Here is a 144,179-nt window from a genome sequence, read left to right as displayed (position 1 = left end):
GCAGATTGGTCATTTCAAAGTTACTTTCCTTGTAAGGCAGGAACAAAAAAACAGAACATTAGAGAAATAACTATTGGTTAACATCCAGTTACCTCAGTTTACCTTTTGTTGTGAGAATTAAAGCAGAGGGAACTTTATCATCATGCTGATTAAAACTGACCTGTCTGGAAAATTACACTGTTACATCTCCTTCCTGATTTCTCAAAAGGTCAGATAACAATTTAATTTGGTTTGGTGATGTGGAACCTCGGGCGTGAGTGACACCATTTTGATTTTTAGTTTGATCTGTTGGGGCTGAGTGCAGGAGCTTAGTCCAAAGCAATAACTTCCCATAATTTCTATTTAACAATAGTTTTAATGTATTCCCGAAGAAAAAAAATTTGGAAGGACTGAAAAATTGGGTGCTTGAAAACTGAAGAGATTGTTTTTCTTTAATCAAATACCAGAGGTCTGGAAACTCATTTTAGAAATAAAAATATTCAGTTGCCTCATACATAGAGCAGAGTCATGGGTTTTCCATTGTGTAAAAAGAAAATGGAAAATATGCCAATTGTCAGCTGCTCTTGGGGCACCACGCAGCGGTATCTTTCAACAATTTGCTCCTAACTCTTCTCAGTTTTTCATAGGTCGCTTCAAGTTTCCTGGTTTTTACCCTCCTTTGACTTTCAGTTGCCTTCTCTCTCTATCCATGAACTGCTCTCTCAGCATCAGACACATCTTACATAGAGAAAGATAATACAAGTAACCAGGCACAGAACACCTAAGCAACTTTTTCTTCAGAAACCTACAGAGACAACCACATAATTGTTGGCTTTGCTTGACTGTACAATAGGTAACTGAGTGAATTCAACTGCTCTAATGAAGTACAGTATTCAGGAAAAAATGAGTTATTTAAATCTAAGGCGTGTGGGGTCTATGTCATTATTAGGTTGTTAATATCAAGTCACATGTTTTCCTAAGCATTTTGGGAACTCAAGTTTTAGCAAGGATGAGCTCTTCCACAGCATGTCTTATACATGGCTTTGAGGTTCACCAACCTGGGTTCAAATTCCAGCTCTGCCTGCATATTAGCTGTCTGATCTTGGAAAAAGAACTTACCCTAGTCTCATTTCCTCATTGTATTGGGTTGGTGCAAAAGTAATCATGGTTTTGCATTACTCTTTTTTTTTTTTTTTTCTTCCGAGATGGAGTTTCACTCGTCACCCAGGCTGGAATGCAATGGTGCCATCTCGATTCACTGTAACCTCTGCCTCCTGCGTTCAAGTGATTCTTCTGAGTAGCTCAGCCTCCCGAGTAGCTGGGATTACAGGCGCCCGCCACTACACCCGGTTACTTTTTGTAATTTTAGTAGAGACAGGGTTTCTCACCATGTTGGCCAGGCTGGTCTTGAACTCCTGACCTCAGGTAATTCACCGCCTTGGCCTCCCAAAGTACTGGGATTTACAGGCATGAGCAACCATGCCCGGCCTGCATTACTTTTAATGGCAAAACCACAATTACTTTTGCATCAACCTAATACATTGAACACAATAATAATGCTCACTTCATTAGCTTCTTGTGGGATTAGATGTGGAATAATGCCTGGCACATAGCAAACATTTAAAGAATAATAGTTTCTGTTACCACCAGCAGCACCACTGTCCATCACTGGGCTAGCAGTCTGTTCATTGGCAAATCTTAAGTTGTTCCAGCAAAAACAATTATTCATTGTAGTCAATTCATTAACAAATGATTTTTAGAAACAGACAAACACCAGTTGTCTGTTAGGTTTTTTTCCCCTTACTACTGTTTAGCAGACTATTTTTGGCTTTACAGAGGAATCGCAATGAAAATGAACTTTTCTTTCCTTCCCCCCAGTGTTTTCTCTGTTTGTGAAAATTGCTGCCAGCATGAATAGTCACTTAAACAGCAAGGGATGGTTCTTGTGTTTCAAGCAATGCCTGCCTGTTCTGGACATTATTGGTCCACTGATTAGATAGCGGTAGAAACAGGTCAGCCTAAGAGTTTAGCATTTCCATTTGAGTTTCCTTTCTCATTCTTATCACTATATGGCAGAAAGTTGTTGGAGTGAAGCAAATTTATTCATTAAAAAAATACTTCCATCTTTCATTTCTGCCCATTTGTACCTTGATAGGTTAATTTCAAACAAACTTCACTTTTTCTGTGAAGATGGAGCAAATTTGTTATGCTCTTTGACCTGTATGTCATATTTGACCTGTATGACCTGTATGTCTTCCTTGCACAAAATCCAGGCTACATCGTCCATCTTGTTGTTGTCGTCGTCATTGTTGTTGTTGTTGTTGTTGTTGTTGAGACAGAGTCTCACTGTTGTTGCCCAGGCTGGAGTGCAGTGGCACAATCTCGGCTCACTGCAACCTCCACCTCCCTGGTTCAAGCAATTCTCCTGCCTCAGCCTCCCTAGTAGCTGGGATTACAGGTGTGCACTACCATGCCTGGCCAATTTTTGTACTTTTAGTAGAGATGGGGTTTCGCCATGTTGGCAAGAGTGGTCTCGAGCTCCTGGCCTCAGGTGAGCCGCCCGCCTTGGCCTCCCAAAGTGTTGGGATTACAGACATAAGCCACCACACCTGGCCTCATCTTGTTTTTAAATTTAAGGAATGCCATTCTTTGTGTGTTGTATGTTATAAACAATGTTCCATGTTAGGGTGAGGGAATAGCAACCTTTCTAAAGAATGATGCTTTTAATCCCAGACATGAGCTTCTTGACCACAGAACTTCCTGCATTTTCAAGCTTGTGGAAGTAAGAGTGAATGCCCTTCCTTGGGAAATCTCACCTTAAGTCTTTATTCCTCACTTCTCTGCATCTTTTCCCCAAAAGCAAAATCTCAGCTTGATGAATTTCTCACTTGGAAACTGTTCATTTACAATATGTGCAACTTGTTTTTAGGATAAGCTTGTTGATTTTTCACTGCTATATTCCTGACACCTACCACAGAAGTATTTGTTACATGAAAATAATAATGCTGAATGATTTATTATGTTTTAAAGAAAGATACATAAAATGTAGGCATTTGACCAAGGAGAATTCTGAGAGAGAAATCAGTTGAGTACTTGTAAGTAACACAATCCTGCAAATTACCACTCTTCTACTTGCTCAGGTGAAGTGATGATTTATTAAAGACAAATGTAAGAGGATCAATTAGTAGCTATGCTAAGCACTTGCTAAAATAGGAGATGACTCCCTGTTTTTGGACTGGGCCTAATTTGGATTCTTTAAAATAAATTATAGAAAAATTTTTAAAATGCTGAAAGACTCAGAGACCAGTAAAAAAATTTTTGGACCTATTTATTCTCTAACCAAAAAAAATAAAGTAACCAACATTTAGGTATTATCACATTATTTTAGCCTTCTGCCTAAGGGAATCTTTACTTTTTTCATATGTTCAGTTAGATGTAGGTCTCTCTACACTCCATCAAGAAGACAAACACAGTTTTGTTTTGTTTTGTTTTGTTTTGTTTTAGATGGAGTCTTGCTCTGTCACCCAGGCTGGAGTGCAGTGGTGCAATCTGGGCTCACTGCAATCTCCGCCTCCTGGGTTCAAGCAATTCTCCTGCCTCAGCCTCCTGAGTAGCTGGGACTACAGGCGCCTGCCACCACGCCTGGCTAATTGTTTTGTTTTCTTTCTTGTTTGTTTTTTGGTTTTTTTTGGAGACGGAGTCTCGCTCTGTTGCCCAGGCTGGAGTGCAGTGGCCGGATCTCAGCTCACTGTTTTGTATTTTTAGTAGACACAGGGTTTCACCGTGTTGGCCAGGCTGGTATCAAACTCCTGGCCTCAAGTCATCCACCCCGCCTCAGCCTCCCAAAGTGCTGGGATTACAGGTGTGAGCCACTGCAGCTGGCCTAGTTTAACAAATTTATTGGCTGTATATTGAGTTTTTTCCCCAAGAGAATTTTTCAATGGATAGACAAATTGTGGTTTACTATGGAATGGTATAATACGTTCAATGGAATGCTACTCAGGAATGAAAAAGACCAAATTACTGATTGAGAAATTACTTGCTCTGGCAATATCCCCATAAAGGACTGTTACGACAGTTTGACCACAAAAAGACGTTGTTCCTGGCAATGGCTAGCCACAGAAAGCCCTCCACTCCCAACACTGAAAACTCTCCTCTTTTTTTCTGACACAGGGTCTCACTCCGTCACTCAGTCTGGTGTGCAGAGGTGTGATCAGAGCTCACTGCAGCCTGAAATTCCTGAGCTCAAACAATCCTCTTGCCTCAGCCTCCCAAGTACCTAGGACTATGGTGCATCACCATGCCTGGCTAATTTTGAAATTTTATGTAGAGACAGGATCTCATTGTGTTATCCAGGCTGGTCTTGAACTCCTACCTTCAAACAATGTTCCATCCTCAGATTTCCAAAGTGCTGGGACTACAGGCGTGAGCCACCATGCCCGGCCTTCCTCTTTTGAAATGTTCCTAAACTGCTCCAATTGGCTCCCTTTCAGCCGACTGAGAACAGCCAAATGTACCTGAAAACAAATTAGAAAGTCTCCCTTGCTTCCAAAAATCCCACTCTAACAGAATATTTGCCAATCAGAGACTGTGCGAAGATTTCCTCTTTTTCCTCTATAAAAACTTACTTCTCTTTCTAACACCTTTGAACCCTTGCTGACACAAAAGTGATGGCAGATGGGTTCCCTTGCCACAAGTATATGAATAATGAGCCTTTGCTAATTTTGTCTCAGACTTAGTTTTGTCTTTGACATAATACCAACAACATAGATGAATCCCAGAAACATTAAGTTGAGCAAAATAAACCAATTCCTGTATAATTCCATTGATATAAAATTCTAGAACAAGAAAAACTAAGCTTTGATGATGGAAATCAGAATAGTGGTTGCCACTGGGAATGGAATTGACTGGAAAGGTGACGAGGACCCTTTCTGGGATGATGGAAATGTTCTATAGATTGGCTGGTATGGTACTTACTTCAGTGCAGTATATATGTTTTTCAAAGCTTATTGATCTATATGATTAAGATGTATGCATTTTATGGTATGCGAATTGTACCTCAATTTTGAAAAGTGAGAACACCTCTGGTTTGGAAGAGTCAGAGATTATGGCATTTGGTGTCTAACCACAATCAACTTAGATAACCCAAAGCTCTTTCTGTGCCTTATAAGGAAACCAACCATCTCTCTAATAAACCAAGCTTTTGTACCTGAAAGTTGGCAATGGAGAAGAAAATTTTTTTTTAATAGAAACTGGGGTCTCGCCATGTTGCCCAGGCTGGTCTTGAACTTCTGGGTTCAAGGGATCCTCCTGCCTCGGCCTCCCAAAGTGCTGGGATTACAGGTGTGAGCCATTGCACCTAGCCAGAGGAGGAATTCCTAGACTTAAAATCGTGATTACTACTGTTCTTAAATGTTTACCATGTCCTTGATATACTTTAATCTCATTTAATCCCCTCAGTAACCCTCTAAGGTAATATTGTTCTTAAATTAAAAAAAGGAGAGAGAGAGAGAGCGCCAAGGCCCAGGGAGATTAAGTAAACTACTCAGTTTATTAGTAAATTGAAACTAGTAAGCAGAAAAGCTATTGTTCAAGCCCAGGTTGTTTGACCACAAAGCCTATGATTTTAATCATCACATCGTATTGAAGAATGGGCCAATTAGACATTGCAGCCCTGATATTGACCCCGAAGGCTCATTTCTTTAGGATCTCTCATTAGTCTGTTGTTACAAGACACCAAAAAATAACATGACATTTTTTAAAAATTTATTTCTATCCCTCACAACAGTCCAGAATGGTGGTCTAGGTTGACGTGCAAATCTATCCACAGGATCCTTTAGGGAGTCAGGCTAATAGCTGCCCTGCAGCCTCAATGTGTGACTTCCGAGGGCACTCTGGTCTTCACCATATCAGGCAACTGGCAGGAGGAAAGAATAATTCACCAAGGCTGGGAATTCCATCATAAACAAGTGAGGAAGAAGTTGCACAGACCACTTTTGCTCATTCCACTGGGAACATTTGAGTCACATGGTCATACCTAGCTGCAAGGGAAGCTGGAAAATGTGGTCACTAACTTCCCTTGTGTAACTATGGAATAGCACATCTTTTTTTTATTATTTTTATGGAAGAAGAAAAGAATGGATTTTGTTGGACAGTTAGTAGTCTCTGCCATATTACCCTATCTGTATTAGGTTGGCACAAAAGTAATTGTGGTTTTTGCCATTAAAAGTAATGGCAAAGGAGGCCAGATGCAGTGGCTCGTGCCTGTAATTCCAGCACTTTTGGAGGCCAAGGCAGGCAGATCACTTGAGATCAGGAGTTCAAGACCAGCCTGGCCAACATGGTGAAAACGTATCTCTACAAAAAAACACAAAAATTAGCCAGGCATGATGGCAGGCCCACTATAATCCCAGCTACTTGGGAGGCTGACACATGAGAATTGCTTGAACCCAGGAGGCAGAGGTTGCAGTGAGCTGAGATCATACCACTGGACTCCAGCCTGGGTGACAGAGTGAGACCCTATCTCAAAAAAAAAAAAAAAAAAAAGTAATAGCAAAAACCGCAATTACTTTTGCACCAACTATACCTACACACACACACACACACACACATACATACATAATTTTTAATTTTCCTAAACACCTAACATGTGGCTGGCTGGAATATTAGTAGACTAACTTGGGGGAACAATAAAAGAGAAAAAATAAATGCTCAATATACCACAAAATAACATATCCTGCAAGATACGGTTTGCTTGCTGAAGCCCTCAGGCCCCATCTTTTTCCACCCCATAGTCTATTTCATGAGGTAGGTATTATCTCAATCCAGGCTTTTTACAATTGTCAGAGGAAAAAAGAACCACAGTCAAATTAGCTCTAGTCAAAAGACTTTTTTTTTGGAAAGAACACACAGGTGCTCAAGAATGCATTCACAGGCAGGAAGCAAAGCTGAGCTGATTGAACTACATAGGAATTGGAAAAAGAAAGATCTGAATTATACTCATTCATTCAATAAAGACTTATTGAGCATCTATCCCAAGCTGCTGGCAACTGTTCTAAATGAGGCAGATACAGCAGTAAAAAAATGTCCATGAGCAAACCTTTATCAGAGCGTTTCTATTATGTGGTGGAATCAGACAAAAATCAAAATAAATAAATAAAATATATATCATATGACATGGTCTTAAATGTCATGAGAAAAAGAAAAGAATTAGAAGTAGAAAATATCAGAGTGTTTGTCATAAAAAAAAAAATGCTCCCCAAACTCACCTTCCTTTACTTCTGGCCACATAGCTAGATTAACCTCCTCAACCTCCCTTTGTAGGTAGCTGTAGCCAAGTGACTAACTTCTGCTCAAGGAATGGTAAATATGTCATCCCCATTTTGAAGGCCTAACCCACAAAAACCACCTATACACAATCGGCTTCTCTTATCCCATGTGATCACTTAATGAAGAGCACTCTTGAAACTGTCTTTGCAAAAATTATGACAGTGAAAGAAATCTGACGTTGCTGACTCCGTGTTGCTTCTAACCTCACAAGCTCACTGTCTTTGTTAACTTTAAAACAAAGATAATAACAGTCCCTTCCTGATACTAACTTCCTTCCTGCTTCGGGATGGAAATCACTTTTGTAAGACTAATGAAAAGCCACAAGATTAGGATTCTAGGAGGGGCCAGAATTCTGCTAGAATGTAGGCATAGTTAAATGATAACCAGCCATTGCTCCCTAGGTTGCCTTTCTGTAATCACTTACTGCTCAAGAGTCATGTAGCCAGAGGTCACAAGATTTGTAACTTCCCCAGTTGTTCCTGTAGAGTTTTCCTATTGTCAGAACCTAAGGGCTGGGAGTAGTGGTTCATGCCTTTAATCCCAGCACTTTAGGAGGATTGCGTGAGGCCAGAAATTCAAGACCAGCCTGGGCAACATGGTGAAACTCTATCATAAACAAAAAAACAAATATTAAAAAACAAATGTGGGGCCAGGTGCAGTGGCTCATGCCTGTAATCCCAGCACTTTGGGAGGCTGAGGCGGGCAGATTACGAGGTCAGGAGATCGAGACCATCCTGGCTAACATGGTGAAACCCCATCTCTACTAAAAATACAAAAAATTAGCCAGGCGTGGTGGTGGGCACCTGTAGTCCCAGCTACTCGGGAGGCTGAGGCAAGAGAATGGCGTGAACCTGGGAGGCAGAGCTTGCAGTGAGCTGAGATCATACCACTGCACTCCAGCCTGGGTGACAGGGCAAGACTCCGTCTCAAAACAAAACAAAACCTAAGTTTGATCTTTGAGATATTTTTCAGCCTTTTCCATTCTGGTGACTGGCTGACCCTGCCCAGATCTGTAACTCATACCAAGGAACTGATCTCACCCAGAAACTCCCACCCAGAAACTGACTCAGCACACAAAGACAGTTTGGACATGCCTAAGATTTCATCCCCAACCAATTAGCAGCACCCATTCCCTAGCCCCCTGCCCACCAAATTATCCTTAAACACGTTAGCCTCTCAGTTCTCAGGGAGGTGGATTTGAGGATTATCTCTCATCTTTCTGCTTGTCTAGCCTTGCAATTATTAAACTTTTTCTACTGCAACACCGCCATCTCAGTGTATCAGTTTTTCTGTGCAGCTAGCAAGAAGAACCTGTAGGGTAGCTGCACTCCAAGGCCTTAGAAGGAGGTGGAGCTATAAGATAGAAAGATTCTGTGTCTCAGAATGACCACAGGGATGGCTGTTCCCCACCCAGAAATCCCAAATTGGAGTTTATATGAGCAAGAAGTAAATTACTATTTTGTCAAGCTGCTGTGGTCAGAATTTATCTGTTACAGAGCATTATTCACTCTACCCAGTATAGGAACTGATATCAAAAATATAATTATGAGCCACAAGAGGAGAATAGAGCTTCAAGACGAAAGGACCTTAGGTCCCTGAATGATTAAGTGGAAGGCCACCCACCAACCTAGAGCACCCAGTTGGACCTTGTATAGCTAGAAACAAACTTCTACTATGTTAAACTATGGAAATGCATCGTTAAACTCTGAGTTTTTTGTTTCTTTGTTTTTTTGAGATGGAGTCTCACTCTGTCACCCAGGCTGGAGTGTAGTGGTGTGATCTGGGCTCACTGCAACCTCTCCCTCCTGGGTTCAAGTAATTCTGGCACCTCAGCCTCCCCAATAGCTGGGATTACAGGTGCTTGCCACTGCGCCTGGCTAATTTTTGTATTTTTAGTGAAAATGGGTTTTCACTATGTCGGCCAGGCTGGCGTCAAACTCCTGGCCTCAAGTGATCCACCCACCTCGGCCTCCCAAAGTGCTGGGATTACAGGCATGAGTCATTGCACCTGGCCTGGGTTTTTATTACAGCAGCTAGCGTTGCTTCCCCTAAGCAATTGGGATGCTGTTTAATCCCTGGTCTCTTTTTGCCTGCATTGCTATGCCATTCTCCTGCTTCTCTTTGAATACTACCTTTAAGGCTCTCTACGATTTTCGCTGCAACAGGGATTTGCCCCACCCTGAAAGCAATTCCAGCCCTGAGTGGATATGACCTTTTTGTTCAAGTACACATAATCATCTAGTTGACTCACACTCTCATTGTTACAATTCCAACTTCTCTAAAGCAAAAATATAACTGACCCATCCACGAGTTAGTTACCCACATTCATGCTACAGCTGTGGCAGAACAGTGTCTCAAAAAAAAAAAAAAAAAAAAATACACCTTAAATAGGAAAGTGATAAATGCCAAATTTCCTATAGATACTATCTTTGCATTTCTTAACCAGTAGTCCACACCCAGGCACTTGACTACCTGAAAATTCTGTTTAAAATCTATCTGTAAAAAAAGCAAACACCAAATGGGACACTCTTTAGAGAAAACCCTCACTCTTCACAGGAGTGTGGTCTACTATTCCCCATTATCTGCAACACATCAACCAAATCAGAATTCCACACACTGACACCAACATCACAGAACTGTAGAGTAGGCCAGGCACGGTGGTGCACACCTGTAATCCCAGCACTTCGGGAGGCTCAGGCGGGAGGATCACTTGAACTCAGGAGTTTGAGACCAGCCTGGGCAACATGGGGAAACCCCATGTCTACCAAAAAACAACAAAAAAAAGGTGCCTGGTGTGGTGAATTATACCTCTGGTCCCAGCTACTTGGAAGGCTGAGACAGGAGGATCACTTGAGACCATGGAGGTTGCAGTGAGCCAAGATTGTGCCACTGCACTACCACCTGGGAAACAGCAAGACCTTGTCTCAAAAAAAAAAAAGAAAAGAAAAGAAAAGAAAAACAAATTGTAGAGTAGCAAGCAGGACAGATATTTTAAATCATTGTGAGTTACTTTTAAATGCCTTTGATCCCAGTTCCTGCTGTTATCCATAAAGACTTCGAAAAACATTATGCTTACATTATACTCACTGTTAATAAAAACTCTTAGCTAGAACCATTATCATTTCTCCTGCATCTTCCACTGAGGGATGGTTGAGGGCTTGAAATACCAGAACTCCTAAAATCACAACAATCCAATATCTACAAGACAATTTCATGTACATATGATAGAGAACATGATTTCTGACCTCCCATGCAGTTAGTAAATCTTGAGTTTCTTTGAGAAATTAAGGTGATTCCTGGCCTAAATGGGCCAACTTTGGATTCTAAGGAGCTTTCAGAACATTTGTACGTGGTGCCTATCACTGCCTCTGGTAGTGAATATGGAATTGAGGCAAAGGAAAGGAAGAAAGAAAAAAGGACACATGTGGAAGCAAAAATTGGTCAGAAGATAGGAGGAGAGGGACAATAGAAAGAGAAAAGGAAAGAGACGTATTTGAAGGTTGGGAAGTGAAAAATCACCTCCAATAATTCCCTGAAGATTCTAAATGAAGGCCACATTGATCTGTCTACCCAGATAAAATCTGAGCTGGTTCCCTTATCAGCTTTCTCTAAATACCGCTCCCCTACCTGTCCAGCACACACACATGTACTCACACACACGAGGCCATCTTACTACATTCTAGTATGTATTTCCCAGCAACAGTTCACTTCAGTGTCTTGTATTCCCCATTGCTCCAAGTTTTTATGTGCTTTCAAAGTCACTGTTTAAAGACTCCAAAGGGTAAGATCAAAGAATTAAGTACTTACAGTCGTTTGACTTGCCGATGCAAAGTCAATGGTGTTTATACATCCATTTGTGTCTCTGACTTTGAGTCTTAATGTAGTTTCATAACTTAATAATGCTTTCTTTGTATTGGGTCCTTCTACAATACTAACATTAGACTAAGAGGTATTCAGGGTGTAACAAGATTGTGTCCACTCAATATGTATCTGGGAGAAATAGCTCCTCTGTGACCTGTGGATGGGTAATTTCTTTGCTCCCACAAGCATTGTTTTTGTAAGTTAATTTCACGTAATGGTTTTGATCCAGCATTACTGTAATTGACTAAGCCTCTTTGGAAATAGATTATAAAGAGGAAAATTTAACTGAAATATTGCTTCTTTAAAAAGGCTGAGCTAAATGGATAATTATGATGGTTGTACAACATTGTGAATGCACTCAATGCCACGAAATTGTACACTTAAAATAGTTAAAATGGTAAATTTTGTTACGTATATTTTATTACAATAAAAAAGCTCAGTTTATATTAAAAATATTCATACAAGCCAAATAGAGCAATGGAAAGGAGAAGCCATTGATTAATAAAAGATTATATTAGAACTCTGGTTCTCAAGCACAAGAAAGGCAACTCAAATTTGTTTATAGAAAAGATAAAAGAAAGAAAATGTACGGGATCATGTAACTGAAAAGTCAAGTAATAAATGTTATATTTCAGGCATGACTGGATTCAAATATTCAATGTAATCATAACTTCTTCTGTCTCTACCTATTAGTCATGCTTTCCTCTATGATAATTTCATTCTTATATGGGTTCATCCCCAGATGATATAAAAATGGCTACCTGCAGCTCCAAGCTTACCTCCTATCCCCTTAGTAACTACTTCAGAAAGAGTGACTGTCTCCCAGTTGCCCCAAAATTTCATTGGCCTGACTTTCATTGGCTGGAAATTGGCCAATTCGTGAGCCAATTCTGATGACTAGGAGGATAAACTGTTCTGATTACCCAGGCAGAGTAAACCCCACCTAACCCACATAGACTGAGCATAGAGTACAGTAGAGACTGGGACATTTTTGCCAAAAAAAATGAAAATCAAGGGAAACATTTGAAGAGTAAAGACATGAACAAAATATCCTGACTTTATTTGATAATATCCCAGTAAGATGGAGTGAGTGCTTGCTTGCTTGCTGGTTTTTTAATGCTGCATTCCTTTTATTATTATTATTATTATTATTATTATTATTATTATTTTTTTTTTTATTTTGGTGACAGAGTCTCACTCTGTCATCCAGGCTAGAGTGCAGTGGCACAATCTCAGCTTACTGCACCCTCTGCCTCTCGGGTTCAAGCAATCCTCCTGTCTCAGCCTGTCGAGTAGCTGGGATTACAGGCACCCACCACTACCCCTGGCTAATTTTTTGTATTTTTAGCAGAGATGGGGTTTCACCATGTTGGTCAGGCTGGTCTTGAACTCCTAACCTCAAGTGGTCCGCCTGCCTCGGCCTCCCAAAGTGCTGGGATTACAGGCATAAGCCACCACACCTGGTCTGATGCTGCATTCCTTCATAGCTACCATTCTACCTCTCTCCTTTCCTTTTTGGCCAATATTTTTGAGAAACTAACGTGCCCTTGTGATTTCCATTTAGAATTGTTTTCTAAAGTGATACAAGAGTACAATTCCATTCCCTTTCTCCTTTCCCCCACCCCAATAATAAATGGACCACCATTTAACATGGGAGCTATAAGTTGAATTTATGTCTTTGGCTCCATACTTCATAACCTCCCCAGATTGTTTCAATGAGTGAAGGGGGAAATTGACTTTCATTGATTACAACTATGTAATTATACCTTCTGTGTCTTTTCTTCATACCTTCTACCTTCTGGTTACCTTAGAAAAAAGCTACCAAACCAAATAGATGTGGCATTAGCTCTCAGCTTTTGGAGTTCCTAAACATAGTGTCAATAATGCAAGATGGCTAATGCACTCCAGACTCATTGACTTTGTCTTTGTGTTATCACCACACACACACACACACACAAACACACACACACGAACACGTTTTTCCTCTTCCTCTTCCTCTCTTTCTCCTTCTTCTCCTTCTCCTTCTCCTCCTCCTCCTCCTCTTTCTCCTCCTCCTCCTCCTCCTTCTGCTTCTTCAAGAGGTAGGATCTTGCTCTGTTGCCCAGGCTGGAGTGCAGTGGCTCGATCACACTGCAGCCTCAAACTCCTGGGCTCAAGTGACCATCCTGCCTCTACCTCCCAAGTAGATAGGACTACAGGCACATGTCACCATACCTGGCTAATTTTCTATATATATATATATATATATTTTTTTTTTTTTGTAGAGACCATATATATGTGTGTGTGTGTATAGTCTTTTTTGTGGAAACCAAATATATATATATATATATTTATCTGTAGAGAGGGGGGTCTCACTATGTTGCCCATAGTGAACTCCTGGCCTCAAGTCATCCTTCTGACTCAGCCTCTCAAAATGTCGAAATTACAGGTGTGAGTCACTGCACTCAACCCTTAATAGTTCTCAATGTCTGACTGTGACCAGAAAGCACACAGGTGCCCAAGAGGAGAGTTGTACAACAGTCAGCAGACACTACCCGACTGTTAATAGAGATAGGACTTGAATCCTTCTCAGCATCCCAAATTGCTTTCTTTCCCTTCTTCACAAAACTATCTGGAAATGTAATCCAAGTGATTTAAGTACAGAGCAGAAAATAGCCCCATGCGTAGATAGCCTATCACCCTTGCCTCCATGTTAAACTGAGGATCTTGACATCATTATTCCATTCGGCCAAGCAGTGCTCAGAAATTGAAGGCTGACTCTGGAGAGTCGTGTTTAAGGTATATAAATGCTCCCTGGGATGCATTTGTCAGGCAGAACAGACAGGGGCTTGTCCTTTCTCATCAACAACCTGCTAACCCATGGAAAAATTTACCTAGCATCACCTTGGAAGCCAGAAAAGAGCACAGAATTTTGGGATTATATAATAATATCAGTAAATTTTAATCGAGACCAGAAATCATCAGAGAACAGGGAAGGAAAGCCCCAAATGAGCTCGCAATCATTGGAAAGATTTTTACAAAGGAGAATCAGGTTGGAAAGAGAAAAAGCAGGCAAAGTAGTTAACAAGAAAGAAGAACATATATTTGTAAATCAGTTTAGAAGAGATGGAGAAAATGGAAGCCAATATGGTAACAGGCTATGGGCAATATAGCCTGTCTATACTATATATATGTGTGTGTGTATATATATATAGTATATCACCCAGACTGGAGTGCAGTGGCACAATCTCAGCTCACTGCAACCTCCGCCTCCCGGGTTCAAGTGATTCTCTTGCCTCAGCCTCCCTAATAGCTGGGACCACACATGCCTGCCACCAAGCCTGGCTAATTTTTGTATTTTTAATAGAGATGGGGTTTCACCATATTGGCCAGGGTGGTCTCGAACTCCTGACCTCAAGTGATCTGCTTGCTTTGGCCTCCCAAAGTGCTGGGATTAAGGCGTGAGCCACCATGGCTGGCCAACAGAAAATAATTTTAAAAAAAAAAAATTGCCAGGTGTGGTGGTGCACACCTGCAGTCCCAGCTACTGGAGAGGCTGAGGCTGAAGTGGGAGGATCCCTTGAGCTCGGGAGGTGGAGGCCACAGTGAGCTATGGTTGCATCACTGCACTCCAGCCTGGGTGACAGAGGCAGACCCTGTCTCTAAAGAAACAAAAAACAAAACGAAACAAAAAACAAAAAACAAAACAAAAAACTTCCTTGCCAGTTCTGAGGTCCAGCGCCTCACATGGATAACAGCTGTGGGTAATCGGCTGTATCTGCTGAGACTCACAGCTGTTCCCCATGTAAGGAACCGGTTATGAACTTTCATCTCTTATTTCTCCATCTCTTCAACATGCTTCCTGGGATAACCTCTGAATAAATTACTTACACCCAAATCTTTATCTCAGAAGTTGGAGGCTGGAAGTGGTGGCTCATGCCTATAATCCCAGCACCTCGGGAGGCCAAGGTGGGAGGATTGCTTCAGGCCAGGACCTTAAGACCAGCCTGCACAAAATAGTGAGACCTCATCTCTACAAAAGAATGAAAAACTTAGCTGGGCATGGTAATGCATACACCTGTAATCCCAGCTACTGGGGAGGCTGAGGTGGGAGGATTGCTTGAGTCCAGGTGTTCAAAGTTGCAGTGAGCCACAATTGCACCACTGCACTCCAACCTGGGCAACAGAGTAAGACCTTGTCTCAAAAAAAAAAAAAAAAATTGCTCATAACCCATTTAAACCAACTGACTTTCTCTTATTATTACCCCGATCTTGTAATTCCTTTCATAGAGTCCTGGGCTCTAAAGTTATTAGTCGGAGAGGAATGTGGATTTAATTCCCATGAGACAAATTTTGTCATTCATCATTCAGGGTGAATAAAACCTGAATAATAATCAGATTCTGTTGGTTATAAAGCCAAAGTAAGATATTCATTTATTAAAATTTTTTGAGACATCTGAACACCAAACTGTGTTGAACCAATCATTTATAACTCATTTCCAAGGGATTTGTATTAATACTAGTTATGAATTCACTATATAGACTCAACCTATTCTCACCCAAATCACTTATCATCTCTGTGGCTCCATTTTTCTTATTTGTAAAAGGGAGATAATCACGCTCACCAGCTCCGTCACAAGGACATTGTGAGGATTAATGAGTTAATGCTGGAGAAGCATGTTTCTGCCTTAGATGAATGTTGCTATATAAATGCAAATTATTGCATTACAGCTGGGCTTACATGTAAAAATGCAATGACTTTTAGATCCTAGATGCTTTCATAACGTGGAGAGGTAATTCTAATGTGAACACAGCTTCATTAAGAGGAAAAGCAATCCGTGTGAAGGGTAGCCAGGAATATTAGAATTGCTTCTCATGCCTTCCCCCACATTCTCCCTGTCTCTTAAGTGCTGGTTAGTTATGCATATGTTCTTTCTTCGGCCACTGATCAAGTCATCCTTCCATTACCTTTTTGCTACTAGGTGCTCTTGTCATTCCTAAAACCCTTTGAGGCTTATGCAAATGAGCTTCTATTAAAACAAAAATATTCTAAGGCCAGGCACAGGGGCTTGAGCCTGTAATCCGAGCACTTTGGGAGGCCATGGTGGGAGGATCAGTTGAGGTCAGGAGTTCAAGACCAGCTTGAGTGTCATAGTGAGACCCCCGTCCCTACAAAAAATTAAAAATTAGCCAGGTGTGGTGGTGTGCCCCTGTAGTCCTAGCTACTGGAGAGACTGGGGCAGAAGAATCACTTGAGCCCAGGAGTTCAAGGTTATGGTGAGCTATGATCATGCCACTGCACTCCAGCCTGGGTGACAGACTGAGACCCTGTCTATAAAAAAAATTTAATAATTAAAAATAATAAAAGACTGTATATATACTACTTTTTCAATTCTTAAAGAATCCTTCTTTTATAGCCTAAAAGTTGATGTCCCCCCAAAATGCATTAGTTTCTCCCTATACTAGTTTGTAGGGCTGCTAGAACGAAGTATCACAGACTGGGTGGCTTAAACAACAGAAATGTATTGTCTCCCAATTCTGAAGGCTAGATGTTTGAAATACATTGGAACCTAAAACCCAATGTAACAATATTAAGAGGTGGGGCCTCTGGGAAGTGATCAAATCACCAGGGCTACATGCTAATGATGGGGTTAGTGCCCTTAAGCAGCTCCCTCGCCCCCTTCCACCAAGCAGCAATAAGGGGTCAGCTTTTAAGCAGAATGCACTCACCAGACACGGAATCTGCTGGCCAGTCGGCCGCTGCCTTGATCTTAGACTTCCCAGCCTCCAGAACTGTGAGAAATACATTTCTGTTGCTTACAAATTACCCAGTCTGTGGTATTCTGTTACAGCAGCCCAAGGGGACTAACAGTCCCTCTTCTTCCTAATTCACTCTTTGGAATTCTGACTGGGTAGATTTCTGGGCAGCGGTCAAAAGAGAAAAGGAGACAAGTCCCTAATATTACTCTAATCAAACTCCCCCTGGATAAAACTTGGGCCACTCTTTGTGATCTGCAGGCTGACATTCCCACCCCTTTGCCCAACACTCTGCCTAACCCATTCCCAATCCAACCATGAGGCTCTTTCCATCCCTGCTTCTCACTACCATCCCATACGAAAAGAAACCCCCTTCTCTTATTCATCTTCACATACTGGGCTAATGAAAAAAAGCACTGGGCTTACACTTCAGAAGACCTGGATTTAGTCCCCTTTTGTAATCCCTTACTAGCAGTGTGACCTAGTATAAATTATTTTCTAAGCTAAATTGTTTTTGTTTACGTGCATGCATCTGGTACAAAATTCAAAAGTACAAAATACAAAATGTGTAAAAGCAAGCATCCCCCCCACATTGCCCATTCCTCTACCCAGAAGCAACATATTGTGAGAAGTTTCTAATTAATCTCTCTAGCTACAGTCTATGCATATGCAAATGCATATATATATATACATAAAATGACTTGTTGGGATTGCATTGAATCTATAGATCATTGGGAAATTGATCAGTTGGAAATTGAATCAGTTGGGGAAGAACTGACATCTTGATAATATTGAGGCAATCTTTCTATCTGTGTATTTGGGATATTTTCCCATTTATTTATATCTTTGATCTCTTTCATCAGATTTTTATAGTTTTTCTCATAGATTTTATACATATTTTGTTAGCTTCATCTTTTTGGTGCTGATGTAAATGCATTGTATTTTACATTTCAAATCCCAGTTGTTCTCTGCTGGTATGTAAGAAATCAGTTCACTTTTATATATTAACCTTGTATGCAGAAACGCTGCCATAACCACTTACTCTTTACAGGAGTTTTTTGTTGTTAATTATTTGCATCTTCTACGTAGAAAATCTTCTCACCTGCAAAGAAAGACAATTTCATGTTGTCCTTCTAAATGTGTATACACTTTATTTCCTTTTCTTGTCTTATTGCATTAGCTAGGACATTCAGTGAGACGTTGAATGGGAGTAGTGAGAGGGGACATCCTTGCCTTGATCCTGATCTTAGTGAGAAAGCCTCTAGTTTCTCACTGTATTCATTTGCTAGGGCTGCTGTAAGAAAGTACCACAGACTGGGTGACTTAAACAACAGAAATTTATTTTCTCCCAATACTGAAGGCTAGAAATTTGAAATCAAGGTGTCAGAAGGGTTGGTTTCTTCTGAGGTCTCTCTCCTTGGCTTGTAGATGGCTGCCTTCTCCCTATGTCTTCTCATGACCTTCTCTTGGTACTTCTCTGTGTCCTAATTTCCTCTTTTTATGACACTAGTTGTATTAGACTGGGGCCCATCTTAATGACCTCAATTTAACATAATTATTTCTTTAACAACTCTATCCCCAAATACAGTCACATTTAGAAGTGCTAGGGATTAGGACTTGGCATGTGAATTTAGAGGGGACTCAGTTCAATCTATAACACTCATCATTAAGTATGATGTTAGTTTCTTTGTAAATGTTCTTCACCAAGTTGAGGAAATTCTCCTCTATTCCTAGTTTCCTGAGAGCATATATATACATATTGTTAAAAATAACATAAATGGCATCATCACATGATTTTTTGTTTGTTTGTTTGAGACAGACTTTCACTCTTGTTGCCCAGGCTGAAGTGCAATGGCACGATCTCCGCCTGCCTCAGCCTCCCAAAGGGATGAGATTACAGGCGTGAGCCACGATGCCCAGCCGATTACATGCTCTTTTAAAAATGGAAATCTGGGCCAGTGCAGTGGCTTATGCCTGTAATCCAGCACTTTGGGAGGTTAAAATGGGAGAGTCACTTGAGCTCAGGAGTTTAAGACCAGCCTGGGCAACATGGCAAGATCCTATTCCTAGAAAAAATTTAAAAATTAGCAGGGTGTGGTGGCATGTGCCTGTAGTCCCAGCTACTTGAGAGGCTGAGGCAGAAAGATCACTTGAGGCTGGACGTTTGAGACTGCAGTGAGCTATGATCACACCACTGCACTCCCGCCTGGGCAACAGAGCAAGACCCTATTTCTAAATTAAAAAACTCATGAAAAACAGAAATCTGCTCTAATCACTCCCTTGTATAAAACTCTTCAGTATTTCTCATTTCTGTTAGAAAAAGCATGGCATCCTAATTACATCCTTCATGGCCCTGCATGCTCTGGCCTTTCCTTAACTCTCCAATCTCATCTTGTTCAACTTTCCCCTTCCCTCTCCACTTGGAAACCTATGGTTTGAACGTGTTCAAATTTATGTTCGAAACCTCATCCCTAGTGTGGCGGTATTGAATGATGTACATTTTAAGAGGTGATTGGATCATGAGGACTCTGCCTTCATGAATGGATTAATCAATTTGTAGATTAATGGGTTATCATGAGAGATGAGAGATGAACTGTTGGCTTTATAAAAGGAAGAAAGACCTGAGCTAGCCCATTAGCACACTTAACTGCCCACCATGTGATGCCCTGTGCTACCTTGGGACTCTGCAGAGAGTCCCCTCCAGCAAGAAGGCCCAGATGCACCACCTCGACCTTGGATGCCTCAACCTTTGCAATTGTAAGACATAAATTCCCTTTTTAAAGTAAATTACCCAGCTGTAGGTAACAGGAAACAAACGAATATACTGAGCTTCCTGACCTGCTTCTGCTTCCTCTGAAAGAAGGGCTTCTGTGTCACACAGACCAGATCATGGCCTCCCTGCTATATACTATGCATGCACGCTATTAATCATAGTTGTGGTTATGCTTTTAGGATTTTTTATTTAATGTCTTTCTTGCCCTCTACAGCATAAACAGCATGAGTCAGGGATCATGTCTGTTTCGGCCATCATAATAACTTGGCAATTATGTGATAAATAAATCTGTAAAGTTAAGCTAATTATGATTGACCTACTTATTTTATCAAGTTCTCTAGCTATTGAATTCTTATTGTTCTCTACCTTCTGAATTCTGTTATGTGACTATGTTTGATGACATATTATGCAAATGAAAGATAGCAGGCTGGCCAGGTGTGGTGGCTCACGCCTGTAATCCCAGCACTTTGGGAGGCCAAGGCGGGTGGATCATTTGAGGTCAGGAGTTCAAAAGCAGCCTGGCCAACATGGTGAAACTCCATCTCTACTAAAAATATAAAAATTAACCAGGCGGTGGTGGTCCGCACCTGTAATCCCAGCTATTCAGGAGGCTGAGGCAGGAGAATCACTTGAGCCTGGGTGGCAGAGGTTGCAGTGAGCCGAGATTGTGACACTGCACTCCAGTCTGGGTGACAGAGTGAGACCCTGTCTCAAAAAGAAAGAAAAGAAAGGTAGCAGGCCAGGCATAGTGGCTGATGCCTGTAATCACAACATTTTGGGAAGCCTAGGCAAGTGAACCATTTAAGCACAGGTGTTCGGGACCAGCCTGGGCAACATGGCAAAACTCTGTGTCTACAAAAAAATACAAAAATTAACCAGGCATGGTGGTGCACACCTATAGTCCCAGCTACTCAGGAGGCTGAGTTGGTGTGAAGCTTAAATGAGCTGTGATTGCACAACTGCACTCCAGCCTGGGCAGCAGAACGAGACCCTTTCTCCCTTCTACCCTTGAAGAAAAAATGAAGGAGACAAAGACAGACAGAAAGAAGGAAGGAAGGAAGGAAGGAAGGAAGGAAGGAAGGAAGGAAGGAAGGAAGGAAGGAAGGAAGGAAGGAAGGAAGGAGAGAGAGAAAGAAGGAAAGAAAGAAAAAGAAGGAAGGAAGGAAGGAAGGAAGGAAGGAAGGAAGGAAGGAAGGAAGGAAGGAAGGAAGGAAGGGGAGAGAGAAAGAAGGAAAGAAAGAAAAAGAAGGAAGGAAGGAAGGAAGGAAAGAAAGAGAGAGAGAAAGAAAGAAAGAAAGAAAGAAAGAAAGAAAGAAAGAAAGAAAGAAAGAAAGAAAGAAAGAAAGAAAGAAAGAAGAGAGAGAGAAAGAAAAAGAAGAAAGAAAGAGAGAGAGAAAGAGAGGAAGGAAGGAAGGAAGGAAGGAAGGAAGGAAGGAAGGAAGGAAGGAAGGAAGGAAGGAAAGAAGGAAGGAAGGAAGGAAGGAATATTGTGGCCTGAATATACCTTGCATTGGTGTGTTTCATTTCTACAATGTCACACGTTCTTCCCTACTGCCCCCTAATGTCCCAGCTTTATCTCAGGAGTCCCTCATCCTTACTCACTCTTCTCCAGCCACTTTGGCATTTTATTGTTTAATTTTTATTTTAATATAATAAAAATAAGACTTTATAGCTTGTTTTTTTTTTTTTGTTTGTTTGTTTTGTAAAGTCAAGTAGCATTGCAAGTTTCCCAAACTTAAAACAGCAGTTTCCAATTCACTCTACAGTCCTATTCCACTTTTCTGGTAGTTTACCTATGTAAAGAATTTTAGGTTAAAAACATTTTTCCCTGAAGATTTCAAGACATTTCTCCCCTGCTTTCTTGCTTGCAATGTTACTGCTTCTAAATCTGACACATTTCTGCTTCTTGATTCTTTCTAAACATTTTAGGGTTTTATCTTTGCTCCAGTGAGAGGGATTCTGGGAAGATAGCAGCAGAAACATGGTTTCTGAATCTCCCCATATCCCCACATATAAACAGTCAGAATAATTATACAGTAAATTCAAAAGCAAAAGTAGGTAACAAGATATCTCCATAAATCTGAGTGCACCAGGTGAGGACAAACTCCCAGCAGCTATAGGCCTGCATGGTGTCTGCGTTTATGCTGGAGCGCAGAGGGAAGCAGCAGGCGTCTAACAGGCCTCGAAACAAGAGAACCTCGGCAACCGACAGGTACTCCCTGGAAAGCACAGGGGACCCAATTTACAACAGCTTCTGAAACTGGGAAAAGGTTTACAGGGCCTGCCCCTGTAAAGCAAACTGGACAGAACAAATATTAAAATCTTTCATTTAGAGCCGGGCGCAGTGGCTCACGCCCGTAATCCCAGCACTTTGGGAGGCCGAGGCAGGCGGATCACCTGAGGTCAGGAGTTCGAGACCAGCCTGGCCAACGTGGTGAAACTCTGTCTCTCCTAAAAATACAAAAATTAGCTGGACCTGGTGGTGGGCACTGGTAATCCCAGCTACTCAGGAGGCTGAGGCAGGCGAATCGACTGAACCCGGGAGGCAGAGGTTGCAGTGAGCCGAGATCTCACTGCTGCACTCCAGCCTGGGCGAGAGTGAGACTCTGTCTCAAATAAATAAATAAATTAAATTAAATCTGTCATTCAGGAAATCTTGCCTAAAATTAAAAAAACACGGTCAGGTGCAGTCATTCACGCCTATAATCCCACCATTTTGGGAGACCAAGGCAGGAGGATTGCCTAAGCCTAGGACTTTATAACCAGTCTGAGCAACATAGTGAGACCCTATCTCTACAAAAATAAAAAAAAAATAGCAGAGTGCAATGGCACACACCTGTGGTGCCAGCTACTTGGAAGGCTGAGGCAGGAAGATTGCTTGAGCCCAGGAGGTGAAGGTGACGGTGAGCTGTAATCATGCCACTATACTCTAGCCTGGGCGACAAAGCCAGACCCATCTCCAAAAATAATTTTAATTAAGCTAAATTTTAAAACAATTTAAAACTACGTGTTGAAAGAGCACACCATGTTCCTAACTCTATCAACCTGAGACTCACCAACACCAAGACACATTCTTTAAAAATTAACAGACTTTAAGAAAAAATTATTTGGACATCGAGGCAAAAAACAACAAGGGACAGAAAGGAAAGAAAATTAAACGACCATCTAACTTCTGTCAGCAATGGTTTATACCTAAAGAAAATGGAATAACATGTTTAAAATACTCAAGGAAAGAAAATGTGAGTCAAATAAATTTTTTTACAATAAAGCTGATTTTTTAAGTATAAAGGAATATAGGCAAACTATTATTAACACATAAAGATTTGGAGTTTCTTGCATGTTATTCTCATGGGCCCTTCCTGTAGAATCTACTAAAGAACAAGCTTCAAACACCCAACATAACTAGAAAGACACAGAGAGAAGGACTGGGAGGACTCAAACATCCTGTTGTTACACTTCAAGTAGGACTCCTCATTCATTATCCTAGAAACTTAGAGGATGGTTTCAATCTTGAAACTCAGTAGTTCAGAACATTTTTGTATTATTCATTTGAAACTTGCCCCTTTTTTTTGTTTTGTTTTGTTGTTGTTCTCTTTCTGAAACTCCTAAATGTCAGTCCCAACATTACTGTTGGGATGCCAAGGGCAAGCCTCAGGTTGTGGCCTGGGCTTCTGACTCATTGGCTGTGAATCAGGGTTCCTGTGACTCCCTCCTCAGGCTCAATTAGTTTGCTAGAGCAGATCATAGAACTAAGGAAAACGCTTTACTTGCATTTATCAGTTTATTTTATTTAATTTATTTTATTTTTTGAGACGGAGTCCCACTGTGTTGCCCAGGCTGGAGTGCAATGGCGCAATCTCGGCTCACTGCAACCTCTGCCTCCTGGGTGCAAGCGATTCTTCTGTCTCAGCCTACCAAGAAGCTGGGTCTACAGGCACCCACCACCATGCCCAGCTAATTTTTTTTTTTTTTTGAATTTTTAGTAGAGATGGTGTTTCACCATGTTGGCCAGCCTGGTCTCGAACTCCTGACCTCAGGTAATCCACACAACCTAGCCTCCCAAAGTGCTGGGATTACAGGTGTGAGCTACTGCGGCCCGCCCATTTATCAGTTTATTATAAAGGGTATTTCAAAGGATACAGAGAAACAGCTAGATGGAAGAGATGCACAGGGCAAGGTGTGCAGGAAGGACTGAGGAGCTTCCATGCCCTCTCTGGGTGCATCATCCTCCAAAAACCCCCATGTCTTTAGCAATCCAGAAGGTCACTAAACCCAGGCCTTTTGGGTGTTTTAGGAGGTGTCATTATGTTGGCAGGACTAATTACATCATCGACTATTAAGCATCTCTCCCTTCTCTGGATGAGACTGCAAGTTCCAACCTTCTAATCACATGGTTGGTTCCCCTAGCAACCAGCCGCCATCCTGAGAGTATGCAGGAGTCTGCCAAGGGTCACATTTTAGACCAAAATATGCTCCTGTCATCTAGGAAATTCCAAGAAATAAAGGAGCTCTGTGTCAGACACTCCTGTCACCTCCTATCACTCAGGGAATGACAAAGATGTTAGAAGCTCTGTGTCAGGAACTGGGGATCAAAGCCCAAATATTAAAACCAAATATTCTCCTAGCATCCCTATCTACAAGGGTTTTAGGAACTGTATATCAGAAAACAAGGACAAAGACCAAATATATATTTCACAATGTCAGGGTAGTATTACAAGATTTTTCATTGTATAGTTACTTGTGTATTTCTTTTGTATATACCTTTCATGAAGGCAGAAATACAGTCATTCACTTGTATATCTTCAGGCACTCACACAGGGCCTTGCATATAGTAAATCCTCCATTCATTCATTCATTCATTTATTATTTTGAAATGTCTTCCTTCATTTTCTGTAATTCTACCCATCCTTGATAGTATAACTACAAAGCATTTCCTAATTATTCTAACTATGTTACTGATGACCTGGACATGTAATATTATAATTACTTTTTATGAGTACATAATTTGTCACTCCAACTCCACTGTAAGGTCTTGGGATTTCATTCACTCCTTCACTCGTCCACAAACATTTGGTAAAAACCACCTATGTAAACTGTAATACCAGCCACTGTTAGAGAGACAAGGATACATGATACATGTCTCTATATCCCAAACTCTGCCACTTGAGTTAAAGAGATAGCACAAATTGTAGTATAATATATAATGTGATAAATGCTGTGGAAGAGGTAGAATGTGCAAGAAAGAAAATTTAGCTGGAGAGACCAGGAAAGCCTTTGTAAAGGAGGTAAACTTTAAACTTCTATTCCACCATAGCATCTATCATGGGGGAACAAATATTTGTTGGTGGTGATGGTAATAGCTCCTTCAAGGGTTAGCAATAATTTATCAGCACTGTGGTTAAGTTGTCTTCTCTGTCATAAGCCTTGGGAGGCAGTCAGAGCAGAGGCAACATAATTCTCCCACCTCATCTCTACTTGGGGAAAGATCAGTGACTCTGGGGTCTTCTGTGTGTGTGTGTGTGTGTGTATATATATATATATATATATACATATATATATATATTTTTTTTTTTTTTTTGAGACAGAGTCTCACTCTGTCACCCAGGCTGGAGTACAGCGGCATGATCATGGCTCACTGCAGCCTCAACCTCCCAGGCTCAGGTGATCCTTCCCATCTCAGCCTCCTGAGTATCTGGGACTACAGGCATGCACCACAAAGCCCCATCTTATTTTTGCATTTTGTAATGTTGGTACAGATCAGATTCCACCATGTTGCCAGGGCTGGTCTCAAACTCCTGGGCTCAAGCAATCTACCCACCTTGGCATCCCAAAGTGCTGAGATCACAGGCATGAGCCACCACACCTGGTCTTGTGTCTGTAACTTCTTTTCTTTTCTTTTCTCTTTTTCTCTTCTCTTCTCTGCCTTCTTTTCTTTCTTTCTCTCCTTCCTTCCTTCTTTCTTTCTTTCTTTTTTTTTTTTTTTTTTTTTTGAGATGGAGTCTCACTCTGTCACCCAGGCTAGAGTGCAATGGTGCAATCTTGGCTCACTGCAACCTCCACCTCCTGGGTTCAAGCAATTCTCCTGCCTCATCCTCCCGAGTAGCTGGGACTACAGCCACGCGTCACCATGCCTGGCAAATTTTTTATTTTTTTAGTAGAGACGGAGTTTCACCATATTGGCCAGGTTGCTCTCGAACTGCTGATCTCGTGATCTGCCCGCCTTGGACTCCCAAAGTGCTGGAATTACAGGAGTGAGCCACCGCGCCGGGACTTTTTTTTTTTTTTTTTTTTTTTTTTTTGGCAAAATCTCGCTCTCTTACCCAAGCTGGAGGGCAGTGGCATGGTCTTGGCTCAGTGCAACCCCCACCTCCAAGGCTCAAGCGATCTTCCCACCTCAGCCTCTGGAGTAGCTGGAACTACAGGTGCATGCCACCATGCCCAGCTAATTTTTGTCTGTATTTTTTAACAACTGTTTTATAAAGTATTCCTGAGGCTGCAGCAAGGCATCCTCTAAGCAGCTTACTCTGTACCTTTTCTGAACCTGTATGTACCTCTATTTTTGCATGCATACAAAAATACAGTGTATGTGTTATTAATTCATAAGCTCCATGGAAAGGACCATGTACTATTCACCATGATATGTCTCTCCCTAATGAAATGCCTGGCAGATCATAGGTGTACAGCATACGTTTCCTGAGTAAGTGAAAGTCACTTATCCAAATGTGTCTTAATACAAAAGTTATTTCTTATTCTGGATAATTTCTAAGAGTTGACCTTTGGTTTTGTTGTTTTTTTATAAAACTTTGGTTATATTTGCGGTCATCTGGGGTATCTATAAATCAGGCCTTAAACTAGATGGGTGCTCATAAATTCTCAGATCTGTATTCACTGTTCTGTTAATATTTGCTTTGTGTTTCTGTAAATAAGCATGATGTGACTATTCATCCACTGTGAAGCAAAGGACAGAATTGCTACACCCTTCCTTTATACCACTGATATTGACAGGTGGACACATTAATCATGATGGCAGTAAATACCAGGGAATACAAGCATGGGCCCATAAGAAGGCTGCCAGCACTGAGGAGTCACAAAACACACACACACACACACACACACGCACGCACACGAAAGACCCCTTATCACCTCCAATTCCAAAAGTGCGAGGCAAAGATCTACTGGCTTAATGTTGCTGTTGTCCATATGTCTCTCATTTGTTCTCCCCCCTCATCCAGAGGACCAACTGCTCAATTAATTAGGGAAGTCTCTTGGAAGAGCTGACAGATGCACCGCTATGATAATCACCCTCTTTGGTCATGGTAGTGGAAATTTTGGGGTTCTCCTCTCAGATCCCTTTGGATTCTTTTTACCATTTCTAAGGACACTCCCCCCAGCTTCTGTGTCCTTTTGCTTTTGACGGCCCACTCCAGTGATTCTCTTTAGAGCACTGCCCAAGGACTGCAAAAGCTGATTTGTCCACATTTACAGAGAGACAGTAGTGCCTGGGAGGTTACCACTCCCTGGAGGGGCCTATAGCCAATGACTGGTGTGGTATGAGAGTGTGTGTGTGTGTGTAAGCCCATCTTCCTAGTCTTGAGATGGTTGACCTTCAAAGGTAATTTTCACACCAGTGGTTCCAACAGGGACATGCTGACGCTGAGGCTTTGCCCCTGATTACACACTTGCTTCATTTCTTCCACTTGCATGTCCTGCTTCCCCATTTTCTTATGGGTTTTTCCTGGGAGCACCTCAAAATTAAATCATTTACTCACAATCCTTATCTCAGTGTCTGCTTTTGGGGAACTGAGCCTAAGGCAATTGATTCTAACAGGGGCCCTAGGAAGCTGATTCTGGCATGGACTTCTGGAGCTGGGCCACTTGCCTGCTATGTGGCAACTGGGACTCCCTCCCTAGTGGGCTAAGTGGAGGGTTGATAGCCCCTGCCACATTGTAGAACTGCAAATACTTTCACTGTGGTGAAATGGAATGTGACACAGAAGGACATGAGGCACTGGTGCCTATAATGTCTCTGTTGTTTGAGGAGTATGAGGGAAATGGTGACTGAAAGAACTGTGAAATTCGTTGATTGTTTCTGGGCATCTGATCTGGTTTTGTATCCCCACCCAAATCTCATCTTGAAATGCAATCTGAATTGTAATTCCTACGTATTGGGGAAGGGACCTGTGGGAGGTGATTAGATCATGGGGGCAGTCCCCCCAAACCATGCTGTTCTCATGATAATGAGTGAGTCTCACAAGATCTGATGGTTTTATAAGCTTCTGGCATTTCCCCCTGCTGACACTTCTCTCTCATGCCGCCATGTGAAGAAGGAACTGTTTGCTTCCCCTTCCACCATGGTTGTAGGTTTCCTGAGACCTCCCCAGCCATGTTGAACTGTGAGTCAATTAAATCTCTTTCCTTTATAAATTACCCAGTCTCAGGTATGTCTTTTTTAGCAGTGTGAGAATGGACGAATATAGTATTGCTGAGGCATTGAGGAGAAAATGATAGCCTCAGCTTTGAAAGTCAGAAGGGCTCTGAAACACCACGTAAAGGCACATTCATTTCCAGAAACCAGAAGACACAGTGTGCTGAAGACCAGACCCTGAATCGTAGGAACAACAGAACTTCAGAGAAGGCTGAATTTGCAGCCTCATCAAGTCTCCTAAGCCACAAGCAAGGCCTTGTCAGGGAAGGAGTGTGAACTTGAGATTTGGGATGACAATATCCAGGTGAATGTACTTGAGAACCTTGGAACCATCTGGGTCTGCAGAAGGGACCACTTCCCCTTGCTAGAGGATAGAGACACTGCCCCCCACCCCCACCCTTCCCATTGCTTGCCTGGAGACTATCTAGAGGCCTCAAATGAGGCAGATGACTTGTGCTTCTTAAGACAATACTTACCCTCCTCAAGTTCAGCAGCCCCCTCCCCTCCTGGCCACTAGACCAATAAGGCGGCATGATTCTCACTCTGGCCTGTTTGGGGCAGTGCTGACCCTGCCAGGAAAAGAAAGGCAATGGTACCCAAAGGAGCCTCAAGGCTTGGCAGATATGTCTAGGAGTGGGTCTTGAGGGTGGTAGAACAAGTTGGGGGCAGTCTGCTAAGCTGGATAAAGGAGATTTTTAATATTAGGACATTATTCTGTGACTTGGGATTCATGTTCAATCTCTCAGCAAAGTGATAAGGGTGGAATTTTAAAAGCTTGGAGACTAGGCACAGTGGCTCGTGCCTATAATCCCAGTGCTTTGGGAGGCCGAGGTAGGAGGATCACTTGAGACCAGCAGTTCAAGACCAGCCTAGGAAACAAAGTGAGAACTCATCTCTACAAAAAAAAAAAAATGTTTTGAAATTAGTCTGGCATGGTGGCACATGCCTGTAGTCCCAGCTACTCGGGAGGCTGAGATGGGAGGATCGCTTGAGCTCAGGAGGTTGAGGCTGCAGTGAACGGTGAGTGTATCACTGCACTCCAGCCTGAATGTCCGAGCAAGACCCTGTCTCTAAAAATTACATAAATAAATAAAAAGGTCCAGAGAAGAGAACCTATCAGAATGAGTTTATTTAAGATGCATGGACCCACCAGCTGTCTTTGTTCCTTGTAAGGGCCCAGAACACTCTCCAGTCACTTACACCATAAGGAATGTGCTAATCAGAGGGGCACCGCACTCTTGAGACACTCAGTTGTGGGTCCCTCCATTGCCTAGAGCTGATAGTTATGAAACTCTTCTCCCTTATGGGGATAAGACTGTGGAATAATAGATGCCAACTGGTAGCTCTTAACCACCAGAGACAAGGTGAACTTAGTTATCATATTGGTGGACAAGATTGGAATCATTCATGGATGGGCCAGTTCATTGGCACGAACCACAAATGGACTGGGCTGCACTATAGTTTCATGCAGGAGTGTTCTGAACGACAGTGATAAAGGAAAATCCTCCCAGTGGGCTGAGTTTCGTGAGTTCATCCTATTATGTACTTCGTGTGGAGGAAGATTAAGGGTTCTGGAAAAAGGATATCAAGGTCTCTCGGGCAGAGAGATACCGTGTTGCAGAAAAGGGCAGTAGAAAGAGTCTACTCCAGCATGGAGGGATAGTTTCATATTGACATTGTTTAGAATTGCCACTGCTCAGTAATAATAACACGCTAGCTGACTTGTAGGCATTTTTATTATTTGTAAATTCTCTGCAAACAATACACACCTTTCTTGCCTGCACAAGAGTGGACCACTTCCATCACCATCCCCCTGGCTCACCGCTTGCTCACAAGCTCTGGTGAATAATTAACTTGGTTGGTGAGAGGGCTGGAAGAAGCAAGACTGGGAACATGAAAGTTTGGAGGCCTATCAGAGTAGGCTCAAAATGTGAGGATTTTACATGCCTGATGAACGCCCACCAGCGTGGATCAGTTGCAGAAGAGGCGTTAAACAACTCAGGGCTTCCCTAGACAACCTGTATTCCTGACCACCTGTGCCTGAACAAAGATAGACTCCCCTCTTCAATGCTGATTTACTATTGTTGTTGCTAAATGTCTTGTCTATCCGTGGCAGAGACTGACATATCTCTTAATATAATATGGTACTTTCCCTTAAGGAGACTAGCCAGCCCCATTGTGGCAAGTAGATCACCCCAGATTCCTTCTACCCTGAAAAGGGCAGTGATTGATATTGACTAAGATTGACAGTTCTCTGGATCTGACTTCCTTGCCCATAATACCACAGGATCCCACCTAACAGAGCTACAGACCAAGGAACTCACCTAACAGTGAAGGAGTCACAGCATGGGCCCATGACCACAAGATCCATTGATCATACCACAGACTACATCATCCAAGTATGGCTGGCTTAGGGCACTGGAATGCTCTTAAAGATGCAACTATGGGACTGGGTGTGGTGGCTCACACCCATAATTCCAGCATTTTGGGAGGCCAAGGCAGGAGGATGGCTTGAGCCCAGGACTTTAAGACCAGCGTGGGCAAGATAGCAAGACCCCATCTCTACAAAAGAATGAAAAAAAAAATAGCCAGGCATGGTGATGCACGGGCCTGTAGTCCCAACTACCAGGGAGACTGAGGTGAGAGGATCACTTGAGCCCGGGAGATTGAGGCTGCAGTCAGCTGTGATTGTACCACCTCACTCCAGCCTGGGACAGAGCAAGACCCTCTCTCAAAAACAAACAAACAAACAAACAAGCAAAAACAAAAGATGCAACTATGGCACTAGCTAGGAGATAATTGGCAAGATCAAAGTTCTGTTTTTCAGAAAATGGTATATACCTTAAACTAGTGGCCAGTATATGATATTATGCCCCATAGGTAGAGCAGAGGGGCCCAGAAACCCAAGAGTGAACATAGAAGTAGTACTGCTATCAGTTTTCAGTGAACCCCCTGGGGAATTTATCTTTCTTGTCTCTACAAGTTTAGATTCTGTGAGTCTAGATATCCTAGTTGCCAAGAGTGGGAATGTTTCCACCAGAGGACACCATAAGAGTCCTAATAAACTTAAAGCTGTGGCTGCCACATGGTCATATAGGGTTTGCTATGGTTTGAGTGTTTGTTCTCTCTAAAACTCATGCTGAATTTGGTTGCCCTTGTGATGGTGTTGGAGGTGGAACCTTTAGGAAGTGATTGTGTCATGAGAGTTCCATGCTTATGGTGGGATTAATGCTGTTATAAAAGTACAAGTTCAGTCCCCTTTTTGCTTCTTAGCCCTTCGACCTTCTGCCATGTGATGACACAACAAGAAAGCTTTTGTCAGATGCTGGTACCTTGATCTTGGACTTCCCAGAATCCAGAACTGTGAGAAAATAAATTTCTATTTATTATAAAGTTTAGTCTCAGGTATTCTGTTATTCACTATGTCAAACATAGTGAGACTGAGTTCCTCTTGTAATTACTAACCTAGCAGTGAATAATCTAGCAATCAACGCTATTCATCATAAGGAGATCAAGCTGCTGCTAGAGTGAGGCAAGAGGAATATCTCTGGGACTCAAAGGACCCATTGGGGCATTTCCTGGTGCTCCTATGCCAAATCTGAACTGTAAGTGGGCAGTTGCAGCAAAAATGGCCTGGTAAAGTTCTGGTAATCATGTGCTCAGACCCTGTGGTTCACCTCATCAGATAAGCCACCAAGACCAGCAGAAATACTCATAGTATGAAAGAATCTAGAATGAATGGAAGAAGAGCGATGATGAATAACAGTTATGACCTAAACCAGCTTCAGCATTGGGAGCTTCAGCTGATCTCACCAACATCCCTCTGGTAAGTTTCCCGCCCCTTGCAGAAATGTGATGAGCAACCACCATCATGAAGGACTTGTAACAGGATGGAATGAACTTAAGTGAAACTCAAGTAGGTCCATTAGAATGAGTGACTGGTAGTGATTATTGCTGGTGGTGATTTACCCAAATCCCTTACGATTCCTTTTTCTTTTCTTTTTCTTTCTTTTTTTTTTTTTTTTTTTGAGACATGATCTCGCTGGAGTGCAGTGGTATGATCAGGGCTCACTGCAGCCTCAACCTCCTGGGCTCAAAAAACCCTCCTGCCTCAGCCTCTCAAGTGGCTGGGACTACAGGTTCACACATTTACACCTGGCTAACTTTTGTATTTTTTCATAGAGATGGGGTTTTGTTGCTGCCCGGCTGGTCTTGAACTCCTGGGCTGAAGCAATCTGCCTGCCTCAGCCTCCCAAAGTGCTGGGATTACAGGCATGAGCCACCTCACCTGGCACCCTATGATTCCTTAATTCTGTGTGCTCCTCTCTCATTTTCTGTATTCTTTTGTTCTTAATGGCTTATGCCTGCAACTTTCTTAATACAACTGCCTGACAGCTACTGGAGCCACTGCCCATTGGAAAGCCCAATGCGCCTGGGAGTTTTCATCCTAGGAGAAGCCCTTAACCAGTGACAGACTGGTGAAAGAATGTGAAAGTCAACCTTGCCTCAAGTTTCCACAAATTCTTAGAGCTCCCTATGGGATCATGCTGAGGCTAGCAATATATTTGTGGTAGGCAGAATTCTAAGATGGCAGCCAATGAATGATCCACACCCTTGTATGATCCGCTTCCCTTGAGTGTATGCAGGACCTGTGCATAGGATGAAATACCACTCCTGTGATTATGTTGCAGTATATGGAAAGAGGGAAAAGATTTTGCAGATGTAATTAAGGTCCCTAATCAGTTGACTTTCAGTTCATAAAAAAGGAAACCATCTGGAGCAGGCCTGACCTGCTCAAATGAGTCTTTCAAAGAAGGCTCAGGCCTTTCCTGAGATTAAAGAGATAATCTTTTGCCTGCCTTGAAGAAACAAGTCATTGTGAGTTCTACAGCTGCAAGGAAATGAATACCAACAGTCATGTGAGCTTAGAAGAGGACCTCTAGCCTCTGATGACACCTTGATTACAGCCTTGTGAGACCCCATGTGGAGAACTCAGTTACACTGTGCCTGGACTTCTGACCTTCAGAAACTGTGACTTAATACACCATTATGTCAACCACTAAGTTTGTAGTGCACAGCAATAAGAAATTAACATAGTACCTGAATTCTTGCCTTTTCTCGGCTTTCCTTTCCCTGTCCTGTATCCACCACTCCCTCACCAGTTTCTCCTGGAAGCATTTCTTTAATAAATCACTTACACATGAATCCCTCACACAGGATGTGCTGCTAGGAGCTCAAACCTATAACAGTTACCTCCCTTCTCAAGTATATCTTCAGCCACTGCTCAAAAATAGCCTCATCTCATTTTCCTCTCTCCATTCCTTTAATTTAGTTTTTGTCCTCAAATGCCCTCTTCTTGAAAAGTGTAGCTTTGGAAGTACAGTTAGCTAAGGTCACTTGCTGCCTCATTTAGAATCTGTACAAAAGAAGGACATGACAGTGGAGAACTCTGTCCAAGTTCCTTTTCTTGGCAAAGAGTTCTAAGGCTGAATTGAAAACAGGCCCATCTGAACCAGGCACAGTGGTGTCTACCTGTAGTCCCAGCTGCTTGGGAGGCTGAGGTGGGAGGATTGCTTAAGACTAGGAGTTGCAGACCAGCCTGGGCAACATAGTGAGACCCCATCTCTAAAAAAAAAAGAAAACAAACCAATCTAGTCTGTCCCAAGGGCAAAGGCAGAGTTCCATTTGATAAAAATATGAGGTACAGGAGGTAGACATCAGAATTGTGTCCAGGGAAATTTTTAGTTTGGGCTGCATTTTACATCTGAAATGGGACATTACATCAGTGACACTTGTGGCAAAAATCAGAATTCAAGAAACTGAGCAAAGCAGAAGGCAGACACCAATGAAAGGGAGCTTAAGGAACACCCCATCAAAATTGGCCAAGCAAAAGGAAGTAATCTGAGTCAGGCATGATGACTCATGCCTGTAATCCCAGCATTTTGGGAGTCCAAGGCTGGAGGATCACTTGAGTTCAAGACCAGCCTGGGCAACATGGCCAAACCATGCCTTTACAAAAAACACAAAAATTAACTGGGCTTAGCGGCATGTGCCTATACTCTCAGCTACTCAGGAGGCTGAGGTGGGAGGATCACTTAAGGCTGGGAGCTTGAGGCTATAATGACCTGTGTTCTCGTCGCTGCACTCTGTCTCAGCAATAACAACAACAAACAGGAAGTAGTCTGAGTAAATTACATTTGTAGTAGAAGCCAATTTTCTGAAGTTGGTTTTTACCCACTCCTGGCACATCCTGTGTGGGTTAGTTTGATTCATTAAAAGGAGCCAGAATAGGATAAAAAGAAAAACACAGCTGACCTGACTTTTTCTGACTTCTATTTCTAGTCCAGTTTCCAACTCAACATTGGAGTTCCTTCAGTAGCATCCCTCATAGATCTTCAAACAACTAATTCAATATTGAAGTAATGAAATATTCATTTTGGGACAACTCTGATTAGCAGAACCCTATTCTCCATAGTGAGCCAAGTCGGCCTCCTATGACAGCCATTTAGTCCTCATTCCAGTCTTTGAAATGGTTGCAGAGAAGTCCATTCCCTCTTCCACTTGCCAAGTGGCAGTCATTGCTTACTCAGGTCCTACCCTTTGCTGACTCAGCCTTGCCCATTTCTGAAATCCATGAAAACGCAGTCTGGCAAGAAATGGGATGCTCTCCCCACTCATGAGTGGACTTTGGAAATGATAAACCAGAGGTGAAGAGAGCCCTGGATGTCTATGTGAGCACTGAGCAGCAGCCTGCCCATGTCCCTTGCCCCCAGCAAACAGACAGCAGACACACTCACACACTGACTGCTCCCTGGATAGCCAGTCTATCTGATTGGTCTACCGAGGTTCTCTGTCTCCATGCAGCTTCCCCGCTGGAAACGAAGCTTGGTGCTGTTCCCAGCTTGGTAGACTACAATCCAAATTTCCTTCACCAAGTCTATTCCACCCTCTTCCCTTTAGGACTGTTTGTATTCCTTGCAATGGTTCTATTTGGCAGTCCTGCTTGACTGACAATCCTGGAAACCTCCCTGAGCTGAGAGTCACTGCTGCCCAGACATCTTGCCATGACGCTGTGCCCATTGCTCTCAGAATCAAATTTCCCCCACAGGGTGTACTGCGAATGTAGATTCACCTGGAGGTACCACATCCCTGTGGACTTGCTGCTGTGTCTGCACACCTTTTCCCCAGGGGGAGTTAATGCACCTGCTGGGTCCTCCACGGCACTGCGCTCTCAGCCCCTGGGTCATGGATCCCACTAGTTGAAATGTTCCAGCGTGCCATGCAGCTCCGACTGTGAGTTATGACCCAGGAGTGAGAGGAAGTTAGAACTTGAAGGAATCTTAAAGATCATCTTATCCAGTGGTTTTCAACTTATTCTCTGAATCACATACCTCAAGGAAAAATACAAACAATAGTGGGGTATACTGAAACCAGTGAGTTAAAGAAACTATTGACAAACAGAAATTCTTGAGTTTACAGGACAGTAGAAATTCTTGAGTGTAGAGGATGGCAAAAACAAAACCATTTACTAAAACACCAAAACCCACTCTGCTTGTGAGATTTTAAAAACTGGCTGAAATTGGTTGGAACCAATATGGCCAACTAGAGTCTGCACAGAATGAGCTTGCTGATGTCACAGCCTAAATTTCCATCACTTATTTCATGCTAACTCCTCCCAAATTTCGATATATGATCCATGAGGTAGCATGAAGAGATAACTGCGTGCCTGAGGACTTTCCTGACCTCTACCCTTTCCTTCCACCAATCACCTATGAATCCCCAAATGCACCCCTATACCTTTTCTTTTCTTTTTTTGTTTTGTTGTTGTTGTTGTTGTTGTTGTTTTGTTTTGTTTTTTTGAGACAGAGTCTCGCTCTGTCGCCAGGATGGAGTGCAGTGGCACGATCTCAGCTCACTGCAACCTCCTCCTCCTGGGTTCAAGTGATTCTCCTGCCTCAGCCTCCTGAGTAACTGGGATTACATCCATGCACCACCACACCCAGCTAATTTTTGTATTTCTAGTAGAGATGGGGTTTCAACATGTTGGCCAGGATGGTCTCAATCTCCTGACCTCATGATCCACCCACCTCGGCCTCCCAAAGTGCTGGGATTACAGGCTTGAGCCACGGCACCCAGCCTAAACCTTTTCTAATAATATTACTATCTTCAAGTTATCACAGGGAGATAGATCCAAGCTGGACTCCTGTTTCTTTGCTGGTCACCCTGCAATAAAAAGCTTTTATTTTCTCGAAACCCTGGCGTCATAGTACTGGCTTCTAACACATCTGGCAGCAAGCGCTTTTGCTCAGTAGCAATGTCTTCTTTTCATAGACAAGGAAACAAACCCAGAGGCTAAGTACCCTGCCAAAAGTCTTACGGCAAGTTTTGATTAAAAACTAATTACAAGACACACAGCAGCATTTTGGGTGTCATTACTAGTAACATTCATTTGGATCTTTTTTCTATCAACTTATACAAGGAAAACAATGCAAATATATACAGACACTAGGGCATTTTGGCAATTTGGTTTTAAACCAGTGTTATAAGCTGGGGTTTTTTTTGTTTGTTTGTTTAGATGGAGGCTTGCTCTGTCACCTAGGCTGGAGTGCAGTGGCATAATCTCGACTCACTGCAACCCCTGCCTCCTGGGTTCAAGCGATTTCTCCTGCCTCAGCCTCCCAAGTAGCTGGGATTACAGCCACACACCACTACACTTGGTCAATTTTTGGTATTTCTAGTAGAGACAGTGTTTTACCATGGTAGCCAGGCTGGTCTCAAACTCCTGACCTCAGGTGATCCACCACTCGCCTTGGCCTCCCAAAGTGTTGGGATTACAGGTGTGAGACACTGCACCAGGACTGAACTGTATTTTTCTTAATCAGTCTTTTTCAAAGAACAAAATCACATTGTACTACATTTTCCTCATGTTCTTATCTAAAGAGCATAAGATTCTATTTTAATTAAAGCTAGAGATACAGAATGACCAGAAATTACTGAGAGAGAGCAGGACTGAGACTGAAAGATAGAGGTGAGACTGGAAAGTTGAGCAGAATTCCTTGAAAGAAGATAGCAGGAGATCTCGGTTGAATGCAAAGAGGGTCTTAAGGAAAATGCAAGAGCACCGATTATCCTGCGAGGGCTGCCGTAACAAAATATCACAGACTGGGTGGCTTCAACAACAGAAATTTATTTTCTCGCAATTCTGGGATCTGGAAGCCCAGGATCAAGGTGCCTGCAGGGCTGGTTTCCACTGAGGCCTCTTTCTGGCTTCCAGATGACCACCTTCTTCCTGTGTCCTCACATGGCCTTTCCTCTGTGCTTGCAAGGAGAGAGCTCTAGTGTGTAGAGCGCAGGGCATGATCGTGGTTCACTGCAGCCTCAAATTCCTGGGCTCAAGCGATCCTGCTGCCTCAGCCTCCCGAGTGGCTGAGACTACAGGAGCATGCCACCACATCCGGCTAATTTTTTTGTGTTTTGTAGAGATAAGGTATCACTGTGTTACTTATGCTGATCTTGAACTCCTGGATTCAAGCAATCCTCCAGTCTCAGCCTCCCAAAGTGCTAGGATTACAGGTGTGAGCCACTATGCCTGGTATTTTCCTCTTCTTATAAGGACACCAGTGTTATCAGATTAGGGTCCCACTCTTATGATCTTATTTAACATTCTTTATCTCCTTGAAGGCCCTATCTCCAAATACAGTGGCATTTGGGGTTAGGGCTTCAACATATGAATTAGCAGGGGCGATTCAGTCCACAGCAGGCACTCTTTCTGCTTTTGTCAACATTATGCACTAGCCTCACTTCTTTTCTTGAAAGTTGTCTTCTGCGCTCATAGGAGAGAGGCAAAAAAGAATTAGTGTTTGCCAGGGCAAGAACTGTGCCACTATGACACAGCATACATTGTATGAGTACTGGACTTAGCAGCCTCCAGGGAGCGTGCAGTGCCTGAATTCACCTCCTATTCCGTTTAAAATGCAATATAGAGGCCTTGGCCACTCTTCATCTTCTTGTGACAACTCGCTCTGCATTTGACCAAATCAATTATTAACAAACTCCCAACCTTACTCATAATTTTGATCAGACTTTGCTGTCACTGGATAAATTGGTTTTATTTTCTTTTTTGGCAGTACTGCAGTTTTCCTACATAGGGTTACATTGACAGCATATATATTAAAACCAGACCAACAGATTGTTGATATCTGATACAAAAGAAAAATGATAATATTATGAAGGCCACTTGTAAATGTCGGATTAAATTTCTCCTTTGGACACTAAAGTTTATAGCAATAATTATGTTCGTTAATTTTATCAAGCTATTTATATAGAATATTCTTCTTCTTTTTTATTAAAAAGTTTAGTGGTGAAGGGTGGCAGAACATGCCACTCCAAAATATGCCACTTTGGGCCAGGTATGGTGGCTCACACCTGTAATCCCAGCACTTTGGGAGGGAGGCAGGTGGATCACCTGAGGTTAGGAGTTCAAGGCCAGCCTGGCCAACAGGGTGAAACCCTGTCTCTACTAAAAATACAAAAATTAGCCAGTCATGGTGACGCAAGCCTGTAGTCCCAGGTACTCGGGAGGCTGAGGCAGGAGATTCGCTTGAACCCGGGAGGCAGATGTTACAATGAGCCAAGATCGCGCCACTGTACTCCAGCCTGGGCAACAAAGTGAGACTGTCTTAAAAAAAAAAAAGCCACTTTGGCATAAGAATTATTTTGAGCTGAAGGCACATGAAAAGTAGCAGATATAAAAGGGGCACTCTGAGGTCACTCTTTTTTTTCTGTACAGGAGAAAAAAAAATTCTTATCACCAGAGGCAGGGAGTCAAGGCCGACAAAAATCTGTATAAACAGATCTTGTTAAAATAACTCTTGTCTGGCCGGGCGCGGTGGCTCACGCCTGTAATCCCAGCACTTTGGGAGGCTGAGGCGGGCGTATCACCTGAGGTCAGGAGTTCGAGACAAGCCTGGCCAACATGGTTTAAAAAAAAAAAAATTGGCCGGGTATGGTGGCAGTCGTCTGTAATCCCAGCTACTCAGGAGGCTGAGGCAAGAGAATTGTTTGAACCTGGGAGTCGGAGATTGCAGTGAGCCGAGACAGTGCCATTGCCCTCCAGCCTGGGTGACAGAGCAGGACTCCATCTCAAAAAACAAAAACAAACAAAAACAAAAAAGCAGCTCCTTGTTTCTCCCAGGAAGAGGTTTATGCTATGCATCGAGTATCCAAACTGTTACAGCTACCTCCCAGAGGACTCTATCCTGAGCCTCTTAGTTCTGGGAGCAGAAGGGATTAGGCATATATGAGTCTCCCTAGATCATGGAACAAAGACGGGATTTTAAACAGGCATGCAAACACTTCCAGGGGCTGCATCCTGTTGGAGTAGTGCAGAAGAGAGGTGGAAATGTGCAGCTCCCATTTTCTCTTTGGAAGGGGCTTACAGTATATACCTCCAGTGGCTACTTGATGGCCAGGCTTCTAATGAGCTTGCATCACGAAACTAATAGGACAAACAATAGCCCTTATCAGCCAGAGCCAGATCTTGGCATTTCCTAAGCCTTCCTTCTGGCCCACCCTAGTGATAAATCCAGGCCTATCAATTCTTCCTGGAAGGAGTTTGGCCACAGACCGAGTGTCACAACTTCTATAACTTCTCCTTATTTGAATTTATGTATTTATTTATTTTATTTTATTTTTCGAGATGGAGTCTCACTGTGTTGCCCAGGCTGGAGTGCAGTGCTGCAATCTCAGCTCACCCCAACCTCCGCCTCCTGGGTTCAAGTGATTCTCCTGCATCAGCCTCCCAAGTAACTGGGACTACAGATGCACACAACCATACCTGGCTAATTTTTGTATTTTTAGTAGCGACAGGGTTTCACCATGTTGCCGAACTCCTGACCTCAGGTGATCTACCTGCCTCGGCCTCCCAAAGTGCTAGGACTATAGGCATGAGCCACTGTGCTCGACCTATAGCTTCTGTTTAATGACCTGGATCTGGGAGTCAATGGGCTTTGCATTTCTGAGTGACCCTAGACCACACACTACCTAGAGGTGGATATACAATGGACCCACTTGCAGCAGCTCTGTTCCCAGGATCAGAGGGTGCACCCTGAACGTGAATACAGGCATTTGACACAAATTCTCTCCCCATCTTAGTGCAGAGAGAGTAAGAGGAAAATGCCTACGCTCAGTTTCACCATGAAGACAAAAGGAACTAGAACACATATTCAACACTCCAGCTACCTCTAGAGAGTCTAGCTCTTACCTTCTTACCTCACCAGTCTTGAGGTACTGACAGAAAGTAACACATCCTAAGTTCCAGGGGGGGCCACCAAAAACAGAGATAGTAATCTGGACAAACACAAAGATTTGACCGGCACTGAGACCCAATCTCTACAAAAGAATAAAAAATTAACTGGGGGTGGTGGTACATGCTTGCAGCCCCAGGTATTTGAAAGGCTGAGGTGGGAGGATCCCTTGAGCCCAGGAGGTCAAGGCTGCTGCCATGAGCTACGATTGTGCCACTACACTCCATCCTGGGCAACAGAGTGAGACCCTGTCTCAATCAATCAATCAATCAATCAATCAAATATCTGGTACCTTAAAATATCCTGCATGAGGCCAATCTGACAAGACTGGGAGACATAATTGTCTTATATAATATGTAGTAACCAACACAGAGAGTAAAGGAAAATGAAGAAATAACACAATATATTTCAAATAAATGAAGAAGATAAATCTCCAGAAACTGACCAGAGTGAAGTGGAGATATGTTATTTATCTGACAAGGAATTAAAAATAATGGTTGTAAAGATGCTCACCAATGTCAGGAAAGCCACACAAGAACAAACTTGTGAGAATTTCCTTTGTTTTTTGTTTTGGTTTTTTGTTTGAGATAGGGTCTGGCTCTGTCACCCAGGCTGGAGTGAAATGGTACAATATTGGCTCAGTGCAACCTCCACCTCCCAGCCTCCAACTGTCTTCCCATCTCAGCCTCCCCAGTAGCTACAGGAGCATGCCACCATACCTAGTTAATTTTTGTATTTTTGGTAGAGATGGGGTTTTGCCATGTTGCCCAGCCTGGTCTTGAACTTCTGGGCTCGAGCAATCCTCCTGCCTCGGCCTCCCAAAGTGCTAGGATTGCAGATGTGAGACACTGTGCCCAGCCCAAACTGAGAATTTTAACAAAGAAATAGAAAATATGAAAAAGTACCAAACAGAAATCATGGAGTCAAAGAATACTATAACCAAACTAAAACATTCAATAGAGGCATTCAACAGCAGACAAGAGCAAGCAAAGGAAGAATTGATAAACTTGAAGACAGGTCACTGGAAATTGTATAATCAGAGGACCAAAAAGAAAAAAAAATTTTTTAAGTGAGGATAGTTTAAGAGACTTATGGGGCACTATCAATCATAACAACATATGCATTATCAATGTACCAGAAAGAAAAGAGAGAGAGAATGAGACAGAAAATATATCCAAAGAAACAGTGATAGAAAACTCCCCACACTTGAGGAGGAAATAGAAATCCAGATTCAGGAAGAACAAAGGACACAAAATAAGATAATTCCAAAAAGACCCACACTGAGACACGTCATAATCAAATTATCAAATTAAACACAAAGAGAGTTTTGAAAGCAGCAAGGGAATAGCAAATTGTTACATACAAGGGAACCAACATAACATTATCAGTGGATTTTTCAGCAGAAGCCTTATGGGCCAGAGGGAGTGCGGGGTGATATATTGAAAATCCTGAAAGAAAAAAAAAAGTCAACAAGTAATATTATACCTGGCAACCCTGTATTTCAAAACTGAAGAGGTGATAAAGACTTTCTCAGACAACCAAAAACTGAGAGTTTATCACCACTAGCGCTGACTTACAAGAAATGCTAAAGGAGTTTTCAAACAAAAGAAAGAGGATGCTAACTAGCAACATGAAAACAAATTTGAAAGTAAAAGTAAGTACATTGTCAAATTCATAACACTCTAACACTGTAATGGCACTGGGTAAATCAATTATATCTCTAATATAAAGGTTAAAAGGCAAAACTGTTAAAAAAAAAAAAAAACAACTAAAGCTGCGAAACTTTGTTAAGGATATAAACGATCACAACTGCAAATTGTAACATCAAAAACACAAAATGTGGGCCAGGCTAGGCACAGTGGCTCATGCCTGTAATGTCAGCAATTTGGGAGGCCAAGACAGGAGGATCATTTGAGCCCAGGAATTCAAGACCATCCTGGGCAACACAGTGAGACTTTGTCTCTACAAAGAAAATCAAAAACTTAGCCAGGTATGCCTGTAGTCCCAGATACTCAGAAGGCTGAGGTGGGAGGATTGCTTGAGCCCAGGAGGTTGAGGCTACAGCAAGCCATGACTGCACCACTGCACTCCAACCTGGGCAACAGAGCAAGACCCTGACTCAAAAAGAGAGAGAGCGAGAAAGAGAGTCAGGAACGGTGGCTCATGTCTGTAATCCCTGCATTTTGCGAAACTGAAGCAGGAAAGTCACTTGAGGCCAGGAGTTCTAGATCAGCCTGGTCAACATAGCAAGACCTTGTCTCTACAAAAAAATTAAATATTAGCTGGGTGTGGTGGTGTGCACCTGTAGTCCCAGCTTCTCAGGAGGCTGAGGCAGGAGGCTTGCTTGAGCCCAGGAGTTCAATACTGCAGTGAGCTACAATTATGCTACTGCATTCCAGCCTGAGTGACTAAACAAGACTCCATCTCCAAACACAAAGAAACAAAAACACAAAATGTGGGCCAAAGGGAGATAAAAGTGTAGAGTTTGTGTATGTGATCCAAGTTAAATTGTTATCAGCTTAACATACTAGTTATAAAGTGTTGCATGTAATTTTCAGGGTAACTACAAAACAAAAGCCTATAATTTAAAAAGTCCAACAACCCAGGAATATAAAGTAAAAAATTAAATCTTTTGTATAAACTTTTAAGTTCAAGGTGCATGTGCAGCTTTGTTAAAAGAATTAGATCTTACCTACATTCCCTACCCTTAACTACTTCACTCTCATGCACTATGGAAAATTATTGTTAATTATTGTATTTTCTTCTAGATTTCCTACTAAGGGCACACACACACACACAACACACACACGCACAGAGACAGAGAGAGAGAGACAGTTTAGAATGTTGATAATCGTTGAAGCTGGATAATGGATACATGGAGGCCCATTATTCTCTTTATGGATTTAAAAATATTATAAACATCCTTCAGTGTGCATGAACACAAAAATATCTATCAATGTTTTTCATGATTATATAGCGTTACATAGTATGAATGTGTTATTTATTTATTTTGAGACAGAGTCTTGCACTGTTGCCCGGGCTGGAGTGCAATGGTATGATCTCGCCTCACTGCAAACTCCACCTCCCAGGTTCAACAGATTCTCCTGCCTCAACCTCCTGAGTAGCTGGGATTATAGGTGCCTGCCACCAGACCTGGTTAATTTTCTTTTTTTTTTTTTTTTTTTTGTATTTTTAGTAGAGACGTGGTTTCACTATGTTGGCCAGGTTGGTCTCGAACTCATGATCTCATGATCCTCCTGCCTCAGCATCCCAAAGTGCTGAGATTACAGGTGTGAGCCACTGCACCCAGCCTGTGTTAGAATTTTTATTCTCCTTCTAGTGAGTGTTAACTTTTTCTCCCCCCTCCTTTTTTTTGTTTTTATAAATTATACCATGATTCTTATTCATATATTCCTTCATTAATTCAAAAATATTTATGGAGGGCTTACAGTCTGTTAGGCTCAGATTTTCATCATATTTTTCTATATATACATAAAAATATTCTAGTCTTTACTCAGCAAAGTAAGAACTATATTACTATTTATATTTTGGTATAATAGATAAATTTATTAGTTCTATTATCAATGTATTTCAATGTATGAATTAAACATTTAGTTATTTTTAATAGAAATAATGTTCCATGTATAGCACCATTTACAAAGGGAGGCTTACAATAGGATAATTGGGTTTCCATATATTATGTCAGATTATGCCTGGTATCCCTCCTTCCTGCTACCAACCTTCTACCCTAAATCAGGAGACACTGCATCAGTAGGGTTAATTCTAATTTAGGAAGAAGATATTCAAGGGATTCTAAGCCAAAAATACTGAATTTGATATCATTACATCTACTATTTTGCACCTCTAATATTTTACCTAAGTTGTAATGACTAGCATTCTTCTCTCTTGTTCCACATTCCTGATTCTTATCTTGGTCACCTTTCCAGGCTGGCAGTCTTTTTTAGGACTGGAGACCTGAATTGTTCTCCATTGTTGGTTCCAGTGACTGACGTACCTACTCGAATCTGTTTTCCATTGCCTCCAGAATTCACCTGTATTTACTCCACAAGCCTCTTAAAGCACAGGTTACTCTGCATTTGGACTATCCTGAGATCAATCCTGTTGGATTTTCCAGCTGTCTTAAAAACGTTGTTCTGCCTACTGGTCTGGTCTTCTTCCCACCCTCCCAGCCATGCTGTTGCATCTGTTATTGCAGTGTAGCAGGATTGATAAGCAATTAGAGAGACTGACAGGGTTGAGGAGGATATTTATTATTTAGGTGTACTGGCCCAGTCAGATTAACATCCAAAGGACTGAACTCTAAACAAAGAGTTAAGTTACCTTTCAAGCATTTCGTGGGGTGGTACAATATTGGCTCAATGCAACCTCCACCTCCCGGGCTCCAACTATCTTCCTATCTCAGCCTCCCCAGTAGCTGGTACTACAGGGGCATGCAACCATGCCTACCTAATTTTTGTATTTTTGGTAGAGATGGGGTTTTGCCATGTTCCCAGCCTGGTCTTGAACTTCTAGGGGGAGATCTGTGCAGGGGGAAGCATATTACAGATGCAAGAAACAAAGACAGCTATTCAATTAATTGAGACATGCATTACATCATTTCTTACTTTTCAAGGAGAAATAATATTTTATGACTTGAGTTTATCTGTCTAGTGACCTTGCAGCTGCACAGCTAGAGAAACAGGGTCTTCACAATGCCTGGGAAAGGAGGAGAGATAAGGTTTATGAGCCACAGAAAAACAGGCAGTTAATTTTTAAAGAATTCCAGCTTTTTCTTTTTCTCAGGGGGACTTGGGTTTTTTTTTTTTTTTTACATACAACTGAGTTTTTGCTTACACATTCTTTAATTTCTTTTAATTCCTGTTCCAGCAGGGCCTATGCCACCTTTCAGATCTAGTTCTAGGTCTGTACAGCTTCTCATCTAGCTGGGGTCTGGATCCACAAAAAGACTCTAAAAGGCTCAAAAGATCATTCTCCACATTTATCAAAACATTTCATACATGTTTCTGGAAATGTAAAGAAAGTGTAAAGGAAAAGTGGTTCTGAAGAAAGAGAAGTCAGTAAATATCAAATTACAGCAGTTCAGGTGAGGCTGGGAAAGACTTCATCTGTAAACAGAGATAATGACAGTCATGAGTGATCTCATGAGGAAGGTTAATGATGAGTTTTCCAGAATAATTGCACTTGCATCATGTTGTTAGTAAATAATCAATTCTACAAAGTAGAGATCCTTGACCAAAATAAAATTTAAAATAGAAGCTATCAACAAAAAGATAGCTTTTTAAAAAAGTAATTGCCTGGAGATATTAAATTAACATCTCTAGCTCCTGGATAAAAGATAAATTAAAACTGAATTTACAGATTATTTAGAAAAGCAACAATTATAGCTCTCCTTATCAAAACTTTTGGGATACAGCTAAAGCCATATTCAGAGAAAAATTCAAAGCTGTATAAAACAGGAAAATGTGAAAATTGATCAATTATCTCAAGAAACAAACAAACAAAAAATCCTAACAAAAGTAGAGCCAATGAATGTTCTAAGTATTACACTAAAATCAGAAACCATAAAGGAAAATATTGACAGGTTTGACTACAAAACTTATTTTTAAACTCTAAAGCAAAATATGCCATACATAAAAACAAAATACAAATGACAAACTGGGATAAAAACTTGCAACATATGCCAAAAATGCAACAATACACTGAATATGTACAAATATATTTTAAATCAATAAAAATGAACAAACATGTCAATAGAAAATAAATAGGGATTAAACAGAAAATTTCCAAGAAGAGATGCTAAGAAGCAATCACACAGATGAAAAGATACTTAACTTCACTGGCAATCAAAGAAATACAAATATAAATAACATTTTTTAAATGTATGAGGCTAAGAAAAATTCAGAGGAGGGATTCCACCCAGAACTGGCATGAGAATGAGAAAACTGGCACTCTCCTCTGCTGTTGATAGAAGTGTAAACTGATGCAAATTTTATTTTGTAAGGTTGATTTTGACAATATGCCTTAAAATTTAAAACTTGCGTATTAACTCATTGAAGATAGTGGTCTAAGCAAATGTGTTTATCTCATACCTGTCAAAATCTCATTCAAGTGATAGAAAATACATAAAAGGAAGTTCCTTGCCCAATGTAGAAACTGTAACTAGAAACCTGCAGCCCAAAATAAAGGCCTGATGCACAGCTGAGCACCACTCCCCACAAGGGTTTCTAGGAGAAACTCCAAGTTCACAGTGAGTTGGAGTCGGAGTGAGTCATGAAGTAAGATAATTAATTATACTGTTTGCGTACAGAATACCTGGTTGAGGCATTTGCTTCTAAGTTAGGTATGATGAGAATAAATTTCAAAATGAATTGGAAGACTAACGGAGACAGTGAGACTTTGCAACTCCACAACAGACACAAAGGAAAAAAGGAAGTGAGGCAATGTGCTGGGTGAAATATACTATACACTCTGTCTCCAAGTTAATGTCTTACTACAGCAAATGAAGGGCCTGAGCTTAGCTGGTCTTTATACACCTGTGCAATCTGCACCCACTCTGAAAGGAATCCTGTCTGTCCGCACATTGCTGCCCACTCTCCTCTAGAACCCTGTCTCCCCTCCTCATCATGAGAAAAGCTATCATGGAACAGACCTCCACAATTGGAGGCGCTCCAGGCCAACTTGTGTACTGCACAATCTCATCTGTCATTGAAATGTATGCACGAACAACCTAGAGTCCCCAGACGTTCAAAACGAAACAAGAGCATACATAAAATATTTATGATAAACAAGCAGAGGAACCCCCTCTAGAAGAAAGAAGTATTTCAGGAAGAGAAGAGACCTAAAAACTTCTAATTACTGTCCTCAGGGAAATTTGAAAACTCAAAGAACCTGCCAAATACACAACCTGCTATTAAAAATAAATAAATAAAGGATTAAAAAGATGGGTCATACACATATACCCATTTAATAAGAACCGGGTGTAAATAAAATCAGAACACATGGCCAGGCGCGGTGGCTCACGCCTGTAATCCCAGCACTTTGGGAGGCCGAGGCGGGTGGATCACGAGGTCAGGAGATCGAGACCATCCTGGCTAACGCAGTGAAACCCCGTCTCTACTAAAAATACAAAAGAATTAGCCGGGTGTGGTGGCGGGCGCCTGTAGTCCCAGCTACTCAGGAGGCTGAGGCAGGAGAATGGCGTAAACCCGGTAGGCGGAGCTTGCAGTGAGCCGAGATTGCGCCACTGCACTCCAGCCTGGGTAATAGAGCGAGACTCCGTCTCAAAAAATAATAATAATAAAAATAAATAAATAAATAAAATAAAATCAGAACAAGTTATTCCAGATTTAAAGGAAAGGATCTGAACTCTGAGTGAGAGAAACTGTAGCTGGGGCAAACAGAATTGCTTTTCGGGAAAGGAACGAAAATAACTCCCAAGGAAGCATACCTAAGGCATTTATTTTTATTTTATTTTATTTTTCGAGACGGAGTCCTGCTCTGTCACCCAGGCTAGAGTGCAGGGACACCGTCACAGTTCATTGCAGCCTCGACCTCCCGGGCTCAAGTGATCCTCCCACCTCAGCCTCCTGAGTAACTGGGACTACAGGCACATGCCACCACGCTGGGCTAATTTTTGTATCCTATGGCATTTTTAAGAAACTTGTTTTCTGAAGGGTTTCAGTGTGAAATCTACCCCCCAGAGTTTTACTTTTCACTTGAAGAATTTGTAGCATAGTAGAGCTAGATAATATTTGCTGAAGAACCAGAGGATACATCAAATGCGTCCATTGCCGCCTTCTTAGATTTACATTTATTTCTCAGATCTCTTGCTTCTTAGGCATAAGGTCAGTAATTTATGGGTTGGACTAGGATTGGAGTATCAATCCCTAAATCAAAATATTTATTCAGTGCCATATATATGCTTAGAACTCTGTATAACAAAAAATGTATTCAGCTAGCAGCATTAATACAAGTACATCTCTTTCCAAACAGGTGCAAAAAAACCCTATGAACCCTATGGAAGAAGAAATCTTGTGCTAAAAGTAAGTCTTTTTTTAAAAGTATTTCAGTGTGTAAGTCTTTTGTATTATTTTATCATGATTTTGTAGGTAAAAGAATAACATGCCTATAAGACTAAGAAATGTAATCCTTTAAACCTATTTTTTAGATAACATTTACACACTATAAAATTCAGCCTCTGAAACTGTGTATTTCAGTGGCTTTCAGTATATTCACTATGTTGTGTAACTAACAACACTAATTCCAGCACATTTTTATCATCTCAAAGAGAAACATATCCATTAGCAGTCATTCACCATCCTCTCCTCACCACAACCAGTAATCTACTTTCTGTCTCCCTGGATTTGCCTATTCTGGACATTTCATACAAATGGAATCATACAATATATGATCTTTTGTGTCTGGCTTCTATCACTTTGTGTAATGTTTCCCAGGTTCATTTATATTGTAGCAATGTATCAGAACTTCATTCCTTTTTATGCCTGAATAATATCCCATTATGTAGATACGCCACATTTTTTTTTTTAATCGGTTGATGGACATTTGGGTTGTTTCCACTTTTTGGCTACTATAAATAATGCTGCTATGAAAATTCACGTACAAGTTTTGTGTGGATGTATGATTCCAATTATCTCAGATGTACAGTGGGTATATATTGTGGGGTCATATGGTAATTTTACGTTTAGCTTTTTGAGGAACTGCCAGACTGTTTCCAAAACACCTGCACCATATATTTCTTTCTCTCTTTTTTTTGTAGAAATCAAAATATTTATTCACATAATTTTAAACTAAAGTTGAAACTAACAAATCTTCCGTGGTAATGATTTAAGTGCAAGTAATACTTGGCTTTCTTTCACATTCATTTCTTTTCTCCTGAGTGGAGGCATATCAGTTATTCTTGAACAAGTCAATGCAGCTCTGCAAAAGGGAGACATTGTTCCTGGCATGTTTTATTTCCAGTTCAGACATTTCAATTAGATTCTTTCTAAATGCTGCCACTCTCTTCCGTTTGAAATTTATCAGTTCTTTTACAGATTCAGAAAGTTGTTCAAATTTCCGGCAGCACTCCTGCCAGTGTGCCTCAGCCAACTTGACATCTTTGCTCTTTAACTGGGCCTTATCCAGAGCTTTGTGTGAGTTCTCATAGTCAATGAGGGCTTTGGCACCTGCACCGTGTATTTCCAACCAGCAGTATATGAGAGTTCAAATTTCTCCACACCCTAACCAATACCTGGAGGTTTTTTTGTTTTTTTTTTTTTAAACTTTTATTTTAGGTTCAGGGTTACATGTGCAGGTTTTTTATACAGGTAAACTCATCCACAGGGGTTTTCTGTACAGATTATTTCATCACCCAGGTACTAACCCTAGTACCCAATACTTATTTTTTCTCATTCTCTCCCTCCTCCCAGCCTGCACCCTCAAGTAGACACTAGTGTCTGTTGTTCCCCTCTTTGTATTCATGTGTTCTTGTTACTTAGCTCCCACTTATAAGTGAGAACATGCTGTATTTGGTTTTCTGTTCCTGCATTAGTTTGCTGGGGATAATGGCCTCCAGCTCCATCCATGTTCCTGCAAAGGATATGACCTTCTTTTTTATGGCTGCATAGTATTCCATGGTGTATATGTACATTCTCTTTATCCAACCTGCCATTGATGGGCATTTAAGTTGATTCCATGTCTTTGCTATTGTGAATAGTGGTGCAATTAACATATGCATGCATGTGTCTTTATGACAGAATAATTTATATTCCTTTCTTACCAATACTTGTTACTTAATGTTTTTTATTAAGGAATTTACACTTATTGTATATAAATTTAAGTTGAAATTTCAAACTGTGATCATGCAAATGCTCTGCAGGTACAAACTACATTCCTCATAAAGACAGGATTTAGAAATAAGGAACCCAAACCCCTTGAAGGAGACAGTCAAACTGATCTTTAAACTGACTTTGGAATTACAGATCTGAGTTTGAACTCTGCAAGCTCTGTGACTTGAGGTAACTGCCTGAACCTCCATTTTACTTCCCTAATATGATGACAATAATAATTCCTATTTCCAGAATTGGAGCCAGGATTTTGGCTACTGAATCTCATACAATTTGAGGACCCATATTTAAGGAAAAGAATAGAAAATCATGAATACAAAATTAGGTATACATTATGTCTTAGCCAGCTCAGGCTGCTATCACAATACATCTTAAAACGGGTGGTTTAAACAACAGACATTTATTTTCTCATAGTTCTGGAGTTTGGAAGCACAAGATCAGGTTGTCAGCATAGTCAGGTTCTGGTGAGGGCCCTCCTCCTGGCTTACAGACAGCTGTCTTCTCACTGTGTCCTCTAACGGCAGAGAAAGAGAGCACTTTAGGATCTCTTTCTTATAAGGGCACTCTTCTTATAAGGGCACTAATTACAAAAATTAGCCAGGTATGGTGGTGCGTGCCTGTAGTCCCAGCTACTTGGGAGGCTGAGGTGGGAGAATCAACTGAGCCCAGGAAGTTGAGGCTGCAGTGAGCCATGATCACACCATTGCACTCCAGCCTGGACGATGGAATGGGACTCTGTCTCAAAAAAACCAAAACAAAACAAAAAAAGAAAACTACAAAAAGTATAACACCCATAAAGAAGTAATCATGCTTTTTTCTCTTTCATACAGTGTATATTAACATGATTACTTCTTTTTTTAGTTTTATTTGTCTCTGGTAGGCAGCTTAATATCTGATATGAACCAAAAAATCATATGGAAATTTTTTTAAAAGATTATATTAGTGGAATATATTAAAGGGTAATGGCAATGCCTAGAATATTTAGAATTCTACATAGATTTAGGTCGGGTATGGTGGCTCACACCTGTAATCCCAGCACTTTGGGAGGCCGAGGCAGGCAGATCACGACGTCAGGAGATCGAGACCATCTTGGCTAACATGGTGAAATCCTGTCTCTACTAAAAATACAAAAAATTAGCCAGGCCTGGTAGTGGGCACCTGTAGTCCCAGCTACTCGGGTGGCTGAGGCAGGAGAATGGCGTGAACCCGGGAAGTGGAGCTTGCAGTGAGCCGAGATCGCGCCACTGCACTCCAGGCTGAGTGGCAGAGCGAGACTCCGTCTCAAAAAAAAAAAAAAAAAAAAAAAATTCTACATAGATTTATCAATCTACATTTGTTATTCAAAAAAAAAAAGAGATCACCTGGTTGGATCTGTTTTTTCTAGTATTTTCAGGTAAGAGAGTTTCTGCATTTCTAAAGAGAAGAAAGGATGGGTTGAGATTGGATTAAGCTTTTCAACAGAACAATAACAATAAGAATCCTTGACACGGACATGGGGTTGGGGACCACACTGCTGTTGAGCGGGGAGCTGGAGGTAATAGATTTTTTCAAGTTCAAAAGGCTGCTTCACTCAGCACTGATGTGGGGCTTGTTCTCTGCAGTACTGGGTACACAGCTGCCCTCTACTGGATGAAGTGACAATTTACCCAAGTTCATCGGCACTGGAATTAATTTACTCAAGCATTCATTTAGCTTTCAACAAATATTTATGACTATCTCAGGCACTGTGTTGAGCTTCAGGGATACAGAGGTGGGGAAAACACATTGCCTGCCCTCAAATATCTCACAGGGAATTGAGGAAGGCTCATAAGAAAATCAGTGATTGCAATGGAGAGTGTTAAATGCTTTAATAAAGAGTGGTAGGCACAGATACTATTGGATTACGAAGAAAATACGACTTACTGTCTTTGACTTATTAACTGGTGTGACCCCTATGTGAGACCTCATCTGACAAAATGATTGAAATATTCAATAATTTTACCTTGAGATGAGGTTGACAGATAAAAAAACTAGGCATCCAGTTAAATTTGAATTTCAGACAAATACTGCATGGAATATACTTAAAGTTTAAAAACTGTAGTAGTTTTATTTACTTATTTATGGATCTGGTAGTCCCACATGAAGCCTGTCTCCTCAACCCTGAATTGTTTAAGAACCCCAGGTGGGCTTAATAAGTACCAAGGGACCAACTTGGCTTTCCAAAGGCTATGTGAAGTAAGAGCAGGAGTGATCCATCTACTACCATGCTGTTATTTTCTGCAGCTGGTGCACTTGTTACTGCCATTCTCACACCTGTCATTTCATCTTACCATTGAAACAGCAGACCCTGCATTATCTCTGCACCCTTGCTTATCTTTATGACAGAGCTACAGATCATCCAGCTTCCTGCAGAGGCCACAGAGATTCTTCTAGGGAGAAGAGTCTCTTTCTCCAAGCCTGAGTTTGTAAGGTTATAGCACCATTGATTACCCATGCTGGAGTGGCTGGTTTAGGAAGAGCTTCTGGATGCAGCCTGGGCTGAGTACCGATGCTGGCCACCATTGCCACACTCTCCCTGACTTCACAGTGTGCCCATTCATGGGGGTCCTTCGGGGAGACATACTGCCAGCTTTTCCCAGTGGGGATCATCTTAGTTCATCAGAGAAGTTTTCATTATATTGACCCTAAAGTCAGTCAATGTTTCCCTCTCTTTGCCCTCAGAAGCTCATTGGTTCTGGAGTAAATTTGCATATTTTCTCCCCAGTCTCAAGATTTTCACACCAAGAGACGACTGGGAGATGAAGCCATTTTCAAGTTACAGAAAAGTTACCACTACATCCTTTCCCTAGGAAATTGGGTGCATATGTGCCTTTCAATTATTCAAGTGAATATGTAACTATTCAAGTGATTCTTCCTACATCACTTACTATACAGAGATGATGCTGGAAAGGATTAAATGGTAGCTTTCTCATCAATAAATTAACAATTAACCTCTCAACTGAAGATATCTTTTATTTGGATTTAAGTCAACAGTACTTGCTGAGCAGCACTTTTTAATGTGCCCAGCACTGCCTGGAACTACAGCAATTCGCTCAAAAAAAAATGTTGAAGACATGAGCTTGTGAAGGTTACAAATTGCTAGGAGCTTAAAATTTGACAAATAAATTATCTGTGCTCTTAGAGTTTGATAAGAAAATTGTTTATTCTTTTCACTTAGCATAGTACAGTGGGAAAAAAGTGAGGTTTAGAGTCAAAACCCTTGGATTTGAGTTCTCATTCTACCATTTGTTACCTATATGTACTTCAGAAATGATTTATCTGTGCTTCAGATTGTTCAACTGCAATGTAAGATTAATGGCATTGCTCAGAACTGTTCTGAGGATTAAATGAGATATTAATTTCTTAATGTTTGGGTCTAACATTCCAGATGACATCAACAATTGATATGAAAATTATGCTAATTTCTTTAATCAATTGAGGAATCAATAGATACTGTTTTCATTTGTATTGATAATTAGAGAGTATTGGTTTTAGTATTATTTGGTTAACAAAAGTATCCATACCTGCCAAAACACTAGAGGAAAGCAAAAGTAAATATAGCCCACATGACAAAAGATATAAAAGAAAAGAAACAGCAAAGATGCATTAAAAATAGCTAAACCAAGATGACTAATGTCAGATATACCTATAAAAGCTTTTGCACTCCTGTTAAAAAAGAAATTAAGCCAGGCGCGGTGGCTCATGTCAATCATCCTAGCACCTTGGGAGGCTGAGATGTGAGGATAGCTTGAGCCTAGGACTTCGAGACCAGCCTGGGCAACACAGGGAGACCTCATCTCTATAAAAAAATACTAGCCGAGCGTGGTGGCGCATGACTGTATTCCCAGCTCCTCGGAGGCTGAGGCAGGAGGATAGCTTGAGCCAAGGAGTTCTAGGCTGCAGTGAGCTATGATCACACCATTGCCCTCCAGCCTGGGTGACAGAGAAGACTCTCTCTCAAAAAAAAGAAAAAGAAAAAAAAGAAAAGAAAAGGAAAGGAAAGGAAAGGAAAGGAAAGGAAAGGCAAGGAAAGGAAGAAGAATGGAAGGAAGGAAAAAAGGAAGGAAGGAAGGAAGGAAAAGAGATTAAAATGGAATAACATTTAATTGTACACTGTTCATTAGAAATACATGTAAACCAAATGGCACAGAAAAGTCAAAAGCAAAAGGTTGGACAAAGAAACAAGAAGCAAATGCAAAGACAGAAGGGGGTAACAATAATAATTCCAGTTAAAGTAGAATTCAACAGAGGGAAAAAACATTTAAAATCTGATAAAGGGATTCTCTTTATTTTAATACAAGATCCAATATACACAAAACATTTAGTACATACATAAAGCTGTATGTACTAAATAATATAGCTATACATATATGAAAAAAGTGACCACAAATTTGAGGATAAATGGACATTTGTCTAAGACTTAGAAAGATAAAAAGACAAAAATAAAAGTATGCCAAAAAATAAGATTTGAATGGTCCGAATAATACAATCAATAAGATAGATATAATGTGCATATGTTAAACTTTATATGCTACAGAAAGCAGCAATGGGAACTCTAGAAATATTAACACAATTTAGGCCAAATTAAAAACCCCAATAAATTCCTACAATGAAAATTACGCAGATCACACTTTGTGACCATGTTGTAATTAAACTGGGTGATAAGAACAGGAAAAAAAAAAAACCTAAATCACATGGAAATTAAAAAGCTTTTTCTGGAATAACTGTAAACATAAAGAAAAAATTAAAAATGCAAATACAAATTATTTCTAAAAAACAATCATGAAAATAATACTATTTATGAAAACTCATAGGATGAAGTCAATGTATGACCTCAGAGGTAGAGCTATAGTCTTAAAAATGTTTTGTTTTCTAAGAAATGAAATGAAAAAGAAAATAAAACATTAGCCAATCAATTTAAGAAAAGAATGCAATGAAACCCGTCTCTACTAAAAAAAAATACAAAAATTAGCTGGGTGTGGTGGCACATGCCTGTAATCCCAGGAACTCGGGAGGCTGAGGCAGGAGAATCACTTGAACCAGGAGGCGGAGGTTGCAGTGAGCTGAGATCACACCATTGCACTCCAACCTGGGCAACAAGCAAAGCTCCGTCTCAAAAAAAAAGAAAGAAAAGAAAAAGAAAAAAGTAAGGAATGCAAAAGAGATGAACATTAGCCAATCAATTCAAGACAGTAATATAAGAATAAAGTAAATCTAAGAAAATGATGAGGCATACAAATTAATGTTTTAGAAAATAAATTGCAGATTATTATAGTTTTTGTTTCTTTTGGAATGTTAAAAAGAAAGGGATGGGGATAAAGGAAATAGGAGTAAACTGAAGTTATAGATTTGGTATAGTTTTATAGTGTTGTTCACAAGATACCTCTTTTTTTCAACTTTCTTGTGGCACTCGACCTTGATCCTTTTTTATTTATTTTTGAGAGTAACATCTAGTTTTCCCCTGCTGGTTATAAAGTAACACATGTTCATTGTAGATAATTTGGAAATTACAGAAAAGCATTAAGAAAAAATAAAAATGACCTAAAATCCTGTAATACACTGATGACAATTTCCTCTAAAAGATAATCACTACCCTGATTTTCATGAAAATCGCTTCCTTGCTTTTCTCTATCCTTTAGACACATAAGTATGCATACTTACATACCAGTTTGGTTTTGTCTATTTTTAAACTATACAATTGGCAACTCACAATATACATTCTCTTCTGTTTGACTTATTTCCCACAATATTGCTTAGGCAATCTATGCATGTTGTTGCATGTAACTGTAATTTACTCTGGTTTTCATTGCTGTTAAATATTCCAATGAATGAATATGCCACAATTTTTATTCAGGTTAATCCGGTTGTTCCTAGTATTTTGCTATTATGAATAGTATTGCTATGAAATTTTTATACATGTCCCTTGGGTGTAAATTCCTAGGAGTACAATTGCTGGGTACCCTAATTCTTAAGTTGAAAAAGACAGATAATGGTCATGAAGAAGAAAATGAAAAATAGATAAATTTTGAACATTCAATTTATTGTCAAAAATAGATTTTTTGAATTTTTTATTTTTAGATGAAGTCTCAGGCTGGAGTGCAGTGGTTTCGTTACAACCTCCGCCTCCCAGATTCAAGTGATTCTCCTGCCTCAGCCTCCCAAGTAGCTGGGATTACAGATGCATGCCACCACACCCAGCTGATTTTTGTATTTTTAGTAGAGACGAGGTTTCGCCATGTTGGCTAGGCTGGTCTCTAACTCCTGACCTCAAGTGGTCCACCTGCTTCGGCCTCCCAAAGTGCTGCGATTACAGAGCTTGAGCCACCTTGCCTGGCCAAAATAGGTTATTAAGAGGAAAAATAAAATTTTATTTCACACACAATAAAATTGGAACTTAAAGTAAGTTTTTAAAATACCATTGGTTTATAGGAGCATAAACATAAAACAGAAATTCTGACTGTGTTTTGGTGGGGTAGTATCATTGATATTAGAATTTGATGATAGTTACAGAATGTCTTTCCACTAAATTGAACTTATAATAAAAGAAACATTTTAGTCCGGGGGCAGTGGCTCACGCCTGTAATCCCAGCACTTTAGCAGGCCGAGGCGGGAGGATCACGAGGTCAGGAGATCGAGACCATCCTGGCCAACATGGTGAAACCCCGTCTCTACTAAAAATACAAAAATTAGCTGGGCATGGAGGCGCATACCTGTAATCCTAGCTACTCGGGAAGCTGAGGCAGGAGAATCGCTTGAAGCTGGGAGGCGGAGGTTGCAGTGAGCCGAGATCGCATCACTGCACTCCAGCCTGGCAACAGAGCTAGACTCAGTCAAAAAGAAAAGGAAAGAAACATTTTAATTCTCATACAGATTTAGGGTATTCACAAATCCCTGAAGCTCCTCTTTCAATCCAGTTGTAAAATACCTTAAAACTTGCCTTATAGTAAGTGATTATTGGAAAAATGGGATAGTGCATCTGTGTGTGTGTGTGTGTGTGTGTGTGTGAGAGAGAGAGAGAGAGAGAGAGAGAGAGACAGACAGACAGAAAGAGACAGAGGGAGACAGACAGAGCCTCACTCTGTTGCCCAGGCTGGAGTGCAGTGGCATGAGCTCCGCTCACTGCAACCGCCGCCTCCATGATTCAAGCAATTCTCCCGCCTCAGCCTCCCGAGTAGCTGGGACTACCGGTGCATGCCACCATGCCTGGCTAATTTTTGCATTTTTTAGTAGAGACTGGGATTCGCCATGTTGGTCAGGATGGTCTGGAACTCTTGAACTCAGGTGATCCGCCTGTCTCAGCCTTTCAAAGTGCTGGGATTACAGGCGTGAGCCACTGTGCCCGGCTGAATACTGCATCTTTTAAGCTGCGTGTCTCCAACATCTTCACCCCTAAAGGATTCACCCATCGAAGGATGCAGTGACTCTCAGGCCTGCAATTGTAAAATTAAATCTGAGCGACTGGACTGGAAGACTTTGATTCTATAATCTATATAGCCCCTGAATTAGGCTTTCATAAGCCGCGCTATGAAGTAGAATTAATTTTCTGAGTGCAAGAATGAATTTATTTATTTATTTATTTATTTATTTATTTATTTATTGCAGAGGAGGTCTCACTATGTTGCCCAGGCTGGTCTTAAACTCCTGAACGCACCTTGGCCTCCCAAAATGCGGAGATCACCGGCGTGAGCCACCGCGCCCAACCGAATGAGTCTGGTTAAAATCTTCATGCTTTAGATCCCTGAAACTTGGATGTACTTGTTAGCTCCAAGCTGAAGCCTTAGCTAAGGGATTTGGCCATTAGCTGAGCCACATATAAAGTCCTCCCTGATCTTCTAACTCCTTTTGAATTAAATTAGAAAGCCATGACGAAATGATCGTTTTGTTGAAGGCCTACTACGTGTACACGGAGTATGCACGGAATACATAGTTCGCTTCAGGACATGGAAAAACTCTCAGGAGTCAGTTCCTGCGCAGGCCTCACCTACCGGCTTCGAGCTTCCACGTGCAGGGCCTCTGGCTCCGCCCCCGGCGCAGTACGCAAGCGCGACTGCTTGCAGGGCTTCCCGCTCCGTGTGCGCACCTCGCTCGGGGGTGCTGCTGTGTTCCCGAGGCTTCCAGGGAAGACAGTGGGCGAAGTTCTGTACCGTGCTAAGATTGAGTCTGAGGAACTGACTGAGCAAAGAAGACAGCTCAAGGTTTGTGGGGAATGTGGCGGATGAGGAGAGGAGGTTGAGCAGCTCGTTGGGTGTGAGATAAAATTGAGTGAAGAATGTTAATTATGGGGAGTCTCAGACGCTACTCTTCTGGCTCAGGGGGGCTTCCCGATTAAGTTTTTTTTTAATAATAAATTTTAAAAATGTTAATTATCATTGATTCAGGGACTCTGGGGCCAGGGCAGCCAACTCTACAGGTGAAATGTTGAGCTTTCCTCAGATGCGCGGGTTCCCGCGCTTTCGCTCTCCCTCTGCCCCAGCTGAGCCCCACGGAGCTGGCCCTGCGTCCTCGTTTGCAGCTGAGGAGAAACTCGCTGCTCTGAGGCAGCGAGAGGAGAAAGCCACACAACTTGGTGGTGGCCTCAGCCTCGCCCCCGGATCCCTGGAGGCACAGTTTGTAGTCAGCAGAAGGCAGCGCTGAGCAACCGGGTTGCGCTGGGCGCGTGGGGGATGTCCATGGCGCGCGTGGGAGTCTCCATGGCGCGCGTGGGAGTCTCCGTGGCGCGCGGGGATCTCTGCGGGGGCGGGGCTTCATGGAGGCCCCGCCCCGCCCCGCCCCGCCCGGGACCGCAATTCGGGACTCGTGCGGGACTCGCGACCCCAGAGCGCTGAGTCAGGGAACGCCGACCCGGTGACTGGCGGTCCGCGCGCCTCGTCCTCCCCTGCAGAGCCCGCGCTCGGATGATGCCCGCCGGCCGCCGGCTGTCTCGCTGCAGGAGCCGGTGGACGCGGGGGAGCCTCGGTAGGTGAGGGCGGCGCGGGGGCGCGGGGGTCGCTGGGCTCCGACGCGGGCGCCTGAGGGGAGCGTCCCCCGACTGCATGAGGACTGGCGCGCCCGGGATGCGGTGCCGCGTGTCCCGGCGCTGTGGCGGTTGTAAGGCTGAGTGGAGGTTTTGCGGGGCTGCTTCGCCCTGGTGGCTCTTGGCTTCCTGGCTCGGCTCTGGGAAGGGAGTGAAACCCCTCGGGTCCCGGCGTAGTGCGGGTGCGGGTGCGGGTGCGGGAAGAGACTCCTGCCTCAGCTTCGTGTGAGCCGCCGCGTCCTAAGCCCAGCCCTGCGCAGATCCTTTCAGGCAGTTTCCATCCTCTCCTATTGCGCTCGGGGTTGAGTTTCCGCGTTTGCAATGCTGGGTTTGAGGCGCACGGCCACCGCGCTGGCTGTGTCGGGTGACAGTGCCCAGGGATGATGTTCGAGAAAGTGGAGAAGCTGAGCTCGTTGCTCCAAGGGCAGTGTGAAGCACCCCGACGCCCTAAGTGCACGGATTGCTTTTGGGGGTGATGGGTGAATATAGGACTGTTTCAAAGTATGAAGTAGAAGTGGTACCATTATTCGCTTGTTTTAATTTTTGAATTTCCTTTTTGACGAGTCTGTGTGTTGGTGGAGAGGGAAGAGAAGTGATAAAAGCTTTGGCGAGCGCGGTGGCTCAGCGCCTGTAATCCTAGCGTTTTGGGAGGCCGAGTCGGGCGGGTCGCGTGAGCCCAGGAGTTCGAAACCAGCCTGGGCAACATGGGGAAACCCCTTCTCTATCAAAAAAAAAAAAAAAAAATAGCCGGCGTGTCGCCACGCGCCTGTAATCTCAACTACTCCGGAGGCTGAGGCACGAGAATCGCTTGAGTCTGGGAGTTTTAGGTTGCAGTGAGCTGAGATTGCGCCACTGCACTCCAGCCTGTGCGACAGAGAGAGACTCTGTCTCAAAAAAAATAAAAATAAAGTGGTACAAGCTTTAATTAAAATGTCATTGAGTTCACATTGAGAAAATAGTTAAATTTATTGGATATTTTTAAAAGGTTTTAGGGTTCATCCAAAATACATCATCGCTGCTTGAAAGGAAAAGTTCGTTTTAACGTTTGAAGTTAAGGGAACTGGAGGAGTGAAATCAGTATTTAGAGATACGTATAATGCTTTGTTATTGCTCACTTTTTAAAAAGTCTTTAATTAAAAAACAAAACGTAAATCTTTCTTTATCTTATTGTACGGATATTTAAAAATCTGAACCCTTGCTAATCATAAAGATGTCAGAATTTGAGGGAGAGTGTTAAGCATCAAAACCCATGTATGTTTTCTTTTTTAAATAAATTATTTGGGTGGGTGCCAAATAATGCCTTGTAATCCTAGCACTTTGGGAGGCCAAAGTGAGAGATTGCTTGAGGCCAGGAGTTCAAGACCAGCCTGGGCAACATAGTCCCCGTCTCCACAAAAAAAGAAAAAGAAAAAGAAAAAACAGCCAGACGTGATGGTGCAAGCCTGTGGTCCCCAGCTTTTTGGGAGGCTGAAGTGGGAAGATTGCTTGAGTCCGGGTGGTCAAGGCTGCAGGAAACCGTGATCCCATCACTTGCACTCCTGTGCGACAGAGTGAGACCCGATGAATTCTATAAAAGAATTCATGGAACTAGGCACACATAAGAGATTACCTGTAGGAGTCTTATCGGCCAGTAGGAAGAAAGCATAAGAACTTCCATTGATACTTTTTGAAATTTTAATCCTAGCAGCTAGTGATAATTTCCGCTTTAGTATATGGCTTTAGTATGTTAAAAAATGTTTGACACAATCAATAAAGTATAATTATAGTGCTTTTACTCAATTTCAGGAGATCCGAAGGTCACTTTTTCTCCCAGCACACCTACTAGTGTACTTGGGCACTTTAACGGTTTTTTTGTTTGCTTGTTTGTTTTTAATTGTACTGAAGGATGATATACTATACTGGATTGCAAAATTTTTTTAAGATAGAGAAAATCATGATTTTCACAATACCCAAAAATTTTGGAAAATTGGCAGTTATAATTTTTGGTAAATGTACTGCTTTGGTCTGCTTTTGCTATGTTCTTCTTTCTCATTTATTTCAAAATAGCTTGGCTTTATGAAGGATGATATAGGGGATTTGAAGTGCCTACGTGTTATCCTGTTAGGTCTCATGGAATCTCATTAAATCTCCAGCCCCTGAATGTGTTGCGAAGTTGGGATTAGTTTTCCTCTAAATCTATTAAATGTGATACCAAAGGTGAAAAATAACCTAATCTTCTTTCCGTTTGTATTTTGTTACCTGTCTTTATCAAAGAGGAACTAATTTTTTGGTTCAATTAAGCATGTTTAAAATTGATGTTCTGTGGTGATTTACTCTCGCATTGTAATAATACTTCTAGCTTTATAAAGTTAGTCAAATAGTAGGGCGAGATGATCAGAAATTAACTTTTCAGAAATAGCTCTATTTCACAAAGGGAGGTAAACTTGCATGACAAACTGAGCAAAGTTCAGAAAATTTAAAACTTATACATAAATTTGATGATTGCTTTAATGAACAACTTTGCTTATTAGGATAGTCCCCGACGTCTGGTAGCAATCCTATATCCTTGGAATGTGTAATCCACATAATGCAAAGCCTTTGTAATTACTGCCCTTTGAAAGTAATGATAGCTAGCTGCTCCTGATGGGGGTCGGGGGAGGGGTTGGAGGGGGGGCCGTCTGTCTTTAATTACAGCAGCTGAGACTTTGGCACAGATGGAGTTACTGCTTTCACCAGTGTGACTGTGAATATATGTGGACAATTAAATCCTTATCCAAACCTAGTTTTGCATAGCTTTGTTCGTGCCTATTAGACCCTAGGTATACAAAACATATTTTGATTTTTAAGGTTTATCTGAAGTTTAATTAAGCTGCTGTATTTAAACTTGAAGATTTTTGAGCATAATGATTAATAAAATCACTGATTTGAGTAGCTCATCCTGATATAAATCTAAAACTACACACAATCACTCAACGTGCCTCAAGGGGGGACACTTTGCCAATGAAAATAAAATTTCATTTATTTTATGTGTTTAAAAGTGCAAGCTTGTGAGCTCTGGTACATTTACAGTTTGCACAGCAAGACTTTAAGGGTGTGTGTGAGAGAGAATATGAATGTGGAAATGGCATTTTTATATTAAAACAACAGGAACCATGGTAATCCAGTTTTCTAGAGGGTTCTTAGGATACATGGACTTCAGTGATTACTTGAAGCCCCTAACTGTATGCCAAAATGTGTGGATTGTGTTAATTTTTGTTGAAGAAAAGATGTATGACTTCATCAGATTCTTTAAAGCATGTGAGACACCCCTCTTATCAAAAAGTTAGCAGTAATATCGATAGAGGATCACATTTCAGTTTTATGAACTGAAGTAGCTAAATAGTGAAAGAGCTAGGATTCAAACATGTTTTTAACTGCCAATCCTTCACTTCTTTCGTTAGTTCACATTTATTGGACCTTGTAACCTCTTTTCTGGATGGGGCCGTGTTCACTCTGTGGCTTACAGTAAAGCCTTGTTTAGAGAGAAACTTCAAGCTCATGTAAGCATTTAATGTAGGATCATAGCAAGAACTATGAGAAAAAAATGAATTATATGTAAAGGAGACATATAGGCAAATATTTTCTTGATATATATAGATGAAAACATTTCTATAAATTTTGTGCCATTAATATAATAGAGCAAGTCAAAAGGGAGAAAGCAGGCCAGCACAGTGGCTCACACCTGTAATCCTAGTATTTTGGGATGCCGAGGCAGGAGGATCGCTTGAGTCCAGAAGTTGGAGACCACCCTTGGCAATATAGCAATGCCTTGCCTCTACAAAAACTTTAAAAATAAGGTCAGGCACAGTGGCTCACGCCTGCAATCCCAGCGCTTTAGAAGGCCAAGGTGGGAGGATCACTTGGACTCAGGAATTCAAGACCAGCCTGGGCAATGTAGTGAGACCCCCATCTCTGCAGAAAATTTAAGTATTAGCATGACGTGGTGGCACATGCATGTAGTCCCAGCTCCTGGGTAGAGGGGGAAGGTTGCTGAGGTGGGAGGATCACTTGAGCCTGGGAAGTCAAGGCTGCAGTGAGCCATCATCGTGCCACTTCACAGCAGCCTGGGTGACAAACGGAGACGCCTGTCTCAAAAAATAAAAAAATATATATATATGTATATAAAAATTAGCTACGCATCCTGGCATGCACCTATCGTCCTAAGTACTCAAGAGGCTGAGGTGGAAAGATCGCTTGAGCCCAAGAGTTGAAGCCTGCAGAAAACTGTAGGCAAAATTTGAATATTATCCAGTCCCCAGGAGAAATAAACTGGAGTACTACTGATCACAGCATTCTAGGCAGAGAAATGAACTTGTCTCTTGTGATGCTGTCAGGCACACGATGAGCCATGATTGCACCACTGCACTCCACCCTCCAGCCTTGGCAACACAGCAAGATCTTGTCTCTAAATAAGGAGAAAGCTTTTATTAAATCAACAACAAATCTTCGGTGGTATAATTGCATAAGGTAATGGTGATCAGGAAAGTCTATAAACTCTTTGAGTTTAGAATGGTATTCTTGTGAAGATTTATACAACCTTTACATCTATGTGATATGTTTTGTATAAAGTCACATTTGGCCAAGGAATAAGAATCAGCTTAAGTGAAGATCAAAGGAAAAAAAAAATTTTAAGTTCCTCAAATCCGTTTTTCTCTCTAGAAAATGCAATTTTTGTGTGTTTTTCAAGCCCATGCCAATCAATTAAACCTAGTGTCTTTCTGTGTCTCGGTTTTTTCATGTGTAAAATGGAAAATTTTCATACGTAAAATGAGGAAATCTGATTATAATTTATTTCGGTTGACTGCCTTCTGCAGTATTGTCTTTTTCATGGGTCTTTCAAGCCTATTCCCAGCAGTTAAACCTAGTGTTTTAGTTTTTCCTAATGTACTACATGCTTGCTTATCCAAGGTACAGATACAGGCACTTTAATATATGCTTGTTCCCTTTTTTTTTTTTTTTTCTGTTGAGATGGAGTCGCCCAGGCTGGAGTGCAGTGGCACAATCTCAGCTCACCACAAGCTCCGCTTCCCGGGTTCACACCATTCTCCTGCCTCAGCCTCCCCAGTAGCTGGGATTACAGGTGCCCGCTACCACGCCCGCTAATTTTTTTTTTTTTTTTTTTTTTTTGTATTTTTAGTAGAGATGGGGTTTCACTGTGTTAGCCAGGGTGGTCTTGATCTCCTGACCTTCTGATCCGCCCACCTCAGCCTCCCAAAGTGCTGGGATTAAAGGCATGAGCCACTGTACACAGCCGCTTGTTCTCAAAATTTTAAGGCTAAAACAGAAACAAAGACTTCCTATTTGAAGATGAATGGAGGAAATGTTAGATGATTAAGATTAAACTGTGTGGATTAAAATATTATGCCTCTTTATTTTATTAAACACATATTAATAATAATAGCCAATACTTATATAGCACTTTACCATAAATGAGTCACTGTTCTGTGTGTTGTATTAATCAATATAGCAAAAGAGTATTGATTAACTGAATTAACCTACTAAATACTGTTCTTTTTCCCCATTTTACATATGAAGAAACCAAGACACAAAAGAATAGGTAATGGCTCTAACGTTGCACAGTCAGTAACGGGCAGATAGAATTTGGGTTTTCGGGGGTTTCTTGTTTGTTTTGTTTTTTGAGACAGGGTGTGACTCTCACCCAGGCTGGAGTGCAGTGGCAGGATCACAAGGCTCATTGCAACCTCCTCCTTCTGAGCTCAAGCAATCTTCCCACCTCAGCCTCCTGAGCAGCTGGGACTATAGGTGTGCCACCATGCCCAGCTTTTTTTTTTTTTGTATTTTTTGTAAAGACAGGTTTTCGCCAAGTTGCCCAGGCTGGTCTTGAACTCCTAAGCTCAAGTGATCCACTTGCCTCAGCCTCCCAAAGTGCTGGGATTATAGGCGTGAGCCACAGACTAGGTGGTCTGGCTTCACCAAACTGCCACCAAAAATATCTCTTATCCATGGCATGAATAAGTGAAATAATTTTCTCTTAAAAAAAATCTATATGAATTATGCTAAAATTTTTAGAGGAAAATTATTTGCTTGCTACAAATTTGCAGAGTCTGAAAATTACTCTGTTTTGGTGATCTTGTATTTAATATGACAATTCAAAAGCAGGACTAAAATTTTTAGTCTGACAAAAGAATAGCAGCATCCCAAGAGTTCATTCTCTGCCTAGAATGCTGATGACCAGTACTCCAGTTTATTTCTCCTGGGGACTCAGTAGTATTCAAGTTTTGCCTACAGTGGTTTTTTGGTTTTTTTTGGGTTTTTTTTGTTTTTTTGAAGTCTCCAATTGGTCTATTTAGTATAATCCCCACCAGGTTTGTTGCAGTACTTTGACACGATCAGTTTCTGAAGAATTTTTGAGAAGCCTGTTTATTACTAAAGTCAGGTAGAATCTTAAAATGAATATTAGAAGTAGACAAGTTATATTAAAATTCATTCTTGATAGGGAGATTAGTAAGAAGGCACCTGAATTGCTAGTTGTTACCTTTGATACCCCCACATTTAATATAAGTACCTAAAGAAAATGTTTAAGTAAACATTCTTTCATGAGAAAGATGTGTAATTAGATACATTTAGAAATTTATAATTGTGTATTAAGTGTTTTTCTGGGCATAACTCCATTACAGTATTAATTAGGCGACTTGTTTTAACCTTATCTAGCAACACTTTTTTAAAATTTTAGGTTCAGCAGATCATGAAAGGTGAATAATGGTCAGCAGCTATGTTTCTCATACTAAAATGTGGAAAATAAAGCTGTTGACTTCTTTGAATTAACACCAAAAGATAGTTTAATGTTTTAAAATGGGAGGAATATTTTATATGGCAAGATGACTTCAAGCACACCTCATTGACATTAAAACAGAAGCTGAGGAATACTTGTGGTTTTTAACTGGAAAACAATTCACAGGGGGAAGAAAAGTTGATTCAGTGTTAGTCCTAGTTAGAAATTTATAAATTTCTAGTTAAAAATGTATTACCTATATAGCTATTTTCCTACATTAATCAAAATGAATCATGTGAATATTTAGATATGACCAATCAGAAATTACTTTGTTGTTGGGGAAAGAAACTGATGTTTTCTACAAGGATTAAATAAGGTTCTTTTTTTTTTTTTTTTTTTTTTTTTTTTTTTTGAGATAGTCTCACTCTTGTCACCAAGGCTAGAGTGAAGTGGCACCATGTCGGCTCACTGCAACCTCCGTCTCCTGGGTTTAAGCCGTTCACCTGCCTCAGCCTCCCAAGTAGCTGGGATTACAGGCGCCCACCACCACACCCAGCTAGTTTTCATATTTTTAGTAGAGACGGGGTTTCCCCATGTTACCCAGGCTGGTCTTGGACTCCTGACCTCAGTTGATCCACCCACCTGAGCCTCCCAAAGTGCTGGGATTACAGGCGTGAGCCACTGCTCCTGACCTAAATAAGGTCCTTTTATTATTCTTTCCTTCCCAAGACTTGTATGTTATTAATTCCCTTGAAAATTGTGTCATTATCTTTAATCATCTGATTATTTCTTTGTATTTCCCTAATGTCTTTTAAAAAGCCTCATAACCATAATAGATTAGCAACTAATTCCTGTGCTTTTATGACAATTCCCAACTTCTTTTGCATTTAATTTCCATCTGTTTGAGCAGAGAATGCACTCAGTTTGGGGTTGTACATGATTGATCTATCCTCATCTTTCACAGCCTATTAGCACAGTCATCTTCCATGTTTCATACCCTTCTAACACCATATCTGATTTCAAGGACCTTGGCAAGGTAATTATCTCTCTGTTTATATCTGCATAGGAAAGACAAGTGGCTTTAAGCAGGCAAAGTGGTGACTTTTTTGCCATTCTCAGTTGCTTTTCGCTATCAGTAACATAGAGGATGGCATTTGTTATATTTAATGCTTGGGCTGAAAAAAGAATGCTGATTTGTAGAAGGGTAGGTAATCCAGGTAATCTTCCTTGTGGAATAAGTTGCAAGTTATCCTGTGCTAGCTTACTTTATATGGTAGAGTGGATCTGTTTCAGTCAAGCCAGTCAGAACTTACGAGAAGGCTGAAGGAAGGAGTAGGACTGAAGGATTGATTTCAGTGAGAAGTTGAGCTGTTTCTCACCTTTCTCTGCAGCCAGGATGACCTTGGCCTTTTTGTGGAACTCAATCTGTTTGTACCGCAGCTCCTAGACTCCAAAGGGAAAGAAACCAAGCGAGTCCTAACCCCTGGGGGCCCCTTAACTTTGATTTTTTCCCCATGATGAAAAGCAGCTGGACTGGAAGTACTCCTCTCCATAGCCTGGGCTCTTGGGACAGTCTTTTAAACTTGTAAATTATGTTTAAGTCTACTCTCATTTGACTATGTAATTAGATAGATACAGGATCCTTCTTGGGCTTAGAGGAGAGCCTGCCCCAAATTTTTAGAGAAATACATCCATACAGCATAGGTCATAAAACAAGATTATAATTTGAGTCATCACAAAATCATGGAAATCTTTAAGTGCCAATTTGGCTTCTCATTTGGGAAACCCTTCATATTGGAGGTTGTTTGATTCAACATAGACTATATAATATGCATTATCAAAATAAAATAGTTGAACCACATAGTTTAAAAGCATCGTCGCTCTCTTGCCTTTGCCCTGAGAGGCAACAGACAAAGTCTATGCGATAAATATGAACACCATGAGAAATGTACTGGTAATCCTCAGACATTTCCTTCCGGGAATACTTAAATTCTCCTGTGCCTCATCATCTAGATTGGTGATTCTCAAACTGTGGTCTGTCTTCACTATCAGTGTCACCTGGGAATTTATGAGAAATAAAAATTCTTGGGCCTTAAACATACAGAATTAGAAACTCTGGAGGTGGGACCCAGTAATCTGTATTTTAATAAGCCCTCTAGGTGATTCTAATACACACTGAAATAGGAGAATCACTAATGCCTTTGATCATCAAGGGTGAACCATAGTCTTTTGCTTTGCTGGTCTGTTACTTCACTATAAATATTTTATTGCCCATGTGGATATTACTGCATGTATATACCAGGAATTGGCAACCTGTGTTGTTAGTGCTACATCGAATGATACCCAAGTTAAAATGGTTAGTGACCTTCACAGTTCTTTTCTACTTCCTTGTCTTCCTTCTTGCAGAGCGCCTGAAGCAAAGTAGCCACTGGATAATTTGTTAATTGAATGCCTACCTTCCCCCCTTCCTGCCCTCCCCCTGCAAAAAGCAAAATCACGTTTTTGTTTATCTTTTGGTTTCTTCCTCTGTGGGAGCTTTAAGCCTGAAAGTGAAGTTCCCAGTTACAAATATGTCTTTTTCCTAATAGTGACTCTGGCTAAAAGAGATTCCTGATACATTAAGGAAAAAGAAAAAAAAGAAAAGGAGGAAAAAGGAAGAAAAAATAGTTCTTATGTACCTGATTAGTATGCCTTCCTCAGAATTATCTTAGACCAATGGATCTCAAACTTATCTTACATCAGAATCACTGGAGAATTTGTCAAACCACAGATTTCTGGGCCCAGCCTCCAGATTCGATAGATCTAGGATGAAGCCAGAGGATTGCATTGCCAGCAGGTTCCCAGGTTGTGCTGATGCTGCTGGTCTAGGGACCACAGTTTGAGAACCACTTCCTCTAGTTTACTAGACCAGAAATACAGGTAATTTCGTGATGTGCTTGTTAGGTGTCCCCCAGCTTGCGTAGCCAGTGATTTATAATGAGGAAGTATGGGACATGCCCAGGTGACAAACTTTGTCAGTAGTAGTTTTTTCTAGCTCTGTGCCTTTCCATATTCCAGAAGTTAAGATCTTCTCTTTGAACATAAGACTTTTTTCAGACTTTGACAACTTACTCAAACTTGCTTGTCTAAATAATTGAGTTTGAGTGGAATAGATTTTTACCCAACTCTTGCCACACTGATTACTTCATTTCTCTGCTTCTGTTTCTTTTTATTTCAAGCTTAATTTTTCCAATATTATTATATACTCAAACATACATTGCTTAAGTTGATATTGTTTATCTGTTTTCTGTCCTCTCATACAATTTTCTGAAGAATGGGAAATGGGCATTTCTTCTGGATTTTTTTCTCACAGCTAAACACAGTTGTTACAGACTTGACTCCTTGTCACTTGAATTCTTATTATGAAACACATCTTTAGCATCTCCTAAAACAGAGAATAAAAAGAGATGAAACTGAGGCTTTTTTCCAAACTCTTTTGTAAGCCTTTTTTTTTCTTGCTAAACAAGTGGTTTTGAGGAAAAATTGAAATATTGATCAATACAGATTTCTTGTATTTAATAGGAACTTTAGTTAAATATTTTCAGCCATACCTATGCAAACACTATATTCCTGTGCAGATTAATTTCCTGCAGATTAAATTTATAGTTACTCTACTGGATAGCTTCTGGTAGAGAAAAAAACTATTGAAGACCATTTTGGTTTTTCTTTTCCTTTTTTGTTTGTTTGTTTGTTTTGAGACAGTCTTTTGTTCTGTCAACCAGGCTGGAGTGCAGTGGCGCAGACACAGCTAATTGCAGCCTTGACTTCCCAGGCTCAAGTTATCCTCACACCTCAGCCTCCTGAGTAGCTGGGACTACAGGCACGCCTGGCTAATTTTTTAATTTTTTGGTCCCACTATGTTGCCCAAGCTGGTCTCGAACTCCTGACCTCAAGCAAGCCTCCTGCCTTGGCCTCCCAAAGTGCTGGGATTACAGATATGAGCCACCATGCCTAGCCCTAGTTTTTCTTTTCATGGAATATCACCCATGAATTGTAGAAAGATTTACCAAATGAGTACCTTTTTGTTAAAACCTGTGGTTGGTGTGGCTCTGTAATTTGTGTCCTGTAGTCAACTTTTCTTTTTCCTATTGCAGAGATTTTGTTTGCCACTCTTTTGCCATTCCAGAAAGTCTGGAACAGCTCCATGCAAGTGTCTTTGTGTTGACATCCTCCCTTGTGATCAAATTAAAAGACAGTTGGTAACATCCTCAAGCATATTTCCTTTTTTATACATGACAGTTGTGTTAACTTACAAGTTTGCTTCAGATTCTCATTAATGTACTAACTTAAAAACTATCTTTCCACTTACTATAATTACAATAGACATAGCAATGTCATTAGTCATCAGTTTTCAAATTATACATATTACCCATATAATTGTTGCTAAATATTTCATGTTATTACTGATATCCTTATGTGAATGCTGGTGAGAGAGATGGACCATCACTATCACAGTACTCAGAATTGCTGGTTCCCAAATTATTTGGCATTTTATTTTTATATGCAGTCTCTCATTTTAATTACCCTGATATTGCATGGTTATATTTGTCCTTGATTGTTTCTTTTTATTCTCTACGTTTACTTCTTTGGGTCTCTTAGACAGTGACACTTAATTAAAGCACTTGAGTAAAATATGCACCAACTAGTAAGTCAGTAAAGGATAAGATGTTCTTTTATTTATATGATGAGTTCTAAAATATTTTCAAAGAGCAATCTACAGTGTCTACTTTAAATACCCTTTGACGTTTTTTTGGATGCTTAACTTGGAGAAAAGAAAAAAGATCTAGAATTCGGAGTAAATCTCAAGTTTTGCTAAATGTTTCACCAATAACAGTTATCTTTTCTTGAAAATGCATAACATAGCATTTTAAATATATTAATTAGTACCATATAGAGATATATCTTATAATCAGTAGTATTATCTTGAAATCAAGAAATAAGTTAAAAGTTGTCTAGCTTCACAGGAACATGAAAGCTAATTATAATAGGTCATTAGGATTTGGACTAATTAGTTTTTTGTTGTCTCCATGGTGCATACAGAGTTAAGGTTTAAATGCCTCTAGAAAGAAACTTAAGAACTGAGTTGGGGCCAGGTGCGATGGCTTATGCCTGTAATCCCAGCACTTTGGGAGGCTGAGGCGAGCAGATCACTGGAGGTCAGGAGTTCAAGACATGGTGAAACCCTATCTCTACTAAAAATATAAAAATTAGCTGGGCATGGTGGCACATGCCTGTAATCCCAGCTACTCGGGAGACTGAAGCAGGAGAACAGCTTGAACCCAGGAGGCGGAGGTTGCAGTAAGCCGAGATCATGCCACTGCACTCCAGCCTGGGTGACAGAGCGAGAGAGACTGTCTCTCTCGCTCTGTCACACACACACACACACACACACACACACACACACACACACACACAAAGAACGGAGTTTGAATAGTGCAGTGATTTAGATCCATAGTTAAGCATCAAGCCTGAACTTGAAAACCAACTTACCAGTTTGGTTACCTCAGATAAGTTTCTTAAACTTTCTGAGTCTGTTGTTCTCATCTGAAAATGAGAGTAATACCATCAATCTGTAAAGATAAAATGAGATATTATATATAAGCTACCTATACTGTGTGTAGTATGTATCATAACTACAGTGATTGACTAAAAATCAATGTTTTGTGCTGTGTGTAAAAACACTAGAGCAAGCTCATCTGCTGTGTTACAGGTGGTTTTCCCAACTAGAACTGCGTAAGATTGGTGAGCTGACACTGGGACTCTGGATAGCAGATGAGAATGTACTGAAGGGAAGAAAAAGAGAAAAGCTTATTGAGAAAAGAGGAGGGAAAGAAGAGGGAGGAAGGGAAAGGCATGAGAGAAGGAACTGAGATATGCAGAAAACAGACAACTCCCTCCCCTAGAATGAAACAGGAGTGAAAGGGAGGCAGAAACCAGGAAGAAAAAAATGAATAGAGAGGACAATGAAGAGATAATTATTGGGCAGGGGGAGCTTCTGATCATAATTCTCTACATGTTTCTGTTTTTATTTTTATTTTGTAGATATTCCCTTATCAGTTTTCATGTATGGACTGAGTAATGATCATAACTGTATGATGCTAGATACCATTGAAGAGTGGTAAGTATTTCAAATAATGGCTTTGTTACTGCTTTATTTATAACTTGTTGATTTCTTTTAACTACTTTACAATTGACTTATAAATAATTTGGCAATAAAGAAGATAGATGAAGAGTGTCTTTTATCACACTTTGGAATACTTTAAAGTATGTAAATATTTATTCTTGATGATAATACTTATTGGGTACTGTCTTAATCTACTCGGGCCACTACAACATAATATAAACTGGGTAACTCATAAACAACATAAATGTATTTTTCACAGTTCTGGAAGCAGAGAAGTCCAAGATGAAGGTGCTGGCAGATTCAGTGTCTGGGATGATGGGTGCTTTCTCATACGTGGTGCATTTTCATTGTGTTTTTGCATGGTGGAATTAAAGACCCTTGAGGGTCTTTAATAAGTATGCTAATCCCATTCATGAGGGGTCTGTTCTCAAGACTTAATCATCTCAAGAGGCCTCACCTCTTAATACCATCACTCTGATGTTTAGGCTTCAACATGTGAGTGTCGGGGGGCACGAGCATTCAGACCATAGCAGGTATTTATTTTGTAAGGAAGTATACTTTGTGCTGGAGATAGAAAAATGGGTAAATTGTACAGTACAGAATATTGTCCCGTACATAATTGACCTTAATTTAGGGTAAGTATTGAAACTTTCAATAATAATTTGAATAATAAAAATGAATAATTTTATTTGAATAATAGTAAAATTTCAGTAATAATTTGAAAGTCAAGCCAATATGCAAATATTGCTTAGAACATTTGTGGTATTCAAGGTTTGGAATTACTTTTTGAACCAATACATAAGCAGGGCAAGAAAATGAGGCCCAGCTTAGTGGCTCATGCCAATAATCCCAGCACTTTGAGAGGCAGAGGCAGGAGGATTGCTTGAGGTGAGGAGTTTGAGACCAGCCTGTGCAACATAGCGAGACCTTATCTTTCAAAAAATAAAATAAAAATTAGCCTGGTGAGGAGGCATGTGCTTGCAATCCTAGCTCCTTGGAGGCTGAGGCAGAAGGATCGCTTGAGCCCGGGAATTCAAGGTTACAATGAACTGTAATTGTACCACTGTACTCCAGCCTGGGTGAGATATCAGAGTGAGATCTTGACTCTTAAAAGAGAATTAATTGCTTTTTAGATTCTTAAAATTTTTATACTTTTAGTCAATAGTGGTATTGTCGCATTTAGTTACCCACATATTAATCTTATGATTTTTGGTTGATTCTAAAGATGAAATTCACTCTCAGAGGATGGGAATTGGACCCACTATTGGCATTTAAAAAGCAAAAATACCATGGTCATGGAAGGAAATACTCTAGGCAAAGAAATGTTCTAAGTAATTGGAAAGGTAGAGGAGGAATTGGGACTGTTCAACGTACTGAGGCTATCTAACTTTTAAGGCATCGACTTGCATACAGTGTACAATTTCTTGCATACGCCTATATGTGAAACCACAGAGAAAATGTAGATAGAGCCTGAAAGTGGTAGGAAGAGGGGTAAGTGTTAGGAGGAAGCAAAACATTTTACAGTTTACAATACAGCTTTAAACCTTACCGAAACACAAATGAGCAAAGTAAAGCTTAGGAGCAGACACCTAGTGAGTGGCAGAATCAGGACAAGAAACCTATGTCTGCTGACTTCTTGTACAGAATACTTTCTGTTATTTCATAAATCCTTTCACAATTTTTTTTCAACCCGATTTTGTAAAGACAATTTGGAAGGGAAGTGAAAGGTTGGTTTGTTAAATCAAAAGGGTGTGAATTTCCTAGCCAGGTTATGTTTAGCTACTTGTCACTGGTTGACCCTGATAATTTAGATACCCTCCCACCACCCCCCTTACTTTCTTTAACTGGTCTCTATGATCAGTTCTAGACTTTTTTGCATTGGGGGGAAAATTGCTTTCAGTCTTAGAGTCTTCAAAACAAATCTGGAAGAGGCTTTATTTGTTAGCACTTGATAATATATTTGTTACTTTTATCCAGATACTAAGATTTTTATTCTCCCCAAATAGTTTAAATTACTACAGTTTTACTATAAACTTTTAAGGATTTAGAGATGTGTAGTGCAGTCTAATTGTGAGGCTTTCTTTTGATACTGCATATCTTTCTGAGGCAGTGGTCAATATTGGCACTGATTCTAAGAAGCACACAGGTTCTGCTTGTCTAAATCTTTTAAACCTAAGTAAAACAAATATCAGCAGAATGGAGGCATTCTTTTTGGGAGTTATGTTGACTTTTTTTTAATTGTGTGGTTCTGATAGTGAGCCCAGGTAACTACTGGAATTATTATATAGTTGCTATGAGCCTTTGTCTCTGGATCACACTAATGCCCTCTAAGGAAGTAGACTGAATAGATAGTTCATCTTCTCCAGCAGAATTTGTTAATGTCTTTCTAAAAGACTCAGATTTGACAGTGGCAAAGTAAACAAGATGAGTGAAAACAAATGAAAAATGGCCTAAGTCCTAATAGCCTTTTAAAATAAAATTAAAAGCTTGATAAAACTGCCATGCATTCTTTGCTCTTTTGCTTTTAGTTTTCTATTCATTTACTATAAAGAGGATGGAGATAACCCAGAAACACTCTTTTAAAATAACTTCTACCTCATATGTATAAGATTGAGGGGAAATTTTAAAAAACTTTATGGGTCATTATTGTCTTGCATTTAGGCATTCCAGATGTTCCACTCTTCTCCCAAGTTCCAAGGTACCAATAGTCAAACTTCACCTTAAAGGATTTGAGAAAAAATGAAAGATAGAACTTCACAAGTCACTGTGATGAAATTGAACTTTCTTTAAATGTGTGTGTGTGGCTGGGCATGGTGGCTCACACCTGTAATCCCAGCACTTTGGGAGGCCAAGGTGAGTGGATCACGAGGTCAGGAGATTTAGATCATCCTGGCCAATATGGTGAAACCCTGTCTCTATGAAAATACAAAAAATTAGCCAGGTGTGGTGGCGGATGTCTGTAGTCCCAGCTACTTGGGAGGCTGAGGCAGGGGAATCGCTTGAACCCAGGAGGCAGAGGTTGCAGTGAGCCGAGATCGTACCACTGCACTCCAGCATGGGGACACAGTGAGACTCTGTCTGAAATTTAAAAAAAAAAAAAAGTATGTGTTCAAAAAGTGTTGACATGTAAACCCTTGAATAATCTATACATTTACCTAATGGAATGTCACATAATGGCTTCATAGGTGTTGAGTCTGAGCTCCGTTTAAAAAAACAACAACAACAAAAAAATAACTAATACTTAACCAGATGCTCCTGCCTTAATTGGTAGAGAAAGGTCAGCAACATTCTTTAAGTCCAATAAGAGGATTATTAATAGATGGATTTTACTGGTAACCTCTTAGGGGCATCCTCTAACCCTTCAACAAAGCTTGGTTTCAAACTTCGAGTCCATGAAAAGCAATGTGTTATTTAACTTTACCCCTTTGGTACCACTATCACCAATTCAACAGACATTTGTTGACGGTCATTTTTTTTTTTTTTTTGCGACGGAGTCTTGCTCTGTCGCCCAGGCTAGAGTGCAGTGGCGCAATCTTAGCTCACTGTTGGCAGCCATTTTGTGCAAGGTTGACATCTAAGTCATTATACTACATATATTTTTTGATATGGGCCTTTTCCAGCTTACCATACAGATTATGCTCTTTTGATTATGCTCTTGCTGACCAAAGATCAGTTCAAACTAACCTATAGGAGATCTTCTAAAAATCCTCTGTCTTGGTGCATTTAGGCTGCTGTAACAAAATACCATAAACTGGGTAACTTATAGACAACAGAAATTTCTTTGTCACAGTTCTGGAGACTGGGGAGTCCAAGATCAAGGTGCTGCCAGATTTGGTAGCTGGTGAGGGACTGCTTGCTGGTCCACAGACAGCTGTCTTTTCCCTGCATCTTCACATGGTAGAAGCAGTGAGGGAGGTCTTTACAGTCTGTTTTGTAAGGGTACCTTCATGAAGGCACCACCTTTAATACCTATTCAGCTTCTAAAGGCCCCACCTCCCAATACCTTCACATTAGGCTTTTTCTTTATGTGTTTTTTTTTTTTTTCTAACAGTTTGATAGTTTTAACTCTTATCTTTAGTCTTTGATCCATTTGCAGTTAATTTTTGTACGTGGTTTAAAGTAAGAATCCAACTTCATTCTTTTGCACATGGATATCCAGTTTTCCGGCACTATTTGTTGCAGACTGTCCTTTCTCCCACTGAATGGTCTTGGCACCCTTGTGGAACATCATTTCACATATATGTGAAGGTTTATCTTGGAATTCTTTTTCCTATTTTATTGTTCTTAGATGTCTGTCTTTATGCCTGTTCCAAGGTTTAAGAAATATGAGTTACGGAAATAGTGAACGAATTAATGATATATATAAATCATACAGGAAGCCAGGTATTATAAGTAAATGATAACACACACACACACACAAAATAGGAGAATCAGAGTTGAGACTTAAGACTTTGGAATTATCAAATACAGCAATTTTTTTAGAGACAGAGTTTTTTTTTTCTTGCTACATTGCTTTGTTGCCCAGGCTGGAGTGCAGTCATAGCTCACTAGAGCTTTGAACTCATAGGCTCAAGCAATTCTACCACCACAACCTGCCACGTAGCAGGGAGTACAGGTGTAAACCATCACACTCAGTTTAAATACAATTTATTTTTAAAGAAATGAGAAAGGCTTTAAAATGTGAGAAGCAGATTTTTTTAAATAACCAAATATAACCCTTATTAATGGAAATAGTAATAATTAAAAACTCAATGGACTAGAAGCAGATTAGACCTAGCTGAAGAGAGTCAGTGAACCAGATGTTAGATATGAAGAAACATGATATTATTTTTAGATATGAAGGAGGGTTAAGAAACATGAAGAATAAAGGTAGAAATTTGAACATAGGTAAATAGAAGTTCTATACTGAGGAAACAGAATGATGTCACAGCAATATTTAACAATAAAGTTTCTGAGAATTTCACATAATTGTTGAAAGATACCAAAAGTTAGATATAAGAAGTTCATCAAATACTTAGCCTAGAACATCATGATGAAAATGCAGGACATAAGAGACAAAGAAGATACTAAAAGCTGCCAGAGGAAAAGATTACTCATAAATGAATGACAATTATATTGGAGGTGATAACATCTTCAGAGTGCTGAGAGAAAGTAGCAGTCATTCTAGAATTTGTACCCAGGAAAATTAAGCCTGATGGCAGCATGTCTACTAAAAAATAGAATTTATCATATTAAACTGTAAAAGATTTAAAACATTCCCTTTAAAATCAAGGGCGAGATCAAGATACCTGCCATTATCACTTATATTCAACATTGTACTAGGTACAAGAAATAAATAGCATAAGAATCAGATGGGAAGACACAAAACCATAAGTCATTATACAGTCCATTATTCGTAGAGGATATGGCTGTTAATGAAGATAAATTATTAGAATTAATAAGAGCTTAACAAGGTTGCTGGGTAGCCAATATATAGAAATTGGTTTTGGAGAGTCATTTGCCTAGTGATTGAGTGCATTCACTCTGGTGCCACACTGCCTAGCTTTGAATTCCCGATTCCACCCTTCCTAGCTTTGTGTCCTTGGACATACTATTTAACTTCCCTGCACTTTTGTTTTCTAATTTAAAATAAGGGTATCTGATAGGGATATTGTGAAGATTAAATGGATCAGTATATATCTAAAGCATTTAGAAAAGTGTCTGGTACCTGGTAAGTGTTATATATGTGTTAGCCATTTTTATTATCATTATCAACATCATTTTAAACATAGTAGTGAATAAAATAACTTTTAAAGATACTGTATATAGTAACATAAAAATTATAAAGTACTTTAGATTAAATACTTTAAAAGAAGTGTAAAAACTCTCAGGGAAAAAAGTTATAAAACTTTTGAAAGACATTAATGATCTGAATACCATGTTCACAGATAGGAAAGCTAATATAACAACATGACTTATCTTAAGATTGATCACGAGGTTCAGTGAAGTTCCAGTTAAAACCTAAACAAAATTTATTCTTAGATAGGCCTAATTTAAAATGTGTATATAAGTGCAAAGAGGCTGTGGAAGAACAAGATTTGTTTTGTTTTTTTTCTTTCGGTTTTGCTAAAGCATGTATCAAGATTTGTTACAGTATGGTGTTGATGCATGAATACAGAAAGACACTGATGAAACAGAGCACAGAGCCCAGAATTCATACATATGTAGAAAATGGGTTTATGTCAGAGATGGCATTACAGATAAGGAGGAATAGGAAAGGTTGTTTAAAAAAAAAATGCTAGCAGTTTGATATTCACATGGAAAATTTGAACTTTTATTTTTTACCATAGACAAAAAATGAATTTGAGGCAAAGTAAAGACTTAAAGGTAAAAGACACAACTATGAAAGTTTTAGAAGAAAATATATGGGATATCTTTATGATCTTGGGAAGAGGTATATCTTTTTTCTTTTTTTGGAAACAGAGTCTTGCTCTGTCGCCCTGGCTGGAGTGCAGTGACGCAATCTCTGCTTACTGCAAGCTCCGCCACCCGGGTTTGCACCATTCTCCTGCCTTAGTCTCCCGAGTAGCTGGGGCTACAGGCCCCTGCCACCACGCCCGGCTAATTTTTTGTAGTTTTAGTAGAGATGGGGTTTCACCGTGTTACCCAGGATGGTCTCAATCTCCTGACCTCGTCATCCACCCACCTCAGCCTCCCAAAGTCCTGGGATTACAGGCATGAACCACTGTGCCCAGCCTGGGGAGAAGTATTTCTCAAAGTTAATCAAAAGCAAAAAATGAAAGCACAAAATATAAATAAAAATATTCATATTTGGGACTAAAATTAAACATACCTCTTTTAGAAAATGAAAATACATCTTTTAAAAGTGGGGGGAATTATTTGCAGTAAATATAATTAGCAAAAAAGATAATATCTCATATAAAGATTTCTTGCAAATACATAGACTAAACTAATAGAAAAGTGGGTAAAAAGCTTGCATGAGTATTTCCCAGATGTGGAAACATGACCAATATATATACTCAGTACATGATCATTCTCAAAAATTGGGGGCTGGATTCAGTGGCTCACGCCCACAGGCACTTTGGGAGAATGAGGCGGGCAGATCACTTGAGGTCAGGAAGCTGAGACCAGCCTGGCTAACATAGTGAAACCTTGTCTCTACAAAAATTAGCAACGCGTGGTGGCACGTGCCCATAGCCCCAGCTACTAGGGAGGCTGAGCCAGGAGAATCGCTTGAACACAGGAGGCAGAGTTTATAGTGCACTGAGATCACGCCACTTCACTCCAGCCTAGGTGACAGAGCAAGACACTGTCAAAAAAAAAAAAAGAGGTGAGGGGAGAGAAAATGCAAACTAACCACAATTAGTTATCATTTGCTCCTGTCAGGTTGGCAGAAAGTAAAGACTACCAACATGAAGCTTGATGAGAATATGGAGAAACTGGAACTCTTAGATATTCCTGGTGATGATGTGTAATAAAAGATTGAGAAATTAGCCAAGCACAGTTGGCATTTGCCTGTAATCCTAGCTAGTTAGCCATTTGGGAGGCTGAGGCATGAGGATCAAAAATCTGTGTGCAGTTAGCTGGCATGTTCCCATGACGGCGCTCTCACTCACCCCACACAGTGCAATGAGGACAAACCAGAATTCCCCATGTCATAATTGATCGCTAGAGCTCAGGAATTTGAGACCAGCCTGGGCAACACTAGTGAGACCTAGTCTCAAAGGAGAAAAAAAAAAAGATTCAGAAATGAGACTATACAAAAATTAGTTTTTCTATGTGAGGAATCTTCCTCACATAGAAACAAACAAAATTAAAAGGCAAAAATATTAAAATACATATGACAGACAAAACTAATTTATTTGTATATGGAGTCCTTATAAATCATTAGCTAGAATACTATCTTCTCTGTGGGAAAAAAATGAACAAAAAGATAAGAACGAGTGATTCACAGAAAAAACAAAATAGCTCAATGTCACTGATAATGAATTAAATGCTAACTAAAACCACAAGTTTCTATTTTTATTTGCCATGTTTTCAAAGGTTAAGTTTGATGAAATATTAAAAAATAAAAATGGAAAGAATATTTTCTTTAAAGCAAAAATTAGTAAATAATAAAGGCTAGATACAGAAAGGTGAGTTACTAAGAAACCAAGAAAATCAGGATTATGAAGTCATAGAAGTCTGGCAAGCTGTGTTATTTCAAGAACAGAGTGATCAAGAGTATCAAACAGAGAGAGGCCAAGTAAGTCATGAGCCACAAATGACTGATGTGGATCATCATTGATGACTTTGAAGATCACTGTTTAGGTGGAGTAATGGAAGTAGAAATCAAAGTAGATTGAGGAGGGAGTGGGAAGTGAGCTAGAAAATGGCAAATTTTTGCATTTCTGAGATGAACTCAGCTGATTTATGATGTATTATCATTTTTATTTAACTTTTGTTTGAATTTCTACTGATTTAATTTCCTCCTAATAATAACAGGATTATTCATTGTTTTTGTTTCTTCTTGAATCAATTTTGGTAGCTTTTTTCCTAAGAATTATTTTCTCTAATATTTAAATGTATTGGCCTAAAGTTGTTCATAACATACATTCTCTTAAAACCTATATAAATAGGTGTTTAAATTATTAGCAAACACTTGTCTTTGGTTCCTTTGTTCTTTAGTTATTTTGAATATCTGTTAAAGTATATGGTATGTACTTTATATATATTATATATTTTATATATATACTTTATGTATATTGCCATGTACATTAACTATTCATGAATGATTTATAATTGATTTCTTTTTCTATCTAGAATAGCCCAGGACTCCAGAAGACAGCCTCAGCATGAATCCTCAGAATTCAAACTTCCTTATTTTACTTATATATATATGTATATAAATAAATAATACATAAATATATATATAATTGTAGGACTATTTCATATAATATAATTTGTAATATGTAACATATAAATATAAAGGTTATAGGTCTGTGATACATGAGCATAAAGAAATATATATCAAAGGTCTAATATCCCACCCATAAAAAACCCAAACAAACAAAAAAAATACATGAAGTTATCACTTTAACGTGGTTGAAGTTAAAGAGACGTTATTCCTGCTTAAAAGATAATAACTGAAAAATTGCTGAGCACAACTTATTTAATGAAGGATGTTGAATACCGTTGTGTCCTGATTATTCATCTTTCATTAGTTGTAAACTTAGCTTTTTGTGGCAAAGTATTATCCTAAGTAAGCCCTGAGGAACAGAAGTGAACTTCATAAATCTTTCCTTTATTAGTAAATTATGCTAGAGAAACCCTATAGCTGAAATCATCGAGCTTTCTTGAATATGTAATTTTTTTTTTTCTTTGAGCCAGAGTCTCACACTGTTGTCCAGGCTGGAGTGCAATGGTGCGATCTCGTCTTGCCGCAGCCTCTGCCTCCTGGGTTCAAGTGATTCTCCTGCCTCAGCCTCCAGAGTAGCTGGGATTACAGGCGCACACCACCACACCCGGCTAATTTTTTGTACTTTTAGTAGAGACGGAGTTTCACTATGTTGGCCAGACTGGTCTCAAACTCCTGACCTCGTGATCCACCCACCTCAACCCCCCAAACCGAATATGTAATTTAACTGTAGTTAAAGGCAGTTTTGAGGATTGTGCTTTGAGGATTGTCCCAGCACTTGACTGTTCAAGTAAAGTATATTCAACTGATTGTTCTTTACCTTTATGTGCTGTTGTTACAGATCATGACTAATTGAAGAGATTTTTATTGCATAAGGCATTCTAAACTATTTTCCAATCTTCCCCTTACTAAACTGTGAGGTGAACGTGGCAGCCTTGACAAGTATCTCTAGAGCTGGTGCATCTTAGGAGTATTCTTGTTAGAAAGCAGTACTCCACTAGTGTCTTTGTGGCTGAATGGAAGAAGGGCTGCCTGGCTTCTCTTTTTTTCTAGAGGTCTTTTTCATTCCCTAATCCATGTTTGATTGGGAGATTGCAAGATCACCTTTCATAAAGAACAGGAGGGCATTAAGAGGGACATCCTTGTGAACCTTCTTAGAACCTTATCCTTTGTGATCCTTCTGTAGAATTTTGGCATCTTTTAATTTGGATTGTGATCTAATGTTTGAACTAAGCCGTTGATAGGTGTCAGGAGGGCCATCAACCATCTTATGAAATGGTATGAAAAATACCTGCTTATATATATTTCCTTGTGTGTATACTCCATAGCTGTCTTTTGAAATCCAGTTTGAATTCTACTTAAAGAGGTTAAGAATCAATATTTGGCAGGGGATGGAGGTTGCAGGGAAGTTTGGGGAGAGAGAGAAAGGAGAGGGAAAAAGGAAGGGAGGAATATTTTTGATATTTCTGGTATAGCAATATATGATGTTGTCTTAGGCATTTATAGAACGATACTATGCAGCAGTAGTCAATAAGCAATTGGCTGTTCTTGGCCATCAACTGTAGGAATAGTCAGCAATAGTTGGTTTACAGCTTTTTGAAGTTTCTTCTGAAACCAGAGATTTTGATTTAAAGAGAGTATCATTTTTGTCACAGAAATGTATAGGAAAAAAATGCTTTCTGAAAATAGAATATTTGAGCTGGGCATGGTGGCTCACGCCTGCAATTCCAACACTTTGGGATTCCGAGGCAGGAGGATCACTTGAGCCCAGGAGTTCAAAACCAGCCTGGGCAACACAGAGAGACCCTGTCTCAAAAGAAAGAAAGAAAGAAAAAATGTAGTATTTGGTAAGAATTTTACCAAATGTGTATAAAAATTGTTATGGCTGTAAGTTTTTGAGCTTTTCAGGAGCAGGGAGACTTTTGGTTACCTAATTGCAGTTACATGAATTACAAGGAAAAATGCGTTAGAAACAAAAATTCATATATATATATGAAATATATATGTGAAATATATATATATGAATATATATATTGAGATAGAGTCTTGCTCTTTTGCCCAGGCTGGAGTGCAGTGGAGTGATCTCAGCTCGATGCATCCTCCACCTCCTGGGTTCAAGCTGTTCTCATGCCTCAGCCTCCCAAGTAGCTGGAATTACAGGCATGTGCCACCACACCCAGCTAATTTTTTTGTGTTTTTAATAGAGACGGGGTTTCGCCATGTTGGCCAGGCTGGTCTCAAACTACTAGTGTCAAGTGATCTGCCCACCTCAGCCTCTCAAAGTGCTGGAATTACAGGTGTGAGTCACTGTGCCCAGCTGATATTTTTGATATACAAAAACCAAAGTTGTAAATTCATTTTCTTTTTTGGGTAACTGGCAAATTGAGATGGAAACTTTCAGATAGTTGACTAAGAACATTTTACTATTACTTTTGTTGAACTTTTAAATGATTGTACTGCCATTGCCTTTTATGTATTTATTGACCTTTTGCTTAATAACCTTGGGTTGATTTTAGGCCACCAACAAAATGGAAATGAAAGAAACTGCTAAACAGAATACACTGTGGCAAATGAACTCAACTAGCGAACCCATGTTAAATACTCGTGAAGTCAATCCTTTGAAGAAATTCACCATTCCTAAGATCAGGAGGACAGCTGAGAAAGGTAATATTTCTGTGGAAGTTGGGAACTTTTTTAGTAACTATTACTGTATTTCTCTGATTCTTATTTTATGTTCATCTTTTATTTTGACTCTATATAAAATTAGGTTAATTCAGGTCTCTAATTCCTTAAACATACATGTACTTATGTTTCCACACAAAATAAAATAGATGCATGTTCTGCATCCTTCCCACAAAGTACACCTAAAATCCCTGGACATTTTTATAAAACAAATATGAGAAGACTTTCAAAACTGGAGAACACACACCAACTAGGGAATTTGGAACTCAGGGAATGACATAGCAGTAAGTTCCCTGGATTTTCTTTTTGTTTCCTCCATATCTCAGACTGGATGCCCCCAGTAAGAGAAATGCCGCCTGGTACAGACCTCCCCCAGAAGCCCCAAGAAAAACCTCTTCTTTCTTGCCAGTGGACTAAGAAAGGGGCAGCCTAGAAAGTTGGAAACCTGTTTGACATTAAATATACCCTTCCCATTTCCCACTGGGGTGATGTCAAAGGAAGTTGAGTGGGGATCCTGGACTCTGACCCCCTACCCAGCAGGAACAAGGTACCCCTTTCCTTCCCTATGATGCCAGTGGTGATCCAAGTAGGATCACACAGCAATAACGCATTCTCTTCCCTGCCATCATCCTGCTCCTGCAATGTCAGTTGACATCTACTCCTGCTTTGTGGTGATGAGTTGCCCTTTCCACTAGGGTTAGAGTCAGTGAACAAAGTGGAGAACCTGGACCTCCACCACATCCAGCAGTAACAAGGCCTCCCTCTACAGTATTGGTGGAGGATAAGTGGGGACCATGGACTTCCAGCCCTTTCCAGTGGTAACAGGATACTCCCCAGCGTGTACATGGAAGCCCTGTGGAAAGCCAGAACTTCACCTCTGCATAGTAGTAAAGAGTCAGTGCTCCCCTTTCCCTGCCAGCCATTGTTCCTGCCAGCATAGTTTTAGTAAAGTCTTGCTGAAGTGCAAGATTAAATATAATCCAGAGTCTCATAAAAATGCCCCAGTTGACCAGGATATAATAAAAATCGCTCATCTTAACACACACCAAGAAAATCTCAACTTGAATGAGAAAAGATAACAAATGCCAACATCAAGATTGACACAGGTGTTGGAACTATAATTAACTGAGAGACTTTTAAAGCAGCTACCATAAAGATATTTGGACAAGCAGTTACAGACACTTTTGAAACAAACGAAAAGCTAGAAAATCTCATCAAAGAAATGAAATATGTAATAATCAAATAGAAGACTTAGAACTGATAATTTAATTAAAATAAAAACTCAGGCAAAAACTAATAGAACTACAAGGAGAAATAGAGAAATCTACTATTATAGTTGGAAATGCCCCATTATCAGAAATGGGCATATTGCCAACAGACAGAAAATCACTAAGGACATAGCTCAGCAACACCATCAATCAACTTGATATAATAGACATCTGTAGATTATTTCATTCAACAGTAGTATGTTAGACATTCTTCTCAAGCACACCCAAGAATCACCAAGATAGACCATACCTTGGCCATAATACACATGTTAAGAGATTTGAAATAGTAGAAATCATACAGTCACCTCTCAGACCATGTATTAATCCAATCCATTTTCACACTACTGATAAAGATATACTAGTGACTGGGCAATTTACAAAAGAAAGAGGTTTATAATGGACTTATAGTTCCACGTGGCTGGGGAAGCCTCATAATCATGGCAGAAGATAAGGAGAAGCAAGTCACATCTTACATGAATGGCAGCAGGCAAAGAGAGAGCTTGTGCAGGGAAACTCCTGTTTTTAAAACCATTAGATCTCATGAGACCAGTTCAGTATCACAAGAATAGCACAGGAAAGACCTGCCCCCGTAATCCAGTCGTCTCCCACTGGATCCCTCCCACAGCACATGGGAATTATGGGAGCTACAAGATGAGATTTGGTTGGGGACACAGAGCCAAACCATATCAGACCACAGTAGAATTAAGATGATCAAGTAGGGGGCACTAGATATAAATAACCCAAAGATAGCTGGAAAATACCCAAATTCTTTGAGATTAAACAGCACACTTCTAAATAATAAATGCATCAAAGAAAAAATCTCAAGAGAAATGTTAAAATACTTTGAATTAAATGAAAAGGAAAACAAAATTTGTAGGATGAAGCAAAAGCTGTACTTAGGAAGAAATTTATAGCATTGAATGCGTATATTAGAAAACAAGAAATATCTAAAATCAGTAATTTAAGTTTACACCTTAGGAAACTAGAAAAAAGAGGACAAATTAAATCCAGAATAAGCAGAAGAAAAGAAATAATAAAAATTAGAGCAGAAATGAATGAAATTAAAAACAGGAAATTAATAGAAAAAAAAATCAACAAAATGAAAATCTATATCTTTGAAAAGATCAGTAAAGTTGATAAGCCTCTAGCCAGGATAACTAAGAAAAAAAGGGGCACAAATTACTGATATCAGAAATCAAAACATCACAACAGATCCTATAGACATTAAAAGGATAAGGGATACTATGAACAACTCTAGGCCCATAAATTTGGTAACCTAGGTGAAATGTACCAATTCCTTGAAAGACAGTATCTGCAAAAAGTTACACAAGAAGAAATATATGATCTGAATAGGCCTAAATCTATCTATTAAACAAATTGAATCAATAACTAATAACCTTCCAAAACAACACCAGGACCAGATAGGTTCACTGGTGAGTGCTACTAGATATTTAAGGAAGAAGTTATACCAATTCTCTACAATCTCTTTCAGAAGATACAAGTAGAAGGAATACTTTCTGACTCATGCTTTTAGAGGAGCATTATTTTAATACCAAAACAAGATAAAGAACTTAGAAGAAAACTACAGAGCCAAGAAAAGCTCAACATCATTGATCATTAGAAAATGCAAATCAAAACCACAAGGAGATACCATCTCACGCCAGTCAGAATGGAAGTTATTGAAAAGTCAAGAAATGATAGGTGCTGGTGAGGCTGTGTATAAATAGGAATATTTTTACACCATTGGGCACTGTGGTTCATGCCCTGAGGCTAGGAGTTGGAGATCAGCCTGTGCAACATAGCAAGGCCCTGCCTCTAGAAAAATAAAAATAAAAATCAGCCTGTGTGGTGCATGCCTGTAGTCCTAGCTACTTGGGAAGCTGAGGTGGGAGGAACGCTTGATCCCAAGAATCAAGCAGAAAAGTAAATGTAAATTAGTTCAACCATTGTGGAAGACAGTGTGGCGATTCCTCAAGAATCTAGTACCAGAAATACCATTTGACCCAGCAGTCCCATTACTGGGTATATACCCAAAGCCTGAATCATTCTACCATAAAGACACATGCACACATATGTTTATTCCAGCAATATTTTCAGAAACAGAGACATGGAACCAACCCAAATGCTCATCAGTGATATAGACTGGATAAAGAAAATGTGGTATATATACATCATGGAATACTGTGCGGCCATAAAAAGGAATGAGATCATGTCCTTTGCAGAGACATGGGTGAAGCTGGGAGCCATCATCCTCTGCAAGTACAGGAACAGAAAACCAAACACCACATGTTCTCACTCATACGTGGAAGTTGAACAATGAGAACACATGGACACAGGGAGGGAAATAACACACACCGGGATCTGTTGGAGGGTGGGAGTCAAGGGGAGGAAACCTAGATGACAGAGGTCAATAGGTGCAGCAAACCACCATGGCACATATATATCTATGTAACAAACCTGCATATTCTGCACGTATATCCCAGAACTTAAAGTAAAATAAAAAATTTTTAATAAAGAAAATACTGAGAAGGAATAGCCAGGAATTGTTATCTCCTGGATATTCAGCTATGGTCTCTGAATCCATAGGGTGAGAGTTGGTTACATTTAAAGAGCTGCCTACACTTACTGTCTAAGTTCAGCATTATTTGGGAAGCTGAAGCAGGAGGATGGCTTAAGCCCAGGAGTTCAAGGCTGCAGTGAGCTATGATCACAGCACTGTACTCCACTCTGGATGACAGAGTGAGACCCTGTCTCTTAAAAAAAAAAAAAAAGAGAGAGAGAGAAAAATAAAATTGGCATTAAAAAAAATAAAATTGACATTAAAAAAAAAAAAAACTACACTGCCAGTCATGGTGGCTCATACCTGTAATCCCAGCACTTTGGAAGGCCAAGGTGGGAGAATTGTTTGAGCCCAGGAGTTTGACATCAGCTTGGCAACATGGAAAAATCCCATCTCTACAAAAATACAAGAATTATCCAGGCATGGTGACATGTGCCTGTGGTGCCAGCTACTCAGGAGGCTGAGGTGGGAAGATCACTTGAGCCTGGGAGGTCAAGTCTGCAGTGAGCCATAATTGTGCCACTGTGCCACTGCACTCCACCGTGGGCAACAGAACGAGACCCTGTCTGGAAAAAAAATAAAAACCACAGACAAATATCACTCAAGAAGATAGATGCAGAATTTTTCAGCCAAGTATCAGCAAATCAAATTCAATAATGTAAAGAATTTTATAGCTGGGCATATGCCTGTAATCCACACTTTGGGAGGCTAAAGTGGGAGGATCACTTGAGGTTAGGAGTTTGAGACCAGCCTGTGCAACACAGCAAGGCCCTGTCTCTCGAAAAAAAAATTTTTAAATCAGCCTGGTGTGCACACCTGTAGTCCTAGCTACTTGGAAAACTGAGGTGGGAGGATCGCTTGATCCCTGAAGGTTGAGGCTGCAGTAAACCGTAATCACACTTCTGCACTGCAACCTGGGCAAGACTGTCTTTAAGAAAGAATTTCACACCAGTACCAACTGGAATATATCCCAGGTATGTAAGGCTGGTCTACCATTTGAAAGTCAATTAATGTAATCCATCATCTAAAGAGGAAAAATCATATGATCATATCAATAGATGCCAAAAAAAAAAAAAAGGATTTGACAAAATCTAACACCCATTCATGTTAAAAAGCTCTCAGTAAACTAGGAATAAAGAGGAATTTCCTCAACTTGATTTTTTTAAAATCTACAAAAAGCCTTCAGCTAACTTAACAGTGAAAAATTTAAAGCTTTCACACTAAGATCAAGGCAAGGATGTCTGTCACCACTGCTTCTCAACATTGTACTGGAAGTACTAGCTAATGCAGTAGGACAAGAAAAGGAAATAAAGAAATAAAAGGTATACATATAGGGAAAGAAAAAAGAAAACTGTACTTTCTTACAGATGACATAATCATATCTATTGAAAAATCAAAACCCTCCTGGAACTCATAAGCGATTATGGGGGAAGTTGTAAGATAAAGGTTAATATATGATACTGCTTTTTTATATACCAGCAATGAACAAGTAGAATTTGAAATTTAAAACATACCATTTATATTAGCACCAGAAAAACGAAATACCTAGGTTTAAATCTAACCAAATACATACAAAGTCTACATGAGGAAAACTACAAAACTGGTGAAAAAAGTCAACCCAATAGAGAGATTTCACGTTTATGAATAGGAAAAGTTGGTATTATCAATATACCAGTTTTTCCCAACTTGATTTACAGATTCATTGTCACCCAAATCAAAATCTCGGCAAGTTATTTTGTGCATACCAACAAAGTGATTCTAAAGTTTATATGGCACACAGTTTCTGATATGGAAGGAACAAATTTTAAGGTCTCTTGCAGAACGGGTTGACTATGATTAATAATTGTGTATTTCAAAATTAAGTATTCAAGGCAATACAGAAAATAAATATTCAAGGCAATGGATGTGTTAGCTTGATTTAATCATCCTGTGTTGTATGCATATAATATCACATTGTACTTCCTGAATGTATACAATTACAACTTTACAATTTGCAATAAAATAAACATTAAAATTAAGTTTATATGGAGAGGCAAAAAACTAAGAATACACAACACTGAAAAACAACAGAGGACTGACACTACTTTACTTCAAGACATACTATAAAGCTACAGTAATTAAGGCAGGGTGGTGTTGGCAAAAAAAAAAAAACAGACAAATCAAGCAATGGAACAGAATAGAGAGCCCAGAAATAGAGCCACATGAATATAAACTGATCTTTGGCAAAGAAGAGGCAGGAAAATAGAACAAAGTCTTTTCAACAAATATTGCTGAAGCAACTGGACACCCACATGCAGAAAAGGGAATCTAGACACAGACATTAACATCCTGCACAAAAATTAATTCAAAGTATTCCACAGACCTAAATGTAAAACACAAAACTATAAAAATTACAGAAGATAACATATGAGAGTATCTAGATGATGTTGGGTTTGGCAATGACTTGAGCTGCAATACCAAAGATATAGTTTGTGAAAGAAAGGACTGAATAGCCAGACTTTATTCTCTTGACAGTGTCTTTTGCAGAACAGAAATTTTTAATTGTAATAAAGAGAAAATATTTGCAAAACACATTTCAGATAAGGAATTGTTATCCAAAATATATTAAAAAATTCTTGACAATAAAAAGGCAAACAAGTCAATTTAAAAAAGCGAAGAAGTCAATTTAAAAATGAGCCTGCCAACTGAGGCAGGAGAATGGCGTGAATCCAGGAGGTGGAGCTTGCAGTGAGCTGAAATCATTCCTCTGCATTCCAGCCTGGGAGAAAGAGCAAGACTCTGTCTCCAAAAAAAAAAATTAGACTGCCGGGCATGTTAGCTCATGCCTCATCCCAGCATTTTGAGAGGCTGAGGCAAATGGATCACCTGAGGTCAGGAGTTCGAGACCAGCCAGGCCGACATGGAGAAACCCCGTCTCTACTAAAAATACAAAAATTAGCCAGGTGATGTGGTGGGCATCTGTAATTCCAGCTGCTCAGGAGACTGAGGCAGGAGAATCACTTGAACCTAGGAGGTGGAGGTTGCAGTGAGCCAAGATCACACCACTGCACTCCAGCCTCACCACAAGAGTGAAACCCTGTCTCAAAAAAAAATCAAAAAATTAATAAACACAAGCCAAAGACTTTAGCATACACTTCACCAAAGAAGATACACAGTTGGCAAGTAAGCATATGATGAGATGTTTCACATCATATGTCATCAGGAAAATTCAAATTAGAATAGAAATACCTGTACACACCTATTAGAATGGCCCAAATCCAGAACGCTGATGACGTTAAATACTGGTGAGGGTATGGGGCAGCAGAAACTCTGATCCATTGCTGGTGGGAATGCAAAATAACGACTTTGGAAGACAGTACAGTGGTTTATTACAAAATTGAACATACTGTTACCATATGCTCCAGCAATTACACTTCTTGGCATTTACACAGATAGGTTAAAAGCCTGTGTTCACATAGAAACCTGCACACAGGTGTTTATAGCAGCTTTACTCATAATAGTTAACACTTGGAAGCAACCAAGATGTCCTTCTGTAGATGAACAGATAAAGTGGTACATCCAGACAATAGAATATTATTTAGCACTAAAAAAGAAATGAGCTATCAAGTCATGAAAAGAAATGAAAGAACCTTAAAAGCACATGTCGTCTTTTTAGATTGGCTAAGTGAATGCAGCCTGTCTAAAAAATTTACATACCATATGTTTTCCGTTCTGGAAAAGGCAGACAGTAAAAAGATCAGTGGTTGTTAGGGTTTGGGACAGGGAAGAGGGATGAAAAGGCAGAGCACAGAGGACTTTTAGGGCATTGAAACTATGAGCCTAGGCAGTGTAGTGAAACCCCATCTCTACAGAAATTAGCCAGGCATGGTGGTGCACACACCTGGTGGCATAATCCTAGCTACCTGGGAGACTGAGATGGGAGGATCACTTGAGTCCAGGAGGTCGAGGCTGCAATCAGCCGAGATTGCACCACTGCATTCCAGCCTGGGCGACAGAATGAGACCGTCTCAAAAAACAAAACAAAGGAAACTACTCTGTATGATACTACCATATTCTGTATGATACTGTGGATATTTGCTTTGACATTTTTTAAACCCATAGAATGTACAACACCAAAAGTGAACCCTAATGTAAACTGTTGACTCTGAGTGATAATGATGTATCAATGTAGGTTCATCAGTTGTAAAGAAAAAAATGTACCACTTTGGGGGAAGACGTTGATTGATAATGGAAGAGGCTGTGCATGTCAGAGGGCAAAGAGTATATGAGATATCTTTGTACCTTCCTCTCAGATTTTGCTGTGAACCTAAAACTATTCTAAAAAGTCTGTGAAGTCTGGGTGTGGGGGCTCATGCCTGTAATCCCAGCACTTTGGGAGACCGAGGCCGGTGGATTGCTTGAGGTCGAGACCAGTCTGGCCAACATGGTAAAACTCCATCTCTACTAAAAATACAAAAAAAAAAAAAAAATTCACCAGGCATGATGACTATTCAGGAGGCTGAGGCAGGGGAATTGCTTGAACCAGGGAGGTGGAGGTTGCAGTGAGCCAAGATTGCGCCACTGACTGCACTTCAGCCTGGGTGACAGAGCAAGGCTCTGTCTCAAAAAAAAAAAAAAAAAAAAAAAAAAAGTCTGAAGAAAAAAAAAAAATACTCAGTGTGTTCAAGAGAAGAATAGAGATACTCTTCTGTTTCTGTTTTTCTAAGAATAGAAATTACTCAGACTGAACAACACAGAGAAAATACAAAAATGAACAGAACCCAAGAGACTTGTGGAACAATAACAAAAGATCTAACATCTTTGTCCTAGTGCCAGAAGGAGAGGAGAAAGAGTGTGGGGCTGAAAAATTATTCTAGAAAATATTGGCTAGAAATTTCCCAAACTTGGCAAAAGGCATAAACCTATACATTCAAGAAGCTGAAAAACCCCAAACATAAAACCCCCCAAGAATTCATACCAATGCACATCGTAATAAAACTTTAAAAGCTAAGAACAGAGAAAAAATCTTGAAAGCAACTAGAAAGAAACCACATTATTTATAGGGGAAAAATTATTTGACAAAATATGTCTCATTAGAAACCATGGAGTCTGGGGGAAGTAACACTGCATTTTTCAAATGCAAGAAATAACTTTGAACCCAGAGTTCTTTCAAAATATCTTTTGAAATATCTTTCAAATATGGAGGTAAAACAGATATTCTCAGATAAAGCAAAACTAAGAATTTTTCATCAGCACACATACCCTTAAAGAATAGCTGAAAGAATTTCTCCAAATAGAAGCTAGTAAAAGAAGGAAACTGGGAACATTAGGAATGAAGGAAGAAAAAAAGCTTAAACATGTGGGTAAATATAATAGATCATCCTTCTCTTGAGTTTTCCTAGTTATGTTTGACAGTTGTAGCACAAATTACAACATTCTTTGATGTGGGTCTCGGTGTATATAGAGGAGGTATTTCAGGTAATTATAACGTGAGATGTTACTATTAGAAGGAACTAAATGAATGGTGTATGAGATCTCTCTGCATTATCTTTTACAAGTGAATCTAAATATCTCAGAATTAAATTGTTTTAAACAATATAGGCAGATCAAAATGAAATTTTAAAAATGTTCAGGCAACCCACAGGAAGGCAGGAAAAATGAAATAGAAAATCAAACAGAAGGAAAAACAGAAAATAAATAATTAAATCACAGGCTTAAGCCCTAACATATCATTACTTATATCGAACATGCGTGATCCAAATATACCAATTAAAAGACACGTTGACAGAATGGATTAAAAAAACACAACCCAACTACTCTTGGCAAACTCATTCCAAACGTAGTGATATAAGTTGTTGGAATGTAGACATATGAAGAAAGGCCATACAAATAATAAGAGTGACTATATTAATGGTGGATAAGTAGACTTCAGAGGAAAGAAAATTGTCAAGAACAAAGAGGGATGTTACTTAATGATGAAAAGGTCAGTCCACCAAGTAGATACAGCAGTCTTAAATATGTATATTTCAGACATCAGACCTTCAGAATATATGAAGCAAAACTGATAAAACTGAAAGGAGAAATGGACAAATTTAGAATTATAGTTGGAGACTTTGTACTCTCAGTTGATAAAACTAAGCAGAAAATCAGGAAGAATATTGAATAATCTTTAACAGTGGCAATCAACAGGATCTAATTGACAGTTATAGATTATTGTACCTAACAGTAGCAGAATAGACCTTTCAAGCACCTGTAGAACATGCATTAAAATAGACAATATCTTGGGCCATGAGATACATATCAACATATTTAAAGGAATTGAGGCCGGGCACAGTGGCTCACGCCTATAATCCCAGCACTTTGGGAGGCCGAGGCGGGCAGATTATGAGGTCAGGAGATTGAGACAATCCTGGCTGACACGGCGAAACCCCATCTCTACTAAAAATACAAAAAATTAACCGGGCGTGGTGGCAGGCACCTGTAATTCCAGCTACTCGGGAGGCTGAAGCAGGAGAATGGCATGAACCCGGGAGGCGGAGCTTGCAGTGAGCTGAGATTGTGCCACTGCACTCCAGCCTTGGCAACAGAGGGAGACTCTGTCTCATAAATAAATAAATAAATTGAAATCATATAGAATATGTGCTCTGACAACATGCAAACAGAAAAGTAAATCTCCAAACACACTTGGAAAGTAAGTCGAAGGCACAGGGCTTCCTTGAGTCTAGGAATTTGAGACCAGCCTAGGAAACATAGTGAGACCTTATCTCTGCAAAAAGTAAAAGAATACATTTTGAAATAGTCATGGAGAGGAAATAAATACATAACTAAAATGAAAATGCAACATACCAAAATTTGAGGGACATGGTTAAAGCATTGCTAACAAGGAAGTTTATAGCACTAAATGTTTACTTTAGAAAAGAGGGAGTGTTTCAGATAAATAATCTTAAGCTACCAACCTTTAAGAAACCAGAAAAAGAAAGGCTGGGTGCGGTGGCTCATGCCTGTAATCCTAGCACTTTGGGAGGCTGAGGCAGGTGGATTGCCTGAGTTCAGGAGTTCGAGACCAGCCTGAGCAACACAGTGAAACCCCCGTCTCTACTAAAATACAAAAAATTAGCCAGTCGTGGTGGCATGCACCTGTAATCCCAGCTACTTGGAAGGCTGAGACAGGAGAATTGCTTGAACCCGGGAGGTGGAGGTTGCAGTGGGCCGAGATCACGCCATTTCACTCCAACCTGGGTGACAGAGCAAGAGTCTGTCAAAAAAACAAACAAACAAACAAACTGTCAAGATGAAAGGATAATTAATGAAACTACAACAAAAAGATGGTTGTTTGGAAAGATCAATTAAATTGACAAACCTTTATCAAGTCTGACAAAGGAAAAAGAAGCCATAAATTACCACTATCAAGAATGAAATGAGTTATGGCCCACAGGTTGCATCAAAAGTACAAATTGTTGAACACATGTAGTTCTAAATAGATCATTTAAATAGTCTTACAACAATTAAATGTAATTCATGGTTAGAAAAGAAATTTTAAGGCCCAGATGGTTTCACTGGAGAATTCTAAAGATTTGAAGAACAGAAACTCTATACAATCTCTTCTAGAAAATAGAAATTGAGAGAATAATAATATGAGATTAATATTAAGATGGTTCCAAGATGAGACCAATATAATATGGAAAATACCCCATGGACCAATGTCCATGATAATTGATGCAGATATCCTAAACAAAATATAAGTAAATGAAGTCCGATATTTAAAATGAATTATTGCACACAACTGAGAGATGAATGTTCTCTTCTGCCACTCTTATTCAGCATAATACTGGAAGTTGTACCCAGCACAAAAGCCAAGGAGAGGAATTAGTAGGTATTCAGATTGGAAAAGAAGAAATAAAATTGTCCCTATTTGAAGAGAACATGATGGTCTGCATAGAAAATCCCAAGGAATCTTAAAAAAAAGGAAAACTTGGAACTAGTAAGTTCAGCAAGGTCACTGGATATGATGAAAACAAAAAAACAATTGTTCATTTGACTCTTAAACAACCCAGCCGGGCACTGATCCGGCCCCCGACCCCTCCCCAAAACACATAGCAGAAAAATCTGCATATAAGTCACTCCCCCAGAACTTAACTTTTAATATAAATAGCCTACTGTTGACTGAAAGCCTTACTGATAACATGAAGTCGATTAACACATAATTTTATATCTGTATTATATACTACTGTATTTTTACAATAAGTACAGTAGAGAAAATGTTACTAAGAAAATCATAAGGAAGAGAAAATATGTTTACTATTGCTTAAATGTAAGTAGATCACCATAAAGGTCTTCTTCATCATCTTCACATTGAGTAGGCTAAGGAAGAGGAGGGGTTGGTCATGCAGTCTTAAGGAGTAGCAGAGGTGGAAGAAAATCCAAGTATAAGTTGTCCCACACTGTTCAAACCCATATTGTTCATGAGTCAACTATATTTTTAAATACTAGCAAAGAACACATGGAAATAAACAATTTTTAAAATACCATTTAAAATAACTTTAGGCAGCCGGGCATGGTGGCTTGCACCTGTAATCCCAGCACTTTGGGAGGCCGAGGGAGGTGAATCACCTGAGGTCAGGAGTTTGAGACCAGCCTGGCCAACATGGCAAAACCCCATCTCTACTAAAAATAGAAAAAAATTAGCCAGGCGTGGTGGCGGGTGCCTATAATCCCAGCTACTTGGGAGGCTGAGACATGAGAATCCTTTGAACCCAGGAGGCAGAGGTTGCAATGAGCTGAGCTCACGCCACTGCATTCCAGCCTGGGTGACAGAGCGAGATTCTATCTCAAAATAAAATATAATAACTTTAAAATGAAATACTTAGGTACAAATATAACAAAATGTGTAAGGTTTCTATGCTATAAACTATAAAACAGTGATGTTTTTTAAAAAAGGAAATCTAAATAAATGGAAAGATGTAGTGTGTTCATGGATTAAAAGACTCAACATAATGACATCATGAATGGGCTTATCAAAAGATGTTTAATGGCTAATCATAGCCATTAAAGAAATGCATATGAAAACCACAATGAGATGTAACTATACACTTGTTAGAACAGCTGAAAAAGAAAACAGTAACAGTGCCAAATGCTGGTGAGGATGGGAGACACCAACTCACTCATGTATTGCCATTAGGGAATGTAAGATAGCACAGCCGCTCCGGAAAACAATTTGGCATCATCTTTAAAAACTGAACATGCAGCCATGCACAGTGGCATGTGCTTGTAGTTCCAGCTACTCAGGAAGCCAAGGCAGGAGGATTGCTTAAGCCCAGGAGTTCAAGGCCATCCTGAGCAATATAGCAAGACCCAATCTTTAAAAAAATAAGCATGCAGGCCAGGCACAATGGCTCACGCCTGTATTCCCAGCACTTTGGGAGGCCGAGGCAGGTGGATCAACTGAGGTCAAGAGTTCAAGACCAGCCTGACCAACATGGAGAAACCCCATCTCGACTAAAAAAGTACAAAAATTAGCCAGGCACAGTGGCGCATGCCTGTAATCCTACCTGCTCATGGACTGAGGCAGGAGAATCACTTGAACCCTGGAGGCGGAGGTTGCGGTGAGCCGAGATCGCGCCCTTGCACTCCAGCCTGGGCAACAAGAGTGAAACTCCGTCTCAAAAGTAAATAAGCATGTAACTTCCATATGATCCAGCCATCCTTCTCTTGGGCATTTTTCCCTGGCAAACAAAAAATGATGTTCACACAAAAACTTATACATGAATGTACACAGCAGCTTAATTTGTAATAACCAGAAACTAACAACCACCCAAATTTCTAATGAGTAAGTGGTTAAACAAATGATGGCACATTCATATGATGGTATACTACTTAGCAATAGAAAGAAACAATCTATTCATACAACAACTTGGCTGAATCTCAGAGGCAGTATGCTAAGCGAAAAAAAAAATGCAATCTCTACAGGTCTCATACTACAAAATTTCATTTACAAACATTCTAGAAATGACAAAAGTATGCATACGGAGAAGAGATTAATAATTTTCAGGATTTAGGGACAGGGTAGGAGAATGGGGGTGTGTGAGAGTTTCAGCATGAAAAAATATATAAAGGAGTGACACAGGGATGTTTCTGGTGATAGAGCAGTTCTGTATCTTAGAGTGATTGTTACACAAATCTACATGTGATAAAATTGCATAGAACTACACATGCAAGTGGATGTAAAACTGGTTGGTAAAGTCTTAATAAGGTCTGTGGCTTGTACCAGTGTCATTTTCCTTGTTTTGATATTGGATTATAGTTACATGTTTCCACTGGAGGAAACTGGGTTAAGGGTACACAAGACCTCTGTATATTGTTTCTGCAACTTCCTGTGAATCTGTATTCATTTCAAAATAAAAAGTTACACATCCACAAAATCATCATATGTTATGAAACTATCAAAATTTGTACGTCATATATTACAAAACTATTAAAATTTGTAGTGATTATTACAAATATTAAAATGAAAATCATTTTGGGAGTCAATAGAATTAAAAATGGGAATGAGGAATGAGTTGTTACTGAAATCAACTGGTTATAGTATTTTATATTGGTTTTGTCATTATGTTCACTTCTGTTGATTGATAAGCTAAATTTAAGGGGCGAATTGTTAATTAGGTTCATTTATATGGAAATGGCCTTAAACCTTCTATATAGTGAGTCTTCATGATTTGAGGATTCCATGTTTGTGAATTTCCTACTTGTTGAAATTCACAATCAACAGTCAGCAGTGCTTTTTTGTCCGAACTTGATACTCAGCAATGCTTTCACAGACATGCACGTTGGGGTCAAGAATTTGAGTCACCCAATGTATGCATTCTCATCTAAGGTCAAATGAGGCCATGCTTTGCCTTGTTGTTTCAGCTCTCATACTGCAATAAGTGTTCTTTTCCTAGTGATGGTGCTACATTGTTGTATTAGTCATATTTTTTTTTTTTTTTTAAATAAAAGAGAGAGATTTAATTGACTCACAGTTGCCCATGGCTGGGGAGGCCTTAGGAAACTTACAGTCATGGCAGAAGGGGAAGCAAACATGTCCTTCTTCACATGGAGTCAGGAGAAAGAAGAGCTGAGCAAGAAGGGCAAGGCCCCTTATAAAACCAGCAGATCTCATGAGAACTCACTATCTCAAGAACAGCATGGAGGTAACTACCCTCATGATTCAGTTACCTCCCACTGGGTTTTGGGAACTATAAAATGAGATCTGGGTAGGGACACAGCCAAACCATATCAATTGCTAACATCTTTGTTGGTGATTTCACTACTTTAAATGGTCTCCACGTGTAATGCTGAAGTGTGGTCTAGTGTTCCTAAGGTCAAGAAGGTTATGATATGCCTTACAGAGAAACACATTTTAAGTAAGCTTCACTCAGGCCTGAGTTCAATGTTAATGTACTTCCAGGGAGAGGAGGAAGAAACTTGCCAATCTGTACATCAGGCCTCACCAAAAAGTGCTAAGGTAACATCTATAGTGCCTGATGAAACTCTGGGAAAGATAGAAAAGCAGCTAAATTTATAGATTAATGAGATTTCATTATGGCTAATTAAAAAAAGCATAGTGGGCAGCATTGTTGTGAAGCTAAAAGCCAGAGGAACTTAGGTCACATTACCCAGAGTCAGGGAAAAGTTAAACTCTTCTTGGCTAGTGCTATTTGACTCAAACATTTCAAAAGGTGATAGATGCAACATGAAAAATGTTGAGCTTGCAGGCAGATGGGTTCTGCAGATCAGGATGTTAAGGAAGAATGTTTTAAAATAACCAGCTAAATGTCATATCGGAAAATGGAAGAACAAGTTTTCAAAACTGATGAGATTGGTTTGTTTTACAAAGATGTTGGCAGAATCTACATAATGCAAATGGCATTTTGGTGGTCAAAAATTTGACCAGGATCAGCACAGTGACTCTTGCCTGTAATCCCAGCACTTTGGGAGGCCAAGGTTGAAGAGGATTGCTTGAGCCCAGGGATTTGAGACCAGCTTGGACAACATAGCGACCCCATCTCTACAAAAAATAAAAGAAAAACTAGCTGGGCATGTTGGGCCTGTGCCTGCTGTAGTCCCAGCTACGCAGGAAGCCAAGGCAGGAGGGTCGCTGGAGCCCAGGAGTTAGAGGTTACAGTGAGAAATGATCATACCACTACACTCCAGCCTGGGCTACAGAGCGAGATCCTGTCTCTAAGGTGGGGAAAAAAGTTGACCAGATGCCCACAGTAAGTTAACCCTTTCCTTTCCCCCAGGAACAGTAGTTTGTGACACAATGTTTGTGACTCAGTGTTGATGGGAACTTTGTAGAATATAACTACCACAAATGACAAGAGTCAATTGTATTTGCTCCCTGCTTTCCTCTGAGTTCACTTCCATAGGATTAGGATTTTATCCTTTTATGCATCTATTTACAACAATGCTGGAGACGCTCATTGTCCTAAGAAAGTCTGTTTCCTCTTTCACATGCCACTATATCAGGCAACATCTTACACACATGTTCTTGTACTTTTGCAAATCAAAATAACCCAATCGTTTTCTAATGTGTAGTTTGCCTTATCATTACTTGTCAAACATGCATGCACTAACAGTAGCTGCCAGGTTTGTATAATGATGTGCATTGTAGAGTCAGAGTTGCAACATCCTAAATTGAATATTCTGGGACTGTCATATTTGTATGTGTCAACTTTTAAGAACTCTTAATAAGTATGTGGAGAAAATCATGGCTCATATTTTCATTTATATAAAGTATAGGAGGTCTATATTACTGTTGTAGAACCTTAAATATCAATTGTTGCCTTACGTTGTTTATGAAAATTCAGTACTTGGTTATTTTGTGTCTTAGAGATACAGTTGTCATTGTACAGATATCCAGTAATGTCATTTTAAATGCAAACAACTGCTTTCTCTTTTTCTACCTTTAGTTTACTTGTCACCTTGTTACACCAATAGTAGAGAGTATAGTTTTATACATGATACTCTTAACCAGTGCAGGCTTGATGTAAGCTGTGATCTGCAGTCATTATGGCAGTTTGGGGATACAAAACTGGTTCACAATGAGGAGCTGGAAAAAAATTTTACTACTAAGAGGTAAGTTACTATGATCTAAACGTGTTTGAGATTTTGTTGTGTTTCTTACTATGGAGTTTTATGCTAATTTATTTCTACCATTTGAGATTTAGTAAGTTGTTACTAAGAAAACATATTGTTTTTTGTTACATTCTCATAGTCTTTTGTAACATTGAAAGCTAAGTGTGAGATTTGATTAGTTTTATGTATTAATGTAGTGAGATTTCAGACACCCCCTTCCAATTTTCTAACCTTGATAAATTTTTCAGAAACATGCATCAGCACCTTTATTAAGCAGCCAGTTTGTAGATCCCTCACACCTCCTAGATAATGTAAAACAGCAGTCGAAGTAATCAAAAAGTAACTCCTTTTTACTCTTGAACCCAGCCCTTAAGAGACTGGGTTGATGTTTTAATTTGGGAGGATTGTAGCTGGCTTTTTCCAGCTATTCCACTAGAACTATCCTTTCTATGTTGATGCCATTTCTCACACAGTTTTTTAAAGTACTTCTCCAGCTTCTTTGGACGGCATATTATTGTCATTTTCATAAGAATAAAATCATATGCAAAGTTTTCATTGTAAGCATTTTTTATTTATAGGTATAGATTTTGTTTGAGCACAATTTAGCGTTTCTTTATTTTCTTCTAACTTGTCTCCTTTGCCATTTCTCACTGTTTAACTTAAAACCTAACTAGAGCTTGATAGACCTACATGTGGAACTCGTTTTGGAATGTTTCAACTTGTTTATTTTAGAATTGATTCCTCTTGACTCAAACATGCCGCCACACTTGGTGTCAGTTTGGAGATTTGCAGTTAATGGGAATGATAGAATTTGTTAGCCGGGCGTGGTGGTTCATGCCTATAATCCAATCCCAGCACTTTGGGAGGCTGAGGCGGCTGGATCACCTGAGGTCGGGAGTTTGAGACCAGCCTGACCAACATGGAGAAACCCCATCTCTACTAAAAGTACAAAAAATTAGCTGGGCGTGGTGGCGGGCATCTGTAATCCCAGCTACTAGGGAGGCCGAGGCAGGAGAATCGCTTGAACCTGGGAGGCGGAGGTTGCAGTGAGCTGAGATCGCGCTATTGCACTCGAGCCTGGGCAACGAGAGTGAAACTCCATCTCAAAAAAAAAACAAAACTGTTGTGGCATGTTGCCTTTCCTCTAAAAAACACAGTTTTGTGGGTAAAAAGGGCTAGGTATATCCAGTGACTTCCAAGTTGAAAAACAGTTTGATCCAAAATGAATTCCTGACACTGTTCTTTGGTTTTGCTTATTTTGGACATTAAAATTTGTGTCCTTTCAAACCAGTTATTTCTCCCTGTTAGTGTTACAGAAAAGTTAGAACAAGTACCCAGTGATAGACAGGACATGTTAGAACATTGTAAATGACCAACATGTATAGGATTTATTGTTTTCCTGGCTGTTTGCCCAATTAGACAAAAACTCATTTGTTTCCCATAGTTATTTATACTCATTTTATGGTACTTACTACAATATATTGATTTGTGTCTCATTCTCCTAGTATATTTTGAGTTTTATCTTGTTTTGTGTTCAAAGTGCAAAACTGAGTCTGGCAACACAAGCCAATTTGAACGGGTTTCTGTACTTGAAGTCAACAGTAACCCAACTGAAACTGAATTTGGTACTGGGAAAGGGGTACTTGTAGGAAAGACATTCTAAAATATGGATTTAGTTCAAGGGAAGAGGGCAATGAGGACCCCCCTCTCCGCCCCACTGCAGAATTCCCAAATGGGAAGTTGGTGATAATCTGTACCTTGGGACACAGAACCTGTGTTTCATGAGGCTGTAGTTTTTGAGAAAAATTCTACCGAAAACTCAGCATATTAGAGTGCCTTCACCATTTCCCGTTTAGACCCAAGAAAGATCATTTTTTCAATCATAGAAAATTCAGATTCAATAAAAAAGAGTCACTCTGTTTGTGGCCTAGTTTCACAGTTCAGCTTTGCAAGATTAGCTTGAAGTAGAGAATTAATCGTTTCCAAAGTTAGGGTGAATATGGGTTTAAAAGAAATGAGATTTAACAGGGGATAAGGATGTGGTAAAGCACGAATCTGTTGCCTGAACCTTTTCCCAAATACCTCCTTTCTCCTATTTGGAGAAAATACCTCCTTTTGAGTATTTCCTGCCTAGTAAGTGGAACTACCTCAAGTTTATACAGTAAAGATACACGTTGCTTAATGACAGGAATATGTTGTGAGAAATGCATCATTGGGCAATTTTGTCATTGTGTGAACATCATAGAGTGGACTTACACAAACCTAGATGGTGTAGCCTACTTATACACCTCAGCTGTATGGCATAGCCTGTTACCGCTGTAGACATTATAAACACTGTACACTTAGGCTACACTAAATGTGTTTTTTTATTTTCTCAATAATAAACCTTAGCTTACTGTAATATTTTTATTTTATAAACTTTAAAAGTTTAACTTTTTGACCCTTTTTTACCCTTTTTTAATAACATTTAGCTTAAAATACATTGTGCAACTGTACAAAATATTTTTATTTTATCCTTATTTTATACACGTTTTTCTATTTTTTTATTTTTTTTAACTTTTAGAACTCTTTATTAAAAAACTTAAGACACAAACACACACATGAGCTTAAACCTACACAGGATCAGGATCATCAATATCATTGACTTCCACCTCCGCATCTGTCCCACTGGAAGGTCTTCAGGTGCAGTAACATGCATGGAGCTGTCATCTTCTGTGATAACAATGCCTTCTTCAGGAATACTTCCTGAAGGACCAGCCTGAGGCTGTCTTACGATTAATTTGCTTTAATAAGAAGAGATAATCTACTCTAAAATAATAATAAAAAGTATAGTATACTAAATACATAAACCAACAACATAGTCACTTATTATTATCAAGTATTGTGTATTGTACATAATCATACATGCTATACTTTTATAGGACTGGCAGTGCACAACTATCACCACAGACATGAAAGTAATGCATTACGCTATGACATTATGAGACCTAAGATATCACTAGGCAATAGGAATTTTTCAGCTCCGTTGTAATCTTATGGGACCACCATTGTATTTTTGGTTTGCCATTAACAAAAATGTCTATTATAGCACATGACTGTATTTTAAATGCAATCTGGGGGTAGAAATTGATGGTTTCAAATTGAAATTCAGTACATGAAGTTCATTATAGATTGTGGGCCTTGGATGATGGGGAGGTCCCAGAGACTTGTTGCCAAGAGACGGATATTCTTAGTCTCAACCATTGTCTGAACAAGATCTCCTGCTATGGTTACTAGCCTTTGGAATTTTGAGAGCAAGAAATCCCAGCTGCTTCTTTACAGAAGGATATATATGCCAAGGACAAGTTAATACTGACAATTGTTAGCATTCTTTACTTTTTAGAATTCAGGTTTTTTTTTCCTCCACCATTGTATTTTGGGTTTAGATAATTTAAACTTAGCCATATGTCACCTAAATGAATGTTGGTTATTTAGGTCTATATCCAGAACTGTTGGAAACGAAGGTATTTCATCCATGTGATCATCATGGATCTGGAGTTGGATGTAGTAATTCAATGAGACTTTGGGTTGTTCCCTCCTTGTGAGGTAGATTGAAAGTACTTTGTGTAAATGAGCACTTTTGAAAGTATATGTGTTAGAAGTAGGGTATGTAGGAAAAAGGGTAGCCAAATGAGTAGACTGCAGTTTTCCTAACAATTCTAGATCATCTTTTATAATTAGCCTAACCATTTTTTGTCCAGTTCCCCTTGCTTTGTGAGTTTATTGATGTACAAGCCTAGTCTTTTTTTTTTTTTTTTTTGACACGGAGTCTCACTCTGTCGCCCAGGCTGGAGTGTCGTGGCACGATCTCGGCTCACTGCGAGCTCTGCCTACCTGGTTCAGGCCATTCTCCTGCCTCAGCCTCTCAAGTAGCTGGGACTACAGGCGCCTGCCACCACGCCCGGCTAACTTTTGGTATTTTTAGTGGAGACAGGGTTTCACCGTCTTGATGAAGATCAAGATCAAGATGATCTTGATCTCCTGACCTCGTGATCCCACCACCTCAGCCTTCCAAAGTGCTGGGATTACAGGTGTGAGCCCCTGCGCCTGGCAATAGTCATTATATTTAAATAAACATAGGATAAGACTTGCTTGGAAATCCTCTTGTGGCTGTGAGCAAGGAAGCCTAGTTGCTACCAGCTTCCTTCTTGCGACCATGATGGGAGCCGGATGGGGATAAAGATAAAGCTCTGCACAGCAGAGGGAGAGTTGTGGGGAAAAACACGTTCCTCATATCATTGAGGGGCCAAGTTCAGAATCTGCCTGTGGTGAGCAGCATAATACTCCCCCAAAGATGTCCACATCCTAATCCCCAGAAACTGTGAATATATCACCTTACATCCTTACATGGCAGAAAGGACTTTGCAGGTGTGATCGAGGTTACAGACCTGGAGATGGGTGAGTATCCGAGGTGATCTTAGTGGGCCCAGTTTAATCACAGGAGCTTTTAATAACAGAAGAGGGAAGCAGAAGAATGGATCAGAGAGCAGAAATGAAAGAAAAAAGAGATATGAGGGGGACTCAGCTTGCCTTTTCTGGCTTTGAAGATGAAAAAAGGAGATTATGAGCCAAGGATTGTGGATAACTTCTAAAAGCTGGGAGATGTCCTTAGCTAACAGCCAGCAAGGAAATGGAGACCTCAATCCTACAACTGCTGGTAATTCAATTCTGCCAGCTTGGAAAAAGATCCTCCCCTAGAACCTCAGAAAGGAACACAGTCCAGACAGATGACACCTTGATTTTAGCCCAGTGAGAGTCATGTCTGACTTCTCTATGTAACTAAAATAATAAATTTATGCTTTTTAATCTATTAAGTTTGTGAGAATTTGTTATAGCAGCAAAGGAAACGAAGTCTTATATCTGAAGTTGGGTGGCATTAGCACATTTCTTAAATATTGTGGAATCCCAATTTCTCTTAGCTGTCAGCGTTTTGGTTCTTATATTGTACTTTGGGCCAGCTGGGTACTGAGTTCTTATCACTAGCAATCTGATGGATTTGAAAATTATTAAGTTCTCTTTAAAGATCTCCAAAGAAATAGTTTTATTTTCTTTATTATAAAAAAAAAACTTACTTGAATACTTTTAATCTCTACTTTAGGCAACCCCCACCCCATAGCTAAATACCTTGTATGAACTTGTGTTTCCACTTAAACTTAGAGATAAAATACTTTCCAGAGTTTCATTTACTGAACAAAAAATTACCTACTATATGTAGGTTGTCTTGGAACCTATTGTAAATGATGTAATTAACTATGACATAGGCATTCCATCCAAAGCACTTATACTTTGTTGTAGTTGGCTTAAATGAGACAGCATGTTAGCACAGAGTAAATTAAGAGTTCCTGGTCTACAGAAAGATATACAAGATTCCAATTCTATTTCATCCACTCAGCTTCTCTATCATATGAGTTTTCTCATCTGTCTTTTACATTTATTTACTTAATATTTAATAAAATATTAGTTAAAAAGTAATGACCAAAATTAGAAACCCACAAGCAAGAGTATAACTACAAATTCTAAGACTTGAGTGTTGTGTTGATTTTGAGCTTTCCACCCCAGAGCTTAAAGTACATGCAGGCTTCAGAGGTGACAGACTTTGACATCTATCCCTCGTTAGTATTGCTGCAGAAAAACATGGGGAAACATTTCTAGAAAATTATTTTATATATTTTTAAAATTTAAGATAATATAAATATTAGCACAGATTCTGATGCTTATTAATGTCTTTTGGTAAAAGAGTACTTTGTATTTGCTAGTTCTTCAGATTCTTACCCAGTTATTTATCAAGCAGGTGAAACTCCCTGCCTGATGCACTAGAAGTCAGTACTGGGATACTGGGTTTTTGAGAAAAGAAAAGCTTTTATTGCAGGTAGACTCACAAGGAGACAGGAGGTCAAGCCTAAATCTGTCTCCCCATGCTAGCTTCAAAGCAGTAATTTTATTAGAAATGGTTTGGGGGTGAATTCTAGGATCTTTAGGTGATTGGTGGAAGGAAAGGGAGGTGTAGAAAGTCCTTGGGCATGCATAGTTGTCTCTTTATGCCTCCTTATGGGTCCCATGTGCAAATTTGGGGAGAGTTAGTATAAAACACACAGTGGAAATTCAGGCTGTGATGTCAGCAAGCTCATTCTGTATAAACTTCGTTTGGCCATATTGGTTCCAAATGATTTCAGCCAGTGTTGTTACAAGCGGAGGAAATTTGAGTATTTCAGTAAGTTTTCTTATATGCCATCCTGCAAGCTTAAGAATTTCTACTAGTCAATGGTTTCTTTATTTCTTGGGGACACAGTTTCAATTACATGTTACTGGGCACAGAAAAGAGTCTTTAGGCCCATTTTACCTATTGTTTCTGAAATGGAAGTCTTGAGACTCAGAGTTTCTGTCATTTAAAGTCATGGTTTAGATCATGTCTGAATAAATTTGGAAAGCCAACCTTTTATGAAATTTTTAGAGGCAGAAATGGATCAAAAACTAACTTTTCTATAGGTCATTTTTTTACTAACATATTCAGGCCCTTTTTTTTTCCAAATATAATTCTGAAGACACACTGAAAAATAAAAAGTATTAGTAGTATAATTACCAATACAAAACTCCAGGGAATATTTTCTACTTCAATTTACAGAGGGTTTTGTGGCCCTGGATCAGATTTTTATTGTTACATTTGTTTCATTCCACTGAAACCCTTATGATATAATGGTTGTCAGGGAGATGACCAGGTTAAAAAAAAAAAAAAAAAAAGAATTTGGCCCAAAATACCCTGGTGCCACTGTGGAAAAACCCTGCTGTAGAGTTTACATTATACATTTTTAATTTATTCTGGTGTACCTTCAAATGTTACTTTTATGTGTAGTGTAAGAATCTTAGACAGTAATCTTAGTGGTTCACGGAATTGACTGATGTCAAGTTGAAATCAAGAGCAGGAAATGCCAATTTGTGGAGCCAAGAGTTAAGGCTGACATTTCCAAGAAATAGAAGTGATCATTATCTAATCGGTCAGTCTTGCTTTTGTAGTCCTGCCTACTGTTAATGATGAGTCATTCTTGAAAGTAAGTATTAATATACTTATTAATACTTATGTGCATGGTATACTTTAAACAAATTCTGTAACTGGTGTTCCAGGAAATAAATCTTGGAACCTTGTGGTTCTCAAGAACAATTTTCCTTTTGTGGTATATACATTCCTTTGCTAGGTTCTGTAGATTCTCCATTGCAGATAATCATTTGGACCCTAGTGTCTGAACCACTCTATTGTACCACCTGGTGTGGCAATTTCTGCTGCCACTACTCCTGAACAAGCCATATAGAATGTCTAATCTGCCAATTTTAGGGAAGGGATATATATTTTATATGTTTAAATGGGTCTCGTAGTGGAAGTAGTAGAATTGGGGCTTTCTATACTTCAGATTATAGTCTTTTCTGAGGTTGATTCATAATTTTCTTTACCTAAGATAAGATCCTGTAATCAAATATTAGCTTGTTTCTCCCAGCTGTTACCTAAATCCCTGAAGAATGGAGAACGTCCCTAATAATTGACTATGTGTGTGCATATGTGTGTGTGTTTGTGTCTATAGATGTGTAGAGATACATAGATGTAGACAAGGTATTTTGTTTAGAAAATGCATGTTCTTCCCTCCATAACACAATTAACAAAAATGTGAGCTCTGGAACCTGACAGACAAGAATTGGCATATATAATTCCAACTCCTTTGTCATTTTCCTACTTTAGCAAGATTTAACTTTCTGAACCTATTTTCCTCATTTTAAAAATGTCGATAGCAACAAAATAAACTATAAAAACTTCTTGGGAGGTTGAGAATGAAATGAGAAGATGCATGTAAAGTTTAAGACTTTGTACTGGTTACACTAGCAGCATTTAAGAAATGTTAGCCCCTGTTATTTTAGACCAGGGATGATAATAATGTTCATAAATCTTGGATAAATAATCCTGAATTTGTTTCTAAGATGATTTTTCAACCTAATTTATCATCATAGTATAGTAATACCTCTGAATATCAATACTTCTCTTATGGTCAGTGGAAATATGTATCTTCTTGAAAATTTTGTTGATATTTATCTTTAACTGTATACATTGTTTGTTTTACATTAGGTCAGAGATGCGTGAAAGTGGAAGACATTGCAGAGAACTTGAAGAAAATTTCTGCTTTTTAGCACTTCCGCAGAGTGATGTAGCCCAGATATATCAGAATGGAATAAGTACCAGAGCATCTACATTGAAGATACTAGGAAATCCTCTTCTTGGAATTTATATGTTTAGACATGTTGATATTGCCTTGAATTATTCTCATAGTCGAAGCATTACTGTAGAAAGTATTTTAATTTTTAAGGTAGGTATCATAAAACAAATATTAAGTATATGGACAGTTTGGTTTAAATTGACCTGAACATATTATCCTTTCCATATAAAGTGTTAATGTTTTTAAATTCCAGTCTATTAAATAAGTAATAATTATTTTTATTATTTTTGTCATCATTATTCAAAATTTTCTCCTTTCCTCTTTACTTGCGTGTGCAACACAAAGCCAAAAAAAAAAGCAAAGGCAGCCTCCATCTTTGTCTTCCCAATATATATATTTTTCTGTTCTAATTGACCCACCTTTTACTCTCTTGTTTCTATCATCATAAGTATTACAGTGTTTTACATACCCTCCTCTAAAGCATTATATTATAATAATTTTGGTTTAAGCTAGTTATTTTTAAACTCCTGCAGTTTATTTTAGTTAATAGTATTGTATCAATGTTAAATTCTTAATTTTGATGATTTTGCTATGGTTATGTAAGATGTTAACGTTAAGAAAAGCTGGGCACATGGTATATGGGACCTTTGAACTATTTTGTACATGTGTGCGTGCATGCGTGTGTGTGTGTGTGTGTGTGTGTCTCAAAGCCTTATTGAAGAAAATTGGCCACCACATAAATGTCCAGCAATAGTGTATTATGAATGTATCACATATTATGTCTCTGAAATAAGAGGTATCTGTTGCAGTTAGATTTATGGAGAATTTTTAAAGATGTGGGAAAATGCTTATGCCATCATGTTTAACTTTTTAAATTTTTAAAAAATGAGATATCAAGACGATATAAAATGTGCTTAGTTATAAGTGATGATCTTCGGATCATGACAGTATAGTTTTCTGTACTTTCTAGTTTTCCAAATTAGCATTTTCCAAACATCAGTGGTAAGTGTTCCTTCCCTTCCCTTCCGCTTCCCCTTCCCCTTTCCCCTTTCCTCTTTTTCCTTTCCCCTTTCCCCTTTCTCCTGTTTTCTTCTTTTTTCTCCCTTTCTCCCTTCCATTTTTTTTCGTTTTTTTGAGAGAGTGTCACTCCGTCACCCAGGCTGGAGTTCAGTGGTGCAAGCTCAGAGTGCAGCATTTGTAACTGTAGTAAATGAGATTGCTTTCCTGATTTCCTTTTTAGATCAATAACTATTATCATATAGAAATACTACTGATGAGTGTTTGTTGATTTTGTGTCCTGCAACTTTACTAAATTTATCAGTTCTAAGAGGGTTTTTTTTAATGACACTAGGTTTTCCTAAATATAAGATCGTGTCATCTACAAACAAGGATAATTTGACTACTTCTTTTCCCATTTTGATGCACTTTATTTTTTTCACTTGCCTGATTGCTCTGGCTAGTACTTTTAGAGCTATATTGAATAGAAATGGTAAAAGTGAGCATCCTTGTCTTCTTCCAGATCCTTGTAAAAAGGCTTTCAATTTTTCCCCATTCAGTATATTAGCTGTGGGTTTGTCATATATGAGTTTTATTGTTTTGAGATATATTCCTTCTATACCCAATTTGTTGGGACTTTTTGTGAAGGGGTTTTACTGCTTTTTTCAGCATCTAATGAAATGATAGGTTTTTGTCCTTGATTCTCTTGATGTGATTTATCACATTTATTGATTTGCATAAGATGAACCATCCTTGCATCCCTGGTAAGAATCCCACTTGGTCATGATGAATGATATTTTTAATATGTTGTTGAATTCAGTTGCTAATATTTTGTTGAGGATTTTTACATCTCTGTTCATCAGGAGTATTGGCCCATAGCTTCTTTTGTTGTCTTTGGTTTTGGCATCAAGGCAATACTGGCCTTGTGGAATGAGTTTGGAAGTATCTCCTCCCCTTCAATTTTTTGGAATAGGTTGATTAGAATTGGTATTATTCTTTAATGTTGTTTAGAATTTAGTGGTGAAGCCATCAGGACCTGGGCTTTTTTTTGTCGGAAGACTTTATTACTGTTTTGATCTTGTCACTCGTTATTTATTTGTTCAAGTTTTCTGTTTCTTCATGGTTCAGTCTCAATAGGTTGGATGTCCAGGAAAATATCTGTTTCTTTGGGGTTTTCCAATTTATTGCTGTATAGTTATCATACTAGTCTCTAACGATCCTTTTTATTTCTGTTGTTTCAGTTATTATGTTTTCTTTTAGTTTCTGATTTTATTTATTTGGGTCTTCTGTCTTATTTTCTTAGTCTAAGTAATAGTTTATATATTCTGTTTACCTTTTTTAAAAAAATAACTTTTTTGTTTCAGTGATTTTTGTTTTTAGTTTTAATTTTATTTCTTCTCTGATCTTTATTATGTATTTCCCCCTACTAATTCTGGGTTTGGTTTGCTCTCACTTTCTAGTTCTTTGAGGTGCTAATAGGATTCTGTCAGCTTACGATGTTGTTGTTGATAGGTAACAACTTACTACTGCCATTTTGTTGCTTGTTTTCTAGTTGTTTCATAACTCTTTCTTCCTGTCTTCCTTTGTGTTTTATTTTCTCTGGTAGTATGTTTTAATTCATTGATTTTTATTTTTAGTGTTTCTGCGTTTTGGTTACCCTAAGGCTTACATAACACATTTTGTAGTTATAGCAAGTTATTTTAAACTGATACAGCTTAACTGTAATTGCAAAGAAAAAAAACCTATACACACCAGTTTCCTTTTCTTCCCACATTTTGAATTTTCGATAATCACAATTTGTATTATGTATATTGCTTGTCTTTTAAAAATTGTGGTTAAGTTTTTTTCATTTTGTCTTTTAAAAAGATACAAGTGGTTTATACATCGTGATTACAGTATCAGTATAGCAATCATATTAGCATCCTTTTGGTTTTGAACAGCTCCCTTTAGTATCTCTTGTAGGACTGGTCTGATAACAATAAATTCCTTCAGCCTTTTTTTTTTTTTGGTCTGGGAAAGTATCCCTTCTATTTCTCCTTCATTTCTGAAGGATAGTTTGCTGGCTACAGTAAAAACTTTCTTTTCTTTTTTTCCCTGAGGACGTAGCTGCAGACTCCCGGGCTCTAGCGATCCTCCTACCTACTTTTTAGATGTTTATATATATGTCTTTCATCAGATTTGGGAAGTTTTCAGCCTTCGTTTCTTCAAATACTCCCTCTGCCCTTTTTCTCTCTCTCCTTCTCAGATTCCCACAGCGTATATGTTCTTACGCTTGATGGTGCCCCACAGGTCCCTTAGGCTCTGTTCACTTTTTTTTTTTTTTTAGTCTTTTTTCTCTTTGTTCCTCAGACTCAATAATTTTCATTTTCCAATCTTTAAGATCACTTATTCTTTCTCTTGCCTGCTCAAATCTGCCTTTAAACCCCTCTAGAGAGCTTTTCGTTTTAGTTACTGTACTTTTCAGCTATAGGATTTCTTTTTGGTTTTTAAGTTTTCTCTTTATTGATATTTCCATTTTGTTCATACATTGTTTTTTACTATCTGCACATACTTAGCTCTTTGAGCATCTTTAAGACAGTTGTTTTAAAGTCTTTTTCTAATAGATCAGCCATCAGGTCATTTTCAGGGACAATTTCTGTTTATTTTTTTCCTTTGAATGGGCTATACTTTTCTGTTTCTTTATACGCCTGGTGATTTTTTTTTTTGGAAAACTGGACATTTCATCTAATAATGTGATAACTCTGGAAATCATCTCCTCCCAGGGTTTGGTTGTGGTTTTGTGTTTCTGTTTTTTGATTGTTGTAGGCTATCTCTGTGCAAAGAATCAATCTGAGGTATAAACTTCTCAGACTTTTCTGAGCTTGCACCTTTCCCTCTGTGTGCTGATTTTCTAATTTGTCCTGCATCTGTGGTTGCTTTTGAGTGTAGTATTTTTTTATGTCTGATTCCAAAATAGGGGAAAAGAAAAAAATGAAGAAGGGAAAAAAGGCACTGGCTCTTTAATCCCATGGGTGTCATTTCAGCCAGGCCAAGAGGGGCTTGCAACAATGGTATAGATGCAGCCTGCCACTTCTGGCTACTCCTCTGTTATTAATAGAAGCAGCACTCAGTGATGAGAACACATATCCCCTATATTTATTATTGCCCACTCTGGCCTTCAAAAATTATGGCCAGGAACACATGTACAAGCTGCTCCAGGAACACTGTACAGCTGCCTGCCATGGGGCACCAAGAGTGACTGCCACTATGCTGAGAACTGAAATTGACTGAAATTAACCATAATACAGGTTGAGCATCCCTAATCCAAAAATTTGAAATCTGAAATGCTCCAAAATTTGAAATTTTCTGAGTGCCAACATTACACTCAAAGGAAATACTAATTGGAGCATTTAGAGTTTCAGATTTCCTTATTAGGGATGCTTAACTGGTAAGTATAATTCAAATATTCTGAAATTCAAAAAAATTCAAAATCTGAAACACTTCTGGTTTTAAGCATTTTGGATAAGGGATGCTTAACCTGTATGCTACCCAAGTGTTCCCCTGAAAGTTGCAAGCCTTCAATAGGCTCCAGAGTTCCAAAATAGTTACACCAGACAGATTTTACCAGTGCAGTTATTGTCTATGTGGGGAGACAGATTTCTGGTACCTCCTACTCTACCACCTTCCCAATTGACCTCTAAACTATTTTTACAACTTTTCTGAAATTGTAAAAGCTCTTCAGAATCTTAAAAATAAGTCTCATAGCAGAATCGCAGGCATCCACAGATAAATTGGTTAAGATTTACTCTGGTCGTTTTTCTTGGAGAAATAAGCGTAAAGAGAAATCTAAGGGGGAGGAAAAGAAAAAAAAATTTACTCTGGTTAAGCTTTGCCAGGACTATTAAAATCTCAGTAGGTATCCTGATTTGCATGAAAACAGCTTGGAATTGTGTATATAGCTACAGAAGATCAATGGTTCCTGTGACATAATTCCTTACAATTTTTTTGATATCAAATATCAAATTAAGCATAATTTACTTTTATGTTAAAAAGTAATAGATAAGGATTTTAGAAAATTTGAAACGTTGTAAAGGGTCCAAAACGCCCAGCAGTAACCACAGGGTTTTTTGTGTATGTGTGTTAGTCATCTATTCATGTATATAGACATGCAGGTATAGTTGTAATTAAAGTTAGTTGTTGCTTTGTATTTTACTTGCTTTTCTCAGTGATTATATTACACAATAAACATTTTCTAAGCCCTTAAGTGTTCTTTTGTAATATCCTTTTGAGCAGCTGCATAGTGTTATACTATAGACCTGCCATATTTGCCCAACAAGTTCTGTAATGTTAGGATATAAGTTATTTGGTGTTTAGTTTGTTTTGTTTTTATATTCTTAAATACTACATAGATTGTCCTTGTTGGTACATTTTACACACACAAATGATTCTTTGCTGAGAATTAATTGGTTTATTCCTAGGTGTCAAATTAGAAATCAAAAGTATGTACATTTTTACATCTTTTGATTGTGTAATGCTCAACTGTCCTGAGAAAGGTTGCACTAATGGACATTTCCATCCACAGTGTATAAGAATGCCTGTTTTTTGTTTGTTTGTTTTAATTTCTTTTTTTTTTTTTTTTATACTTTAAGTTTTATACTTTAAGTTCTAGGGTACATGTGCACAACATGCAGGTTTATTACCTATATATGCCTGTGCCATGTTGGTGTGCTACACCCATTAACTCGTCATTTACATTAGGTATATCTCCTAATGTTATCCCTCCTCTTCCCCCTCCCTCCTCCCCACAATAGGCCCCGGTGTGTGATGTTCCCCTTCCTGTGTCCAAGTGATCTCATTGTTCAGTTCCCACCTATGAGTGAGAACATGCAGTGTTTGGTTTTCTGTTCTTGGGATAGTTTGCTGAGAATGATGGTTTCCAGCTGCATCTATGTCCCTGCAAGGGACACGAACTCATCCTTTCTTATTGCTGCATAGTATTCCATGGTGTATATGTGCCACATTTTCTTAATCCAGTCTGTCACTGATGGACATTGGGGTTGATTCCAAGTCTTTGTTATTGTGAATAGTGCCGCAGTAAAAATACGTGTGCATGTGTCTTTATAGCAGCAAGACTTATAATCCTTTGGGTATATACCCAGTAATGGGATGGCTGGGTCAAATGGTATTTCTAGTTCTAGATCCTTGAGGAATTGCCACACTGTTTTCCACAATGGTTGAGCTAGTTTACAGTCCCACCAACAGTGTAAACGTGTTCCTATTTCTCCATATCCTCTCCAGCACCTGTTGTTTCCTGACTTTTTAATGATTGCCATTCTAACTGGTGTGAGATGGTATCTCATTGTGGTTTTGATTTGCATTTCTCTGATGGCGAGTGATGATGAGCATTTTTTCATGTGTCTGTTGGCTGTATAAATGTCTTCTTTTGAGAAGTGTCTGTTCATATCCTTTGCCCACTTTTTGATGGGTTTTTTTTTCTTGTAAAAAAAAAGTTCTGGTGCTATGTTGCACAACAGAATGACTATAGTTATCAGTATTCTATTACATATTTCAAAATAATTAGAAGAGGATTTTGAATGTTCTCACCATGAGGAAATAAAGGTTTGAGGTGATGGATATACTAAATACCCTGATTTGATCATTACACAATGTATACATATATCAAAACATCACATTGTACCCTACAAATATGGACAATTGTTACATATCAATTAAAAAGAAAATAAAACATTTTTAAAAAAAGAATGTCTGTTATCTTACAACCTCAGTAAACCTATATATTATACTGAACTTTTTTTTTTTTTTTTTTTTTTTTGAGACAGAGTCTCGCTGTGTCACCCAGGCTGGAGTGCAGTGGCCAGATCTCAGCTCACTGCAAGCTCCGCCTCCCGGGTTTACACCATTCTCCTGCCTCAGCATCCCGAGTAGCTGGGACTACAGGCGCCCGCCACCTCGCCCGGCTAGTTTTTTGTATTTTTTAGTAGAGACAGGATTTCACCATGTTAGCCAGAATGGTCTCGATCTCCTGACGTCGTGATCCTCCCGTCTCGGCCTCCCAAAGTGCTGGGATTACAGGCTTGAGCCACTGCACCCAGCCTATACTGAACTTTTAAAAAAAACTTTTGCCAGTCTAATGTGTGGTAGTTTCTCATTATTGGTTTAATTATTTCTTCATTATGATTATTCCTGAGTTTAAAGTTTCTGTTGAATATATTTGCTGACTGTATTTAGTGAACTGCTTATTTATATTCCTTGACAGTTTTGGGGTTTTTTTTTTTTTCCCTTTTTTGCGTTGGTGTGTGAGCATTATCTATTGCCTAAAGCATATTTTAAGAGCTAGGCTTCTCTCTATATAATGTTTTATCATTTCACGTTTTTAATTTTTTAGTATACTTAGAATAATGTTAGATTTATGGAAAAGTTACAAAGATAGTAAAGACAGCTCTTGTATATAATGCACCCAACTTCTTCTGATGTTAAATTTTACATAAATACAGCATGATTGTCAAAACTAAGAAACTGACATTGTCACACCGTTAACTAAATTACAGACTTTATTTGGCTTTTGCTAATTTTTCTGCTTATGTATGTTTGCGTTCCAGGATCCAATTCAGGATACCACTTTATTCTTAGTATTGTTTTGATTGTTGAGTGAACGTATTAATCTATTTAAAATAACAGTAATAAAATACTGTCATTTATATTCATGGTTTTAGTTTTTAAATCATTTGTTGTTTATGGGCAGAAATTTTAGAATACTGTGTTGTGAAGTTTACATGTTTTTGTTTCATTTTATTGGCACATATTCTTAGAAAATACTTACCACTTCGAGATTGAATAAATATTGGCCTATGTTTCTTTCTACAGTATTTTCATTGTATTTTTAATACTTAAATATTTAACATGATAAGAAAAGAATTTAATTTTTTCTGTTGTCCTACATCATTAATTGAATAATCACTTCTTATTTCAAATGGTGTTTTTAATACAATATACTGTATTTTTAGTATTTTTAATACATCTGTGGGCTTACTCCAGGCTTTTTCTTTCATTCTGTTTTTTATTCATTTTGGTCTTTTCTCTGCTTTTTCTTGTGGTAGTACCATCCTTTTTAAAAATGTTTCTATATCCAGAATTGCAAGTCACTTGTCCTGTTCCATCATTGTCAATTACTAACCCAGACTTTAAAAAAATTTCTGAGCTATTCTTGTCTTCCAAGTACATTTTTAAATTATACCCCATTTTTAAAAGTAGATTCTCAGTCAGGTGCGGTGGCTCACGCCTGTAATCTCAGTGTTTCCGGAGGCCAAGGTGGGCAGATCACCTGAGGTCAGGAGTTCGAGCCCAGCCTAGCCAACATGGCAAAACCCCATCTCTACTAAAAATACAAAAATGAGCCGGGCATGGTGGCACATGCCTGTAATCTCAGCCACTCAGGAGACTGAGGCAGGAGAATCGCTGGAACCCAAGAGACGGAGGCTGCAGTGAACCAAGATCACACCACTGTACTCCAGCCTGGGTGACAGAGTGAGACTCTGTCTAAAAAAAAAAAAAAAAAAAAAAAAAAAAAAGATTCTCTGAAATTTTTATTGGAATTACTCTAATCTTAGAGTTTAGTTTGGGGGAGAATTGGCATAATTGCCACGTTGAGTCATCCCATTCATCCAGAAAATGGATTATCTTTCCATTCATATTTCTACTTCTTAAAAAAATCACGCCCTGGCACTGTGGCTCATGCCTGTAATCCCAGTGCTTTGGGAAGCCAAGGTAGGAGAATCGCTTGACCCAGGAGTTCAAGACCAGCCTGGGCAACATGGTGAAACCTGTTCCCTACAAAAATTAGCTGGGTATGGTGATGTGCACCTATGGTCCCAGCTACTCAGCGGGGCTGAGGTGGGAGAATCGCTTGAGCCTGAGAAGTCAAGGCTGCAACTCCAGCCTGGAGTGAACAGAATTAGACCCTGTCTCAGAAAAACAAAACAACGTTGGCCTTTTATGTTTGAAATGTGACAGTTTAGAAATGTCTTGGTATATTTTTACGTACTTTTTTTGGCTTTTTTTTTTTTTTTTAAGGTTCTCTTTGGAAAAGTGAAGAAAATTCAGCCTTCTGTGGATAAAAATAAAGTTTCTTTGGATCCTTCTCCTAACTTTGATTGCCATATGTCAAGAAATGGACCTTCTTTGAAAGATACCATTGAACTGCAAGCCTACAGTTCAGCAGTATGTTAATGATTCATTTGATTTCTTGAAAAGTACATGTTTCACATTGTATGTTTCAAGACTTACATTCCCAAAATGTTAAATGAAAACCTGTTAATTCATTCAATATAAAACTTAAGCAAACAGCGAAAGCCATTTTAATATTTGTTGTATGAGAATATTAGTGAAGAAGTTTGAAAATTTACATTTAGCTCTGTTCAAAGTACAGTGGCTACTTTTATTTAGATATTATATAGATTATTTACTAACTTTCAAAATATGCCAACTTCTCTTTTAAACAAGGCTGCACAGCAGGGTGACTATACTTAATAATAATGCATTATTTCAGAATTACTGAGAGTAAATTTCCAGTGTTTCACCATAAAAAGTGATGGGTGAGGTGATGGACATGTTAATTACCTTGATTTAATTACTCCTCATTGTATACATATATCAAAACACCACATTGTGCCCCATAAATATATAGTTAAGATTTATCAATCATAAATAATATTAATTTTAAAAAACAAGGCTATTTCAAAACAAGATTTTGATCTTCTATACTTTGCAAAAGTAGGAAAAAAGAAAAGTCTTATGTATTAGTCATTAGATGAAACAGTAATCTATCGTATTTCACTTATTCTGTGGACCTTTAATTTTATAAAGAATATTAAATTATATATGGATTATATATAATCATGATTAAATGAAGATAAATCTTCTCTATGAAAGTATATCCATGCACCCACATGTAAAACATACTACCTATTGTTATTTTCCTAATTTTTTCTACCAAATAAAATATAATAGTTGAGACTGTATGGAAAACATTTAACTTTTAATGAAAAAATATTTTTTATTTAAAAATAAATTGTGCCCTTTTCTGCAGACATTGGTAGCCTATCAAGAAAAAAAAATTGTGGGGGAAAAAAAGGAATTCTGTACATCTTCAAAAACATTAGGGTTAAACAAGGCAGCTAGAGAAGTTTATATAGAAGTAGATAAATAATATGCAATTATATTGATTTTTTTAAAATATGAGCTTATTCAAGTCTGATTGCCAAAATTAATCAGCATGAACCTGTTTTCTTTTTTATCTTTCAGGTGTACTTCTATGAATATAGTGTCCTTTCAAAGCCTGTAGATAAACCTAGGCAATGTCTTCCATATGCTGTAGTAACAGTAAAATTTCTTGGTTCAAAAGTAGATAATGGATATCTTATGACATCTTTGAGATTCCTCTCAACAGGATTTCCTAAGAGAACTGGTAAGATACACATATGATTGTACTTGATTAGCATTTGTGCTGGTCTTAAAATTTCTCAGTATTATTTTCTGGCTGTGCACAATGGTTCATACCTGTAATCCCAGCACTTTGGGAGGCGGAAGCGGGCAGATTACTTGAGGCCAACCTGGCTAACACGGCAAAACCCCGACTCTATTAAAAATACAAAAATTAGCCAGGTGTGGTGGCGTGTGCCTATAATCCCAGCTACACGGGTGGCTGAGGAAGGAGAATCGCTTGAACCCAGGAGGTGGAGGTTGCAGTGAGCCAGGATCACACCACTGTGCTCCAGCCTAGGTGACAGAGGGAGACCTTGTCTCAAAAAAAAAAAAAAAAGTGAATCTCCAGGTAAAATAGTTGTGTTTTACCTGTTTCATAGATCTAGAATCATACTGCAGGTATTTTGCTCAGTATTAGGTTTGTGTGATTCTTCCCTATTGATATGTGTAACTGTAGTTTGTTCATTTTCGTGGATGAATGGATGGAGAGAGTATTCCATTGTGTAGACACACTGTACACTATACTACTGAGGATATTTGGGCACTTTCCAGTCTTCTTATTCCAAACATTGCTATTTTAAATATTCATAAAAGCGTCTCATTGCATATGTGCCAAGAATTTTTCCATAGAATATGTATTTACAGCAGGAATGTTCAACTGAAAGACAGCATCAAATGATTTTCCAAAGTGGTTTGCATTAGATTACATAATCACTCTATATTCTTGCCAACACATACTATGCTTTTTTTTTTTTTTAAGTTTTGTTTCTGCCAGTCTAATGAGTGTGATATGTTATTTTCATTGTGGTTTTTAACTTGTTTTTCCCTAATTAATGAAGTTGAGGATTTTTGTGTCCTCACCAAACTTAGTGCCGTCAGACTTTTTCAGTGTTTTTGCTACACTAGTAGGTGCAGGATTTATTTGCTTTTGTATTTTGCTTTTCCTCAAACGCTAAATAAGTTAGGTTCGTTTCTGATAGGTGTATTGGCCATTCGTTTTCCACTTTTCTGAAATTCCTGGTCACATCTTTTATCTACTTTTTCTAATTGAGCTAATTTTTATTTCATTATTGGTTTGTAGGAATTCTTTTACATATTGGATATTGGCTCTTGGGTCAGTTGTATGTGTTGCGAGTGTCTTCTCTGAGTTTGTGTCTTTGTATTCTCATTTTTGTCAAGTGTTTTTTGATGAACAGCGGTTCTTGATGTCAGATGTGTCTTTTTATTATAAGTACTACTACATGTGTCTTTCATAAGAGTGCTTTTCCTAGGACATGAAGATATTTTTCTATGTTTTTTTTTAACTTTATAAGTATGTTTTCCCATTTTTGTTTTACCTACCTGGAAATGACTTGTGTGTGATAGGATTCTTTTAAAGTCCCAATTTATTTTAGTTTACATATGCTAACCTGATTGTTGTCTCAGTACAGTTTATTGGAGAATCCAGTTTCCCCACTGATCGATAACTGCAGTACCACCTCTGTAATATATCAGTTGGCTGCAGTGCTGCAGAGATCTCTTAACTGGGCTTTCTGTTCATCTCTTTGCCTATTGTTTTGCCATGAGCATCTTGCCTTAATTATTGTAACTTCATTAAAAATACTAATACCGGACTTTGTATGAGAGAAAAAATACTAATACCTATATAACTGATCCTTCATCTTTGTTTTTGGTCCTTTTGGTGCTCATAGAAATTTTAGAATCAACTTCTCAAGGTCTGCCAACAAATTTATCAGAATTTTGATTGAGATTGATTGAATCTATATATTAATTTGTGGAAAATTGTCTTCTTTATTGAGTTTTCTAATCTATTAACATTGTATTTCTCCCATGTCAGTTATCTCTAATGTATTTCAATTTTATAATTTTCTGTGTAACATCTTACATGCCTTTTATTTTTAAACATTTGATATTTTATGTTATTTTAAATAATAGCTATTTCGTTTTATTTTCTATTGTTGGTGTATATCAATTCAGTTGATTTAAAAGTGTAAGATTCAGTAGCTTTTAGTATATTCACAAATATGTGCAATCATCACCACAGTTTTAAAATTAAGGTACTTCGTTTTGTTTTTGAGACAGGATCTCACCCTGTCACCCAGGCTGGAGTGCTGTGGCACAGCTTGGCTCACTGCAGTCTCCGCCTCCCAAGCTCAAGCAATCCTCCCATCTCCACCTTCAGTTGCTGGGACTACAAGTGCACGCCACCGCACCCAGCCTAAGCTCACATTTTAAAGAAACTTTGTGCGGTGCACCATGGCTCACGCCTGTAATCCCAGCACTTTGGAAGGCCGAGGCAGGTGGATCACCTGAGGTCAGGAGTTTGAGACAAGCCTGGCCAACATGGTGAAACCCCATCTCTACTAAAAATACAAAAATTAGCTGGGCGTGGTGCCAGGCGCCTATAATCCCAGCTACTCGGGAGGCTGAGGCAGGAGAATTGCTTGAACCTGGGGGTCGGAGGATACAGTGAGCCCAGATGGCACCACTTCACTCCAGCCTGGGCGAAAGAGCAAAGCTCTGTCTCAAAAAAAAAAAGAAAAGAAAAGAAAAAGAAACTTTGTGCCCTTTAAAAGGTATTATATCCCTGATCCCCAGCCCTAAGCAACTACTAATGTACTTTTATGCCTAATCAGGGCATTTCATTTAAGTAAAATCATAATTTTTGGACTTTTTTGTGCCTGATTTCTTTCACTTAACAGTGTTTTCCTGGTTCATCCATGTTGTAGCATGTATCAGTACTTTATTTTTTTTTATGGAAACCATTTTGTTGTATAGGTGCACCATATTGTATTTATCAGTTGGTCAACATTTGGGTTGTTTCCATCGTTTGACAATTACAAATTCTGCTATGAATGTTTGCATACAAGTTTTTACATGGATATGTGTTTTCATTGCTCTTGAGTACAATAAAGCTAAGAGTGGAATTGCTGGTTTATATGAAGACTCTGTAGTAACTGATCGAGGAACTGCCAAACTATTTTCCAAAGTGGCTGCACCATTTACATTCACACCAGCAGTGTCTGAGAGTTAGAATTTCTTCATATCCTTGTCATAGCTTATTTGACTTTCTGATTATAGCCATCCTAGTGGATGTGAAGTATAGTTTTCAGAATATGAGTTTTGCACTTCTTTTGTTAAGCTTATTTTTAAGTATTTTATTCTTTTGGTGCTATCATAAATAGAATTATTTATTTTATTAGTGTATTGTTCATTCCAAATGTACAGAAATATAATTGACTTTTGTGTAATGATAGTGTATCCTGCAGCCTTGCTGAACTCATTATTCTAATAGTTTTTTTAGTGGTCTTTGGGATTTTCTATATATAAGATCATGTCATCTGTGAATAGAGATAATTTTACTTTTTTGTTTCCAGTCTTATTTTGTGTAATTGCCCTGGCTAAGTACCTCCAGTAAGAGAAGTGGCAAGAGCAGACATCTTTGTCTGTATTCCTGAATTTAGGGGGAAAGTATCCAGTCTTTTACCAGGAAGTATGATGTCAGTTGTAGGGGTTTTATAGAAGCTCTTTATCATGTTGAGGAAATTTGCTTCTGTTTCTAATTTATTGAGAGTTTTTAGATTATTGGATTTTCTCAATCGATTTTTCTTTGTTGAGATGGTTGTGTGTTTTTTTGTTGTTGTTTTTATTGATCTAATGTATTACATTAATTGATTTTAGGTGTTAACATTGCAGTTCCTTGGTTTGGTCATGGTGTATAATTCATTGTATATGTTCCTGGAATCAGTTTGCTGCAATTTTATTGGGGATTTTTGTGTCCACATTTATAAGAGATACTGGTCTACCGATTTTTTTTGATATTTTTGTCTAGTTTTGGTGGTAGGGTAATATTGTTCCATAGGATGAGTAGGGAAGTATTCTATTCTCTCCTCTTTTATTTTTGGGAATAATGTATGAAGAATTGGTATTATTTCTTCTTTAAACATTTGGTAGACTTCACCAAGGAAACCATCTGGGAATGGGTTTTTCCTTGTGGGTAGTATTCAATTACTAATTCAGTTTCTTCACTTGTTGTAGGTCTGTTCTGATTTTCTGTTTCTTCTTGCATCACATTCAGTAGTTGCTGTTTTTATTGGAAGTTGTCCATTTCATTTCAGTTATCTAATTTATTGGCATACATTTGTTTATTGTATTCCTTTAATAGTCTAATAGTCTTTTTATTTCTGTTAGTGGTAATGTCCCCTCTTTTATTTCTGAGTCTACTAGTTAAAGTCTTCTTTTTTTTTTTTTTTTTTTTTTTGGTCAGGCTAAAGGTTTATCTTTTTTTTTCCCAAAGAACCAATTTTGATTTTATTCTTTTTGCTATAATTCTATTTCATTAATTTCCTCTCTTTATTTTCTTCTGTTTGCTTTAGATTTAGTTTGCTATTTCATGTGTATGTGTGTCTTAAGGTGGATGGTTAGATTTTGATTTCAGATATTTCTTCTTTGCTAATATAGGTCTTTATAGCTGTAAATTTCTAGAAGCAACTACTTTAGCTGTGTCCCATGACATATATTACGTTGTAATTTTCATTTATCTCAAATTTATTCTCTAATTTCATTTTGATCTGTTATTCTTTAATTCATTGGTTTTTTTCAGACCGTGTTTTTTATGTATTTGCAAATTTCCAAAATTTTTCTGTTGTTGATATCTATTTCATTCCATTGTAGTTGGAAAACCATTTGTATTATCTTTTTCCTTTAAGTTTATTGAGGTTTGTTGTATAACCTAGCATATAGTCTTTCCTGGAGAATGATCCATGTGCAACTGAAAAGAATATACAGTAGTCCTCTAGTATCTGTGGGGGAGGATTGGTTCCAGGATGTTCCATGGATACCAAAATTTGTGGATGTTCAAATTCCTTTACAGACTGGCTCAGTATTTGCATATAACCTACACACATCCTCCCATATACTTTAAATTATCTCTATATTACTTATAATACCAATAACATATTTGTTCTATGTAAATAGTTGTTATACTGTGTTTTTTATTTGTATTATTTTTATTGTTATATTGTTATTGTTATTTTGTGTTTTTATTTTAATTTTTCACCTATGATTGGTTGAATCCATGGATTTGGAACTAACCAATACATAGGGCCAACTGTACTATATTCTGCTGTTGCCAGGCAGGGTGTTCCATAGGCTGTTAGGTCTACTTGTTTTATAGTTTGTTCAAGTCTTCTGTTTCCTTGATGATTTTCTACCTAGTTGTCCTGTCCACATTTCCCCTCAACCAGAAGGCTTATATTAGAGATAACAGATAGGGACCTTTCCCCACTTCTACTGCAGCCCATCCCCAATGTATTATAGCTTATTACTTTAATCAAAGGATGATGCCGTTCAGGGTGATTAACTTTAGAGAATACCTGTATTATGCCAACAGTCATAGCCACATGTGTTGGCTATCAGCATACTCATCTCCCTCTAGAGTACACCAGACCTACAGTATCTAATATAGTAGCCACTAATCACATGTGGCTCTTTAAATTTAAATTAATTAAAATTAAATAAAATTATAAATTCAATTAATCAGTCACACCAGGCACATTTCAATGCTCAGTAACCATATGTGGCTAGTGGCTACCGTAGATAACGTTTCTGTCATCACCAAATATATGGTACTAATAACTATTTGGTAGTATACTTTATTGATTGTAATCTGGTTTTGTTAGTTTCCATATTCTATTGAAGATGTTGGATTTGTTGGGGGTTTTTTCTTACTACTTTTTAAATTTTTTTTTATTTCCATAGGTTTTTGGGGAAACAGATGGTATTTGGTTGCATGAGTAAGTTCTTTAGTGGTGATTTGTGAGATTTTGGTGCACCCAGGATGTTGGATTTGTTCTGCAATTAATTGTCATTTGATGAGAATGCCAACAAAAAGGGAATAAAGTAAAAATGCCATTATCAAGTTTAAAGAGATAGCATAATATAGATTAAGATTCTATTGTTTATAAGCTGTGTGATTCTGGGCAAATTGCTCTTAATTTCACTTCCTCATCAATAAAATGGAAATGTTATGAAGATTAAATTAATGTACATCAGAGACTTAAAACAGGACGTGGCATCCATGTATTATAAGGTTTTGTTAATATTACATGTATGTTAATATGCATTTGTCACACATTTGTAAGAGTGAAATTATTAAACTTAAGCAATTAGGGTTTTTTTGCTTGTTTGCCTGTTTTGAGATGGGGTCTTGCGCTGTCACCCAGGCTGGAGTGCAGTGGCACCATCTCGGCTCACTGAAACTTCCGCCTCCTGGGTTTAAGCAATCCTCCCGCCTTAGCCTTCCAAGTAGCTGGGACTACAGGCAACATGCCACCATGCCTAATTTTTGTATTTTTAGTAGAGACAGGGTTTCATCGTGTTGGCCAGACTGGTCTCGAATTCCTGACCTCAGGAGATTCACCCGGCGTAAACTTAAGTAATTAGGTTTCTTTTCCCACATTGGTATATATTAACCCATTTTTTCCCCCTTTTCCTTGAAACAGAGTCTCACTCTGTCGCCCAGGCTGGAGTGCAGTGGCATGATCTCAGCTCACTGCAACCTCCGCCTCGCAGATTCAAGCAATTCTTCTGCCTCAACCTCCTGAGTACCTGTGACTACAGGCACACACCACCACATCCAGCTAGTTTTTTGTATTTTTAGTAGAGACCAGTGTTTCACCATGTTGGCCAGGCTGGTTCCAAACTCCTGACCTCAAGTGATCCGCCTGCCTCGGCCTCCCAAAGTGCTGGGATTACAGGCGTGAGCCACCTTGCCCAGCCATATTAATCCACCTTAATCTTTGTAATAGCTGCATAACATTCTGTCTTCTAGGACATTTGTTATAACGTATGTTCATAGTAATTTTATCATTTTTGATATGTCATTCATTTAGCCAGTCTCATATTGATGTATAGTTAGGTTTCTAGCTTTCAACTGTCTTGGGTTATTTTACTGAAAATCCTTGTCCATAGAACTTTGGGTATTCGTACAAGTTTATCAGAATAGTAAATGAGCAAGAATGGATTTGCTTTAAATGATTACATATAACGTATCAATGAATACTGTCAGCTTGTTTTCCAGGAAATTTGTATCAATTTATACTTCCACGAACCATATTAAATAGTGCTTACATTTGTATAGCATTAATCATCCTTTCAAATTTTTGCCAGTTTAAAAAGTTTTTTTAATGGATCTTATTGTTTATTTAGTGGAGTTGGGGCATCTTTTTGTGTTTGTTGATAATTTTACCTATTTTTTCCTTTGAGTATTATTTATCATGCATTTTGACCTATTAAAATAATTAATTTATATGTAATTGACATCATGTTTTACTTTCATGTTTTCTGATTTTCAGTCATGCTTTAAAAGTACTTTCCTATGCCAAGATTATAAAAACATCCATTCATGGTTTTTTTCTAGTAGTTTTATGGAGTTTTTTAAATAGCAAATTTTATTTTGGGATAAGGTGGTGTAGGAGTCTACATTCCCATTTTCTTCTCCATTATACTCCCTACTCTTTTAAGAACTACATCTCTTCATATGTGGTCGTATTTCCATGATAGCTTACTGTGAGTAATAAAATCACAAATGGTAGTAGAATTTAGAAATCTTCAACATAGCTCTCTTACTGTGAAAAAGAACCTTGTGGTACTCGTCAGTGACATGATAACTTCATATATTTTGTAGATGTCACAAGCAATTTCTCATTAATTCCTGTTTTAGTAAAGGTATTTTTAGTCTGTTACTTAGCTGTGAATGTTTGGTGAACATTTATGAGAAATTATTATTTACTTGTTAAATATGCATTTTGTAAGTTCATGATTACATGAGGTTTCTTAGGAAATTTTAGAAATAATTTTTATAAATTATTTTTAAAGTTTGCTTTTATTTTCCAGGTTTTTGTTTACATAAATTATTTGCAGGAACATTTATTTTACTGCAAAAGAGGAATAATAGTTTGCTTTGGCTCTTGGGAAAGATTTTATGGAACTTTTTGGGTTTTCCTTTCCCTATTTTTCCACCTCACTTCCCGTTCCTTTCCTTTTTTTTCTCCCATGGTAGAGGGAGAAGCAAGGTAATGATAGTAGATAGAGGGAGATTATTTTGCCTTCTTACATGTAGATACTAATATTAAACATCTGAATATAGAAAATTAAGAGAGCTGTTATCTATTGGGAAAATGTTTTTATTCCTATTTAGTTTTATTCTTCCCCACCTCTGCCCCCAGCCCCCGAGATGGAGTCTTGTTCTGTTGCCCAGGCTGGAGTTCAGTGGCATGATCTCTGCTCACTGCAACCTCTGCCTCCTAGGTTCAAGCAATTCTCCTGCCTCAGCCTCCTGAGTAGCTGGGATTACAGGCACCCACCACCACACCTGGCTAATTTTTTATTATTATTTTTAGCAGAGACGGGGTTTCACCATGTTGGCCAGGCTGGTCTCGAACTCCTGACCTCATGGTATGTCCACCTCGGCCTCCCAAAGTAATGGGATTACAAATGTGAGCCACCGTGCCCGGCCCCTATTCAGTTTTTTTCTATTATTTGTCAGAATTAAATTTTCATGGCAAATATTCTTTATTAAGGTTTCTAGACTAGGAGAATTTCATGCTACATCATTTATATTTTATTTGTTAATCATCCCCTTCTCTGCTTTTTCTGTTGAAAACACATTTTAATCATCATTAGGTTATTAGCTGAACTTTCAATTAAAATTACTTGACACAATGTACCTGTATAAAAGTTGTCTATAGAAACACTTTTTTTTCAAATTTGTCTTATTATTTCCACAGAAAGAACATGCTCTCTGAATAACTGTACAGTGGCCAAAAGAATTGGAAAAGGAAAAGATGCTACTGTCATCTTTGAGCATTTCAAGAAACCTGTAGATCCATTTGTTCAAGAAAACTGTTTATGCAATGTACTAAATTCAGAGATAAATCCTTCCAACTCACATATTTCTAACTCCTATGGAAATGTACAAAATGGAAACATTTCTATACCTGAAGCATACAATGGACAGACAGAGCACAATTTAGCAGAAATTAGAGACACTTCTCAAGTACTTGCACATGATTCAGACCTTTCACTTATGCCCAGTGATGCCAAAGAAAGTGTTAATGGTGACCTTTTGTTAAATTGGACAAGTCTTAAAAATATTTTAAGTAGTCTTAATGCTGCTTATCCTCTTCACAACAATACTGGCTCAAGCACAGTTACTACTTCAAAATTCATCAAAGACCCAAGACTGATGAGGAGAGAAGAAAGTATGGGAGAACGGAGTAATACTGCAGGCTTAAATGAGATTTTGCAATTTGAGAAGAGTTTAGATAATGTTAATTCAGAAATAAAATCAACACCATCTAATTCTGCCTCCTCCTCAGAAGTTGTCCCTGGTGATTGTGCTGTTCTTACTAATTGTTTGGATGCCCCTTGCTTTAAAACTTGTGTTAATGATTCACAATCTTGGGCTCACAACACAGGCTCTGAGGACTATGACTGCATACCTCCCAATAAAGTTACCATGGCAGGGCAATGTAAGGACCAAGGCAATTTTTCCTTCCCAATTTCTGTGTCAAATGTAGTGTCAGAGGTTGAGAACCAAAACCACAGTGAGGAGAAGGTTCAGAGAGCCCAACAGGAGTCAGGTAATGCTTATAAAAAAGAGTATAATAGTCGTATTTCTCAGGAATCGCAGTCTTCTGATTTAAAAACCATTTATCAGACTGGTCACCAAATGTCTACAATTTTTCCACTCAAAAAGAAAGTAAGCATTGATGAATACCTTCAAAATACTGGAAAGATGAAAAACTTCACTGACCTGAAGGACAATTCCAAACATGAAGAAAAGCAAACTTCGTGGAAAGAAATTGATAATGATTTCACTAATGAAACAAAAATCAGTCCAATGGATAATTACATTGTTTTGCACCAAGAATACAAAGAGAGTGAGAGTCATAATTCTTTCGAGAAAAGCTGTGATAAAATATTAATTACTCAAGAGTTAGAAATACCAAAATCATCTACATCTACCATAAAGGATAAGGATGAACTAGATCATCTAACATTGGAATGGCAAATTACTCCAAGTTTAGAGAGCCTGTCACAAAAGCATCCTCAGCACTCTGTGGAGTATGAGGATAACATTCACACAAGTTTAGCCGTTTCTCAAAAGCTAATGGAACTGAAATTGGAGAAAATAAATGCAAATTGTGCTAGCATTATAACTGAAGCTTTCCCGAAACCAAAAGACATACCCGAGGCCAAAGAAATGCTCATTGATACAGTTATTTCCTCTTATAACATAGAAACAGCTCATGGCAATTCAAATTGCAGCATAACTAGAGAACATATATGTGTCCACAGGAAAAATGAAAATGAACCAGTGTCATTAGAGAACATTCAGAGAGACTATAAAGAAACTGCTTATGTTGAAGATAGGGGTCAGGATCACAGTCTGTTCTGTAACTCACAGTTAAACGATATATGCCTGAATGTTAATTTCAGAGAACAAAGAGATAATTATAAAGAAAGCCAAAATGAGGCTAAAGAGAATAATGCTTCATCTGGAGACAGAAAGCAGGATTCTCATACAAATGAAAATTTCAGCTATATAGATGAAAAGGAGGACAAAAATTACAACAATATAGAAATTTTGAGTTCTGAAGAATTTTCTGCCACATTTAACTTGATTTGCAGAGAAAAATATGTGTCAGCAGCAACTGCATTATTAGAGAGTGAAGAAGATACCATTAGTGCCATGAAACAAAAAGATACTGAAAATACTGGAAGAAGTGTAGAGCATTTGGCTTCCACAGCGTTTCCCGAAATTGCAAGTTCTTCAGTGTGTGTAGCCTCAAATGCTGCAGTACAGATAGCTAGTGCTACTATGCCTGTATTAAGTATAAGTAATGACGAACACCAAATATACCAGTTTAAAGAAACTTGTTCTTCTGAAAGTCCAGATTTTGGTTTGTTAGTAAAACATAGGGTTTCTGATTGTGAAATTGAAAAGGATAAAAATAAATCACAAGAATCATTTCATCAATCAATAAATGAGAACTTAGTTCTTCAAAGCATTGAATTGGAAAGTGAAATTGAAATAGAATTAGAAGATTGTGATGATGCTTTCTTATTTCAACAAGATACACACAGCCATGAAAACATGCTTTGTGAGGAATTTGTGACCTCATATAAGGCTCTGAAGTCTCGTATCAGTTGGGAAGGTATATTAGCACTCGATAATGGAGAGATGGAAGTTTTGGAAAGCACCGCAGGAAGGGAAAATAGTGATCAGCATTATTCTGAGGAAAGTAACTATTTTTATTCCTCTACACAAAGCAGTGAAACAGAGCTTCCCAGCCCAATTTTACTTCCAGATCTACAAATTAGAATTACTAATATATTTAGGCCAGGATTCAGCCCGACAGTTGACTCCCTTGCGTTGAAAGATAATTTCTGCACACATGTAACTGAAGCCACAAAACCAGAAATAAATAAGGAAGATGGAGAAATTCTAGGATTTGACATTTATTCCCAGCCTTCTGGTGAAAATTCGGATTATCCATGTGAAGATAAAGTTGATAATATAAGGCAAGAATCAGGACCAATGAGTAAATCTGAAATCTCCCTTTCTTTTGACTTGAGTCATAATACAGATGTGAATCATAGGTCTAAAAATCAAAACAGTGAATCTTTGTCTAGTGAACCTTCTAATGTCACAACAATAGATAATGGAAGCAGATGTTTCTTTACAAAATCAAAAACTGACTACAATGATACCAAAAATAAAAAGGAGGTAGAATCAAGCATTAGCAAAAGGAAGCTACATACATCTTCCAGGGATCAGAACATACATAAAGATTTAAGACAACATAAAATTTATGGGAGAAAGAGGAGGCTAACCAGTCAAGACTCATCTGAGTGTTTTTCTTCATTATCCCAAGGACGAATTAAAACATTTTCACAGTCAGAAAAGCACATTAAGAGTGTCCTAAATATCCTAAGTGGTGAAGCATCTTTATGTAAAAGCAAATGTCTTTCCAAAAAACTAGACAAAGCAGTTACTCACTTAAAAAAAGCTCATAGAAGAGTTCACACATCTTTGCAGCTTATAACTAAAGTAGGAGAAAAAAGAAAGGGCCCATTACCAAAATCATATGCAATAATATGCAATAATTTCTGGGAAAGTTGTGACCTTCAAGGTTATAGTTCTGTGTCTCAAAGAAAATATTATTCTACTAAGCATTTTTTGTCAAAAAGAAAATATGACAAACGGAGAAAGAAAAGAGCTCCAAAAGCTGATATTTCTAAATCGTTAACCTATGTGTCAAAGCACAAGTCTTGCAAAACAAGTGGAGAGGAAAAATGCCTTTCTAGGAAAAGTATGGCTAGCAGTGTCTCAAAAAGTCACCCCACTATTCACGTGGGAGAATTTTGTAATCAGGAACATCCTGAATCACAGTTGCCTGTATCTTCCACATCCCAAAGTACAAGTCAGTCAGTTTATTATAATAGCAGTGTAAGCAATCCAAGTTTATCAGAAGAACATCAGCCCTTTTCTGGAAAAACTGGATGTCTGTTTTCCCCAGATCACTCGGATGAGAAACTAATTGAAAAAGAAAATCAAATTGATACAAAGTTTTTATCTAGCACTAGTAAATATGAAAAGCTTGAAAAACATTCGGCAAATCATAATGTTAAAGATACAACTAAAGAAAACAGTTGTGAGGCTAATCAAGTAATAAATGAAAGTAATTCCATATCTTTAAGTTGCATAAAAGAAAATATAAATTATAATACAGGCAACGATTATGATGCAACTTGCATAGGTTGCACAAAGGTGAAAACTGATGTACTTATTTCAGTGTTAGATTCAAATGTGAAGCACTTTTTGAATGATCTCTACCAAGAAAACCTTATTTTATCTGATTATAAAAGAAACCTGGAAGTAAAATGGACAGCTCCTATTGAGAGATCCAAGCAAAGCATTATTACAGGAAACTTCCTTATGGACCCATTAAACCTAACTTTGATAGCAAGTAAAAAGTACAGTATTCCTCAGTTATCAGCCTCTGCAGTGACAGATAGTGAGGGAGAATCTTCAAAATCTTACTTGGATAATCAGAGAATTCTTACTATAGATTCTTTTGCAGCATCCGCTACTATACCATGCTGTGAGCAGAGCTGTAGAGGAAAAGAGCTGCTTAAGACAGAGCAGTGCTCTTCAGGTAATTGCCTCCATACAGATGGGAATGAAACAAATGTCACTGAGAATTATGAGTTGGATATAGCATCAGTAACTGAAGAAAGTAGAAGTTATGGGGAAAATATAGTGAAATTATCTTCCAGTGATAGTTCTCTGCTTTTAAAAGATAATGTAAAAGGCTCCTCTTCAGAAACATGTATTGTGAAGAAAGACACTGAGGACAGAATAATGTGGAAAGTTAAACAAATGGAAAAAGCCAAAGATTCTGTTTACAAAAGTAGCATGACTGAAGGATCAACTGTTAATACTGAGTACAAAAATCAAAAGAATCAGATCTCAGAAGAATCCTGCTTAAATGAGAAAATTATTAAAACTAATTTGATTGATTCCCATCTAAGCACTAAAAATACTACTACTGAGTCAGTCTCTTTGAAGAACACAGTTTCTAATCCGCTTAACAAAAGAGAGAAGGTGGAAATTAAAGTTAGCAATGACTCGCAGTCTGACTTGACATTACATTCAGAAATAGCCTATATTTCCAAACCAGGGATTCTAGGAGTTAATCATACACCTGTTTTACCTGCCCACTCTGAAACCTGTAAAGTCACTACTCTTCTGAAGAAACCTGCATCATACATGAGTGAACTTAAAGAAAAACATTGCTCAGCTAATCATACGGCCCTTATAGCTAATCTGTCTGAAATTTTGCAGAGGGCAGATGAAGCATCATCTTTGCAGATTCTACAGGAAGAAACTAAGATTTGTCTAAATATTCTCCCTTTATTTGTGGAAGCTTTTGAAAGAAAGCAAGAATGTTCAGTTGAACAAATCCTGATTTCAAGAGAACGGTTGGTAGACCAAAACCTATGGAATAATTGCAAACACACGTTAAAACCATCTGCTCTTGACACTTTGGTAGAACTTCAAATGATGATGGAAACAATTCAATTCATTGAAAACAAAAAAAGGCGCTTAGAAGGTGAACCAACATTCCGAAGCTTGCTTTGGTATGATGAAACACTGTACGCTGAGCTTCTTGGAAAACCACGTGGATTTCAACAGCAGTCTAATTTCTATCCTGGTTTCCAAGGAAGATTAAAATATAATGCGTTCTGTGAGTTACAGACTTACCATGATCAATTAGTTGAATTACTTGAAGAAACAAAAAGGGAAAATAATTCATACTATGTATTCTTAAAGTACAAACGACAGGTTAATGAATGTGAAGCCATAATGGAGCATTGTTCTGATTGCTTTGACTTTTCTCTTTCTGTTCCATTTACTTGTGGAGTTAACTTTGGAGATAGTTTAGAAGACCTGGAAATCTTAAGAAAAAGTACTTTAAAGTTGATCAGTGCATGTGGGGACTCTCCTAAAGTTCATTCGTATCCAGGAAAACAGGACCATCTGTGGATTATCATAGAAATGATCTCCTCAAAGGTTGATTTTATTAAGAACAACGAGGCGGTACGTATTAAAATATCTCTTTATGGTCTGGAACATATCTTTTTTGATGCTGCAAAAAGTCTTGTTTGGAAAGAGAAAACACAATCCTTCAGCAAAAAATACTCACAAAAGGAGGACAAAGAAAGGCTACTCAGAGTGAATAAATGTGCTTTTTCTAAGTTGCAGAAGATATATGATACTTTGTCTAAGGATTTAAACAATGAACCAATTTCCCCTGTTGGGCTTGAGGAGGATACTATAATTGCCTCCAGAAAATCAGATCATCCAATAAACAAAGTAACTATTAGCATAGAAAATTCTAAGTTTAGCAGTAGTTTGCTTGCACACCCAGATATTTATTGTATTAGTGAGATATTGGATCAAGCTGAATTTGCAGACCTTAAAAAATTACAAGATCTCACCTTGAGATGTACAGATCACTTAGAAATTTTAAAAAAATACTTTCAAATGCTACAAGATGATAACATGGATAATATTTTTATCACAGAAGAAAATGTTTTAGACGTGGTGAAAAACCACAGCCATGAGGCTATACTTTTAAAGCCTGAAGCTATTGAAATGTATATTGAAATCGTCATGGTCTCAGAAACAATTCACTTTCTTAAAAACTCAATAGCAAAGAAACTAGGCAAACAGAGGTTTCGAGGTATGCTTTGGTTTGATTTGTCACTTCTTCCTGAGCTGGTTCAGTGCCAAGAAAAAATGACTTCTTTTTCATTTCTTAAAGATAACTCAACAGATGTTTGCCTTTGGAAAGTGATAGAGAGTGCTATTTCCAAACTTAAGAAAGATCTGGATATTATCTACAAATATGATGAAGCTGTTAATCGCTCATATGCTATTCATTTGCTCTCAAGAGAACTTCAAGAACTTTCAGAAATAAAAAAGCTTCTGAAGAACTCCAAGTATTTTATTTCCACATATATTGACTTTGTGCCATATATAACATCCATAAATTATGGAAGCACCATGATGGAGTTAGAATACAACTACAGTCAATTTTCTACACTGCTGAAGAATATAATGTCTGCCCCTAGGAAAGATTTAGGAAAAATGGCCCATATTATGAAAGTCATGAAAACGATTGAACATATGAAGATTATATGTGCTAAAAATGCTGAACTAACTATTTCCTTTTTTCTATGCCAAATGCTATATAACGGAAGGAAGATTTTACAGCTGAAGAGAAAAGAAAAAATGAATATTCATGTTGTAAAACCTGGGGAAAATAACAATAAATTTAGTATTTCTATGATGGTGCCCCCAATATCAGAGTGCATAAACAAAAACATTTCAAAATCCTCTAAAAAACGACCTAGCACTGTAGACAAATGTGAAGACTCTCAGGAACAACAGAAGAATACTACTATTTCCAGTTGTAAAAAGCTAAAGGTATGAATGATTTAAAACATAACTTTTACAAGTATTCTTTTTGAAAACAAGTCTACTCATAAGCAAACAAGTAGTCTGCAGAATTCTAAAAGTTGAGAATGGTAAATTGTCTGGCAAAATGAATTTACTAACTATAATACTGATTTAAACAATTCATATTATCTATAAAATGATACATAAATTATATGTATAGGTGATACCTTGCAAATGTCTACTTCTTAAACATAAATGTTTTAACTTAGAAAACATTTTTTGGAAGGATGTGAATTTTAAAAGCTTCTTAAGGGAGAGTTCAATATTGCGAACACTGAGTGAGTGACCAATATTTATTGAGTAGCTTTTCTGTATAGCAAGCCTATGCCCAGTGTAGTGAATATTCAAAAGTGGCTAACGAAGCCTGTCTTCTTGACCATTATCATCCGAATGGAGAAATAGGACAGATATTTTTTTCAAAAGATAATTATCAAGGAGTTAAAAGTCCTATATTAAATACATTTTAACAAATTGTCCAAAGCATTTAATATGTACTTGGTACTGATTTATTTTATACAAAACCCCTTATGATGTATTTCCTATTATCTTACTTAAAGATAAGGAAACTGGGACATAGAGGAAATTACTATCCCAGGGTCACAGAGTTTAGTAAATGGGAGCACGCAGATCTAAACCAGGCAGTCTGGCCTCCAGAGCCCTTACTGACAGTTGTCTCAGCTCTGCTCTAAGAGGTTTCTCTTACAGCTGTTCAATACGTCTTAGTTCAGAAGTTTAAAAAAGAAACCTATATGCAGCTGGGTGTGATAGCTCACGCCTGTAATCCCAGCACTTTGGGAGGCCAAGGGGGGCGGACTGCTTGAGTCCAGGAGTTCAAGACCAGCCTGGGCAACATGGTGAGACCTCATCTCTACTAAAAATAACAAAAAGTTAGCCAGACATGGTGGCATACACTTGTAGTCCCAGCTACTTGGGAGGTTGAAGTAGGACTGCTTGAGCACAGGGGCAGAGGTTGCAGTGAGCCAGGATTATGCCACTGCACTCCAACCAGGGTAGACAGAGTAAGACTCTGTTTCAAAAAAATTTTTTTATGTCTATATATATAATATTTTTAAATTAAGTCTGGAACAATTTAACTTAGTGGGTAAGAATAATCTATGGATGGAGAAGGTTTTTTCAGGTTATGGAATATCTTAAATTAGACCTAAGGAGTTTGACCTTTATTCTGTGCACATTGAAGTGTGCTGTCATATGAAATTCATTTTTCCAATGATTTAACAGATAGATTCTGAGTATATAAGTCATATACATCTTCTATAGAAGTATATATAGTAGTACGTAGTAGTACTGTATATAGTACTACTTATAGTAATAAGTCAGCCATGGCTTAGTAAAAGGTGTTAGAAAGGAAAATTTTTATTGACAGACATGACTTAAAAGAATCGATGGGGCTTCACAACTGGTATACAAGAAAGGACATAAAAGAGGGAACAGTCATAAATGGACTTCAAGATTAGTTTTAAGGGTCAGGTGTGGTGGCTCTTGCCTGTAATCCCAGTACTTTGGGAGGCTGAGGCAGGTGGATCACCTGAGGTCAGGAGTTCGAGACTAGCCTGGCCAACATGGTGAAACCCCATCTCTACTAAAAATACAAAAATCATCTGAGTGTGGTAGTGGGCACCTTTAGTCCCAGCTACTTAGGAATCTGAGGCAGGAAAATCACTTGCACCCGGTAGGCGGAGGTTGTAGTGAGCCAAGGTCATGCCACTGCACTTCAACCTGGGTGACCGAGTGAGACTCTGTCTCAAAAAAAAAAAAAAAAATTGTGAAGGTAAGAAGAATGTTGCAAATTTCTTTTTTTAAAAGTTACTCCAAACATATGTGAAATATGGGAAGTCTAGGAGAGTCACTACTTTCTGCAGGGAAGTGATAATTAATGAGTTTAACTTTAGATGATGGTCGAACAAACAATTACAGATATCTAATATTGAAATAATTACTTTTATTACAGTTTGTCATCACTAATGAAGATTTTCTTTGTATCTTTTAAACACAGGTAGACATGAAAGATGTCACAAAAATCAACAGAGAAAATGCAACATTCAAGCATCCAAGGTAGGAGTTCCTATCAGCCCTATGTGGAAAAAAAAAAATTGAACAAAATTGGGCAATTTTGTTCAATTAGAATAACAATTAGAATAACACAATTAGAATAAACACAATTATTTATATAATGTCATTGGATCATACATGTAACTTAGGGGATGAGAATAAGCTAAGGAAAAAGAAATTTGTTTGAAATTATACAGTTTCTTAAATTCAGCTTAAGGAATTTGAACTTCATTCTGCAAATATTAAAGGCTAAAGTCATGTGAAATGTGCTTTTTCAGTGATTTAAAGGTTAAGAATATTCTGAGAATAGTTAGAAGTCAGCCAAGGGTTAGAAAAGGGTGATTGTTTCACAGAATAAGAAAGATACGATACAATACTTAAAGAATTGATGGGGCTTATAAGTGGTTTACCAAAAAAGGACTTTTAAAACCAAAAAGGGACTTTTAAAAATAGGACAAGTGATAAGATTACTTTTTTTTTTAACTCGTGCATTTTGAAGAACAGCAAATTTCAAAACTGGCATTTCAAAACTGGTAGTTTTGAACTACAGCTGGTAGTTTACCAGTTACTTATAGCTATTTACAAGTAATGAAGATCATCAGCAGGCAGGAGGCGTATGAATTAAAAAACTACACTGCACAGTTGACTAGTGATAGTTTTCTACTTTTAAAAGCCTCCATTAGAAAATGTCTAAAGCACAAAATAGTTTATTACAATATTGGAAATACATTTAAAATGTAGAGCATATCATCTTCAGTAGGAAAAGTATCTAAATCCAAACCACGACAGTCGAGCTAGGAAAATGTTACTTGTATAGTGCCAATAGAATGGGAAAACGTAAATAAGAACTCTTCTCCTGGATAAAAATTTCAAATATATATTTCCATTAGAATTTTGTGACACTATATATTTAAAGTCATTTTTATGTATGTATCCATATTTATAGGACTACAGGATCTCATCCCCAAAGCGAAAACAAAATAGTATCAAGTTCATCTAACAATCTGAAAAGAAATCATTTAACGTCAAAAAAGGTTGAAATGCAAAGATCACTACCTGGCTCACTTTTACCCTTAGAGAACCCAAAAGACACTTGCACATCAAAGTCAGAAAGCAAAATAGACTTAACTGTTTCATCTGATGCGCCAGACCACTTCACTGGACAACAGGAAAATTTAAATAGCATGAGGAAAAGAAATGTGAACTTTAGTGCTGTGGAAACAAAAAGTAATGAGAAAGATTGTGCTGCTTTTGCAATTTGTGACCAAAAAAGTGCACATGGCACATTTTCCCCAGACCGTGAGATACTTTTGCAGAAATTTCTTAAAAATTCCCCAGATCCCTCCCAAAAATCCTGCCTTTCTGATATAAACCCAGGAACTGATGTTTCTCTTGTGCCTGATGCATCGGTGCTCTCAAAGCCAATTTTCTGTTTTGTGAAAGATATCCATACTGATCTAGAAATGAATGACACAGTCTTCGAACTTCAAGATAATGATACAGTAAATTCATCTATTAAAAATTCCTCATGCATGACTTCTCCAGAACCCATTTGTATCCAGAACAAAATTCCTACTCTGCAGATCAACAAACTACAGCCTGCAGAAACTGAGTCAGAGGACAAATACATGAAGAATACATTGAATCCCAATACTGTGCATACTTTTGGAGCATCTGGACATATAACCCTTAATGTGAATCAAGGAGCAGAGTACTCTCTTTCTGAACAACAGAATGACAAAAATTCAAAAGTCCTAACTCAGAATACTGCCACATATTGGAATGAACTTCCACAGTCTGCATGTACCCCAACATATAATTCTTCTGAGCATTTATTTGGAACTTCATATCCATACTCTGCTTGGTGTGTTTATCATTACAGCAGCAGCAATGGCAATGGCATTACCCAGACATACCAAGGGATAACATCATATGAACTACAGTCACCTCCTTCTGGGCTGTTGACCACAGTTGCAAGTGGTCAGGGTGCACAGTGTGCCCAGGGTGCACATTCTAATCTTCTGTACTCTCAATATTTTACTTATTTTGCTGGGGAGCCACAAGCAAATGGCTTTGTGCCAGTGAATGGGTATTTTCAATCTCAAATACCTGCTTATAATTTTCAGCAGCCAGTTTTTTCACAATATGCTTCTCATCAGCCATTACCACAAACCACATACCCTTACCTTCCTAATCAAGATGTACCTCCAGAAGTTCCTTGGGTTTATGGTGAGTTTCACATTTTAATGCTTGCTTTATTGAGTTGTTACTTTTAACTGTGTCCATTTATGTGAGTGAAATTCACAGTAAGTGATGAGTTAGAGGGAGAGAGAGCAGTCATTTTTCTGTACAGATTTGTAGAATTGCCCATGGGTTGGGCAAAGAGGGTGGAAATCTAGTTGTCAAAAATTCAAGCAAAAAAACTGTCAATATCACTAATATATCCTTCATGTGTTCTTCAATAAAACCCAACTGTAGGGAATAGTTAAGTAACTTATAGTTAATCGATACAGTGAAATATGATGCAACCATTAAAGGGTTTTTAATGATGTGATTTTTTTTAAACTATATCATGAAAACTTACCTACATAAATATGGAAATAGAAATACTGAAATAAAATATACCAACATTTTAATTTGTCTATCTTCAGGTAAAAAAATTTGGGGTGTGTAGAGAATTTTTTCTTGCATTTTCTAGATTATCTACTGTGAAACATACATGATTTTGATAGAGGAAAAACAGAGTAAACTAAAGTGGGAAAATAAATTTCAACTAGATAAAACAACCGTTCTCTTTCTTTCAGTTATCTAATACAGTATCTTGGTGTAAGTGAATAGGGTTAATTAAAATGTATTGGTAGAATAACTTGATAGTTTGCTCTGTAACATGAAAATTTTTCTTTCTAAAATGCTCAATTCTACTTCTAAAATAGCATGATTAGAATATAGGTGTTTTAATGAAATTGAAATGTGCGTTTATCAGAGTTAAAGCAAAATATAAAAACAATTATCCTGCAGAAAACGTTACCCTAACAACCAAATATTCTACCATTGAAGATAAAAGGTACTTTAAATAAAAAATAACCATCTTTTAATATCTTATACAGAGAAATGCAAGATAATTTTTTTAAGGCAGGGTCTCATTCTGTTGCCTAGGCTGGAGTCCAGTGGCACATTCATAACTTATTGAAACCTCAAACTCCTGGGCTCAAGCTGTCCTCCCATTTCAGCATCCCAAGTAGCTGCAACTACAGGCATGCATCCCATGTCCAGCTAATTATTTTTAATAATTTTTAATTTTTATTTTTAATTTTAATTTTTAGTAGAGGCTGAGCACCTGTAATCCCAACACTTTGCGAGGTGGAGGTGGGCAGGTCACTTGAGGCAAAACATGGCGAAACCCTGTTCTCTACTGAAAATACAAAAATTAGCTGAGTAGCACACACCTGTAATCCCAGCTACTCAGGAAGCTGAGGCATGAGAATCACTTGAACCCGGGAGGCAGAGGTTGCAGTGAGCCAAGATCACGCCACTGCACTCCAGCCTGTGTGACAGAGGAAGACTCAGTCTCAAAAAATATATGTATATTAGTAGAGATGAGGTCTTACTGTGTTGCCTAGGGTGGTCTCGGACTCCTGGCCTCAAGTGATCCTCCTGCCCATGCCTACGAAAGTGTGAGATTAGAAGTGTGAGGCATCAGGCCCAGAGAATTTCTTTTAAAAAGTTTCTAAGCCCTGGATATTGTTACAAATTGATACGTAGGAAAAAATTGAGGGGCGGTAGGCCATAGATCTGAATTGAGCAAGAAGCAGCCTGTTGACATAGTTCTGTTTCTAATTGAGAAATCTGATTACATCAGCACCTCTGCATTGGAGTTATATCACTGATTCACTATAACCTGTCGGATAAAATTCAAATACTTTAGCCTGGAATGCAGAGCTACACAGTCCTCTATATCCAACCTAATCTCCCACCACTTCCACCTCTGCATTCAAGCCACGTTGAACAACTTAACGTTCTCCCATAGGACCATAGGACAATCTCTGTCGTACTTCTGTAGTACTTTTTGTGTGCTTTTCTCACATAAGGGATGTGAGTATTAGGTGGTATTGTAATAATCTCTGTATCTTTCCCTTTCTTCCCTGCCTCAGTAAATGACTTTACACAGGGCTAGAACTTTTTCACCCAAGACAGAACATACGGAAAACGATAAAAGACGGGGAAAAAGGCCGGACGCGGTAGCTCACGCCTGTAATCCCAGCACTCTGGGAGGCCAAGGCAGGCAGATGACTTGAGGTCAGGAGTTTGAGACTAGCCTGGACAACATGGCGAAACCCCGTCTCTACTAAAAATATAAAATTAGCCAGGTGTGGTGGCACATGCCTGTAATCTCAGCTACTTGGGAAGCTGAGGCAGCAGAATGGCTTGGACCTGGGAGGCGGAGGTTGCAGTGAGCCGAGATCACACCACTGGACTCCATACTGGGCAACAGAGTGAAACTCTGTCTCAAAAAGAATAAATAAATAAAAGGGGAAAAAGTAAAGAGGAAAAAAGTCTATGACTCTGCTTTTTCCTTTTTTATTAATTTGATATCATTGCTGATGCTGTAATCATAAACACCAAGCATAGTAGATGGGACAAACCTATGAATTAAAGTGGACACTTTAATTTCTGAAATAGAAAATCTTGATTGTAATTGTTTCAGAAAGGTTCTCATAGTTTGGGCTTTCTTTTGTTCTTAATAGTTCAGCTATTTGTGATATTAAAAAAGATAGCTTTGGAATCAAGTCCAGCTATGACTCTCAATCCTGTTTTGTTACCTCTTTGGTTATATTAGTCCAATTAAAATAAAAGAAAAAGAAATAGTCATTTACTTATATCCAAAAGTCACTCTAAAAAAAATTAAGGAGGCAGTTGCAATGTTATAATCACATCTTTGAGTTATCATGATTGTAAATATTCCACAGAAATCACCTCTCCCACTTACAGGAACTGCATTCTTAAAAATGTGAAAATCTCTTGGACCCATTTGTCGCTATATTGTTTGTGGTGCTTGTATTCAACACCAGAAAATGGAACTAAAGGACAGTGCTCGAGTGAGCCCTGTGTCCCAGTCACATTTTGTCCTTTATTACATTTAATTTCACAGGATACCTTAGAGAGATGCAGAGATGCTATTCTTCTACAGATGGGGAAACTACTCCTCAGAGAGCCTTAAATAACTTTCATAGGATCTGATGATCCTGTGGCTACTTAAGGGCAGATAAGCACTTTGATCTCTTTAGCTGTAATTTAAACTCAGGTTCTTTCCACTATACTATCATGTACCATTAGTCTAAATTTTTTGTTTATTTAAATCTTTGTGGTGTTTTGTCTTCCAGCTCCATGGCACCAAGAATCCTTTCATCCACAACACTGAAAATAGTCTTCTGTCTATTGAAATAAAGAAGACATAACAAGTTTTTCCAAATTTTTTTTACTTATATATTTTTTAACATTTAACGATTTTTAATGTGTGTAAATGTGGTAGGAAATATAAATCATATGGTCCTTTGTAAAATATACAAATAATCTTAACACATATCACACAGGACATCAATTTCTAACTTCTGACATACCAGAATTATTTCCATGCAATTATAAGGGGAGGGTAATATGATCAAGGTTAAGCAATAGTGGTAAAATCTTTAAAACTAGATTCTTGCTTCTGATATGTTTCAATACATTGTTGATGGGATTGTGCCATTTGAGCTGAAAGCAGGATTATTTTTTTTCATTAGTCATCAAACCAAGAATTTTATAATTCTTGACACTTTATTATATAATTTACAGTTCTATGCCAGATATGGCAGATTCCTTCAATTTCAATATTTTATAGTTTCTTGTAAAATATTTTTAATAAGAAAAATTGGTTTGCATACTCTCAGTGTTTCCTTGAGGAGAGATTTTTTAAATTTTTATGTTGGAAGCAATTGTAGTTAATTATATTTCAATGCCGTTTTCTACAAGAGCCATTTCCAGAAGATTATTTTGTTTTGGGATTTCACAATTTAAATAGGTTTTTAATGACTTTTTAGCAAATAATAGAGAATAATGTTTATGCTTATGCAGTTAGTCTTTTTTACAGTAATTTAAACAATGTGGCACAAATAGTTTTTTCATGCTCTTGTCATAGATTTTTCTTTTTAACCTTCTGCAAAAGTAAAAACTCTCTTAGTAATAATCATCGTAGTGCAACAGGATATAGCATGTAACTGCAGTCTTGAGCGGTCTCTTTTCATGTATTACCTTTCCTGCTCAACAGCTGTTCCTGTTTTCTGTAAGATCCTAGTCAGACAAAGTCCTCACAACTGGATAGACCTTTCTCAAGGGTTAGCCCTAAAATGTGACAAGAGAATTGGTTTGGCCAAATCTCAACAAATAACTAGCAAAGCTTCAGTGTTTTTGCAAACTTTTTATGTAAGCAAACTTTTTGTGTTATCTGGCACAGACCTTTGAAAAGACTATAATTCTACTTTGTTTAGTGTAGAATAACTAATTTTTCAATTCAGAAAGACAGACTCCGCAGGATAAGCCTCTTTATACT

The 144,179-nt window shown here is 38.6% G+C and overlaps 1 protein-coding gene across 1 annotated transcript; it reads left to right on the top strand.

Moving 5' to 3' along the window:
* Positions 1-83,642: 83,642 nt before the first annotated feature.
* Positions 83,643-143,012, top strand: TEX15 (testis expressed 15, meiosis and synapsis associated). Its single transcript, XM_007962107.3, has 9 exons — positions 83,643-83,779; positions 100,552-100,717; positions 108,864-109,101; positions 118,018-118,164; positions 119,248-119,410; positions 128,217-135,490; positions 137,538-137,596; positions 138,540-139,822; positions 142,975-143,012. The coding sequence occupies exons 1-9, from the start codon at positions 83,644-83,646 to the stop codon at positions 143,010-143,012; spliced, it is 9,504 nt and encodes a 3,167-aa protein (XP_007960298.3). The 5' UTR covers position 83,643.
* Positions 143,013-144,179: the final 1,167 nt, after the last annotated feature.

Source organism: Chlorocebus sabaeus, chromosome 8, assembly GCF_047675955.1.
Source record: "Chlorocebus sabaeus isolate Y175 chromosome 8, mChlSab1.0.hap1, whole genome shotgun sequence".
NCBI classification, from domain to species: domain Eukaryota; kingdom Metazoa; phylum Chordata; class Mammalia; order Primates; family Cercopithecidae; genus Chlorocebus; species Chlorocebus sabaeus.
This window is presented reverse-complemented; position numbering and strand designations above follow the sequence as displayed.

Bases quoted from the DNA above. Each gene is read 5' to 3' on its own strand.
- TEX15 (XM_007962107.3), top strand. From the start codon at position 83,644: ATGGAAATGAAAGAAACTGCTAAACAGAATACACTGTGGCAAATGAAC. The intron at 135,491-137,537 runs GTATGAATGATT...TTTTAAACACAG, and splicing joins CCAGTTGTAAAAAGCTAAAG to GTAGACATGAAAGATGTCAC. The intron at 139,823-142,974 runs GTGAGTTTCACA...TTTGTCTTCCAG, and splicing joins AGAAGTTCCTTGGGTTTATG to CTCCATGGCACCAAGAATCC.